This window comes from Hypanus sabinus, chromosome 9, assembly GCF_030144855.1.
Source record: "Hypanus sabinus isolate sHypSab1 chromosome 9, sHypSab1.hap1, whole genome shotgun sequence".
Lineage (NCBI taxonomy): Eukaryota > Metazoa > Chordata > Chondrichthyes > Myliobatiformes > Dasyatidae > Hypanus > Hypanus sabinus.
This window is the reverse complement of record NC_082714.1, coordinates 82,000,500-82,144,678: the sequence shown is the minus strand read 5'-3', so window position 1 is coordinate 82,144,678 and position 144,179 is coordinate 82,000,500. Positions and strand designations below refer to the sequence as shown.

General features: G+C 51.6%; 2 protein-coding genes across 2 annotated transcripts; both read right to left on the bottom strand.

Annotated features, from left to right (window-relative positions):
• Positions 1–8,347: 8,347 nt before the first annotated feature.
• LOC132399534 (ephrin-A4-like) lies at positions 8,348–62,624 on the bottom strand. The gene is made up of 6 exons (XM_059980000.1): positions 62,178–62,624; positions 35,075–35,367; positions 20,553–20,615; positions 14,433–14,489; positions 10,506–11,104; positions 8,348–9,095 (listed from the first exon to the last, which is right to left on the bottom strand). Exons 1-5 carry the CDS (start codon positions 62,288–62,290, stop codon positions 11,001–11,003), a joined length of 630 nt encoding a protein of 209 aa, XP_059835983.1. The 5' UTR covers positions 62,291–62,624; the 3' UTR covers positions 8,348–9,095; positions 10,506–11,000.
• A 19,914-nt stretch (positions 62,625–82,538) lies between these two features.
• On the bottom strand, positions 82,539–141,735 carry LOC132399533 (disintegrin and metalloproteinase domain-containing protein 12-like). The gene is made up of 15 exons (XM_059979999.1): positions 141,583–141,735; positions 140,342–140,490; positions 139,893–140,070; positions 136,498–136,590; positions 134,981–135,176; positions 134,614–134,719; positions 133,697–133,892; positions 129,219–129,296; positions 128,444–128,555; positions 126,435–126,567; positions 118,997–119,102; positions 117,237–117,314; positions 86,814–86,891; positions 83,554–83,696; positions 82,539–83,248 (listed from the first exon to the last, which is right to left on the bottom strand). The coding sequence occupies exons 1-15, from the start codon at positions 141,718–141,720 to the stop codon at positions 83,185–83,187; spliced, it is 1,848 nt and encodes a 615-aa protein (XP_059835982.1). The 5' UTR covers positions 141,721–141,735; the 3' UTR covers positions 82,539–83,184.
• Between the last annotated feature and the right edge of the window lie 2,444 nt (positions 141,736–144,179).

Below are 144,179 nucleotides of genomic sequence, written 5' to 3'. Positions count from 1 at the left end.
CGACTGGACTGTTTTGGGGTTTCAGACAGTGGGACTGGACTGTGTCGGGGTTTCAGACAGTGGGATTGGACTGTGTCGGGGTTTCAGACAGTGGGACTGGACTGTGTCGGGGTTTCAGACAGTGGGACTGGACTGTGTCGGGGTTTCAGACAGTGGGTCTGGACTGTGTCGGGGTTTCAGACAGTGGGATTGGACTGTGCGTGGTTTTCAGACAGTGGGAGTGGACTGTGCGTGGTTTTCAGACAGTGGTGTTGGACTGTGTTTGCGTTTCAGACAGTGGGATTGGACTGTGTCGGGGTTTCAGACAGTGGCACGACACTGTGTCGGGGTTTCAGACAGTGGGATTGGACTGTGTCGGGGTTTCAGACAGTGAGACTGGACTGTGTCGGGGTTTCAGACAGTGGTGTTGGACTGTGTCTGGTTTTCAGAGAGTGGAATTGGACTGTGTCTGGTTTTCAGACAGTGGGATTGGACTGTGTCTGGTTTTCAGACAGTGGAATTGGACTGTGTCTGGTTTTCCGACAGTGGAATTGGACTGCGTCGGGGTTTCAGACAGTGGGACTGGACTGTGTCGGGGTTTCATACAGTGGGACTGGACTGTGTTCGGGTTTCAGACAGTGGGAGTGGATTGTGTCGGGTTTTCAGACAGTGGGATTGGACTGTGTCGGGGTTTCAGACAGTGGGACTGGTCTGTGTCGGGGTTTCAGACAGTGGGAGTGGATTGTGTTGGGGTTTCAGGCAGTGGGACTGGACTGTGTTGGGGTTTCATACAGTAGGATTTGACTGTGTCTGGGTTTCATACAGTGGAATTGGATGTGTCGGGGTTTCAGACAGTGGGACTGGACTGTGTCGGGGTTTCAGACAGTGGGACTGGACTGTGTCGGGGTTTCAGACAGTAGGACTGGACTGTGTCGGGGTTTCAGACAGTGGGACTGGACTGTCGGGGTTTCAGACAGTGGGACTGGACTGTGTCGGGGTTTCAGACAGTGGGACTGGACTGTGTCGGGGTTTCAGACAGTAGGACTGGACTGTGTCGGGGTTTCAGACAGTGGGACTGGACTGTCGGGGTTTCAGACAGTGGGACTGGACTGTGTCGGGGTTTCAGACAGTGGGATTGGACTGTGTCGGAGTTTCAGACAGTGGGACTGGACTGTGTCGGGGTTTCAGACAGTGGGACTGGACTGTGTCTGGGTTTCAGACAGTGGGACTGGACAGTGTCGGGGTTTCAGACAGTGGGACTGGACTGTGTCGGGTTTTCAGACAGTGGGACTGGACTGTGTCGGGGTTTCAGACAGTGGGACTGGACTGTGTCGGGGTTTCAGACAGTGGGACTGGACTGTGCCGAGCTTTCAGACAGTGGGATTGGATTGTGTCGGTGTTTCAGACAATGGGACTGGACTGTGTCGGGGTTTCAGACAGTGGGACTGGACTGTGTCGGGGTTTCAGACAGGAGGATTTGACTGTTACGTGGTTGGGGGTTTGGTGGAACTCCAGACTGCACCATCTATGAAGTTTTACCTCACAGTGGAGCTGTCCTCACGCAGTAAACCTTCCCAATTCTGGCATCACAGGTGGATCGTGTCAACGTACGTTTTGTCAGTGAGGGACTCTCAAGGGCAGCAGGACGTGCTGGAAGGACAAAGTACAAACAGAACACAGTCTCCGCTGTCTGCTCCTGAGGGCTCACTTAATGAGCAGAATCCCTCATGGACACCCACTCCCCACAAACCCAGCTCCTCCCGCACTTCCTCACCCCCACACGCTGTCCAGAGTTATCCCTACATCCTCCCACCAGGTTAACAGGACGTTGTGGGGGAAGTTTCACTCTGTGTCTGACCCCGGGAGTGATGGGACGGTGTAGAGGGAGTTTCACTCTGTGTCTGACCCCGGGAGTGTGTGATGGGACAGTGTGAAGGTAGTTTCACTCTGTGTCTGACCCCGGGAGTGTGTGATGGGACAGTGTGGAGTGAGTGTGTGATGGGACAGTGTGGAGGGAGTTTCACTCTGTGTCTGACCCCGGGAATGTGTGATGGGACGGTGTGGAGGGAGTTTCACTCTGTGTCTGACCCCGGGAGTGTGTGATGGGACGGTGTAGAGGGAGTTTCACTCTGTGTCTGACCCCGGGAGTGTGTGATGGGACGGTGTAGAGGGAGTTTCACTCTGTGTCTGACCCCGGGAGTGTGTGAAGGGACGGTGTGGAGGGAGTTTCACTCTGTGTCTGACCCCGGGAGTGTGTGATGGGACGGTGTAGAGGGAGTTTCACTCTGTGTCTGACCCCCTTTTTTTTTAAGCGCTTTTTTTTTACAAAATCCTTTATTACAAATTTCGGTGCTATACAATATATACAAAACAGTGGCAAACACAATTACTGCACTACAAATAGACAATAGACATTACACCAGAATGTTGCCATCTCTATCCACGATGGCATTTACACCCCATGGAGCCCAACGGTCTCGAAACACCTCCAAGGCCGCTCTGGACTGCGCGTGTTCTTTTTCAATAGTTACCCGGGCACGAACATACCCCCTAAACATTGCCAGGCAGTCTGCCCGGGGAGATCCTCCTGCCAGCCGTTTCCAAGACCCACGGATGGCGGATTTCGCCAGCCCCAGGAGCAAGTTGACTAGGACATCCTCATCCCTCCTTGCCCCCTTCCTTACTGGATGACCATATATAAACAGGGTGGGACTAAAATGCAGCCAGAAGGCGAGAAGCAGCCCACGCACCGGGAGTGTGTGATGGGACGGTGTGGAGGGAGCTTCACTCTGTGTCTGACCCCAGGAGTGTGTGATGGGACGGTGTGGACGGAGTTTCACTCTGTGTCTGACCCCGGGAGTGTGTGATGGGACCACGTCGAGGGAGGGTCACTCGGTGTCTGACCCCGGGAGTGTGTGATGGGACCACGTCAAGGGAGGGTCACTCGGTGTCTGACCCCGGGAGTGTGTGATGGGACGGTGTGGAGGGAGTTTCACTCTGTGTCTGACCCCGGGAGTGTGTGATGGGACAGTATGGAGGGAGCTTCACTCTGTGTCTGACCCCGGGCGTGTGTGATGGGACAGTGTGGAGGGAGTTTCACTCTGTGTCTGACCCCGGGAGTGTGTGATGGGACACTGTGAAAGTAAATTCACCATATTTTTAATCAGCCAATCAGGTGGCCCCAACTCACTGCATAAAAGCATACAGACGTGGTCAAGAGGTTCCGTTGTTGCTCAGACCAAACATCAGAATGGGGAAGAAATGTGATCCAATTGGCTTTGATCATGCCAGTTCTTGGTGCCAGATGGGGTGGTTTGAGTATCTCAGAAACTGCTGATCCCCTGGGATTTCTCTGGAGTTTACAGAGAATGGTGTGAGAAATAAAAAACATCCAGTAAGTTCTATGTGTGAGAATGCTTTGTTATTGAGGGAGGTCAGAGGAGAATGGCCAGACTGGCCGAAGCTGGTAGCAAGGCGACAGTGACTCAAATAACCGCGCGTTACAACAGTGATGTGCAGAAGAGTGTCTCTGAATGTAGAACACATTGAAAGTTTAAGTGGATGGGCTACAGCAGCAAAAGACCACGAGCCAGTGAGTATATCACTGAGTGGCCACTGAGTATATCGAAATAGAAAATTAAAATATTGGAGAATTGTGCAAGGCAAGTGCAGCCCTGCTTCCAGCACCAACATAGCAAGCCCGCACATTATTAACCCTTTGGACTGTGGGAGGAAAGCAGAGCAGTGGGAGGGAACCCATGCGGTCGTGGGAATAATGTCCAAGCTCCTTACCGACAGAGGCAGGCATTGCTCCCCGTCTTCCCGCTGGCACCGTGAGGCTTCCTGCAGACAGCCAGACTATTTTGCCACCCGACCTACCTGCCTGTTCAGAGTGGAGGGGAGGTTCCTCAGAAGCAGCGAGGAGAGAAAATCCAGTCAGCAACCCCCGATGTTCAAGGTCATTGCTATCACTGTGACCTTCCAACAACGTGGACAGACTAAACCAGTCCGGCACTTTGTCTTCCCTCTTGCCGATTCAAGTGCTCGTAGAGAATCAGAATCAGGTTTATTATCACTGACATATGTCATGAAACTTGCTGTTTTGTGGCAGCAGTTCAGTGCAAAACATAAAATATACTTTAAATTACGATATCAGTGCAAACATACTGAGGCGGTGTTCATGGGTTTATTGGCTGTTCATAAATCTGATGACAGAGGGGAAGAAGCTGTTCCTGGATCACCGAGTGCGTGTCTTTTTCCCTGTGCCTCCTCCTTGATGGTAGCAATGAGAAGAGGGCCTGTCACGGGTGATAGAGGTACTTAATGACGGATCCCACCTTTTTAAGATGTCCTGGGGAGGCTGGTGCCAGAATGGAGCTGGCTGAATTCACAGACCTCTGCAGCTTTTCCTGACCTTGTGTAATGGTCCCTGCACATCAGACGCTGACGCAGCCAGTCAGAACACTCTCCATGGTACAGCTGCAAAAACCTGGTAGGATCTTTGGTGACATGCCAAACCTCCGCAAACTCCGAATGAAATATTGCCTTCTCTGTAACTGCATCAACATGTCGGGCCCAGGATGGATTCTCAGAGATGTTGACACCCAGGCATTTGAAGGTGTTCATCATTCCCACCATTAACCCCTTCAACTGGAGCCTGTTCGCCTTCCTGAAGCCCACAATTAATTACTTGGGCAAACTGACATTGAGTGTGAGGTTGTTGCTCCCACACCACTGAGTAAGTATGATAGCCCCTGCCTCCATCACCCCCTCAGGCAGTGCACCCCAGATTCCAACCTTCCCCCCCCCCCCACCCAGGGGAAATTACAGGGACACGAAGGTTTGGAAAGAGCAATGTTTCAGATAGTATGGACGCAGGCCATTCGGCCCAAATGGTCCATGCCAACATTCCCATCTGTATCAGACCCATTTGCCTTTCCAATCCATGTACCCGTCCGTATCCCTCTAAACCTTTCCTATCCGTGTACCCGTCCGTATCCCTCTAAACCTTTCCTATCCGTGTACCCATCCGTATCCCTCTAAAGCTTTCCTTTCCGTGTACCTGTCCGTATCCCTCTGAACCTTTCCTATCCACATACCCGTCCGTATCCCTCTAAACCTTTCCTATCCGTGTACCCGTCCGTAGCCCTCTAAACCTTTCCTATCCGTGTACCCATCCGTATCCCTCTAAAGCTTTCCTATCCACATACCCGTCCGTATCCCTCTAAACCTTTCCTATCCGTGTACCCGTCCGTATCCCTCTAAACCTTTCCTATCCGTGTACCCATCCGTATCCCTCTAAAGCTTTCCTATCCACATACCCGTCCGTATCCCTCTAAACCTTTCCTATCCGTGTACCTGTCCGTATCCCTCTAAACCTTTCCTATCCGTGTACCCGTCCGTATCCCTCTAAACCTTTCCTATCCGTGTACCCGTCCGTATCCCTCTAAACCTTTCCTATCCGTGTACCCGTCCGTATCCCTCTAAACCTTTCCTATCCGTGTACCCGTCCGTATCCCTCTAAACCTTTCCTATCCGTGTACCCGTCCGTATCCCTCTAAACCTTTCCTATCCGTGTACCCGTCCGTATCCCTCTAAACCTTTCCTATCCGTGTACCCGTCCGTATCCCTCTAAACCTTTCCTATCCGTGTACCCGTCCGTATCCCTCTAAACCTTTCCTATCCGTGTACCCGTCCGTATCCCTCTAAACCTTTCCTATCCGTGTACCCGTCCGTATCCCTCTAAACCTTTCCTATCCGTGTACCCGTCCGTATCCCTCTAAACCTTTCCTATCCGTGTACCCGTCCGTATCCCTCTAAACCTTTCCTATCCGTGTACCTGTCCGTATCCCTCTAAACCTTTCCTATCCGTGTACCCGTCCGTATCCCTCTAAACCTTTCCTATCCGGGTACCCGTCCGTATCCCTCTAAACCTTTCCTATCCGTGTACCCGTCCGTATCCCTCTAAACCTTTCCTATCCGTGTACCCGTCCGTATCCCTCTAAACCTTTCCTATCCGTGTACCCGTCCGTATCCCTCTAAACCTTTCCTATCCGTGTACCCGTCCGTATCCCTCTTAACCTTTCCTATCCGTGTACCCATCCTTATCCCTCTAAAGCTTTCCTATCCACATACCCGTCCGTATCCCTCTAAACCTTTCCTATCCGTGTACCTGTCCGTATCCCTCTAAACCTTTCCTATCCGTGTACCCGTCCGTATCCCTCTAAACCTTTCCTATCCGTGTACCCGTCCGTATCCCTCTAAACCTTTCCTATCCGTGTACCCGTCCGTATCCCTCTAAACCTTTCCTATCCGTGTACCCATCCGTATCCCTCTAAAGCTTTCCTATCCACATACCCGTCCGTATCCCTCTAAACCTTTCCTATCCGTGTACCTGTCCGTATCCCTCTAAACCTTTCCTATCCGTGTACCTGTCCGTATCCCTCTAAACCTTTCCTATCCGTGTACCCGTCCGTATCCCTCTAAACCTTTCCTATCCGTGTACCCGTCCGTATCCCTCTAAACCTTTCCTATCCGTGTACCCGTCCGTATCCCTCTAAACCTTTCCTATCCGTGTACCCGTCCGTATCCCTCTAAACCTTTCCTATCCGTGTACCTGTCCGTATCCCTCTAAACCTTTCCTATCCGTGTACCTGTCCGTATCCCTCTAAACCTTTCCTATCCGTGTACCCGTCCGTATCCCTCTAAACCTTTCCTATCCGTGTACCTGTCCGTATCCCTCTAAACCTTTCCTATCCGTGTACCCGTCCGTATCCCTCTAAACCTTTCCTATCCGTGTACCCGTCCGTATCCCTCTAAACCTTTCCTATCCGTGTACCCGTCCGTATCCCTCTAAACCTTTCCTATCCGTGTACCTGTCCGTATCCCTCTAAACCTTTCCTATCCGTGTACCCGTCCGTATCCCTCTAAACCTTTCCTATCCGTGTACCCGTCCGTATCCCTCTTAACCTTTCCTATCCGTGTACCCATCCGTATCCCTCTAAAGCTTTCCTATCCACATACCCGTCCGTATCCCTCTAAACCTTTCCTATCCGTGTACCTGTCCGTATCCCTCTAAACCTTTCCTATCCGTGTACCTGTCTGTTTTTTTAAATGTTGTTAATGTATCTGTCTCAACCACACCATCCCATCACACACTCCCGGGGTCAGACACAGAGTGAAACTCCCTCCACACTGTTGCATCACACACTCCCGGGGTCAGGCACAGAGTGAAACTCCCTCCACACTGTCCCATCGCACACTCACGGGGTCAGACACAGAGTGAAACTCCCTCCACACAGTCCCATCACACACTCCCGGGATCAGACACAGAGTGAAACTCCCTCTACACTGTCCCATCACACACTCCCGGGGTCAGACACAGAGTGAAACTCCCTCCACACCGTCCCATCACACACTCCCGGGGTCAGACACAGAGTGAAACTCCCTCCACACCGTCCCATCACACACTCCTGGGGTCAGACACAGAGTGAAACTCCCTCCACACCGTCCCATCACACACTCCCGGGGTCAGACACAGAGTGAAACACCCTCCACACCGTCCCATCACACATTCCTGGGGTCAGACACAGAGTGAAACTCCCTGCACACCGTCCCATCACACACTCCCGGGGTCAGACACAGAGTGAAGTTCCCTTTACACTGTCCCATCACACACTCCCGGGGTCAGACACAGAGTGAAGTTCCCTTTACACTGTCCCATCACACACTCCCGGGGTCAGACACAGAGTGAAACTCCCTGCACACCGTCCCATCACACACTCCCGGGGTCAGACACAAGTGAAGTTCCCTTTACACTGTTCCATCACACACTCCCGGGGTCAGACACAAGTGAAGTTCCCTTTACACTGTTCCATCACACACTCCCGGGGCATGGGTTCAGTAAAAAGTTGCGAGAAAGAAAGAGGGGGAAATAGAAAGTGAGTCCTGAAGGAAGAGAGGAAGGGATGGTAGAAATTGATTGAGGAAGAAAAAGGGAGGGAGGGAGGAAGGAGGCGTGAGGGCAAGGGTGAGAAATTGTGGAAGAAAGCCAAAGGAAGGAATAAAAAGGTGATGAGCAGAGAGGAGAGAGAACGTGGCAGAGAGATATAAAGAGAAAAACAGAAACAGTGAGAGAGAAACAGAGAGAAAAACATGGAAAGAGACAGACGGATAACCGGAAAGACAGAGGTACACAGGAAGAGAGTAAAAGATAGAGAGAAAGCAAGTGAGAGTTGGAAAGCAGGTCTGAAACACAAAGACAGACAGAAAGGGGAAGAGCAAGAGACAGCGTGAATTCCCGGAATCTATCCAAGCTGATGTGACCGACAGCAGCTCAAGTTTATGCAAGTAAATCCCATTGCGAGACTCTCTTTAATTTCCTTTATTGAAATCCTTTAAAAAGAAATAGAACTGTGTACAAAAGTCACTGTGGTGAAGACCATCTCCGCGGCAGGGGTGCAATATCTTCTCGGAAGACAGAAGGCCAAGTTTTCACAGAAAGTAGAAATCCAAGAGGTACCTATGTTGACCTCCCATGCTCCCCCTCTATTTCTGCTGCCCCCTCACTCGAGGGAGCCAGTGGGAAGGTGGGGGGAACTGGGCCTGGACTGGGCTGCATTCCCACTTTGGAGCAAGAAAGTGTAAGACACACTTAAGCACATTGTCCCTGAGTAAGACCAACCATTGCTGCTAGTCCAACTAGCAAATTTTGAGACTCGTCTCTTTTCTGATTGGTCCTGTTCGTGGCATTGTCTAACGCCAGAAATGTTCGTGGTTTGGTTGCTGGGGTGATCGATTACTGCACCGCCTCAGATTGGTCCATCTAGCGATGTCATGGAAATGGGGCCTACTTGACAAGGCCTCCTTCCTCCCCCCGGCATTTTGCCATCATTGTCTTTAGGAGCTGAGGGCTTGGGGGAATCTCGCTGCCTCGGTGAAAGTGCCTGACTCGTGGCTGAGGTTTCAAGTTTTCGAAGTCAGGCAAGCCTAAGGTCCATTGACGTGAATGACCTCCAGCCATGCTGCCTTCTCATGGCCTGGCTCACAATGCTTCAAATCAACGATGGTTGGCATTGAGCGGAATCCAGAGTCAGCAAGGATGAGGGGAACATGTCCTGAAACAAAACAATCAACAGGAAAAAAATCAGAATGCTCAAAGGATTAATTGTACATCCATTACAGCTAAGGTTGTAGACATTGTATGGAGGGGAGGGACTAGTTTAAGCATTGAATTAGCACATTAATCAGTTCAGCACAACACCCTGGGTCGAAGGGCCTGTCCTGTGTTGTGATGACGAATGCTCTCTGTACCCTTCGACACAATTCACAATGCCACCAATCTCTGTATCATCTGCGATGTTCCATACCAGCCCCCTCTCTCATGCCCCTGTTCTTGTCCCTCTGCTTCCCATCTGAGTAACAAGCATGGGAGACCAAGCTGGTCACCAGGGAGACAATGGGCAAGGTTTAGTGGCTGGAATCCCACCCTGCCAGGTCCTGCCCCTGGACCACCCCTGACTGAAGGCAGAGACTGGGAGAGTGAAACAAGGGTCCTTCAATAGCTTTTACCAAGCTCAATAGCAATTTAAGAATGAAAAAAATAAAAATCAATGTGAATAAAAAATAGTTTGCTCTAGGTTCAATAGCTCATCAAAACGCTAAACTACGCAAAAACAAATCATTTGTCATCATCCACAGGCAGGGAATTTCAATGGTGAACAACATTTCCCATGAAACGCGTTACAATTCCCAGAAGATGACAGGTCTACGAGCAAAAGGGGCCAAGCCTGAACGGTTCCCAAAATTCCCACATTAACATGGCTGCCCCCGCAATATTCCCACTGCTCCTTGAAAGCCAAGGTTCTCAGAGGGGAATTGAGGGAGAGATGCACTGTCTCGCTGCCTCTCCCTCAGCATGGCACTCCCTCCTCTAAAACTCTTCTACCACTCTCCTTCCTCATCGCCCCTCCAACAGCATGGCTTTCCCTCATCTCAGCCTCTCCCTCCTCGAGCGCTGCGCTTACTCCGCACAGCCTCTCCCATGGGAGGGAGGTGGGGAGCAAGATGGGAAGAAATAGAGGAAGAAAGGTATGAGAGGGGGAGAAAGTGGGAGAGTGAAGGAGAGAGGGATACAGAGGGAGGAGATCGAGGGGGCAGAGGGAGATGGAGAGGGCGAGAAAGGAAAGAGGGTATTGAAGAGGGCAGACAGAGAGGGAGAGAGACACCCACTACCCAGCGAGGGTGGAAGTTGACGTTCCGGGAATGCAATGATCCTATGGTGTGGTTCCTGAACGGGTTGTGCATTTCCACCTCCTTGATTTACTCCCCCCCCCCCCCCCCACAATGATCCACTTCTCTCCTGTGCAAGGGGCAACAAACAATGTCATACTGAAGCACCCTCTATTCCCGGAGCTTTTCAGGAAGGGAAGCATTTCCCCAAAGAAGGAGCCCAACACGACAGACCTCTCAGCTAGCCTGGAAACCACACTAACTTCTATGTGTTGGGAGGGGAGGAGATCACCTACCTACTTTCAGGTGGTCCCGGGCGAGTCTATCCTTTCCTTGAAACGAAACCTTCAGCAGCAGCCAGACTTTCTGAGAACTGTCGGGGTCACAGGGAAGTGCGGCTAAGAACCTGTGCCATCCTCAAGGTGAAAAGCCTCTCCTGAAGAACACCATTCCTTGCTTGTGAATTCAGGAAACATGGCACATCGAACTTACACAAGTTAAAATTAGTTGCGAGAATTAATGATAAGTGTCATGAGCTCCTCAGCTTCAAGGTGTCCACCGTTGAAAGTCTACTAAGCGGGTGACAGAAAAACTTGCGACTTGGGAGAAACTTCTTCCCTCTTTGGCTCAGTCATTTTGCTGTCACCTGGAGCGACAGGAGCCCAAGCTGAGAAGATTTGTGATCAAAACTAAAAACTTTGGGTCGATGGGGAAAGTCGAATACTTGTGGCCAGGGAGGGCAAAATTTCCTGGCCAGTTCAGTCGATGATTGAACTATTGGTCAGCCGTCTCTAAAGCCAAGAGAGGCAGGAAGTGCTAAGCAAACTCAGCAGGCAGAGGAACATTCCTGGGTACAGCTGCGATGTACCCCCTGTGTCCTTAGATTTGGAAGCATCTGTAAGGGGGAATAAAGGAAAGGTCATCTCATTTGAATCCACATTGCCACCCCATCTCACTTCCCTCCCACAAACAGATTCAGCTCCAACTCCATCTACGGTCTGCAGATGAAACCAACCAAGTAGGCCAAATCTCAAATAATAATAGGTCAGAGTTCTGGAAGGAGACAGAGAGCCTAGGGGCATGGTGTCATGACAACAAACTCACCAAGCTCACAAGAGTTGGTCACTGACTTCAAGAAGGGGCGTGGGGCAGCGTACACACTCCTGTCTACGTCAAGAGGGCTGAGGCTCAGGGGGCTGAGAGCTTCAAGTCCCTCGGAATGAACATCACCCATAGTCTGTGCTGGCCGCGGCCAAGAGAGCTCACCAATGCCTCTACCTCCTCAGGAGGCTAAAGAAATCTGACATGTTTGACTCAGGAAAACATAATCAACAACCCCACCCACCCACCCCAGACATTCTCTGGTCTCCCCCTCCCATCAAAGCCTGAAAGCTCAGCCCACCAGGCTCGAGGACAGCTTCTACCCCGCTGCTGCTAGAAGACTACTGAACGAACCTCCTGTACAACACGTCACAATCTAGCCTGAGTCCACAGGAGATTTACAAGAATGATCCGGGTACGAAAGGCTTACTGCCATGTTGTGTCTGAGCCTGAACTCGAGGGCGTCCATAAGGTTTTCAGACCGAGGGGGCAGAGCTGAAGCCCCCGTGCAGGCACTGCCTTTATATCCACACCTCAGCCGCAGCGCCAGCGTCGCAGTTAGCGTTACTGCACCAGGGTCCCAGGCTCAATTCCTCCACTCTCTGTCAGGAGCTTGCACACTCTCCCCACGACTGTGTGCATCTCCTCTTGGTGCTCCGATCCCCTCCCACATTCTGAAGACATATGGGCCAGCAGGTTGATTGGTCGCGAGTGTAATGGCAGTGCGCGATGGGAAGGGCCTGTTGTACCACGTTGTATCTCTAAAGGGTGTAATTGGACGGCATGGGTTTGTCAGGCTGGAGGGATCTGTTACTGTGCTGTATCTCTGAACTAATAAATGAAAAATACAAGCGAGTTGGGGCTGGGGCGGAGGGGGGCGGGGGTCAATGAAACCCAGCAGATAGTGAAAGGCCTGGATGGAGTGGACATGGAGAGGATATTTCCGTCGGGGAGAGCCTACGACCGGAGGGTACAGCCTCAGAACAGAGGTAAGTCCCTTCAGAACAGAGAATTGAGGAAGAATTTCTTCAGCTAGAGGGTGGAAAACATGTGGAATTCATTGCCACAGAGGGCTGTAGATACGGAATCATTGGCTGTATTTAAAGCAGAGATTGACTGCTTCTTCTTTGGTGAGGGGTTAGGGGTTGTGGCGAGAAGGCAGGAGAATGGCGTTGAGAAGGGAAAGTTTGTGATGGAACGGCAGAGATGATTCAATGGTCCAGCAGCATAATTCTGCTCTTACATGTTACAGCCTCTCTCTGAAGTGGGCAACCCCGAGCCAGTCTCTCCCACAAGATACACGTGACATTAATAAACTAATATACCAGGGGAACGCCTCGCCCTGTAGCTCCCCCCACTGCGCCCCCAGCTCAGAAAGATGATGGCCCTTCTTCCACCATCGCCAGGTCTAAATCCCGGGAACTCCCTCCCGGACAGAGCCTTCCCCACACGGACCATAGTGGTTTGAGATGGGGGTGGTCCAGCCCCTTCAGCCCCTCGAGGGGCGGTCTGGCCTTGTCGAGGATGATAGTTTCAGACATGCAACACAGGTCAGAAACCAACACTGCGAGAGTTTTGGCAAGCAATTGTCTCAGTGACTCACTGACGAGATGTCATTTTCTTGTCTGTCGACGAGTCTCCTCAGGCTATGCTGGAAGTTTCGGGGCGAGGTGGCAGCTGAGAATTTCTCAATGCCAAGCTTGTCACAGGGAAGCTGCTCTTTCTGACTCGGTTCCTAAACCTATTGGAATAAGTTCCAATGGCAGGAGAAAACCGGTTTCCATGATACACTGGAGTAACACACACATAGTGCTGGAGGAACTCAGCAGGCCGGGCAGCATTCGTGGACCGAAATAAACAATCGACATTTTGGGCAGAGACCCTTCAGCTGTAACATCAACTGTTCAGTTCCCTCCACAGACGCTCCCTGAGTCTCTCCGACAGAATCTCCTACATCTCTCACCAGGGTGCCGTTTAGATCAAAGGCTCTTATGAGATTGGACAGACTTGGGCTGTGCTCTCTGCAACGACAGAGCTGAAGGGAGACCTGACAGGGGCTTGTAAGGTTATGAGAGGCAAAGGTAGATTAGACAGCCGGTCTAATGCCAGAGGGACATCATCAAGGGAGATGTTCCTGGAGTGTTTTGTGAATGTTGCTCAAGATTTCTAGCATCTGCAGAACCTCGGGTGTCTCCCAAAATGCTCCCTGGCACTCCCTCGAGTATAAATTATGGATACTTTGCCTCCATCGGGATGTACAGTGGGATTCCTGGAGGTTTCAGCTGACGGTGACCCTTTCCCCTCTCTCCACGCCCACTACCCCCCGTTACTCTGAACAATAGGGTAGAGTGGGTATAGAGGGCAGAGCTGCCTTCTCATGACATCAGAGATCCAGGCTCGATCCCAGCCTCGTGAGTGCAAGTGCAAGAGCCTGTGTGAGAGTGAGTGAGTGTGTGTGTCTGTGAGAGAGAGAGAGAGTGTGTGTGTGAGTGTGAGTGTGAGTGTGTGTGTGAGTGTGAGTGTGAGTGTGTGTGTGTGTGTGTGCACGTGTTACTCTGTGTGGTGTTTTCACATTCTGCCTGTGACCACAAGGGATAAGTGAGCTAGCATGGATGCAACGGGCAGAACAACCCCCAGGTGAAATAATGCAAGTTACAACAAACAGAAGCAGGGGAGGCTTTTCAGCCCTTCTTGCTTGCCTGCTATCCCTGGTAGTAGAATCATGGCCTATCACCTTCCTGCACTGATCCACTTTTGATTATGAGGTAAAAGGAGGCCTTTCAGCGAATTAGGTCTACCTGCCATCCACACTCATTTTTCCTGTAAGCCATTCTCCGGCAGATACCACCCCTCACCTGACAGCAGAAGAGAAGTTTACAGCAGCTAGTTCACCCACCAAACCCACGCTTCCTGTGGAACACGGGATGGAACCAGATCACCCGGGGGAGGCCTGGAGGTCAGGGCTGAACCAGGATCACTCCGAGCTCTACCCCCTGTGCAGCATACAATCCTCACGAAAAGCTGCTGTCATACAATAGGGGACGCCCTGGGTTTTGATTCTTGGCTCCACTGGCAGGGCAGGGTGACAAACAACACTCAGCCCTTCCTGCTGCTGCCCCTACCTTGTTGTACCCTGTCCTTGGCAGGCTCCTGCGACGTCTGAGTGACCGGCTTCAAGGCTACAAAGGGAGAAAGATGAGGAACAGTAAATAACCAAATCCACATTTCACATGGTCAACCTACAGACATCACGAGAGGCAAGTCATGACAAGAAGATCTTGCTCTGTCTTGTTGTAACAGGGGTTAGTACACAAGGATGGAGGAGGAGAGGTCAAATCCCCGAGTGTGTGTAAAAATCGCCAACAACTCGCCCTGGTCCAACCACAGACAAGATAGCTCGCCAACACTTCTACTTCCTCAGGAAATCTGGCATGACTCCCACCGACCTTTAACAGATGCACCACAGAGGGCAGCCTACCCGGGTGCGTCACAGGGCAACTGCCCCGCGCAAGAGCGCAAGGGGGTTTTGCTGAGCTGTGTCCATGTCACAGAAACCCGTGGATTCTGCCTGCACTTCCCACCCACTCGGCTAAGCAGCCGACATCGGCAGAGACCCTCCCACCCCAGGCTTCCTCTGTTCTCCTCTCTCGTGTCGAGCGAAGGAGAAAACTGTATTCAAGTTTATGTTCATGTGCCTGTAAACCTATACAACCAAATGAAACAACACTCCTCTGGACCACGGTGCACCCGCAAGACACAGCACAAAAATATCATCATAAATGCATTAATAAATTATAATGCAAAATGCAGGTAGTGCGTAGCACGGGTACACAGCAAGCAGCTCCCTGTCCCAGTGACAAGACCTCGGTGGTGACAGAGTGTTCATTAGTCTCACAGTCTGAGGGAGAAGCTCTTACCCCGTCTGACAGTCAAGTCCTGATGCTCCTGTACCCCCTTCCTGTTGGTGGTGGGTCAGAGGGATTGTGGGATGGGATTGTAGGTAGGGATTCTTAATAGTGTTTTGGCCCTTGGTCTAAAACACTCTTGGTAAACGTCACAACTGGGGAGGGGGGCAGGGAGACCCCAGTGATCCTCTCAGAGGCTTTTATTTGAGAACACGTACCATCAGGGTCAAGGTCAGCTTCTAACCCACTGAATGGACCTCTAATATGATAAAAGATGAACTCGATTTTCCCCAATTTCACTCATTGTGGCCCCCTCTCTCTCTTACTCTCTCCTCTCTCCTTCCACTTTCCTCTCTCTTTTTCTATTCTCACTCTCTTTCACTAATCCCTCCTCTCTTCTTTCTCCGTCCTTCTCTCTGCCTCTCACTCCCTCTCTTTCTCTCACCCTATCTCTCTCTTTCTCTCTGACTGTCTCTCACTCCCTCTCTCTCCCCATCTCTCTTTCTCTGTCTCTCACTCCCCGTCTCGCTTTCTCTGTCCCTCACTCCCTCTCTCTCCCTGTCTCTCTTTCTCTGTCTCTCACTCCCTCACTCCCTCTCTCTCCCCATCTCTCTTTCTCTGTCCCTCACTCCCTCTTCTCTCCTCATCTCTCTCTTTCTCTGTCCCTCACTCCCTCTCTCAACAGCAAAGATTTTCTGCAGACTTTGTTCCTGATATGACCACCCCCGGTAGACACTCCCCTCCCTCCAGCACCCGGCAAAGGTGAAGGAACAGCAGATGCATTCCCTGTGCAGGTGCTGCGTGTGATGGTTTTCGCCTTGGCAGGAAGGGGCAGGCTCTGGAGGGGCTGTTGGCATTTCCCAGGCAAGTAAACGTGACGTGCTTTGTCGACTGTGCTGGAGGGAGGGGAATGTCTACCGGGGGTGGTGTTTTTGTATCAGGAACAAAGTCTGCAGAAAATCGTTGTTGTTGAGTGAGAGACAGAGGGAGTGAGGGAGTGAGAGAAAGAAAGAGAGGGAGAGACAGAGAGGACGAAGAAAGAGAGAGAGGAGGAGGGATTAGTGAGAGTGAGAGACAGAAAAAGAGAGGAGAGAGGAAGGAGCGGGAGGAGAGAAAAGAGAGTAAGAGAGAGAGGGATGGGGTTTACAGTAAAAGAGGCAGAAAAAGAGTGGCACAGAGAAAAAGTTAGGTAGCTAGAGAGGAGAGAGAGGGAAAGAGGGAGAAAATGAGAGAAGAGAGAGCAGAAAGAGCAGAGACAGGGTGAGGGGGTGTGAGTTGGAGGGGAAATGAGACAGAGACACGGAGGCAGACAGTCACAGCAAGAGCAAAGAGACAATAGTGGAGGTGAAACACGGTGACAAAGAGATTGCGACAGGCAGGCCGGCCTGTGGAATGGTTCTGCCAAGACACAGACCGTTTGTGAGGAGAATTGCTGTGATGGAGCCTCTGGAACCAGAGGAAAGGACTCACTGAGGGGACAAAGATCTCTTGCTTCTTCTGGCTGCCTCAGGGTGGTTGCTGACAACGGGAGACACTGAACCACGCACCACCCGGGCACAGCTCACAGGCAGACCGACGACATGATGGATGCTGTCTAGATAACGACTCCCGTCAGCTGCGGGAACTGGCCCCGGAATCACAGAGACATGGGAGGCTCCTTCTAAATGCCTCCCATTCCACTGTCTGCAGCAGTGACGGACTTCCTACACCATCCCATCGCAACCCCCGGGGTCAGACACAGAGTGAAACTCCCTCCACACCGTCCCATCACACACTCCCAGGGTCAGACACAGAGTGGAACTCCCTCCACACCGTCCCATCACATACTCCCGGGGTCAGACACAGAGTGAAACTCCCTCTACACTGTCCCATCACACACTCCCGGGGTCAGACACAGAGTGAAACTCCCTCTACACTGTCCCATCACACACTCCCGGGGTCAGACACAGAGTGAAGCTCCCTCCACACCGTCCCATCACACACTCCCGGGGTCAGACACAGAGTGAAACTCCCTCCACACCGTCCCATCACACACTCCCGGGGTCAGACACAGAGTGAAACTCCCTCCACACCGTCCCATCACACACTCCCGGGGTCAGACACAGAGTGAAACTCCTTCCACACCGTCCCATCACACACTCCTGGGGTCAGACACAGAGTGAAACTCCCTCCACACCGTCCCATCACACACTCACGGGGTCAGACACAGAGTGAAGCTCCCTCCACACCGTCCCATCACACACTCCCGGGGTCAGACACAGAGTGAAACTCCCTCCACACCCTCCCATCACACACTCCCGGGGTCTGACACAGAGTGAAACTCCCTCTACACCGTCCCATCACACACTCCCGGGGTCAGACACAGAGTGAAACTCCCTCCACACTGTCCCATCACACACTCCCGGGGTCAGACACAGAGTGAATCTCCCTCTACACCGTCCCATCACACACTCCCGGGTCAGACACAGAGTGAAGCTACCTCTACACCGTCCCATCACACACTCCCGGGGTCAGACACAGATGAAACTCCCTCTACACCGTCCCATCACACACTCCCGGGGTCAGACACAGAGTGAAACTCCCTCCACACCGTCCCATCACACACTCCCGGGGTCAGACACAGAGTGAATCTCCCTCTACACCGTCCCATCACACACTCCCGGGTCAGACACAGAGTAAAACTCCCTCCACACCGTCCCATCACACACTCCCGGGGTCAGACATAGAGTGAATCTCCCTCTACACCGTCCCATCACACACTCCCAGGGTCAGACACAGAGTGAATCTCCCTCTACACCGTCCCATCACACACTCCCGGGGTCAGATGCAGAGTGAAACTCCTTCCACACCGTCCCATCACACATTGCCAGAACTAATAATCTACTCTGGCTAGAAGATCTCATTCTCCTGTCCCTTTAACCCACTCCATCCTCTACACTTTTCCCCCTCTTTCTGACCCCCTCCATATTCGTCCCTATCCCTGTAAACCCCTCTGTGGTCCCTATACCCCTCCCTGTCTCTGTAACCCCTGTCAGTTGCTACACCCTGCCCATCTCTGAAACCTCCTCCAGCTCGTACAGTCCTCCCATTCCTGTAATCCCCTCATGTCACTACACCCCTCCCCATCTATGTAACCTCCACTAGTCTCTGCATCCCTCCCTGTCTCTGTAACCTTTGCCTGTCCCTACATCAACCCTTCCCCCCCAACAAAGAGGGTTTTAAAGATACAACACCCTTCAGGAGGCAATATTTAATCCTCAATAGGACCACCACCCCCTATACACACTCCATAGTAACAGACACAAAATGCTGGGGGAACTCAGCAGGTCAGGCAGCGTCGATGGAGAGGGATAAACAGTTGATGCATTGGGCCGAGACCCTTCATCAGGACTGGAGAGGAAGGGGGAAGATGCCAGAATGAGGAGGTGGAGGGAGGGGAAGGAGGACAAGCTGGAGGTGATAGGTGAAGTCAGGTGGGTGGGAAAGGTAAAGGGCTGGAGAGGAAGGAGTCTGATAGGAGAGGAGAGTGGACCATAGGGGAAAAGGAAGGAGGGATACCGGGGGAGGTGATAGGCAGGTGAGGAGAGGTAAGTGGCCGTGGGGAATGATAGAATAGGGCAAAAATTACTGGAAGGAAAGATCATGCCATCATATTGAGGCTATCTAGATAGAATATGAGGTGTTGCTCCTCCACTCTCAGAGTGGCGAAGAGGAGGGCATGGATTGGTATGTTGGAACGGGATTGGGAATAGGAATTAAACTGGGAAATTCCTCGTTCTGTGGATGGAGCACAGGGGACCCCTAACTTACATCGGCCTCGTCACTGTAAAGGAGCTCACATCGGGAGCACCGGATACAGTAGACGACTCCAACACGTGGAAGGAGTGTTTGGGGCCCGAATGGAGGTGGGGGAGGAGGCGAATGGGCAGGTGTAGCATTTCTGTCGCCTGCAGGGATAAGGGTTAGTAGGGAGATTAGTGGACAAGGGGATCACAGACGGAAAGATCGCTGCAGAAAGTCGATATTGGAGGCAAAGATGTGTTTGGTGGTAAGATCTTGTTGATGGTCGTGGAGATCGCAGACAATGATGTGGAGGCTCATGGGGTGGTAGGTGAGGAGAAGAGGGACTCTGTCCCTGTGAAGGTGGCAGGAAGATGAGTTGGAAAGGGAAGCCTCATCCTGGGAACAGTTTCAGTGGGAATGAAGGATCTGAGAAAATGGAATGGCAATTTTACGGGACCTAGTGTGGGACCGGGTACAGTCAGGATAGTACTAGGAATTGGTAGGCTTACAAAAGATATCAGTAGACAGGTTATCTCCAGAGATGGCGAAAGAGAGATCAAGAAAGGAGAAACAGCTTTCTGAAATGGACCAAGCGAATTTGAGGGCAGGGTGGAAGTTAGAGGCAAAGTTGATGAAGCTGACAAGCTCAGTACGGGTGCATGAGGCAGCACCAATGCAGCTGGCGATGTGGCACAGAAAGAGTTGGGGAGCGGTACCAGGTGAAGGCCTGGAACACGGACTGCTTTCTGTTTTACATAGCCAACTAAAAGGCTGGCATAGCTGGGGCCCAAACGGGTGCCCATGGCTACCCCTTGAGTTTGGAGAAAGTGGGAGGAGCCCAAGGAGAAATTCTTGAGGGCGAAGACCAATTCTGCCCGATGGAGGAGGGTGCTGGTTGGGTCTTTAGTCAAGAAAGAAGCGGAGAGCTTTAAGGCCTTCTTGAGGGAGGATGGAAGTGTAAAGCAACTGAACCACCATGGTGAAACCCAATGAAGAACCGCCCTTTCCCACCCTCATCTCCTACGTTTCAGTCCCATCCCCTCACAAGCCCAGCCTGTCCACCCTTCCTTGCTGGGACGAGCCCGCCCATGTCACTGAATTCAGCCGGTGCCAGGTCGCTGGGTGGCTCGGGGACACGAGGTCGCTGGGTGGCTCGGGAACACGAGCTGATGGGACGACCCCGCCAGGTCGAACGTTCCCTCGGTCGCTGGGTGGCTCGGGGACACGAGGTCGAACGTTCCCTCGGGAACACGAGGTCGCTGGGTGGCTCGGGGACACGAGGTCGAACGTTCCCTCGGTCGCTGGGTGGCTCGGGGACACGAGGTCGAACGTTCCCTCGGGGACACGAGGTCGCTGGGTGGCTCGGGGACACGAGGTCGCTGGGTGGCTCGGGGACACGAGGTCGCTGGGTGGCTCGGGAACACGAGCTGATGGGACGACCCCGCCAGGTCGAACGTTCCCTCGGTCGCTGGGTGGCTCGGGGACACGAGGTCGAACGTTCCCTCGGGAACACGAGGTCGCTGGGTGGCTCGGGGACACGAGCTGATGACTTACTTGTGGCACAGCAGACCGATACCCTGAGCCGAAGGCATTTCTTGTCCTTTGGAGGTGGCAAGGCTGCGGAAAACAAACGTAGTTCATTGTTCGGACATGAACGAGACACCCAGTGCAGAGATCCGGCATAGATATAAGCTCTTCGGCCCACCTCCTCCGTGCTGACCCTCAACCTCCTGATGTCTTTGTAGTCACCCCACACCCAGATCCTACCACCGGAGGGTCAAATAACTCGCTGACCCTGCATAATCCAATTGTGACTGTTCAACGTCTTCCCCAACCTCTCCCCGCCCCAGCTGAGTGGGGGTGCTTTTCTTTCTTCCTTACAAGAGTGACCCATTTAGGGATGCCTCCTCCCCCCCGTCCCCCACTCCCAAGGGGCAGACTGCCCTGATTCCCCAACCCAGAGGCTGTTTTGTCCCTGAAACCAACAATGGGATTGCAAGACAATCACTGCCTTTTGACTTCAACGAATGATTCTTCACAGACCCTCGTTCATGGGGGCAAAGTCCCATATTCTCCCCCCTCCCCACTAATGCACAACATCTTGCAAACCCCTTATATTTGGCTCCAATTTTACAGTAGGCCACTTGGGCCATTGGCTCAGTGCTGGCCCCCAGAAGAATGAACAGCTTCCCTCTCCCCCACTCTCCCCCGTCCAGCATTTTTTGTGATCTAACCTGAAATGGGGAAGATTTAAAAGGGACCAAAGGGGAAACTCTTCCCACCCAGAGAGGGGTCGATGAATGGAACAAACGGCCAGAAGAAGTGCTCGAGGCAGGGTCATTTACAATGTTTAAGAGGTACAAGAGCCACAGACACAAAACGCTGGAGGAACTCAGCAGGTCAGGCACGAAAGTCAAGGATTCAGGCTGAGGCTCTTCGTCAGGACTGGAAAGGAAGGGGGAGGAAGCCCGAACGGAGGGGGGGAGGAGGTGTACAAGCTGGCAGGTGATAGGTGAAGCCAGAAGAGTGGGCAATGAAGTGAGAATCTGGGAGGTGATAAGTGGAAGAGGTAAAGGGCTGAAGAGAAAGGAATCCGATGGGAGAGGAGAGTGGGAAGGAGGAGGGGAACCAGAGGGAAGTGATAGGCAGATGAAAGAGGAGAAGAGAAGGGGTGAGGGGGAACCAGGTGTGGCAAGAGGAGAAGGGGGAGAGGGAAGTAATTACTAGAAGTTTGAAAAATAAATCTATGTTCATACTCAAGCACAAGGAAATCTGCAGATGCTGGAAATTCAAACAACAACACACACAAAATGCTGGTGGAACACAGCAGGTCAGGCAGCATCGATAGGGAGAAGCGCTGTCGACATTTCGGGCCGAGACCAGAAGTCCTGACGAATGGTCTCGGCCCGAAACGTCGACTGTACTTCGCCCTATAGATGCTGCCTGGCCTGCTGCGTTCCACCAGCGTTTCGTGTGTGTTGCTATGTTCATACTGTCAGGTACAGGTTTGGGAAGGTGTTGAGGAATCTGGGCGATACACGGGTTAATGAGACGAGCTTAAGGAGGCCGTGTGGATGAGTTGGGCAATAGAGGAATACCAATAAATAAGGAAATCGATATCACACACTCTGCTCCAAACGTAAACCTAATCCCCTCAAACACAGGTCATTAAACAGCCCACTAATCTGTGAGATCAGCCCAGTAAACCTTCTCAACACCGCCACCGATTAAAGTATCTCCCTCTCCAAATTCTCGACGTAACTCCCCCAGTACCGCAAATTGTACAGATCAGTTTACAACAGATCAGACTCCAAACAAAAATACCTTGGCAAGTAAGAACTTAACAGAACAACTAAAATCCAGTCTGAATGGAACTCCAGGGGAATCTTTCATGACCAGGGAGCCCACCCCAGCCCTCCAAAGAGATGTGGCACAGGAGAGTTTACAGATGCTGGAAATCCAGAGCAACACACGGGAAATGCTGGAGGAACTCAACTTCGAAACAGGGGAATAATCAGATGATGTTTCAGACCAAGACCCGACCCTTCATCAGGACTGGAAAGGAAGGGGGCAGCAACTACAGATCAGCTCGACCTCCTCTTGCCTCCCCTACCTACCTGTACTGGCTTCTAACCACTTCCTTTCCAGTCCTAATAAAGGGCCTTGGTCCAAAACGGCTCAGTTACTGCCTCCATGACGCCATGCACCCTACTGAGATGCGGCCTCACACTTGCCGCCCAAAATCCCCTCTCCCAAGTCAGGCAGCTGTTGGCAGATTCCACTCGGGAGGGTTGGGAATGTTTGCTTCTGCCCCACCCTTCCCCGTCCTTAACCCAGAGGGGCAATTAGAAGGAAAACAGAGCCATGGGACTGTTGTGCTGAGGGGAGAGGAAGGAGGAGGAAGCAGGCGGGTGAGCAGGACGGAGGGAGATAGGGGTGTGAGGGGGCGAGAGTGGGGTAATTAGTTCAGGTTGTTGGAGTGCGTGTGTGTGCAAGCCAGTGTGTACGTGATTCAGTGCGTGTGTGCACGTGTCTGTGTGTCTGCCTCTGAATTTGTGTCTGCCCAGGTCCCTGTGTGTTTGAGAGAGAGAGAGTGCAAGGAGAAAGGGGGAGACAGTGAGAGAGGGCAGTAGCGACAGAGAAAGAGAAGAGGTTTAATGTGAGTGGGGAGAGGTTTAATGGGGACCTGAGGGGCAACTTCTTCACCCAGAGGGTGGTCGGTCTATGGATCGAGGTGCCAGAAGGAGGGGCTGAGGCAGGTACATAAACAACATTGACAAAGAACTTGGATGGGTATTTGGAGGGGCGAGGTTTAGAGGGATATGGGGCGACTGCTGGAAACTGGGACCAGCTGGAAGGACGTTGTTGTTGGCATGGGCTTGTTGCACTGAAAGGACTGTATTAGAGAAATAGAGAGGGAGAGAAAAAGAGTTTGAGAAAGGAAGAGGGAGGGGTGGTCTATATAAGTGTAAAACACAGAGAGTGACAAACGACATGGGGTTTGGGGGCAAAACAATGAAGGATTCTGTTGTGAATTCAATACTTCAGCAAAATTGTAAATCTGTTGTTTGATCGAGCATCCTTTGTTGTTTACATAACTGATTACAGATTACATGTAAAAGTATGTGAATGACGTACGTCATCACAGCTCCACATCATATTGCTAAAGTAAAACAATGAACAAACACAGTTATCCCTGGCTCCACGTTTCTCTTTTAATTAGTTTTTATGTTTCGGAATTCCAAAACAGACACGATTGTGACATGGAGCGAGGGTGAGTGTGTAAGTGAAGCAAGCAGAGAGCGCGATGGTGATGGGGGGCTGAGTGTGATGTGATGGGGGCTGAGTGTGATGGAGATGGGGGGCTGAGTGTGATGGAGATGGGGGGCTGAGTGTGATGGTGATGGGGGGCTGAGTGTGATGGTGATGGGGGGCTGAGTGTGATGGTGATGGGGGGCTGAGTGTGATGGAGATGGGGGGCTGAGTGTGATGGAGATGGGGGGCTGAGTGTGATGGTGATGGAGATGGAGATGGGGGGCTGAGTGTGATGGAGATGGGGGGCTGAGTGTGATGGTGATGGGGGGGCTGAGTGTGATGGTGATGGAGATGGAGATGGGGGGGCTGAGTGTGATGGAGATGGGGGGGCTGAGTGTGATGGTGATGGGGGGGCTGAGTGTGATGGTGATGGGGGGCTGAGTGTGATGGAGATGGGGGGCTGAGTGTGATGGTGATGGGGGGCTGAGTGTGATGGAGATTGGGGGGCTGAGTGTGATGGAGATGGGGGGCTGAGTGTGATGGAGATGGGGGGCTGAGTGTGATGGAGATGGGGGCTGAGTGTGATGGAGATGGGGGGCTGAGTGTGATGGAGATGGGGGGCTGAGTGTGATGGAGATGGAGATGGGGGGCTGAGTGTGATGGAGATGGGGGGCTGAGTGTGATGGAGATGGGGGGCTGAGTGTGATGGAGATGGAGATGGGGGGCTGAGTTTGATGGAGATGGGGGGCTGAGTGTGATGGAGATGGGGGCTGAGTGTGATGGTGATGGGGGGCTGAGTGTGATGGAGATGGAGATGGAGATGGGGGGCTGAGTGTGATGGTGATGGGGGGCTGAGTGTCGATGGTGATGGGGGGGCTGAGTGTGATGGAGATGGGGGCTGAGTGTGATGGTGATGGGGGGCTGAGTGTGATGGTGATGGGGGGGGCTGAGTGTGATGGAGATGGGGGGCTGAGTGTGATGGTGATGGGGGGGCTGAGTGTGATGGAGATGGGGGGCTGAGTGTGATGGAGATGGGGCGCTGAGTGTGATGGAGATGGGGGGGCTGAGTGTGATGGAGATGGAGATGGGGGGCTGAGGTGTGATGGTGATGGGGGGCTGAGTGTGATGGTGATGGGGGGCTGAGTGTGATGGAGATGGAGATGGAGATGGAGATGGTAATGGGGGGGCTGAGTGTGATGGAGATGGGGGGCTGAGTTGTGATGGAGATGGGGGGCTGAGTGCGATGGAGATGGGGGGCTGAGTGTGATGGAGATGGAGATGGTGATGGGGGGCTGAGTGTGATGGTGATGGGGGGCTGAGTGCGATGGAGATGGGGGGGCTGAGTGTGATGGAGATGGGGGGCTGAGTGTGATGGAGATGGAGATGGAGATGGGGGGCTGAGTGTGATGGAGATGGAGATGGAGATGGGGGGGGCTGAGTGTGATGGAGATGGGGGGCTGAGTGTGATGGAGATGGAGATGGTGATGGGGGGCTGAGTGCGATGGAGATGGGGGGGCTGAGTGTGATGGAGATGGGGGCTGAGTGTGATGGAGATGGAGATGGAGATGGGGGGCTGAGTGTGATGGAGATGGAGATGGGGGGCTGAGTGTGATGGAGATGGGGGGCTGAGTGTGATGAGATGGAGATGGTGATGGGGGGCTGAGTGTGATGGAGATGGGGGGCTGAGTGTGATGGAGATGGAGATGGAGATGGGGGGCTGAGTGTGATGGAGATGGGGGGCTGAGTGTGATGGTGATGGGGGCTGAGTGTGATGGTGATGGTGATGGGGGCTGAGTGTGATGGTGATGGAGATGGGGGGCTGAGTGTGATGGTGATGGGGGGCTGAGTGTGATGGAGATGGGGGGCTGAGTGTGATGGTGATGGGGGGCTGAGTGTGATGTGTGATGGTGATGGGGGGCTGAGTGTGATGGAGATGGAGATGGAGATGGGGGGGCTGAGTGTGATGGAGATGGGGGGCTGAGTGTGATGGAGATGGAGATGTGGGGCTGAGTGTGATGGAGATGGAGGGCTGAGTGTGATGGTGATGGGGGGGCTGAGTGTGATGGAGATGGGGGGCTGAGCTGCCTGAGTGTGATGGAGATGGGGGGCTGAGTGTGATGGTGATGGGGGGGCTGAGGTGTGATGGAGATGGGGGCTGAGTGTGATGGTGATGGGGGCCTGAGTGTGATGGAGATGGAGATGGAGATGGAGATGGGGGGCTGAGTGTGATGGAGATGGGAGGGGCTGAGTGTGATGGAGATGGGGGGCTGAGTGTGATGGAGATGGGGGGCTGAGTGTGATGGAGATGGGGGGCTGAGTGTGATGGTGATGGGGGGGCTGGGTGTGATGGAGATGGGGGCTGAGTGTGATGGTGATGGGGGCTGAGTGTGATGGAGATGGAGATGGAGATGGATGGGGCTGAGTGTGATGGAGATGGTGATGGGGGGCTGAGTGTGATGGTGATGGGGGCTGAGTGTGATGGAGATGGGGGGCTGAGTGTGATGGAGATGGGGGGCTGAGTGTGATGGAGATGGGGGGCTGAGTGTGATGGAGATGGGGGGCTGAGTGTGATGGAGATGGGGGGCTGAGTGTGATGGAGATGGGGGGCTGAGTGTGATGGAGATGGAGATGGAGATGGGGGGCTGAGTGTGATGGAGATGGGGGGCTGAGTGTGATGGAGATGGGGGGGCTGAGTGTGATGGAGATGGGGGGCTGAGTGTGATGGAGATGGGGGGCTGAGTGTGATGGAGATGGGGGGCTGAGTGTGATGGAGATGGGGGGCTGAGTGTGATGGTGATGGGGGCTGAGTGTGATGGAGATGGGGGGCTGAGTGTGATGGAGATGGGGGGCTGAGTGTGATGGAGATGGGGGGCTGAGTGTGATGGTGATGGGGGCTGAGTGTTGATGGAGATGGGGGGGCTGAGTGTGATGGTGATGGGGGGCTAAGTGTGATGGAGATGGGGGGCTGAGTGTGATGGTGATGGAGATGGAGATGGGGGCTGAGTGTGATGGAGATGGGGGGGCTGAGTGTGATGGAGATGGGGGGGGCTGAGTGTGATGGAGATGGGGGGCTGAGTGTGATGGAGATGGGGGGGCTGAGTGTGATGGAGATGGGGGGCTGAGTGTGATGGAGATGGAGATGGGGGCTGAGTGTGATGGAGATGGAGATGGGGGGCTGAGTGTGATGGAGATGGGGGGCTGAGTGTGATGGAGATGGGGGGCTGAGTGTGATGGAGATGGAGATGGGGGGCTGAGTGTGATGGAGATGGGGGGGCTGAGTGTGATGGAGATGGGGGGCTGAGTGTGATGGTGATGGGGGGCTGAGTGTGATGGTGATGGGGGGGCTGAGTGTGATGGTGATGGAGATGGAGATGGGGGGCTGAGTGTGATGGTGATGGAGATGGAGATGGGGGGCTGAGTGTGATGGAGATGGGGGGCTGAGTGTGATGGAGATGGGGGGGCTGAGTGTGATGGAGATGGGGGGCTGAGTGTGATGGAGATGGGGGGCTGAGTGTGATGGTGATGGGGGGCTGAGTGTGATGGAGATGGGGGGCTGAGTGTGATGGTGATGGGGGCTGAGTGTGATGGAGATGGGGGGCTGAGTGTGATGGAGATGGGGGGCTGAGTGTGATGGAGATGGGGGGCTGAGTGTGATGGAGATGGGGGGCTGAGTGTGATGGAGATGGGGGGCTGAGTGTGATGGAGATGGGGGGCTGAGTGTGATGGTGATGGGGGCTGAGTGTGATGGTGATGGGGGCTGAGTGTGATGGTGATGGGGGCTGAGTGTGATGGTGATGGGGGCTGAGTTGTGATGGTGATGGGGGCTGAGTGTGATGGTGATGGGGGCTGAGTGTGATGGTGATGGGGGGGCTGAGTGTGATGGAGATGGGGGGCTGAGTGTGATGGTGATGGGGGCTGAGTGTGATGGAGATGGGGGGCTGAGTGTGATGGTGATGGGGGCTGAGTGTGATGGTGATGGGGGCTGAGTGTGATGGAGATGGGGGGCTGAGTGTGATGGTGATGGGGGCTGAGTGTGATGGTGATGGGGGGGGCTGAGTGTGATGGTGATGGGGGCTGAGTGTGATGGTGATGGGGGCTGAGTGTGATGGTGATGGGGGGGCTGAGTGTGATGGAGATGGGGGGCTGAGTGTGATGGAGATGGGGGCTGAGTGTGATGGAGATGGGGGGCTGAGTGTGATGGAGATGGGGGGCTGAGTGTGATGGAGATGGGGGGCGCTGGTGAGTGATGGAGATGGGGGGGCTGAGTGTGATGGAGGATGGGGGGGCTGAGTGTGATGGAGATGGCGGGGCTGAGTGTGATGGTGATGGAGTTGGAGATGGAGATGGGAGATGGAGAGTGGGGAGAACGAAGCAGCATAGAGATTGACTCTGAGAGTGTCAGTTCCCAGGTGTTCGGGGGGGAGGTCGCCTGTGTGTGAACCAGATATCAATCTCAGCCTCACAACTCCCCGACACTCGGCAGTCTGAAAAGAAACGACCGGACATTTGCAGCCCTGACCGTCGTGTGGAATCTCAGGTTTGGTGGCCGGTTCGGGAATGCAAGCTGTCACCATTCTCCTGAATGTTGGAGGTGCAAGAGAGGGAGGGGGTGCCTGAGGTGGGGGGGAGAGAGAGGGGGGGGAGAGAGGGGGGGAGAGAGGGGGGAGAGAGGGGGGGAGAGAGGGGGGGAGAGAGGGGGGAGAGGAGGGGAGAGAGGGGGAGAGAGGGGGGGAGAGAGGGGGGAGAGAGGGGGGGAGAGAGGGGGGAGTGAGGGGGGTGAGTGAGGGGGGAGTGAGGGGGGAGAGAGGGGGGGAGTGAGGGGGGAGAGAGGGGGGAGACAGGAGAAGAAAAAATGAGGGAGGGAGAGGGGAGAGAGGGGGGGAGAGAGGGGAGGGGGGGAGAGAGGGGGGGAGAGAGGGGGGAGAGAGGGGGGAGAGAGGGGAGAGAGGGGGGAGAGAGAGGGGAGAGAGAGGGGAGAGTGAGGGGGGGAGAGAGGGGGGAGACAGGAGAAGAAAAAATGAGGGAGGGAGAGGGGAGAGAGGGGGGGAGAGAGGGGGGGAGAGAGGGGGGAGGGAGGGGGGAGAGAGGGGGGAGAGAGGGGGGAGAGAGGGGGGAGAGAGGGGGGAGAGAGGGGGGAGAGAGGGGAGAGAGAGGGGAGAGAGGAGAAGAAAAAATGAGAGAAAGGGTATTAGAAAGGGTGGAGAGGAGAGATGGTTGAAGAGAAATAGAGAACGAGATATAGAAGAGAGAGGGTGGGGAAGAGAAAGGGAGGAGAGAGGGAGAGAGAGAGAATAGTCTAATTCTCTCCTATTGTCTTACGGTTTTATGTGAGACTGAGAAGAGAAAGTGTGAGGAGGGAAGTGTGAGAGAAGGAGAGGAAGAGAGGGGGTGGTGGGGGGATAAAAGTGGAAAGAGACAGGAAGAGAGGGAGAGGTTATGATGGAGGGGGAGAAGAGACGAGAACTAGTACAGAAGTTGAGACAACAAAATAAAATCCTAACACACTGCAGCAACATTATTCATCGCAATAAAACACAATTGACAGGAGCTGGCAGGGAGAAGATTTGATTTTTTTCCCCTATAGTCCAGTGGAGATGCGGCAAGAGAAATGAGGAGTAAAATCAGATTGCACAGATACAGTGACACCAGCCTCCATAAAAACACTCTCTCTGCCGCTGACAGAGATGGATTAAAAACAACACAATAAACGCAGTTTCAATATCAGGCAGAGAATCACCGATTGGTGTTCCTGTCCTCAGGTAGCGGTTTAGTCTCACACACCGTTCAGAAAGAAATCTTTCAACGTCCAGGTGAACCGTCCCAGTGCAGTGCGGAGAGGGGCGACCCAACGGGGGGAGCATCGCGCAGGATGGGCAGTGAGGGGGGAGTGTCGCGGTGGAGGTGGCGGCGATGGGGAGGGGGCCTAGATGGGGGAGAGGGCAGAGACAGGGAGGGGTGGTAATGGGGGAGAGGGTGTTGACATGGGAGGGGTGATGATGGGGAGAGGCGGAGATGGGGAGGGGTGGTAATGGGGGAGAGGGTATTGACATGGGAGGGGTGGTGATGGGAGGAGAAGCAGTGACGGGGAGTGCTGCACGGGTGATGGGTGAGGGAGCGGAGATGGGGAGGGGCGGTGACGGGGAGGGGCGGTGACGGGTGAGGGGGCAGAGACGGGGAGGGGCAGAGACGGGAGGGAGCGGAGACGGGTGAGGGAGCGGAGACGGGGAGGGGCGGTGATGGGGAGGGGCAGTGACGGGTGTGGGAGCGGAGATGGGGGGGGGCCGTGACGGGGAGGGGCGGTGACGGGTGTGGGAGTGGAGATGGGGGGGGCCGTGACGGGGAGGGGCGGTGACGGGTGTGGGAGCGGAGATGGGGGGGGCCGTGATGGGGAGGGGCGGTGACGGGTGTGGGAGCGGAGATGGGGAGGGGTGGTGACGGGGAGGGGCGGTGACAGGGGAGGGGCCGTGACGGGGAGGGGCGGTGACAGGGGAGGGGCCGTGACGGGGAGGGGTGGTGACGGGGGAGGGGCCATGACGGGGGAGGGGCCGTGACGGGGAGGGGCCGTGACAGGGAGGGGCCGTGACGGGGAGGGGTGGTGACGGGGGAGGGGCCGTGACGGGGAGGGGCGGTGACAGGGAGGTGCCGTGACGGGGAGGTGCCGTGACGGGGAGGGGTGGTGACGGGGGAGCTCTGTGCTGTGGGAAGGACCTATCCAGTGACAGATTATCTACAGCTCTGTGCCTGACCTTGATATGAACTGTAGGCCTCCTCTTCCAGGAGTTAACTAACATGATTTAATCTTTATTATCTCAGAGGCACAAACATAATTGAACAAATTATTACGCAGGGAACAACAAAATACTAAATTGCTGACAGATTCTGTAGCAGAGAACCAAGATGGATAATTTCCAATGATACTGTATGTGCACCTTGCACCTTTACAGGCTCTCCCTGTAAACAGTGACACTCCCCGGGAACCCCTGTAAACACCGACACTCCCCGGGAACCCCTGTAAACAGTGACACTCCCCGGGACCTCCTGTAAACACCGACACTCCCCGGGACCCCCTGTAAACACCGACACTCCCCGGGAACCCCTGTAAACACCGACACTCCCCGGGAACCCCTGTAAACACCGACACTCCCCGGGAACCCCTGTAAACAGTGACACTCCCCGGGACCTCCTGTAAACACCGACACTCCCCGGGACCCCCTGTAAACACCGACACTCCCCGGGAACCCCTGTAAACACCGACACTCCCCGGGACCCCCTGTAAACACCGACACTCCCCGGGAACCCCTGTAAACACCGACACTCCCCGGGAACCCCTGTAAACACCGACACTCCCCGGGAACCCCTGTAAACAGTGACACTCCCCAGGACCCCCTGTAAACTCTGACATTCCCCGGGACCCCCTGTAAACTCCGACATTCCCCGGGACCCCCTGTAAACAGTGACACTCCCCAGGAACCCCTGTAAATAGTTACACACTTGAAGGAACCCCTTTTACACACAAACACTCTGCATGGGGCTCTTGTAAACAGCAACACTCCTGGGGATCCCTCGTAAATATTAACGCCCTCCCCGGGACTCCCTGTAAACACCGATACGCAGCACAAAAGCTTCTGTAGAATCTTTTAGTTTTTCCCTTAAGCCATGCTACACAGGAAATGTCAATTGTACTCAACTAATTAAACTAGTAATTAAACACCTAACGAAATCAATCCCAGCTGCCTGCACTATGTCCACTTCACTCCATTTTCTGTCCATTTATTTGCCTTTGAAACAGCACCTTCGTCTCTTCCTCCACCATCATTGCCAGCAGCCCATTCCAGGCCCCCCCCCACCCCAGCGCTCTGTGGTAAAACGAACAACACTGCACATTCCTCACCCTCTGACCCTCCAGAGAAAACTACCCAAGTTTGTCCAACCTCTCCTTATTCCTCTCACCCTCGAATCCAGGCAGCCTCCTGGGGAATCTCTTCTGCACTCTCTCCAAAGCCTCCACATCCTTCCTGTAACGGGGTGACCGGAAATGAAGACAATACTCCCGGTCCTGGCTGACCAGGGTTTCCTAAAGCTGCAACATAACTCTCCCAATTCCTTAACTAAAACGGCAAGCATGCCAAACCCTTTCTTACTGTATGCACAGCAGCTAAGCACTTGATCCCAAGACCCCTCCGTACATTCGTGCTGTTGAGACTATAAGACCTTAAGACATAGGAGCATATTTAGGCCATTCAGCCCATCGAATCTTTTCTGCCATTCCATCTTGGTTGATTTATTATCCCTCTCAACCCCATTCTCCTGTCTTCTCCCTGTAACCTATGACACTCGGATTAAACAACCCCTCCTTTAAATATTCCCTATGATTTTGCCTCCACAACCGCAGCCATCTGCAGCAACAAATTCCACAGATTCATTACCCTCTGGCTGAAGAAATGCCTCCTCATCTCAGTTCCAAAGGAACATCCTTGTATTCTGAGGCTGAGGCCTCTGGTCCTGTCATTAACGGTTCTGAGGCTGAGGCCTCTGGTCCTGTCATTAACGGTTCCGAGGCTGAGGCCTCTGGTCCTGTCATTAACGGTGTTCTGAGGCTGAGGCCTCTGGTCCTGTCATTAACGGTTCCGAGGCTGAGGCCTCTGGTCCTGTCATTAACAGTTCCGAGGCTGAGGCCTCTGGTCCTGTCATTAACGGTTCCGAGGCTGAGGCCTCTGGTCCTGTCATTAACGGTTCCGAGGCTGAGGCCTCTGGTCCTGTCATTAACAGTGTTCTGAGGCCTCTGGTCCTGTCATTAACGGTGTTCTGAGGCTGAGGCCTCTGGTCCTGTCATTAACGGTTCCGAGGCTGAGGCCTCTGGTCCTGTCATTAACGGTTCCGAGGCTGAGGCCTCTGGTCCTGTCATTAACGGTGTTCTGAGGCTGAGGCCTCTGGTCCTGTCATTAACGGTTCCGAGGCTGAGGCCTCTGATCCTGTCATTAACGGTTCCGAGGCTGAGGCCTCTGGTCCTGTCATTAACGGTTCCGAGTCTGAGGCCTCTGGTCCTGTCATTAACGGTTCCGAGGCTGAGGCCTCTGGTCCTGTCATTAACGGTTCTGAGGCTGAGGCCTCTGGTCCTGTCATTAACGGTGTTCTGAGGCTGAGGCCTCTGGTCCTGTCATTAACGGTTCCGAGGCTGAGGCCTCTGGTCCTGTCATTAACGGTTCCGAGGCTGAGGCCTCTGGTCCTGTCATTAACGGTTCCGAGGCTGAGGCCTCTGGTCCTGTCATTAACGGTTCCGAGGCTGAGGCCTCTGGTCCTGTCATTAACGGTTCCGAGGCTGAGGCCTCTGGTCCTGTCATTAACGGTTCCGAGGCTGAGGCCTCTGGTCCTGTCATTAACGGTGTTCCGAGGCTGAGGCCTCTGGTCCTGTCATTAACGGTTCCGAGGCTGAGGCCTCTGGTCCTGTCATTAACGGTTCCGAGGCTGAGGCCTCTGATCCTGTCATTAACGGTTCCGAGGCTGAGGCCTCTGGTCCTGTCATTAACGGTTCCGAGTCTGAGGCCTCTGGTCCTGTCATTAACGGTTCCGAGGCTGAGGCCTCTGATCCTGTCATTAACGGTTCCGAGGCTGAGGCCTCTGGTCCTGTCATTAACGGTTCCGAGTCTGAGGCCTCTGGTCCTGTCATTAACGGTTCCGAGGCTGAGGCCTCTGGTCCTGTCATTAACGGTGTACTGCCCCTTTACATTTGACTCCCAAAGTGCAACACCTCCCACTTAGGGCAGACTGAACTCCACCTGCCATTTCTTTGCCCATGTCTTCAAGAAACTGCGAGGTTCAGCATCCCAGCACTACTACCTTCGCTGGGGCACCCAAGCTGGGAATGGGAGGCTGGCCAAGGACGTTGGGAATATTGTCATTTAGTGGGGGTAAAGGGCAAAATCTCAGCTTCAGTCAAACCTTCGGAGCCAGACTCAGCGCCACTCCCACTGAGGTGGAAGGGTTTGCACTGGACTCCAACTGAAGAAAAACAATTACCTCAAAATTGAGGTAATTGCAGTAAAACACTGTTAATTGTTCTACTATGATCTACCTGCTCCTCCAGAGCTTCGTGCGTCAGGTCTAATCCCGTCTCCACCCTTGTCTCCTAGCAACCAGGCCAAAGTTTGTCGTGAGCTGTGTTGTTGGACTCGATATCCAGAGGCAGGGATTAATTCAGTATGATCCCGTCCTATGAGAGTGACCACCAGCTAAAATGATACTTAGAAACATATCTGGCTCAGGAAACGTCCTACCTAGAGAAAGCTGGAGTGGTTAAGTTACCTTGGTCCTTTCTCGGGGTAACGAGAGGCCTCCTGGTTGGTACTGTGGAGACTTGCGGGCCCAAACGCTCATTTAATATCAGAGAAAGAATGCAATAGTCAGCCTGAAATTCATAATCTCAGGTTGAGATTTAACCCTATGATCGAGGCTGATGAGGGTGTGCCTCAGTGGGAAAGGGGGGGGGGGGGAACGTAGCCAAGGTTTGCTTCCAGACGAGTGTTTGAGGGAGGGAGGGAGGAGGGTTTCATGTGTGTGTTGAGACTTTAAATCGTACTGACGAGGTCTCACTGGGAGTATTGAGAGCAGTTTTCGGTCCCCTCTCTTAGAAAGGATGTGCTGAAACTGGAGAGGGTTCAAAGGAGGTTCTCGAAAATGATTCCAGGATTGAACAGCTTGTCGTATGTAGAGTGTTTGATGGCTCTGGGCCCGTTCTCGCTGGAATTCAGAAGAATGAGGGTTGACCTCATTGAAATCTATCGAATAGTGAAAGGCCGTGACAGAGTGGAAGTGGAAAGGATTTTTTCTACGGTGGGAGAGTCTAAGACCAGAGGACTCAGTCTCAGATTAGAGGGACGATCTTTTAGAACAAAGACAAGGAACAATTTCTTTAGCCAGAGAGTGGTGAATCTGCAGAATTCTTTGCTGTGGAGGCCACGTCACTGGGTATAGTTCAGACAGAGGTCAATATATTCCTGATTGATCAGGGCATGAAGGGTTACAGGGGGAAGGCAGGAGTTTGGGGCTGAGAGGGAAATGGATCAGCCATGATGAAATGGTGGAGCAGACTCAATTGGATAAATGGCTTAATTCTGGCCTAAAATGACGGGAGGGAGAGAAATGAGGTGGTTCCAGAGACAGGTGTGGTACAAGGCCCAGAGGGGCTGCAGAGATAGGGAAGTTGTTACCGAGATGGTGGGATGCAGGGGCCCATTCAAAGAATTCCCCCTCCACTTGAAAACGAAAAGGCCCTGCTTCTCCCGACTCTACAAACATTGCCCGGACCTCCCCTGACCACTCACAGATATAGTAATAGTCCACACCAGGCTGGAACTCAAAGCCCAGCGTGAAGGGCGTGAAGAGCTGGATCTTCTCCGAGAAGCGGACAGGGGCGTAGGGGGCGAAAGGCCGGTTACACTCCCACCGCTTGAAGGCCTTGCCCTTGGCGTTGCAGTCACCGTAGCCCTCGGTATCCACCATGTAAAGGTGGAACGACTCCGTCTGCTCCGGCGGCGTCTCGGCTGGGTAGTGAGGGCAAAAGATATCCAGGTAATCGTTGATCGACACCTTCACCGTGTAATTGTCGACCTCAAACCTGCGGAGGAGATGGGAGTCAGTCAGAAACCGATACTACAAAACGTGGAACAGTACAGGCCCTTCGGCCAATCTGCTGCGGACGTCAGCGGCCCAGCGTCTGTGAGCCTCCATGCGACCTGGACACTGCCCTGTGCGACGTGTGGGATGCGTGCCTGTGGTAGGCAGGTGGGGGTGAGCAATGAGGCTTGTTTCGCTGTTGTTGTTGTGTTCCGTGTTGCTCTGCCCGGGATTGTGGCCATGATACATCGGTGTCGGAATGTGGTGACATTAGCTGTCAGTCCCAGCACACCCTTGGGTGTGTTAGTTCTTAATGTCTATGATGTATTTCACTTACGTTTCAATGTACCTGTGATAAACAGATCTCCATATTGTTCCAAACTTGTTCCTCCTACATAACTCATAACCGTCCATCTTGCTTTCATCCACAAGAGTCTCCTAACACCTGTGCTTCCAACACCAGCCCCGACAGGGCTTTCCACACGGTTCAGAACCAGGATCAGAGACTATACTAACTGGTCGTCTGACAGCCTGGTATGGAAACACCAATGCCCTCGAACGGAAAATCCCACAAAGAGCGGTGGGCATGGCCCAGTCCATCACGGGTAAAGGCCTCCCCACCAGTGAGCACAGCTACAGGGAACATGGTCGCAGGAAAGCAGCGTCCATCGTCAGGAACCCCCACCGCCAGGTTCAGGAACCGTTATCACCCCTCACCCATCAGGCTCCTGAACCAGCGGGGATAACTTCGCTCAACCCATCACCGAAGTGTTCCCGCAACCTCCGGGCTCACTTTCAAGGACTCTTCATCCCATGTTCTCAATATTTATTAATGTCATTATATCATTATTTCTTTCTTTTTGAACCAGAGGGTTATTTTTGCATTTGCACAGTTTTATGGTCTTTTGCACGCTGGTTGTCTGCCCTGTTGGAGCAGTGATTCTATCGTGGTTATTGGAATTATTGGGTATGCCAGTGAGAAAGTGAACTCAGGGTTGTATATGGCGACATAAACGTACTTGGAGAATCAGAATCACTGACATACAGTGTGCGGCAGATAGACTCGAAGGGACGAATAGCCTACTGCCCCCATGCCCTGCGGTCTATGGACATTTTAAAGCTCTTAGGCAGGCCCTTGGATGAAAGAAGAACAGAGGCACGCTGCAGGACAGGAGGGTGAGGTTCATCTTAGAGTAGGTTATGAGGTTGGCACATCGATGGCTGAAGGACATGTACTTTACTGTAAGGTTCTATGATCTATAGTGTAAAGAATCGGTTGTTTTATGGCACCAGCACATTACATAAAAACTTACCAGTTTCGATAAGAATTTTTTTTTAATGGTGCTAAGTAGCAAGGTAGTTAGTGTCCATGGACTTTGGCAGCGGAGTGGCTGTAGCAAGTGTTGAGTGCGACTCCTCTCCAAGGAAGCCTGGCGAAGATTACTCACTCATTTTGCCTTCACAGTGCACTGCCTTTTGAAGGCGTCGAGGGATGGGTGAGGGCTTATCAGACTGTGTAAAAAAACTACCTCAGATGTGACCCCTATACTTCTCTCCAATCAGCTTCAAACAATGTCCTCTTGTAGTAGCCATTTGCATCCTGGGGAAAAGTCTCTGGCTGCCCACTATCTATGCACCTTGTACACCTCTATCAAGTTGTCCCTCATCCTCCTTCACTCCAAAGAGAGAAGCCCTAGTTCACTCAACTTTTCCTCATGAGACATGCTCTCGATGCAGGCAGCAGCCTGGTAAATCTCCTCTGCACCCTCTCTAAAGCTTCCACATCCTCCCTATAGCGAGGTGACCAGAACTGAACACAACACTCCAAGTGTGGTCCAACCAGGATTGTATAGAGCTGCAACATTACCTCACTGCTCTTCAACTCGATATGCTGACTAACGAAAGCCAAAACAGGCTAACCACCCTATCAACATTGAGTGATCTATCGACATGGACCAAGATCACTGTTCCTCCACACTGCAAAGATTCCTGCCATTAACCTTGAACTTTGCATTTAAGACTGTATCAATTCACTCTTCTCTGGATTAAACTCCACCCTCCACTTCTCAGCTCCACCTCTGCGTCCTGTCTATCCGTAAGGGGCGGTGGGGGGGAGGTCCTTCAAATGTCACTGGTTTGTGCAATAGGCAATCAAAATGACCCATTAAGTTTGGCTCAAAATACCCTGAGAGTGGATCCAGTGTTCAAGAGGATTTGAAAGTCTGCGTACACAGGTCTCGTGTCCACCTGGACGCCAGGAAAGCTCACCAGCACCTCAGGAGGCTAAAGAAACGTATCTGCTACGAGAAGCGTCGTGTCTGGAAACATCACGGCTCGGAATGGCAGCTGCTCTGCCCGAAACTGCAAAGAGTTCTGGGCACAGCTCGGCCCATCACGGAAACCAGCCTCCCCTCCACGGGCTCCATCTACACTCCTCACTGCCTCGGAAAAACGGCCAACGTAATCAAAGACCCCCCCCCCCCCCCACCGCAGACACTCTCCCATTGGGCAGAGGTTACAAAAACCTGAAAACACGAACCACCAGGCTCAAGGACGGCTGTGATAGTCCCCACGAGCTCCTGACCTCCCAATCTACCCATTAAGGCCTTGCACCTCGCTGTCTGCCTGCATCACTTTATTCTGCGCTCTCTCACATCAAAGCAACGTGCTGGGGGCAGCCTGCGAGAGTCACCACGCTTCCGGTGCCAACAAAGCAGGTCCAAGCCGTGCATCATCGGAATGTGGGAGGGAACCTGAGCGAATCCCACACTGCCACGGACAGCAGCGGGAATCGAACACTGGCCGCTGGCATCGTGAAGAGTTACTCCAGCCGCAACGTCACTGTAGCGCCCTCTATTACCGTTGTCATAATTGTTCTCCCGTGTGCTGAGTAACAATCTGATCTCTACGAACAGTGCACAAACAAGAGAAAATCTGCAGATGCTGGAAGTCCAAGCAACACACAATGCTGGAGGAACTCAGCAGGCCGGGCAGCGTCTGTGGAGAGGAGTACAGTCGACATTCTGGGTTGAAACCCTTCGGCAGGACGCTGCCTGGCCTGCTGAGTTCCTCCAGCATTGTGTGTGTGTTGGACGGTAAGCAAGACAAGCTTTTCACTGCATCTCGCTGCAGTTGACAATAGCAAACCAATTCCAACAGGGCTGTGAGTGCACCCGAGGACACAGGTCCTGCGTTCAGGCGATCTGCCTGTGTTCGGTACACAGGCCTCGTGTTGAGGGGGATCTGTGCGTGTCCAGTACGCAGCTGATATTCAGGAGGTATAAGATACCAACATAAAACCCACTGGAAGATGTTCTAGAAACAATTATTTTCCCTAATTTATTTACTGGCTTCTCGCCCCTCCCTCACCACTCTTCGAAGAGTAGGTAGGAGGAGGGTGAGCCCGCAGATACACAAATAAGCCTGAGTTTAAAATGAATTCTGCTAAATCTACACAAGAAAGAACACAACAAGAACAAAGACACAGTCCATTGGAATACAAAGTGGTCACAGTGTTTCTGTACCGAGGTGGTGATTGGGGTTGTGCCGGTCGGTTCAGGAACCGAACGGTTGAAGGGAAGTCGCTGTTCCTGACCCTGGTGGAGTGGGACTCCAGGCTCCTGTACCTCCTGCCCGATGGGAGCTGTGAGAAGATGGCCTGGCCCGGATGGTGGGGATCTTTCATGATGGACGTTGCCTTTTTGAGGCAGCGTCCGATGGTAGGGAGGGATGTGTCTGGGATGTAGCGGGCTGAATTCACTTCCCTCTGCAGCTTCTTACCAGAGTGGGGTCAGACACAGAGTGAAGCTCCCTCTACACCGTCCCATCACACACTCCCGGGGTCAGACACAGAGTGAAATTCCCTCTACTCTGTCCCATCACACACCCCCGGGGTCAGACACAGAGTGAAACTCCCTCTACACCGTCCCATCACACACTCCCGGGGTCAGACACAGAGTGAAATTCCCTCTACTCTGTCCCATCACACACCCCCGGGGTCAGACACAGAGTGAAACTCCCTCTGCACCGTCCCATCACACACTCCCGGGGTCAGACACAGAGTGAAACTCCCTCCACACTGTCCCAACACACACTCTCGGAGTCAGACACAGAGTGAAACTCCCTCTACACCGTCCCATCACACTCCCGGGGTCAGACACAGAGTGAAACTCCCTCCACACAGTCCCATCACACACTCCCGGGGTCAGACACAGAGTGAATCTCCCTCTACACTGTCCCATCACACACTCCCGGGGTCAGACACAGAGTGAAGCTCCCTCCACACCGCCCCATCACAGACTCCCGGGGTCAGACACAGAGTGAATCTACCTCTACACCGTCCCATCACACACTCCCGGGGTCAGACACAGAGTGAATCTACCTCTACACCATCCCATCACACACTCCCGGGGTCAGATAGCGAGTGAATCTCCCTCTAAACTGTCCCATCACACACTCCTGGGGTCAGACACAGAGTGAATCTACCTCTACACCATCCCATCACACACTCCTGGGGTCAGACAGCGAATGAGTCTGATGTTGCTGACTGATTACAGGTGAGATGTCGCTGAGTATTGCGTTTATTGGAGATTAATAATATCTGTCTCGTTATGTAAGTGGTTCAGGATGAGGAGACATACTGTGCCGTGGTGAAAGTTGAGACGTTGTTTCCCTGTGAAATATGATTCTTTTGGTAATGGATTTGGACAAAATATCATTTGTAATGCGCAATAATTTTTTATTTTCTAACTGAGCTGTCTGCGGGGACGTGATTTTTCACTCTGAGATATGGACCCCCTCCCTCCACGGTGGCTGTAGTGTGCACCGCCTTCAAATCGCACCCTGGTTACGGCCGGGATACACCGACAGCCTCTCCTGACCCTGACCCCTCTTCCACCCGTAGGGTCCCCCTCCACCATCCCGACTGGGAGACACATCGGCCATTGCCCCACCATCGGAGGAGGGGGGCAAATCCCAGAATTCCCTCCTCAACAGCACCGTGGGAGCTCCCTTCCCCACGCTGACTGTGGCGATTTGAGACCGTGACACCCCCTCTACCCCCCACCCCTCAAGGATTTGTGAGAGAGGGGCAATAAACGCTGGGCTTGTAGAGTGGCGGTGAGAAGGTTATCAGTTGCTGCAGGCATTCTTGATCAGCGGGGTAAGTGGGCAGCGGAGTGACAAACGGTGTTCAAAATATTCAAGTGCACTTCAGGAAGACGGACGAGGGTAGAACTTTCACAGTGACCGGCTGAGGTCGGGAAGAGCAGAGGGACTGAGGGCTTTCCTGAAAGCAGTGTCACCGTTCGACAGGGTGGTGAGGAAGCGCGCTGGCCTCCGTCAGTCAGGACATCGAGTGTCGGAGATGCAATCTTGTGCTACAGAACGTACAAGATGTTGGTGAAGCCACACTTGAGACCCTTGGTCACCCTGCTCTCGGAAAGACGTCACTACTACAGAGGAGATTTACGAGTTTAACAGGAACTCGACAGGAAACTTCCTCACCCAGAGAGTGGTCAGTCCGTGGAACGAGCCGACAGAGGAAGTTTTATGAGGCAGGTACATTAGCAACATTGAAAGGACTATTGGACAGGTACACAAATGGGAAATGTTTAGAGGGATACAGACAGGTACACGGATAGGAAAGGTTTAGCGGGATAAGGACAGGTACATGGATAGGAAAGGTTTAGAGGGATACGGACAGGTACACGGATAGGAAAGGTTTAGAGGGATATGGACAGGTACATGGATAGGAAAGGTTTAGAGGGATACGGACAGGTACACGGATAGGAAAGGTTTAGAGGGATACGGACAGCTACACGGATAGGAAAGGTTTAGAGGGATACGGACAGCTACACGGATAGGAAAGGTTTAGAGGGATACAGACAGGTACACGGATAGGAAAGGTTTAGAGGGATACGGACGGGTACACGGATAGGAAAGGTTTAGAGGGATACGGACAGGTACACGGATAGGAAAGGTTTAGAGGGATACGGACAGGTACACGGATAGGAAAGGTTTAGAGGGATACGGACAGGTACACGGATAGGAAAGGTTTAGAGGGATACGGACCGGTACACGGATAGGAAAGGTTTAGAGGGATACGGACAGGTACACGGATAGGAAAGGTTTAGAGGGATACGGACCGGTACACGGATAGGAAAGGTTTAGAGGGATACGGACAGGTACACGGATAGGAAAGGTTTAGAGGGATACGGACAGGTACACGGATAGGAAAGGTTTAGAGGGATACGGACCGGTACACGGATAGGAAAGGTTCAGAGGGATACGGACAGGTACACGGATAGGAAAGGTTCAGAGTGATACGGACGGGTACATGGATAGGAAAGGTTTAGAGGAATACGGACAGGTACACGGATAGGAAAGGTTTAGAGGGATACGGACGGGTACACGGATAGGAAAGGTTTAGAGGGATACGGACAGGTACACGGATAGGAAAGGTTTAGAGGGATACGGACAGGGACACGGATAGGAAAGGTTTAGAGGGATACGGATAGGAAAGGTTCAGAGGGATACGGACAGGTACACGGATAGGAAAGGTTCAGAGGGATATGGACGGGCACACAGAAAGGAAAGGTTTAGAGGGATACGGACAGATACTCAGATATGAAAGGTTTAGAGGGATATTTATGGGAATCTTGTAGACACCAGGTGGGCCGAAAGATCAGTTTCCTTGCTGGGTGACTCTGACAAATCGACATGGATGTGAATGGGAGATTGACTACCAGCGCAGACGTGGGAGGCCGAAGGGCAGGTTTCACTGCTGGATCGCTGTGCTTTCAGGAGTGGGGACATTTATTAAGTTTTAATTTTACCTTACCCCAGGCAGTGATGGCAGAGAGAAGGAGGGGGGCAGAATTCCTTGTTACATCTCCACTGAAATCTGGTTGCTGGCATCTCACATCAGCTGGCAGCGTGTCCTTCCCCTGTGTCTGTACAGCCACAGATAGTGATTCCATTAACCCCGGGGCCCTTCAATATTCATCAGGCCCACTCCCTGCCACCCCGCTGGGGGGCCAGCAGCACTGCCAGCAACTCAGTCAAGGTTAGAGTCTCCTCACAGCTGGGAGAGGAGCAGCACGACGGGGGAGGGAAGTGAGAGGGGAGTGCCACGCCGAGGGAGGGGTAGTGAAGAGGGAGTGCCATGTTGAGGGAGGGGTAGTGAAGAGGGAGTGCCATGTTGAGGGAGGGGTAGTGAAGAGGGAGTGCCATGTTGAGGGAGGGGAAGTGAGAGGGGAGTGCCACGCCGAGGGAGGGGTAGTGAAGAGGGAGTGCCATGTTGAGAGAGGGAAGTGAGAGGAAAGTGCCACGCCGAGGGAGGGGTAGTGAAGAGGGAATGCCATGTTGAGGGAGGGGTAGTGAAGAGGGAGTGCCATGTTGAGGGAGGGAAGTGAGAGGAGAGTGCCACGCCGAGGGAGGGGTAGTGAAGAGGGAATGCCATGTTGAGGGAGGGGTAGTGAAGAGGGAGTGCCATGATGAGGGAGGGAAGTGAGAGGAGAGTGCCACGCCGAGGGAGGGGTAGTGAAGAGGGAATGCCATGTTGAGGGAGTGGAAGTGAGGAGGGAGTGCCATGCTGAGGGAGGGGTAGTGAAGAGGGAGTGCCATGTTGAGGGAGGGGTAGTGAAGAGGGAGTGCCATGTTGAGGGAGGGGTAGTGAAGAGGGAGTGCCATGTTGAGGGAGGGGAAGTGAGAGGGGAGTGCCACGCCGAGGGAGGGGTAGTGAAGAGGGAGTGCCATGTTGAGGGAGGGAAGTGAGAGGAAAGTGCCACGCCGAGGGAGGGGTAGTGAAGAGGGAATGCCATGTTGAGGGAGGGGTAGTGAAGAGGGAGTGCCATGTTGAGGGAGGGAAGTGAGAGGAGAGTGCCACGCCGAGGGAGGGGTAGTGAAGAGGGAATGCCATGTTGAGGGAGGGGTAGTGAAGAGGGAGTGCCATGATGAGGGAGGGAAGTGAGAGGAGAGTGCCACGCCGAGGGAGGGGTAGTGAAGAGGGAATGCCATGTTGAGGGAGTGGAAGTGAGGAGGGAGTGCCATGCTGAGGGAGGGGTAGTGAAGAGGGAGTGCCATGCTGAGGGAGGGGTAGTGAAGAGGGAGTGCCATGTTGAGGGAGTGGAAGTGAGGAGGGAGTGCCATGTTGAGGGAGTGGAAGTGAGGAGGGAGTGCCAAGCTGAGGGAGGGGTAGTGAAGAGGGAGTGCCATGTTGAGGGAGGGAAAGTGAGAGGAGAGTGCCACGCCGAGGGAGGGGTAGTGAAGAGGGAGTGCCATGTTGAGGGAGGGAAGTGAGAGGAGAGTGCCACGCCGAGGGAGGGGTAGTGAAGAGGGAATGCCATGTTGAGGGAGGGGTAGTGAAGAGGGAGTGCCATGTTGAGGGAGGGGTAGTGAAGAGGGAGTGCCATGCTGAGGGAGGGGTAGTGAAGAGGGAGTGCCATGTTGAGGAAGGGGTAGTGAAGAGGGAGTGCCATGTTGTGGGAGGGGTAGTGAAGAGGGAGTGCCATGTTGAGGGAGTGGAAGTGAGGAGGGGAGTGCCATGTTGAGGGAGTGGAAGTGAGAAGGGAGTGCCAAGCTGAGGGAGGGGTAGTGAAGAGGGAGTGCCATGTTGAGGGAGGGGAAGTGAGAGGAGAGTGCCACGCCAAGGGAGGGGTAGTGAAGAGGGAATGCCATGTTGAGGGAGTGGAAGTGAGGAGGGAGTGCCATGCTGAGGGAGGGGTAGTGAAGAGGGAGTGCCACACCGAGGGAGGGGTAGTGAAGAGGGAATGCCATGTTGAGGGAGTGGAAGTGAGGAGGGAGTGCCATGCTGAGGGAGGGGTAGAGGGAGTGCCACACCGAGGGAGGGGTAGTGAAGAGGGAGTGCCATGCTGAGGGAGTGGAAGTGAGGAGGGAGTGCCACACCGAGGGAGGGGTAGTGAAGAGGGAGTGCCATGCTGAGGGAGGGGTAGTGAAGAGGGAATGCCATACTGAGGGAGAGAAGTGAGAGGAGAGTGCCACGCCGAGGGAGGGGTAGTGAAGAGGGAATGCCATGTTGAGGGAGTGGAAGTGAAGAGGGAGTGCCATGCTGAGGGAGTGGAAGTGAGTGCCACACCGAGGGAGGGGTAGTGAAGAGGGAGTGCCACGCTGAGGGAGGGGTAGTGAAGAGGGAATGCCATACTGAGGGAGAGAAGTGAGAGGAGAGTGCCACGCCGAGGGAGGGGTAGTGAAGAGGGAATGCCATGTTGAGGGAGTGGAAGTGAAGAGGGAGTGCCATGCTGAGGGAGTGGAAGTGAGTGCCACACCGAGGGAGGGGTAGTGAAGAGGGAGTGCCATGCTGAGGGAGTGGAAGTGAGGAGGGAGAGCCACACCGAGGGAGGGGTAGTGAAGAGGGAGAGCCATGCTGAGGGAGTGGAAGTGAGGAGGGAGTGCCACACCGAGGGAGGGGTAGTGAAGAGGGAGTGCCATGCTGAGGGAGTGGGAGGAGGGAGTGCCACGCTGAGGGAGGGGTAGTGAAGAGGGAGTGCCACACCAAGGGAGGGGTAGTGAGGAGGGAGTGCCATGCTGAGGGAGGGGGCACTTTATTTATTTTAATTTGCGATACACCGCGGAATGTGCTTTGAGACGTGTAGCCCACCAACACCTGACGGCCCCTGATTTAACCCTGGCCTGATCACGGGGCAGCTCACGGTCACCAAGTCACCTACCAGGGCAGGGTGGCAGGGGAGTGGGGGCGAGGGAGATGTGGGCCACGGGCAGAGAAGATGGGGGCTCACTCTCACCCTCTCCAGATGTGCAGCTCTAACTCTGCAAGGGAAAAGGATGCCCTGTCACCACACCGGACGACAACTCCCCACCCCTGATCTCGGAGTTAGAGACTCACTCTGGCTCAGTAACACCTTTCACCATTCAGAGATGCACAAATCCCTGAGGGGCACAGACAGACATTCTCCCCAGGGCCGGGGAGGGCACGGGTCAAAGGTGAGAGGGGAGAGGTTAAACAGGAACCTGAGGGGCAATTTCTTCACCCAGAGCGGGTCAGTATGTGGAACGAGCTGCCAGAGGAAGGGGATGTGGCAGGTACATTAACGACATTTAAAGGACAAATGGACAATTGCTTTCGCGTTGTTATTTTATTTTGCGATACAATGCAGAACAGGCCCTTCTGGCCCCTCGATCTGCGCGGCCCAGCAACCCCCGATTTAACCCCGGGACAATCTATAATGACGGATAACCTACCCACCGGACTGTGGGAGGGAGACACAGCACCCGGTCACAGGGAGGACATCCAGACTGAGTTGACAGTGAACTCCGAACTCCAATGCCACACGAACCACTACAGCACCGCGCAGCCGCGAGAAACTGCGGAGAGTAGTGGATGCAGCTCAGACCGACACACACGTCAGCCTCCTCTCCACGCGGCCTTGGGAGAGCAGCCAACGTCATCACCGAGTCCTGTCCCACCCCCCTCCTAATGGGCAGGAAATACACAAGTCTGAAAGCACGTACACCGGCTTCAAGGACAGCTTCTACCCCATGGTGCAATTTAATATCAGAGAGTACAACCTGAAATTCTTACTCTTCACAGACTCCCACAAAGCTCAAAGATTGACAGACATCGGAATCCCAAAGCTCCCCTCCCCTTCCCACACACGACTGGCCCCCCCACCTGCTCCGGCAAAACCCACTCCCCCACCGACGCAAAGTCCCCAAAGAGGCCTTAGTGTAGAGCCTGTCAAAAAACGAGTCCATCGCAACACTTCAGGCTGTCAAACGGGCTCCCAGAGAGATCGCCCCTGCAGCAAGTGAGAGCAGGAGACCAGCACCATCCGCTGCAGCCCACCCAGAGGACCCAGACCGACGGGCTCTCACTCACCGTCGAAAGAGCCAGCTTGAGTGTAGGGGCTTCTTCCAACAGGAGCACCCCCCCCCCCAGCCTGCTGTCTAGACGTCTGACTTTTACCACACCACTGAACAGACCTCTCACACGCTAGAAGATGAACTCGTGATCTCTCAACCTACCCTGTCGTGACCCTTACACCTCACTGCCCTCTCTCTGGATCTGTGACACTCTATTCGGCACTCTGTTTACCTCTTCCTGCTTACGTTCCAACACGTGGACCGATCTGTCTGGATGGCACACAGACAAAAGCTTTTCAGAGCATCTCGGCACACGTGACAATAGTGAACCAATTACCAAGGAAGCGGATGGGAAAAGGGAAAGGAAGTCGGCCAAACGTGACTAACATCGTAGGGAACCTTGGTCAGCAAGGATCACTTGGGCCAAAGGGCCTACTTCTGCCTCACAGAACTCGGTACGGAGTTGGGAGAAGTGATGGGGAGCACTTAAGGATACGGGAGAGCTAATTCAAAGTCAAAAGTCAAAGTAAATTTATTATCAAAGGACATAAATGGCACCGTAGACACTTTCTTGCTGGAAAATAGAAAACCATAAGACATAGGAGCAGAATTAGGGCATACAGCCCATCAAGTCTGCTGTGCCATTCCACCATGGCTGACGAAGGGTCTCGGCCCGAAACGTTGACTGCTTCTTTCAACGGATGCTGCCCGACCTGCTGAGTTCATCCAGCTTGTTGGTACATGTTGATTTGACCACAGCATCTGCAGTGTTCTTTGTATTTAATATTCTCCTGCCTTCTCCCCGGAACCTGACTAATCAAGATCCCATCAGCTCCACTTTAAACATACACAAACTTGGCCTCCATGGCTGTCTGTAGAGATGAATTCCACAGATTCAGCACCTCCTGGCTCCTTATCTCTCTGGTCCTGGACTAAATACAAATATTTTACAAAAAACTATACACCAACAAAGACTGCTGAACAACCAAATGTGCAGAGAGAGACAAACCATGCAGATCAAATAAATAAACAATACAGAGATGAGTTACAGTCCTTGAAAGCGATTCTGTGGGTGATGGAATCAGTTCAGAGTTGTGGGGAGTGAAGTTATCCACTCTGGTTCAGGAGCCTGATGGTTGTAGGGTAATAACTGTTCCGAAACTGGGGGTGTGGGACCAAAGGCTGCTTCCCGATGGTAGAGATGAGAGCTTGGCCTGGATGGTGAAAGTCCCTGATGATGGATGCTCCTTGTAGATGTGCTGAGCAGTGGCGAGGGTTTACCTGTGATGTCCGTCACGCTGGAGAACTTATTTACTTAGTGAGTGACGCCACATCGCGTGGGCCCCTCCTGCTCTCTGATCCATGCCAGCAACCCCACCACCCTGACTTAACGATGGGACAATTTACAATGACCAAACCCTGCCCAGTACACCTTAGCTCCCACGGGAGGACGTACTGAAACTCCTGACAGAACAGCAGGGCAGGGGAACTGAACGTCACACGGGGCAGTGGTAGGGTCACACCCACTGCTATGCCACCTTGGCGGATTTGGCGACGCGAGAGGGCACTGGCATGGGGGATGCCTGACGGGTGGGGATGGGACAGACACGGAATGATCTCCCTTTCAGGCTGACCCACTGCCGGTAAACAAGAACAGCCCGGTGAGATCTGTGTTCGCATTCGAGGCTGCTGTGAGCCACTAATTAAATCAACATGCTTCATCCCAGCATGAAGACTAATCCACAGAGCTAATCCGATCAAAGCACAATTAAGTGTTGGAATTATATCTGTTCGATGCACGCGTGGAGGCACGATGCCAGGAAGGAGAGAATTCCGTGCTCCCAGCACTGTTCCCGAGGACTGGATCCATCGCTGCTTTGCAACAGGAAGGGCCTCGGCTCGTCACAAGTAGTACCTCTCCCCCCGACGCCAGGGCAAGGGCCACACAGAACAGTACTACACAGTACAGGCCCTTCAGCCTACAGTGTTGTGCTGACCCCTTAAACTAATCCAAGAGCATCCTTCTCCCACATAGCCCTCCGTCTTTCTTTCATCACGTGCCGATCCAAGAGTCTCTCAGCTGCCTCTCTCCACTCTCAGTGTAAAAACAACCTGTCTCTGACATCCTCCCTTACGTCACCTTAAAACGCTGCCCTCTCAGATGAGCCATTTCTGCCCTGGGAAAACGGCGCTGGCTGTCCACCCAGCTGCCTCTTATCTTGCCAAAATTCGCGGATGCTCAAGTCCCTTATTCAACCATCTCAATGCGCTGGACATTAGGATCCAGCAGAATCCCAGACCTTATTTAACCTCTCTCGGTGGGGTGGACATTAGGACCCAGCGGAACCCCAGACCTTATTTAACCTCTCTCGGTGGGGTGGACATTAGGACCCAGCGGAGCCCCAGACCCTATTTAACCTCTCTCGGTGGGGTGGACATTAGGACCCAGCGGAGCCCCAGACCCTATTTAACCTCTCTCGGTGGGGTGGACATTAGGACCCAGCGGAGCCCCAGACCCTATTTAACCTCTCTCGGTGGGGTGGACATTAGGACCCAGCGGAGCCCCAGACCCTATTTAACCTCTCTCGGTGGGGTGGACATTAGGACCCAGCGGAGCCCCAGACCCTATTTAACCTCTCTCGGTGGGGTGGACATTAGGACCCAGCGGAGCCCCAGACCCTATTTAACCTCTCTCGGTGGGGTGGACATTAGGACCCAGCGGAGCCCCAGACCCTATTTAACCTCTCTCGGTGGGGTGGACATTAGGACCCAGCGGAGCCCCAGACCCTATTTAACCTCTCTCGGTGGGGTGGACATTAGGACCCAGCGGAGCCCCAGACCCTATTTAACCTCTCTCGGTGGGGTGGACATTAGGACCCAGCGGAGCCCCAGACCCTATTTAACCTCTCTCGGTGGGGTGGACATTAGGACCCAGCGGAGCCCCAGACCCTATTTAACCTCTCTCGGTGGGGTGGACATTAGGACCCAGCGGAGCCCCAGACCCTATTTAACCTCTCTCGGTGGGGTGGACATTAGGACCCAGCGGAGCCCCAGACCCTATTTAACCTCTCTCGGTGGGGTAGACATTAGGACCCAGCGGAGCCCCAGACCCTATTTAACCTCTCTCGGTGGGGTGGACATTAGGACCCAGCGGAACCCCAGACCCTATTTAACCTCTCTCTGTGGGGTGGACATTAGGACCCAGCGGAGCTCTGAATCTGCAGTGTTTCTGTTCACGAAAGTAATCACGAACACGGTTGAAAATGAAGTGGAAATAATAAAGTGATCGGAAAGAGGTGGAACGCCATCGGTCATTGGAAAAGTGTTAGGCTATGTCAGTCAACAATTGGAACAATTTTAAAGGATAAAGTGAGAAAGGCTCAGCAGGGTCCTGAGGCGGAGAGCCGCCAGTCGCGTACGTACACACACCAGTGACTGTCCGCCCTCTCCCACTGGGAGACTCAAGACCGCTGCAGAGACCCAGTGTTTCCTGTTGCCCCAGAAGAAGTCCACTAACTTCCTCTGCATTCTCGCAACAAACGGGGCAGGAGGGGCCAAGGTGACGATCCGATACCACAACATGGAGGCCACCAGCTGGTTTATTACCACCACCCTGCGTCGATAGGAAAGCACCCTGAGAAGGCCTGACCAGCGCCCCAGCCGGGCCATGACTTTCGTCTCCAGGTCCTGCCAGTTCGCCAGCCAGGTCTCCCCAGAAGGACTCAGGTAGACTCCCAGATAGAGGGAACGCCGAGTACTCCACTCAAAAGCTCTCATCTCCTCCGGCAGGGAGTTCACCTGCCACTGACCCACTAAGAGTCCGGAACATTTCGCCCAGTTGATCCTAGCGGAGGATGCCGCCGAGAAAACTTCTTGGCAATCACGCATCCTCTGCAGATCATTGGGATCTGTCATCATGAGGAGTACATCATCGGCGTAGGCCGAGAGGACGACCTCCATGTCCAGTTCACGCAGGAACAGACCTGTCAGCCTTCGCCAAAGAAGGCTCAGGAATGGCTCGACACAGATAGCGTACAATTGACTGGACATGGGGCATCCCTGACGTACTCCTCTCTTGAAGGGAATGGGCGCTGCCAGTGATCCATTGACCTTAACAAGGCACTGTGCGGCATATAGGAGAGTATAGGAGCCGAACTCGGGCCACAAAGTGCAGAGTGCCCACCAGGAAACTGTGGTCTACCTGGTCAAACGCCTTCTCCTGGTCAAGAGAAAGAAATGCTGCCGGGGACCCAGTCTCCTGCTGCAGGTGGACCGGGTCCCGTACTAGGTGGACATTGTCCTGGATGGAGCGGCCCGGGACTGTGTAAGATTGGTCAGGATGGATCACCTGTCTCCGTACTGAACCAAGACGATTGGCCATTGCCCAGGCGAAGATCTTGTAGTCCGCGCACAAGAGGGAGACAGGGTGCCAGTTCTTTAGCAGGCGGAGGTCTCCCTTCTTGGGCAGCAGGACCACAACAGCTCTCCGCCATGAGAGGGGCATTTCCCCGGTGGCTAGGCTCTCCCCTAGAACAAGGCTGTAATCGACCCCTCCCAAAAAGCCTGATAAAACTCCACACTCAGACCATCTAAGCCAGGGGATTTACCCCTCCGGAGTTGCCGAAGGGCAGTAGACAGCTCCTCCCCAGTCAGGGAGGCGTCCAGACACGCTGCGTCCTCTGGGCTGACCTTTGGCAAATCTTCCCAGACCTCACTGCACGCCCCCGCATTTGACGGATCCGGTGAGAATAAGGACAGATAGAAAGTGCGGACTTCTTCGATAATTTCATCAGGATCCGTGATGGAGGAGCCATCAGCAGCCAATAGCTCCACCAGCTGCTTTTGAACTCCCCGCCACTTCTCCAACGAGTAGAAGAAGGGTGAGCCGCGGTCCAAATCTTGCAGCATTTGGATCCGCGACCTCACATACGCACCTCAGGACTGCTGAAGCTGCAGATTCCTTAGTGCGATCTTCTCCTGGTATTCCTGCCACAGCTGTTGGTCTCCACCAGTTGGACCAAGACGGGACTCTAGGTCAAGCAATGCTTTCTCAAGCTGCTCAATCTCAGAGCCCCGCCTCTTTGTCCACCCCCTAGTGTACTCCCGACATAAAAACCGGATGTGGGCCTTGTCCACATCCCACCACAGCCGTAGGGAGCGAAACTCTCTCCAGGTGGCCCAGAACGCTCAGAATGAATCTCGGAATCGGCTGTTCTCCAGCAGCCGGTTGTTAAAGTGCCAATACCCAGACCCCACCCTAGGGTGCAGAGCAGTAAATTCCATCCAGACAAGGTGATGATCCGAGCACGATATCGGCCGCATGGAGGAAGCCGACACGCGGGAGACATAAGCCCGAGAGATATATAGGCGGTCTATCCGGGAACCCCCCCCTCTAGATCTTCTGGAGAAGGCGCTAGAGTCAGGGTGAAGATTCCGCCAGCTGTCCACCAAGTCAAAGGAGCCGACTAGCTCCTTTAACTTTTTTGCCGATGCTGGGTCGCGTTGGAGGTCTGAGCGGTCCTCCACCTCGAGTGTACAGTTGAAGTCTCCCCCAAGGATGACCCGCAGTCCCCAGGATCGATGGAACTCAGCAAGGTGGACAGCTGACAGAATAGGCGCGTCTGCATCACCCCGCGCCTCGGAGCGTACACGTTGATAAAATGTAACGGTACTCCATCCAGGTGCACAGCCAGGTGGAGCAGACGGCCGGGCACAACATCTTGGACTCCTACGATTTCTGGCCGGAAGGTTGGGGCCAACAGGATCGCCACCCCACTAGAGTTGGAGCTAAGGTGACTCATGTAGACCCCGCCCTGCCACTCCAGGAGCCAAGCGGACTCGTCCCCCGGGGTGGTATGGGTTTCCTGCAGGAAACTCACCGCATATCTCCCGTCCCTGAGGACTGAGAGATTGTTATACCTGCGGAGAGAGCCCCTGCTACCGTTCACATTGAGACTAGCTATGGTAAACTTCATGTCGGGAGCACACTAGGCCTCAGCACCAGTCCCCTTCCCACTGAGAGCGATGGCGCCCTCAGCCGCACTCTCCCGAAGAAAACCGAGAATATCCTTTGCTTTCCGGGCCCGACTGCTACCATCGCTTCCCTGTGACCCACCATCTCCCGAAGGAGCGAGGCTGCTTTTCATCCTGATGTCCCGCACCAGGTCATCCAGGAAGGATTTCAGCTGCCGCCTGTCATTCCCCGACACAGAATTCCTTTTCCCCTTCCCCTTCCGTCTGAGGATGACCCTCAGGGACTTCACCAGCCTTGGCATGCTAGGCCAGCGAAGCGAGGCTGGTTTAGGCCGATGCTTTGCACCCACGGAGGAGTGAATAAACTCTCTGATCTCCTCCACAGGTATCAATGGGGACTTCTCTGGAGGGGTGAGGATGTCCATTGTCTCGCTATCAAATGAATCCCCCTCCAACCCCTCACTGCAGACAGATCCCCCACCGTCCTCCTCATGTGGGGTATAAGGTGGCTGCCCCTGTAACCTACACTGCACAGCGGGTACCTCCCCTATACCTTCCCGCTCCACCGTCGCATCAGTCTTACCCACAGTTGCGGCGATGGAGGGAAAATCCCAAGGGACTCCCCGCAGGCCATTAGTTGATGGGGTCGGCATGCAGGTTGCATCACCCTCCCCAGGAGACAGGCATGAAGGGGACCCCAGCAGCTCTGGCCCAATGGATTCACCAGCAGCCTGATGCTGACTGTGAGAGAGCCTGGTCTCCCCTCCACTTGTACTACTTAATACATTTCCCTCCAGGGAGGCGCTGACTGCTAAGTCCTGGGTGGAGGGCTCCAGGTCTGTTTTAGTTGTGCAAACAGGCCTAGCACTAGCTTCATGCACAACCACACCACCCACCCCAGGACTGGTAGCTTCATCTGGGGATTCAGGGTTAGACACAACTCCCACCCGGATTCCCACCCCTTTCTGGGACTCCCCCACATCTACATTCTCTGCCCTCTTGGGGAAACATTCCCTTCTCCAAGCCGGAGGAGCACGCAGGTGCGGGATTCACCGATGGAGCGTTACTCTCCGCTTCCATCACCCCGTCCGTCTGTGCACTTCCCCGAGCCTCCCGCTCCACTTCAGGGCAAATGGGCGTGAGCTCTGCAGTCTCGGGGGCCGACTTCTTCATGCGTTTCGATTTCTTCCTCACTTTCCTTCCCTGCACAGGCTCCACCCCGTCCCTCGCCTGAACCTCCCTGCACATAGCCTCAGGATCACCCGCCTGAACCACAGGGGTAGGAGCAGGGACTGGAACAGACGTAGGAATAGGGACAGGGGTAGAGACAGGGGCAGGGGCAGAGGTAGCTGGGACACTGGTTCCCGAAGAGGACTCCCTGGGTTTTCGGGTGCTAGGACAGTCCCTCCGAAAGTGCCCCACCTCCCCACACGCATGGCACCGTGGGCGCTCAGAGCTCCAATACACCTGATAATCTACCCCCTCGTGCCGGACAGTAAACCGGCCCTCAACTTTGTCCTCCCTTTCCAGCTGCATGAATACCTGTCGCCAGAAAGAGATTACGGTACGGAGGGTGCGTCTCCTGAATTTGTGCCTGATGGCAGTTATTTCTGACCTTACTTGCCCCAAGCGTGCTAGTGCGGGAAGCAGGTCCTCGTTGGGGATGAAAGGCTGTATGTGACCGAGGACGATGCGTTGTGTGGGAGCAGTCACTAGCTCCATCTGTAAAGAGATGTTCTTCACTGTGATCCCTCTACTGAGGGCCCGATGCACCAACTCATCATTCCTCAGATAAAACACCGCCTTCCCGAACTCTTCCTCTGTGGCCAAAATACCATCTTCCCCCAGCACGGCCTCCGTGCACTTTTCTCAGGGCAGTTCCAGGATGCAATATACATTGCGCCCCGCGTTTTACTTTCACCAACCGAAACAGGGCACTGTTCGAGGCTGGGGAGGCAGCCGCCTTTGCATAACTCCCCGAAGGCCTGCGACTCCCTGGAGACCGATCCAGCATACTGGCACTATGCCTGAATCGAGAAATATACAGCAGTGCTGGGTGATAAAGTCCTGGAGCGAGTTGAGTAACTGGCGGGAAAAGTTTGTACTCGACGGTACCTTGCTGGCTCCGTGCCAGGAATGCCAATGCCAGGAAAGGCTCCATTAGTCCTGCAGAAACTCCAGGCCGTGAGAGGTTGATACGTCTCAAACGATGCTTTGGCTCCTACACCGAACGTGAGTCACGACGATAAAGATGGAAGGAGGTGTCCCGATGTCAGTGGGGGAACAACGGCGTTTGACTCCGATTTTTGTTGCGACCCGGCTTCCTGGCAAGTTGCCAGCGGCCACAGCAGGGTGCTACAGTCAGCAGCTGTCAATGAACCCTGTCCAAACTGGCAGAGAAACTCCAAACGAAGCTTCCACACTAAACCAGCCGCTCACTTAGATGTCCAAGAGACATTTCAAACCAACCCCAAGTAACTCACGACCTTAATACAGCAGTTTTTCCTCGATTTCTCCCAGTGCATTCAGAAGAGCTTCACTCTGTGTCTGACCCCGGGAGTGTGTGATGGGATGGTGTGGAGGGAGCTTCACTCTGTGTCTGATCCCAGGAGTGTGTGATGGGATGGTGTAGAGGGAGCTTCACTCTGTGTCTGACCCCGGGAGTGTGTGAAGGGACGGTGTAGAGGGAGTTTCACTCTGTGTCTGACCCCGGGAGTGTGTGATGGGACGGTGTGGAGGGAGTTTCACTCGTGTCTGACCCCGGGAGTGTGTGATGGGATGGTGTGGAGGGAGCTTCACTTTGTGTCTGACCCCGGGAGTGTGTGATGGGACGGTGTGGAGGGAGATTCACTCTGTGTCTGACCCCGGGAGTGTGTGATGGGACGGTGTGGAGGGAGTTTCACTCGTGTCTGACCCCGGGAGTGTGTGATGGGATGGTGTGGAGGGAGCTTCACTCTGTGTCTGACCCCGGGAGTGTGTGATGGGATGGTGTGGAGGGAGCTTCACTCTGTGTCTGATCCCAGGAGTGTGTGATGGGACGGTGTGGAGGGAGTTTCACTCTGTGTCTGACTCCGGGAGTGTGTGAAGGGACGGTGTAGAGGGAGTTTCACTCTGTGTCTGACCCCGGGAGTGTGTGATGGGACGGTGTGGAGGGAGTTTCACTCGTGTCTGACCCCGGGAGTGTGTGATGGGATGGTGTAGAGGGAGTTTCACCTGTGTCTGACCCCGGGAGTGTGTGATGGGACGGTGTGGAGGGAGTTTCACTCGTGTCTGACCCCGGGAGTGTGTGATGGGACGGTGTGGAGGGAGTTTCACTCGTGTCTGACCCCGGGAGTGTGTGATGGGATGGTGTGGAGGGAGCTTCACTCTGTGTCTGACCCCGGGAGTGTGTGATGGGATGGTGTGGAGGGAGCTTCACTCTGTGTCTGATCCCAGGAGTGTGTGATGGGATGGTGTAGAGGGAGCTTCACTCTGTGTCTGACCCCGGGAGTGTGTGATGGGACGGTGTGGAGGGAGTTTCACTCGTGTCTGACCCCGGGAGTGTGTGATGGGATGGTGTGGAGGGAGTTTCACTCTGTGTCTGACCCCGGGAGTGTGTGATGGGATGGTGTGGAGGGAGTTTCACTCGTGTCTGACCCCGGGAGTGTGTGATGGGATGGTGTGGAGGGAGCTTCACTTTGTGTCTGACCCCGGGAGTGTGTGATGGGATGGTGTGGAGGGAGCTTCACTCTGTGTCTGATCCCAGGAGTGTGTGATGGGATGGTGTAGAGGGAGCTTCACTCTGTGTCTGACCCCGGGAGTGTGTGATGGGACGGTGTGGAGGGAGTTTCACTCGTGTCTGACCCCGGGAGTGTGTGATGGGATGGTGTAGAGGGAGTTTCACCTGTGTCTGACCCCGGGAGTGTGTGATGGGACGGTGTGGAGGGAGTTTCACTCGTGTCTGACCCCGGGAGTGTGTGATGGGACGGTGTGGAGGGAGTTTCACTCGTGTCTGACCCCGGGAGTGCGTGATGGGATGGTGTGGAGGGAGCTTCACTCTGTGTCTGACCCCGGGAGTGTGTGATGGGATGGTGTGGAGGGAGCTTCACTCTGTGTCTGATCCCAGGAGTGTGTGATGGGATGGTGTAGAGGGAGCTTCACTCTGTGTCTGACCCCGGGAGTGTGTGATGGGACGGTGTGGAGGGAGTTTCACTCGTGTCTGACCCTGGGAGTGTGTGATGGGACGGTGTGGAGGGAGTTTCACTCGTGTCTGACCCCGGGAGTGTGTGATGGGACGGTGTGGAGGGAGTTTCACTCGTGTCTGACCCCGGGAGTGTGTGATGGGATGGTGTGGAGGGAGCTTCACTCTGTGTCTGACCCCGGGAGTGTGTGATGGGATGGTGTGGTGGGAGCTTCACTCTGTGTCTGATCCCAGGAGTGTGTGATGGGATGGTGTAGAGGGAGCTTCACTCTGTGTCTGACCCCGGGAGTGTGTGATGGGATGGTGTAGAGGGAGCTTCACTCTGTGTCTGATCCCAGGAGTGTGTGATGGGATGGTGTAGAGGGAGTTTCACTCTCTGTCTGACCCCGGGAGTGTGTGAAGGGACGGTGTAGAGGGAGTTTCACTCTGTGTCTGACCCCGGGAGTGTGTGATGGGACGGTGTGGAGGGAGTTTCACTCGTGTCTGACCCCGGGAGTGTGTGATGGGATGGCGTGGAGGGAGCTTCACTTTGTGTCTGACCCCGGGAGTGTGTGATGGGATGGTGTGGAGGGAGCTTCACTCTGTGTCTGATCCCAGGAGTGTGTGATGGGATGGTGTAGAGGGAGCTTCACTCTGTGTCTGACCCCGGGAGTGTGTGAAGGGACGGTGTAGAGGGAGTTTTACTCTGTGTCTGACCCCGGGAGTGTGTGATGGTGTAGAGGGAGTTTCACTCTGTGTCTGACCCCGGGAGTGTGTGATGGGACGGTGTGGAGGGAGTTTCACTCTGTGTCTGACCCCGGGAGTGTGTGATGGGACGGTGTGGAGGGAGTTTCACTCGTGTCTGACCCCGGGAGTGTGTGATGGGATGGTGTGGAGGGAGCTTCACTCTGTGTCTGACCCCGGGAGTGTGTGATGGGATGGTGTGGAGGGAGCTTCACTCTGTGTCTGATCCCAGGAGTGTGTGATGGGACGGTGTGGAGGGAGTTTCACTCTGTGTCTGACTCCGGGAGTGTGTGAAGGGACGGTGTAGAGGGAGTTTCACTCTGTGTCTGACCCCGGGATTGTGTGATGGGACGGTGTGGAGGGAGTTTCACTCGTGTCTGACCCCGGGAGTGTGTGATGGGATGGTGTAGAGGGAGTTTCACCTGTGTCTGACCCCCGGAGTTTGTGATGGGACGGTGTGGAGGGAGTTTCACTCGTGTCTGACCCCGGGAGTGTGTGATGGGATGGTGTGGAGGGAGTTTCACCTGTGTCTGACCCCGGGAGTGTGTGATGGGACGGTGTGCAGGGAGTTTCACTCTGTGTCTGACCCCGGGAGTGTGTGATGGGACGGTGTAGAGGGAGTTTCACTCTGTGTCTGACCCTGGAAGTGTGTGATGGGACGGTGTGGAGGGAGTTTCACTCTGCGTCTGACCCCGGGAGTGTGTGATGGGACGGTGTGGAGGGAGTTTCACTCTGTGTCTGACCCCGGGAGTGTGTGATCGGACAGAGTAGAGGGAGCTTCACTTTGAGTTTAGGGAGCTTCTGGGTACAACATACAGAAACAACAATGTCAGGACATATGCTGCCAATACTTTGAAGGCTTTAATGTGAGTGTCTCTCTGACATCGCGCTATCTTCTGTTCTCTCGATTACCGCTTCCCTCCTCATCGAGCAGATCATTATTAATCCAAGTCAGTGGGAGATCAGATCAATGAGTGTCCGGCCGGGTGGAATAGAAATCAATGTCTCACTCTGAAGCAGGGATTCATCGACAACAATTTCATCAGGACAGGGATTTCATCCTGCCTACTTTAATAGATGGGTGGGGACGGGGAAGAGAGTGAGAAGGGGGAGGGTGTGGAGAGGGGGAAGAGAGAGCTGGTGTACAGAGGGGGTTGGTGGGGAGTGGGGGGGTGAGGGAAAGGGAGATGAGTGATGGGGAGAGGGTAGGGCGAGTGAGAGAGGGGACAGAGGAGCCTAAAACTGTACAGCACAGGAACAGTCCTTTCAGCCCACAATTTTCTGTTGAACCATCTTAAATAAAAAACATCCTAACACTAATCCCTCCTCCCTACACCATGTCCGTATCCCTCCATCTCCTTTACATCCATGTGCCTATCCAAAATCTTTTAAAAGCCTTTACTGCATGTGCCTCACCAGGCATTGACGAGCACCCACACTTCATCCGCCAGGACAAGCAAGGTCTCCTAGTGGCCATCCATTCTGTCGATCCATGGCCTCCCCACCGTCGGGATGAGGCCACAATCAGGTTGGAGGAACAACACTTTATATCCTGTTTGGGTAGCCTCCAACCTGATGGCATGAACATCAATTTCTCAAACTCCCGGTCATGCCTCCCCCCAGTCCCTCCCTTCACCATTTCCCATCCCCTTTTGTCCCTCTCTCCTGCCCCACCCTCCGTCTCCCTCCGGTGCTCCTCGCCCCTTTTCTTGCTTCCATGGCCTTCCGTCTCTCTCACCGATCAACTTCCCAGCTCTTTTCTTCATTCCCCCCGCCCCCAGTTTCACCTATCGCCTGGCATTTCTCTCTCCCCTCCCCACATCTTTTAAATCTACTCTTTTTTTCCCCTCCATTTCTGCCAAAGGGTTTCGGCCCAAAATGTCAACTGTACTCTTTTCCTAGATCAACACGTGCAACACGCTGGATGAACTCAGCAGCATCCGTGGAAAGGAGCAGTCAACGTTTCGGGCCGAGGCCCTTCGTCAGGAGTGAAGAAAGGGGGGCAGGGGCCCTATAAAGAAGGTGGGGGGAGGGTGGAAAACCAATCAGAGGAAAGATCAAGGGGTGGGGGAGGGGAAGCAGGGAGGGGATAGACAGGAGAGGTGAAGGAGGAATGTAAGGGGAATGCACTATGGGTAGTAGAAGAAGGCAGAATCGTGAGAGAGGTGATAGGCAGCTGGAGGAGGAGGCAGAGTGAAGGTGGGATGGGAGAGGGAGGGAATTACCAGAAGTTGGAGAATTTGATGTTCATACCAAGGGGCTGGAGATGACCCAGACGGTAGTTTGGCCTCCTCTGAGTTTGGAGAATTCCTCCAGCATGTTGAGTTGACCCCAGCATCCACAGTGCTCATTGAGTTTACTCTTTTCTGAGAAGCTGTCTGGCCTGCTAAGTTCCAGCTTCTGCAGATTCTCTCTGGCTTGTCTCATGGCCCCTCCTGGCTTTCCTAATTCCCTTCTTTAGTTCTCTTCCGGCTTCCTTCCACTCCTCATGTGCTCTGTTTGATCCGGACTTCTGAAGCTTTACACACTTTTCCTTCTTCTGGAATAAATTCATCACCTCTCTGGACACCCAAGGTTGTCTTCGCTTTCCATCCCCATCCTTCCTTCTAACAGGAACATACCTTTCCTGTACTCTGTGCAGTTGATCTTTAAACACCCTCCACATGGCTGATGTGGACTTGCCAGAGAAAAGGTGTTCCCAATTATCACTTCACAGATCCTGCCTAATGCCCTACTCCAATTTAACACTCTCCCACAAGGACCGTGCCATCTTTATACTATCCGGAAAGTTAAGGAGCTGTGGTGCTAACTGTTCACCCACAGAAAGTTCAGTCGCCTGGCCAGGCTCATTACCCAACACCAGACCCAGAACACCCCTCCTTGTTGCTGGACCGTCCACATCCTTCCTGGAAACATTCAACAAATTCTGCCCCATCTAAACCCCTTACACTTAGAAGGACCCAGTTTATATTAGGGAAGTTGAAACTCCCCATGACATAAAATCTATTATTTTCCCTAGTCCCTTAATCTGATTACACATCTGTTCCTCAATGTCCTGGTGGAATTAGAGGGTCTGTAGGACAACCCCACCAGTGTGATTGCACCCTTCCTACTCCTGAGTTCCACCCAAACGGTGTCTGACCCCCCCCATTATGTCTCCCCTGAGTGTAGCTGTACCCCAGTGTTAGACAGTGACAGACCCGTTCCCACCGGTACCGTACCCCAGTGTTACACAGTGACAGACCCGTCCCCACCGGTACCGTACCCCAGTGTTACACAGTGACAGACCCGTCCCCACCGGTACCGTACCCCAGTGTTAGACAGTGACAGACCCGTTCCCACCGGTACAGTACCCCAGTGTTACACAGTGACAGACCCGTCCCCACCGGTACCGTACCCCAGTGTTAGACAGTGACAGACCCGTCCCCACCGGTACCGTACCCCGGTGTTACATAGTGACAGACCCGTCCCCACCGGTACCGTACCCCGGTGTTATACAGTGACAGACCCATCCCCACCGGTACCGTACCCCGGTGTTATACAGTGACAGACCCGTCCCCACCGGTACCGTACCCCGGTGTTACACAGTGACAGACCCGTCCCCACCGGTACCGTACCCCGGTGTTACACAGCGACAGACTCGTCCCCACCGGTACCGTACCCCGGTGTTACACAGTGACAGACCCGTCCCCACCGGTACCGTACCCCGGTGTTATACAGTGACAGACCCGTCCCCACTGGTACCGTACCCCGGTGTTACACAGCGACAGACTCGTCCCCACCGGTACCGTACCCCGGTGTTACACAGTGACAGACCCGTCCCCACCGGTACCGTACCCCGGTGTTATACAGTGACAGACCCGTCCCCACAGGTACCGTACCCCGGTGTTACACAGCGACAGACTCGTCCCCACCGGTACCGTACCCCGGTGTTAGACAGCGACAGTCCGGGTGGTTTGAGTATGTCAGGGACCGCTGATCTCCTGGGATTTTCACACACAGTCTGGAGATTACAGGGAATGGTGTGAACAGTCCTGTGGGAATGAGAGCGGTCAGAGGCGAATGGCCAGTCTGACAGGAAGGTGGGAGTTACTCATTGCAACCGTGGTGCGGGGAAGGACATCTCTGAACGCAATCACGCTGAACATTGGAGTGGAGAAGTCCATGATCATACACTCAGTGGCCGCTTGATTAGGTTCAGGAGGTAAAGTGGCCACTGGCTGTACATTTCTTTCTGTAATCTACAGTACTGTATATTTCATATATGGCTCTGTACTGCTGCCTGAAAACAACACATCCCACAACATGTGGCAGTGATGAAAAACCTGTTTCAACAGCACATTGCCAGCTGGGTTTGGGTTTGATCTGCTGGGGTTTGGCTCTGACTGGGAGACAAGTGGTAAAGATTCCCACCGCCATTTGACAACAATCAGTCCCTTTGTATCAACAGCAGTCAGTTACCAACAGACACTGTCTCTTTAAGAGCGCCTGAATTAACCACATTTAAACTGCCTGAACAGAGGTGAGTCAAGGCTGGGACAAGAATAATATTTACCTAACCCAACAAGAAGACAAAGGTGTAAATATCTCAAGTGCCTCGCTGAACAATAGCCTGAGACTGCAAACTAGGCGGTTCACATACAGACTTCCAAATCTGCAAGACGACACACGCCTCGGTATAATTTTCCACACATTTCCTTCTAGGCAAGTGTCTAAATATTTGAAGAAATGTAAAGTAAGCAAGGAGGTAGCTTCTGTTCCATGGTAAAACTTGCAGAAAGAAAAGCTGTGTTACTAACTCTGGCTAAAATGTTTTGTAACCAACTTTCTTTTAAAACTTTTTAACCAATTTTCTTTTTAATCTTAGTCACCAGCTTTCTGCAGAACTGTTTACAAACTTTCTTTTTAAACTTTTTAACCAACTTTCTGCTAAGTTTTTAAAAAAACAAATTTCTGCTCAAACTTTTAAGCCAACTTTTGTGTTGATCCTTTTAGCCATGTTTCTGCAGAATCGTTTACAACATTGCACAATAACTTTCAGAGTTTTCTCGGGAAGGAAGTGCCGAGCGAGGGAGAGACTTTGTTCCACTTACCTTCGATTTGTGCTGTTCCAGTATACGGCGTGCCTGGCTGATAAAACCTTGTCAACTTCTTGCAGCAACGTGTAAAGCCACAGCGCACGTTGTAAGAACAAATCGCAATGCATATCTGCGATTTTTCTCCCTTTCTCTGTCTTTTCCCCTCTCTTCCTCCCTCTGCCACACTCAGTCACAGCTAGATGCTAAACTTGGATGTTTGTACTTTTTTTTTAACTCCTGAAGACACGCCCCAGATATGTGTAACTTTAAACCTTTTGCTTGTGTGTGTGTGTGTGTCGGCGCGCAGGCAATTAAAATTGCAATGATGTCTTAAAGGGGCGATGCGATTTTTTTGTATTTTTGATTTGACTTATTTTTGAAAGCTTAGTTTCTAAGATTCCCAGGGGAAATCCCACGGGCCAGCTTGAGGAGATTGGGAGAGGGATGAGAGGCAAGTGGATGAGGTTCAGATGACCCAGGGTCGGAATTTGCCGGACCTGTTGCTTGTGGTGGGGCCAAGAGGGGGAGAGAGGGATAGTGAGGCAGCAATAAGAGAGAAAGTGAAAGGGAGGTGACTGAAAGGGAGAGAGAGAGAAAGGAGGTAAAGAAAGAGGAGGGGAGAGATAGAGGAGGACAGAAAGAGAGAAGGAAAAGAAAGGGGAGAGACAGAGGGGGCAAAAGGGGAGAGAGGGAAGGAGAGGAGAGGTGGGAAAAGGGAGGAATGGAAAAAGCAGAGAGAAGAGGGACAATGTGGAGTCGGGGAGAGGGAGACAGACAGGGAAAGAATGGAGAGGAATGAGGGTGAGGGGAGAATGAGGAGGAGTTTGAGACGAGGTGGTAAGATCACTACTTTCTGAAGGACTAGTTCAAGATCTCTTTTGGGGGCTTTTGCTATTGCTCTCATGGTGGGGGGAGCAGGTGGTTGAGGGGGCTTCGGGGTTCTGCTGTTTATCGTTCATTCTTTGGGGTTTTATTGTTTCGTGGGTCAGAATTTCAGGTTGTACACTGTATACATTCTCTGCTCTTAAACAAACCATCTTGAATCACTTTGAAGACGCTGAGGGGGTGATGGGGGAGTCTTTGTTGAGGAACAGAGTATGGATTTAGTTTGGAAGGACTGAGGAATTAAGGATTGGAGGTAAAAGGTTGGAGTGGCGTATGAAAGGACAGCAGAGGTTGGCTAACAGTGGCCCACCACACCCCAGAAGTCTGACAGGGTCACCCGTCCCACTAGATGGAGTCTGACCCCGAAAGATAGTTCCCCTGGTGGGAGACGGGGGCCGGAGCAAGTCTAGGCCCCAGGAAATCCATGAATGAGATGATGCTGAGTGCCGTGGAGACTTCTGCAACCTGGGCCCTGATACTGACCCTGGTGGGGTGCAGGATGAAGTGTGGGGAGGCCGGAGGAGGTGAGGTCTCCCTCGTAGGCTCATCTAGGCCTTTGAGCTGAAGTGAATCCTCCCAGTCACTGCGGGCCGGATTTGGCACGCTCTGGGTTGCCAGGGTAACTGTGTGAGGTACTGCTCCGGTCAACGTGCTCTGACTTATTTACTTCCATATCAGCTGGATCTCCTGGGCTGTAATTTTGATGGAATGTATCCCCATACCGCAGCCTGAACCTTCAGTGCCCAGGGCAATGGCACTGACATTCCGCGGGGGGGGGGGGACATGTCAGAGCACCAACAGTCCTATGCAGAGGTGGAGACTTCGCTCTGTGTCTGTGTCCTAGTGTCTATTCCTGTGCACACCCAGTGTCTCTGACTGTAGTGTATCTGTCTGTTGAGTGTTTGTGTCTGTGCCTGTGTGTAGCATGTCTCTCTGTTGTGCGTGTGTGTTTATCCAACTGCCAATTCCTGTACACATTTTGTGTTCAGGGTTTCAAGTAAATTTATTGTCAGAGTATGTATCGGCCCACTCTTCACAACCCTGGCATTGTTTGTCCTGGGCTACTCAATAAACCCGATGACATTATAGAATCAATGAAAGACTGCACCAGTGTGCAAACAACAACAGATTGCAAATACAAAAAGAAAGAAATGTTAATAATTTTAAATAAATAAGCAATAAATATCAAGAACATGAGATAAAGAGTCATTACCAAACAAGACAAGAATAGACTCCAGAGAACCATCAGGGCTGTGGAAAGGATTATTGGTGTGAAGCTGCCCCTCGATCCAGGACTTGTATGTATCTAGAGTCAGGAAGTGAGCAAGCAGCATTATTGTAGACCCATCACACCCTGGACATCACCTGTTCCAACACCTTCCTTCTGGTAGGCGCTTTAGATCACTGTCTGCCAGGACAAATAGGTACAAGAACAGTTTCTTTCCGTTTGCCATCAGTCTTATGAACTCTTGAATTTTAGTCTATTATAAATCAAGTCCTCCTGTACATTCAATGAAGGGGACCTCATTGCATATAGTTTATGATTATTTGCACTATGGTTTTGTTTTCTTTTAATTCTGTACAGAGAGAGCTCAAGGAAATCGGCATCAAATTCCCTGTATGTGTCCTCAGACTTGGCGATAATAAAGGATTCTGATTCTGATTACAGTATTGCTTTGCACTGTTGAAACTCTGTGTTATAATTATGTGGTCTCTGTCAGTTAGTCTTTTATCAATTGTGGTATTGTCTGCACTGTTGAAACTATACGTTAACTATAACTATATGTAATCTACGTGGTTTTGTGTAGGTCTTGTAGCTTTAGGTTTGTCTGATGGGTTTGTAGTTCCTTTCTGGGGAACGTGCTAAGACGGTAGCGCGATATCAATACGCAGCAGCCTCTCCGGACTCTGGATTGGGGATTACCAAACGTTACGTGGTTTTTCTTGTGGGGTCTGTTTTGTGCTTTTTCGTGATATCATTCCGGAGAACGTTGTCTCATTTTTTAACTGCGTTGTATTTGTGGTTTATAAATGACAATAAACTGAATCTGAATCTGATTGAAAGTGAGTCTGTAGGTTGTGGGAACATTTCAATGATGGGGCAAGTGAAGTTGAGTGAAGTTATTCCCTTTGGTTCGAGAGCCTGATGGTTGAGGGGTAGTAACTGTTCCTGAACCTGGTGGTGTGAGTCCTGAGTCTCCTGTACCTTTTTTTCATGACGGCAACAGCAAGAAGAGAGGTGGCGGGGTCCCTGATGATGGATGCTGCTTTCCTGTGACAATATTTCACGTAGATGTGCTCAGTGGTGGGGAGGGATTACCCGTGATAGACTGGGCTGAATTCACTATGTTTTGTGGGATTTTCCATTCAAGGGCATTGGTGTTTCCATACCAGGCTGTGGTGCAGCCCTCCACCACACATCTATAGAAGTTTTAGATGTCACAGACATTTAAGGAAGTGGTGCAACTGCCCTCTTAATAATTGCACTTCTGTGCTGGGCCCAGGACAGGCCTCTGGAATGAAAGTATTGAGGAATTTAAAGTTGCTGACCCTCCCCACCTCTGATCCTCCGATGAGAACTGGCTCATGGACCTCCATTTTCCTCCTCCTGAAGTCAGTAATTGGCTCCTTGGTCTTGCTGTTATTGTGGCACCACTCAGCCAAATTTTCACTCCCCCTCCTATTTGCTGATTGGTCACCACCTTTGATTCGGCTGACAACAGTGGTGTCGCCAGCGAACTTGAACATGACATTGGAGCTGTGCTCAGCCACGTAAGTGTAGACTGGGTAGAGCAGGGGACTAGGCACACGGCCTTGTGGTGCCCCCGTGCTGATGGAGATTGTGGAGGAGATGATTTTGCCAATCCAACTGACTGGGGTCTGCGAGTGAGGAAATCCGGGATCCAATTGCACAAAGACATATCGAGACAAGGACTCGAAGCTTATTGGTCAGTTTTGCAGGGCTGATATTAATGAATGCTGGACGGTAGTTGATAAAGCATCTTTATGAGTCTTGGCTGTCTGGTTGTCCAAGGATTGTGTGAAGAGTCAATGAAATGGCATCTGCTGTGGACCTGTTGAGCCAGCAGAGAAATTGGAGCAGATCCAAGTTGCGTCTCAGGAAGGGTTTGATAGCTTTCATCATGTGTGTGTGTGTGTGTCCCAGTTTCTGATCCTGCACACCCAGTATTGTGCTGTGTACGCTTGTACTCTGTGCATACACTCACATGTCTGTCTGCGGTGTGTCTGTGTATCAGTACAAAGTGGTTAGGGCTACACCCATTGTGCTCAGACACTCTCCGGTCCAGCACACAGATTCAGGAACATCCCGGGGTAGGTGCTGTACTCTCGGAGAAGTTCAGCGTTCCCTGCACCTGCCCTGGAGCCGGTGGAGTGACGGGTGCCAGTCTGTGGTCGATACATGCGGGAAGTGAAGCTGAAACAGCAGCAGGAGAGAAATTGAAATTATCGACACTCTGAATTGTCAATTTCACCAGCGGTCTCCAGCGATCTGACTGAAATTGCCTGTTAGTCTTTCATTAACACAGCTGTAAGGAGTCATACAAATGGACACAGTGGAGGTGACATTTACATATACATATATCCCTGGGATTAGGCTGCAGACTGGGATCTAATCCAGGGCTTTATACTGCATATAAAACAACAGATCTCTGGGTGTGGGTTACAGACTGGGATTAAATCCAGGGGCTCAGGGGGTTTATATATAGAATAATAGATCCCCAAGAGTGGGTTACACACTTAAGCATTCTAAGGGTCAGAAACAGAGTGAATCTCCCTCCACACTGTCCCATCACACACTCCCGGGGTCAGACACAGAGTGAATCTCCCTCCACACTGTCCCATCACACACTCCCGGGGTCAGACACAGAGTGAAACTCCCTCCACAACGTCCCATCGCACACTCCCGGGGTCTGACAGAGTGAAACTCCCTCTACACTGTCCCATCACACACTCCCGGGGTCAGACACAGAGTGAAACTCCCTCCACACCGTCCCATCACACACTCCCGGGGTCAGACACAGAGTGAAACCCCCTCTACACTGCCCCATCACACACTCCCGGGGTCTGACAGAGTGAAACTCCCTCTACACTGTCCCATCACGCACTCCCGGGGTCAGACACAGAGTGAAACTCCCTCTACACCATCCCATCACACACTCCCGGGGTCAGACACAGAGTGAATCTCCCTCCACACCATCCCATCACACACTCCCGGGGTCAGACACAGAGTGAAACTCCCTCCACACCGTCCCATCACACACTCCCAGGGTCAGAAACAGAGTGAATCTCCCTCCACACCATCCCATCACACACTCCCGGGGTCAGACACAGAGTGAATCTCCCTCTACACTGTCCCATCACACACTCCCGGGGTCAGACACAGAGTGAAACTCCCTCCACACCGTCCCATCACACACTCCCGGGGTCAGACACAGAGTGAAACTTCCTCCACACCGTCCCATCACACACTCCCGGGGTCAGACACAGAGTGAAACTCCCTCCACACCGTCCCATCACACACTCCTGGGGTCAGACACAGAGTGAAGCTCCCTCCGTACCGTCCCATCACACACTCCCGGGGTCAGACACAGAGTGAAACTCCCTCCACACCATCCCATCACACACTCCCGGGGTCAGACACAGAGTGAATCTCCCTCCACACTGTCCCATCACACACTCCCGGGGTCAGACACAGAGTGAAACTCCCTCCACACCGTCCCATCACACACTCCCGGGGTCAGACACAGAGTGAAACTCCCTCCACACCGTCCCATCACACACTCCCAGGGTCAGACACAGAGTGAAACTCCCTCTACACTGTCCCATCACACACTCCCGGGGTCAGACACAGAGTGAAACTCCCTCTACACCGTCCCATCACACACTCCCGGGGTCAGACACAGAGTGAAACCCCCTCTACACTGCCCCATCACACACTCCCGGGGTCAGACACAGAGTGAAACTCCCTCTACACTGTCCCATCACACACTCCTAGGGTCAGACACAGAGTGAAACTCCCTCCACACCGTCCCATCACACACTCCCAGGGTCAGACACAGAGTGAAACTCCCTCTACACTGTCCCATCACGCACTCCCGGGGTCAGACACAGAGTGAAACTCCCTCTACACCGTCCCATCACACACTCCCGGGGTCAGACACAGAGTGAATCTCCCTCCACACCATCCCATCACACACTCCCGGGGTCAGACACAGAGTGAAACTCCCTCCACACCGTCCCATCACACACTCCCAGGGTCAGAAACAGAGTGAATCTCCCTCCACACCATCCCATCACACACTCCCGGGGTCAGACACAGAGTGAATCTCCCTCTACACTGTCCCATCACACACTCCTGGGGTCAGACACAGAGTGAAGCTCCCTCTGTACCGTCCCATCACACACTCCCGGGGTCAGACACAGAGTGAAACTCCCTCCACACCATCCCATCACACACTCCCGGGGTCAGACACAGAGTGAAACTCCCTCCACACTGTCTCATCACACACTCCCGGGGTCAGACACAGAGTGAAACTCCCTCCACACCGTCCCATCACACACTCCTGGGGTCAGACACAGAGTGAAGCTCCCTCTGTACCGTCCCATCACACACTCCCGGGGTCAGACACAGAGTGAAACTCCCTCCACACTGTCCCATCACACACTCCCGGGGTCAGACACAGAGTGAAACTCCCTCCACACCGTCCCATCACACACTCCAGGGGTCAGACACAGAGTGAAACTCCCTCCACACTGTCCCATCACACACTCAATAGTTCGAACAGAGTGTAGCGCCTCCAGAGGCAGTCGATGGAACTGCAATCCATTCCTTCCTCATTCACTCAGGCTGAAGCACTTGCCATTTACACGCACCTCGCTTAACTCATCTAAAAGAAATTCTCACTTATCACACTGACGGAATGCTATTTAACCCTCTTTGTTTATTAAATTTTCCTTGTCTAATAGATCTGCCCTCCTTCCTAATTCAGCGCTGAATTGTAATTACTTCACAACTTAAACAATCAGAGTTTGAGTCTAAACAGACGCTCGTTAAATTCCCAGTTGAATATTGCGTCTCTTCCTCTCAATCTGTCCACCCTCATCCGTTCGATCACCTCCGCAGACTCTGGCCAGTGTTTATCAGAACGTGACCCAGCACATCGAGGTAATCAAGAAGAAGCCACAACAGTGGCAATACTTCATTGGGAGTTTGAGAAGATTTGGAGGGAGGGAGGGTGAGGACCGACCACGGACGCTGTCATACTCAAGCTGGGTGGTACAGAATGGAGAGCAAGCTGCCCCCACGCAGCCAGCAGTCCAGAGGACCAGCGGAGACCGATACTTTTGAGATTTGCTAGGTCATCAAAAACTGCAGCAAATCTCCACAGATGTGCATTCTAACTGGTTGCATTGCTGCCTGGTGTGGAGGCTCCAATGCAGAGCATCGCAAGAGGCTGCACAAGGTTTTCGACTCAGCCAGTTCCATCACCAGCATGGCCCTCCACCATCGAGGGCATCTTCAAACGGCGGTGCCTCCGGAAGGCAGCTTCAGTCACTAAGGACCCTCACCAGCTGGTACATGCCCTCTTCTCACTACCTCCAGGGAGGTAGTGACACACACTCATCCTCTTCCCCTCCACCATCAGATTCTGACTGGCCCATGACCCCCGCTCTCGTGTTCTGCACGCTTATTATAGTCATGTATTGCAAAGCCTTGCTGCCACAAAGCAACACTGCGCCACTGATAATAAACCCGATTCCGATTCTCAATTAAGCACTGATGGCCCACAAGGCTGCGTCCTCGGCCCGTAATCGGCTCCCGGCACATGGCAACTCCATGAGAATGGTAATGGGCCACATCTCAGGTAGCGACAGGAAGGAGATGGAGCCCAGTGGCGGGTTGTCCGTGTCCGAGCTGGTCATTGACCTCAGGAAGGGGAGAGGGGAGTGGGTGAAGGCGCTGCCCACCGAGCGGTCCATGTCCTCAGCTTGGGTTGAGAACATCCAAGGGAGATCTCCCGCGCCTCAATGTAAATAATTTAGCTTGTTCCCGTTGTACCGACACACCACAGACAGCACCCTGTCCGGGTGTATCGCCGCTTGTTACGGCAACTGCTCTGCCCGGGGCCGCCCGAGGTCGCGGGAACCCGCCTCCCCTTGTGGGTTCCGTCCACACTTCACGCTGTCTCGGTAAGGTGCCAGCACACACAATGCTGGACGAACTCAGCATCTATGGAAGAGAATACACAGTCGCCGTTTCGGGCCGAGACCCTTCTGCAGGGCATGAAACGTCGACTGCCTGGCCTGCTGAGTTCCTCCAGCATCTTGCGTGTGTTGCTTCGGATCTCCAGGTTCTGCAGTCTTTCTCGTGTTTGTGAACATACTGAAAGACCCCCCCCACCACCACCCTCTCTCCTCTCCTCCCTCCCACTGGGCAGATACAAAGGCCCGAATGTGCGGAACACCAGGCTCGACCGCTTGCACTAGATATTGACTTCACACTCTACCTCGTCATGACCCTTGCACCTGCCTGCACCGCATTTTCCCTGCAGCTTATTCTGCAACTGTCGCCGTTTCCCCCCCTGCTACCCCGATGTGCCGAGCCCAGGGTGCCCCCTCCAGAACGGGACCGAATCCGGACCGTCTCAACTTGTCGGACAACAGCGGCACCCGGCGGCCAGAGCCGGTAGGACGACGGCGAGCGATCAGGCTCCCAGTGTGTCAGACAATCGGTGCAGAAGTAGACCATTCGGCCCCTCGAGTCTGCACCGTGTCAGGGATGGTTCCGCTCAATCAGAACGCGTCCCTTGGAAACTTGGGAGCCGGACTGGCTGCATCACCGCCTGGTGTGGAAACACCGATGCCCTCGAAAGGAAAACCCTACAGAAGGTCCTGGGTGTGGCCCGGTCCTTTTCTCCAATGAACACATCTACCGGAGAGTTGGCCCAGAAAAGCAGCATCCACCATCAGGGATGGCGACCCTCCCCTCGCTGCTGCCAGCAGGAAGCGACAGGGTCCTCAGGTCCCACACCACTAGGTCCATGCACAACCACCACCCCTCAGCCTTCAAGCTCCTGAACCAGGGAGGATAACCGACCTGTTCCCACAACCTATAGACTCACTGTCAAGGACTCTACATCTCCTGTTCTCAATATTTATTTTTCTGTTTATTTGTTATTATTTTTGTATTTGTACAGTTTGTTCCCCTTTACACACTGATTGTATGTGTGGTTCATTCTCTCTTTCCAGCTATATATATATACGTGTGTGTGTGTGTATATATATATATATATATATATATATAGCTATACGTATCCCGTAACTGGATAACTCACCAGCAAAGATAGAGAGGTCCGTTGGAGTCTGATGTCACTATTTTCGAACGGTTTTATTCATAAAGGGGGGCACAAAAGTAAGGTTAATACAAACACTCAGAACATATACATCGGCAAAACTCAATCTAAAGCGCGGGTATAGCAATAATCATCATTAAGAAATCATCTCGACTGTTGCCTAGGGGATAATATATTGTCCGTTGGAAATATAAAAGTCACGCAGAAGTCTGCAGGCTTCAGTCCTTTTGGGGAATCGCTGGGTTTCACGTGTTTCAGAGAGAGTGAGGAGAAAACGGGAAAACTTGCCCGGGTCTTTGATGAAGCAACTCCGTTGAATCAGGGGAGCGTTGTTTCCCTGTTATTAGTCCGAAGTCCTTCTCGGTATTATCAGCCACCCGCTCCCCAGGCAGAGGAGTTACGGAGCGCACTTTGCTTTTGACTGGCTGCCAGCTATCACGGGAGTGTTGAGCGATGGAGTCCTTCTGGTGCGTCTCTCTGGGGTACCGCCTTCTGCAGTCCCCTTTTATCTTGACTTGCAGAGTTGTAGATGTCCATCAAAGTAGGGTGTTGCAATCCCCACCCCCACATTGCCCGAGGGTGTCCATATCCGTGGTAGTTGTTACATAGCAGGGTCATGCCCTCAGCACAGGTGTCTCTAAGAGCCCTGGCCAAAACCATTACATTGACTCTCATTTGCCTGGGTCCGAGACCCGAATTAATAGTGCTCTTGCGATTCTCCGGAAGGAGGGGGCTGCTCCCGCCCCTTCGGCCCCTCAGAGCTGTGGTACATTCATAACACCTCCCTTCTAAAAAAACATTTTTTACCAGCGGTTAAAAACGGAGTTGTACAGAGTCTTACAGGATTTTTAATCTAACACAATACCCAAGCTTTTTCTTTTAATTACAGAGCCATACAGCTATACACTTAGTTCAGCATCTAGATAAACAATCCGCTAGCACATTATCACTCCCCTTAATGTGCTGTATCTTAATATCGAATTCCTGCAGCATCAGACTCCAGCTCAATAACCTCCTGTTTTTATTTTTCATATTGGCCAGGAATACCAACGGGTTGTGATCGGTATAGACCATTAGGGGTTTTTGCGCGGGACAAATGTACACTTCGAAATGTTGTATCGCCAACACGTGTCAACAATTCTTTTTCCACGGTAGAGTAATTCCTCTGGTGTACATTGAACTTCCGAGAGAAATATGCTACCGGGTGCTCCACTCCATCCCCCGCTTGCTGTAAGAGGACCGCTCCTGCAGCCTCATCACTGGCGTCCGTTGCCAAGGAGAAGGGTGCTAACAAATCGGGTGCTTTTAACACCGGGTGATGGCACAATACGGCTTTTAACTTTTCAAAAGCATTCTGACAAGAGGGACCCCACTCAAATTTTTCCAACTTCCGTAGGAGTTTTGTAAGGGGGAGCGCAATGTCCGCGAAATTTCTACAGAATTTCCGATAGTATCCCACCATGCCCAAAAACCTCCTCAGGGCCCTTTTATTGTAGGGTACAGGAACCTCAGAAATAGCCTGTACCTTCGCCTGCACAGGAGCCACTTGTATCTCTCCCACCACATACCCCAAATAGGTGATAGTGGCATGACCAAATTCACTCTTGGCAAGGCTTACTGTAAGGTGGGCTGCCGACATTCAGGTAAACAGACTTTCTACAGCCTCCAGGTGCTCCCCCCAGGTGTCACTCCAAACTATCATGTCGTCAAGATAACCTTTGGTGTGGGTTAACCCTTTTATCACAGCGTCTATCATCCGCAGAAATGTCCCTGGTGCATTTTTCATCCCAAACGGCATAACGTTGTACTCGTACAACCCGGACGGGGTGACAAAGGCGGAAATCTCTCGAGCCCTGTCCGTTAAAGGAACGCACCAGTACCCCTTTAACAAGTCAACTTTTGTGATGTACCTCGCCTTCCCCACTTGGTCAATGCAATCATCCACCCGGGGAATAGGGTAAGCATCTGTCTGGGTGACCACGTTGACCTTCCGGTAATCGGTACAGAATCTTATGGTACCGTCCGGTTTTGGGACAACCACGCAAGGAGAAGCCCACGCGGAAGAGGATTCGCAGATTATCCCAGCAGCCAGCATATGTTCAATCTCCTTTCCTACTAGCTGGCTCTTTTCGGAATTCATACGGTAAGGAGCCTGTTTTATGGGCTGGGTTGAGGTAACTATCACATCATGTTGCGTCCCACTACACCTTCGGGGAACATCTGGGCATAAGTCTGCATGCCGGTTAATGAACTGTATTATCTGCTCCCGCTGTTCAGGGTTTAAGTGTCTAACTTTATCCGCAAGGCTTGCCAATACCATAGAGTTCTCCAATCTGATGGGGACTATACCTATCTTTTCAAACTGCTCTGGTCCCTCCGGGCCATCCCCCCCTACCTCATCGGTTTTCATGGCCGCACCGACCACCGCGGGGGTAGTGTCATGGTACCTTTTCATCATGTTCACGTGAACTAACTGGGTCGGCTTTCGCCGATCGGGGGTTTCAATCACGTAATTCAGCGAGTCTATTTTCTTACGCACTTTATATGGTCCTTGAAACCTCGCCTGAAGGGGATGGTTCACTACTGGAAATAGGACCAAAACCTTGTCACCTACGTAAAACTCTCGTTCTCTCGCTTTAAGTTATACCACCGACTCATTTTTCCCTGGGATTCTTTAAGGTTTTCCTTTGCCAAGGCGCGTACTTTATGCAGCCTCTCCCGGAATTTCAGAACATAGTCGATCACACTGACTTGATCGGTCGGGCTAGACCACTTTTCTCTCAGGAGGGTTAGAGGGCCCCTGGGCCTGTGACCGAAAATGAGCTCAAACGGACTGAACCCCAGTGAGCACTGGACTGTATCCCTGACGGCAAATAACAGAAGGGGTAAAGCCTCATCCCAGTCTCGAACGTTCTCCTGACAATAAGTTTTAAGCATGGTCTTTAGTGTAGCGTGGAACCTTTCCAACGCCCCTTGGGATTCCGGGTGGTACGCGGAGGCTAGAATTTGTTTGACCCCTAGCTGGGTCATCATCTGCCGAAATGCGTTAGATGTGAAGGTACTCCCCTGATCCGACTGTATCTCCTTAGGCAGCCCCACTGTGGTAAAGAATTTGATGAGGGCCCTCACCACAACAGCGGTCCTAATATTACCCAGAGGCACAGCCTCTGGAAATCGTGTAGCGGCACACATCATGATCATGATATACTGCCGCCCACTCGCAGTTTTAGGTAGGGGTCCCACAAAATCTACAATGATTCGGGAGAAAGGCTCCTCGCACGCGGGGATGGGTTGGAGGGGTGCCTTAGGGATAACTTGGTTCGGCTTACCCACCATTTGGCAGGTATGACACCTTTTACAATATTCAGTAATCTCTTTTCTCATGTTTGGCCAATAGAACTCTCTTTGAACCCGATCCACTGTCTTCGTTATTCCCAGATGCCCACCTAACGGTCCCTTTTGAGCTAAGTTCAGAATTTCGTCCCGATACGCTTTTGGGACTACTATCTGATGTACCACCGCCCAGTCCTCATCGACCGACACCTTGGGGGGCCTCCACTTCCTCATCAACACACCCTCCTTCAGGTAGTAACCTTCGGGCTCGGTTTCAACCTCGGTCTCCGAAAGAACCAACTCTCTCAAGGCTATCAGCTCCTCGTCCCTTTCCTGTTCCCGTACAAACTCTCGTCGGGCTAAGGGCAGGTCTACCTCCCCCTGTTTACTCTCTCCCCCCTCCTTACTCCGGTTTACCTTCCTCGAACCCTCGCTGGTGTCGGCCAAATCAAAACCGGCCAGATTTAGACTGCTCTCTCTCTCAGCTGTCTTTTTCGACATGCTGCGAGTGACCGCGCAGGCGGGGTATATCTTCAGATCTGAGGGAGGGGCCTCAATCCTCGCAGGCTGGGTTGTCAGCTTCACGGCTGCTCCCATTTTCCCTCCCGCTAGGTCATTGCCCAGAAGCACATCCACGCCTTCCCCCGGCAACTCCGGCAGGACCCCCAGCTCCACTGGTCCCAACACCAACTCACAATCTAGAAGGACCCTAGGCAAGGGTACCACTTCGGTCCATTTTCCTATGCCTCTCAGGGCTACCTCTCCCGTCGGAGGTCCGAACCCTAGCACTTTACGGCTAATCAATGAAAGCTCAGCTCCACTGTCTCTCCAGATCCATACTGGAATTTGTGGGCCTCCCTCCTCCAGGGACACGGTTCCTACGGAACTAAACGTCTCACGCCCCTCCTGTACTCCATCTACCGGGGGCCCTCTCGCCAATTTTCCTATCGAGGCGATACATCCTATAGGGATAGCTGCTTTCCCTTTTTCTGGCTCCTTCTTCGGAGCGGGGCACTTAGATGCAGTATGTCCCATCTTTCCACAATTAAAACAGGTCAAACCAGGAAATCTCCAGGTTTCTGGTATCCTCACTTTTCCGGCTAGCTCCCGGCTGAGTTTCTACCTTAGCCGGTGGGCTTTCCCTACCGTTCCCACGGTCTCTCCGGTAACTTTTTGTCGAGGAAAACTTTTGTCTTGTGAGTTAGGGCATATTCATCTGCGAACCTAGCAAATTCTGCGACGGACCTAGTTGGCCTCTCGTTCAAATACATCCGGATCTCCTCCGGAACACAACTTTTAAATTCCTCAATCAAAAGTAACTCCCTGAGACGCCCATAATCCTCGTCCACCCTTTCCACGGTGCACCAACGGTCCAAGAGCACCCCCTTCTCGTGGGCTAGCTCGGTATACGTTTGATTCCACCCTTTCCTTAAATTTCTAAACTTTTGTCTATAGGCCTCAGGTACCAATTCGTAAGTCCAGAGAATGGCCTCCTTTACTTCAGCATAATTCTCGGCGTCTCCCTCCTCCAGGGGCAACGCCGCATATGCTCGTTGGGCCTTCCCCTTTAACACACTTTGTAACAACGCCACCCACTGCTCTTGGCCACTTCTGATTTACTGCCACCTTTTCAAAAAGCAAGAAATAACTAACGACATCTGTCTCCTCGAACGGGGGCACCAATCTCAACTCCCTACTAACATTAAACCGCTCCGCTCGGTCTAACTCTTGATCTCTTCGCTCGTTCCTCATCTTCTCAATTTCCCGGTCATGTTGCCTCTGTTTCTCTTTCTTGGCCCATTCCCTCTCTTTCTCGGCCCGTTCTTTCTCTTCCTTGACTGCTTCTAGCTCCTTTAGCTGCATTTCATGCCGTCTTTGCCTCTCAGCCGCTTCCAGCTCTTTTAACTTAATTTCACGTTCCAACCTTAATTTCTAACTGAACCGTCCCACTTGATAGTACTTTGTCAGGGATATCTCCCAATACCTCAGCTTCAAACACCTTCTTCCCAATGTAATACTGAGTTATGGCCCTTCGCACCTCCCGCTTTTTCATGGACGACCTCACTTCTGCGAGGTTCAACCCCTTCGCTAAATTTAACAAGTCTGATTTGGTGGCCACTTCTAGCGCCCCCACACTCGGGTTTTTCATAAATTTACCCACGTCCATCTTTGCTGGTTTCCCGTCTGGCTACCCGCGTAACCAGATTCAAGTTTTGGACTACAAGCCCGATTCACTGGCCTCCCAATTTGGTGTCAAATCCCGAGATGAGAAACCCCAAGTTGTTACGTATCCCGTAACTGAATAACTCACCAGCAAAGATAGAGAGGTCCGTTGGAGTCTGATGGCACTATTTTCGAACGGTTTTATTCATAAAGGGGGGCACAAAAGTAAGGTTAATACAAACACTCAGAACATATACATCGGCAAAACTCAATCTAAAGCGCGGGTATAGCAATAATCATCAAGAAATAATCTCGACTGTTGTCTAGGGGATAATATATTGTCCGTTGGAAATATAAAAGTCACGCAGAAGTCTGCAGGCTTCAGTCTTTTTGGGACGTGTTTCAGAGAGAGTGAGGAGAAACGACAGAACTTGCCCGGGTCTTTGACGAAGCAACACCGTTGAATCAGGGGAGCGTTGTTTCCCTGTTATTAGTTCGAAGTCCTTCTCGGTATCATCAGCCACCCGCTCCCCAGGCAGAGGAGTTACGGAGCGCACTTTGCTTTTGACTGGCTTCCAGCTATCACGGGAGTGTTGAGCGATGGAGTCCTTCTGGTGCGTCTCTCTGGGGTACCGCCTTCTGCAGTCCCCTTTTATCTTGACTTGCAGAGTTGTAGATGTCCATCAAAGTAGGGTGTTGCAATCCCCACCCCCACATTGCCCGAGGGTGTCCATATCCGTGGTAGTTGTTACATAGCAGGGTCATGCCCTCAGCACAGGTGTCTCTAAGAGCCATGGCCAAAACCATTACATTGACTCTCATTTGCCTGGGTCCGAGACCCGAATTAATAGTGCTCTTGCGATTCTCCGGAAGGAGGGGGCTGCTCCAGCCCCTTCGGCCCCTCAGAGCTGTGGTACATTCATAACAATAGTCTCTCAAGCTCTCTCCCACTCACACTCTTCATCCCTCTCTACCTCACCTACCCCATCTCCATCTCTCTCACTCCCCCCTCCACTGATTCCATTATGGCTCTTGGATTCTTGAGCATGCTGGCAGGAAAACGATTCTCGGGGGTGGGGGTGGGAGGTCTCCTTCAGCGGAGTCCCTGGGGGAAGCAGTTGAGGCATTCGGATCAACAGCCCCCAGCAAGGGGACAGGGACAGAAGAATTAAGGGGGGGAAGACACAAATCAGGGGAAGGCAGAGAAAAGGGAGAGAGGGAGTAGGGGAGGCAGTGAGTGTGGGAGGTGCAGAAAGGGGAGGAGGGAGTGAGAGATGGAGATGAGAGGGGGAAGAGTGTGACTGGGAGAGAGAGTGAGAGACTGGAAAGAGAATAAAAAAGGGAGAAAGAGTAAGGAGGCGGCAGTAAGTGAAAGAGAGGCAGGGACAATCAGACAGTGACAGAGGAAAGAGAGAATGAGAAAGACTCACAAGAGTTTCTGTGGCTGCTGGAAATCCAGAGGAACAATCACCCGAAACATCGACTGTTTATTCCTCTCCAGGATGCTTCCTGACCTGCTGGGATGGAGATGGAGAGAGGGGGGTAGGAGGCAGAGAGGGGGTGGCGGGGGAGAGAGGGGGGTAGGAGGCAGAGAGGGGTGGCAGGAGAGAGGGGTGCGGGAGAGGGGGGGGCGGGAGAGAGGGGGCGGGAGAGACGGGGCGGGAGAGACGGGGCGGGAGAGAGAGATACACATTCAAAGTGAGACAGACAGACAAAGAGAGAGAGAGAGACAGATAGTGCTCAGGGTTTTCGTGGATTCAGTAACCTGATGGTGGGGGGAAGAAGCTGTTGTTGAACGTTGAGGTGTGGGTCTTCAGGCAGTATCGAGGGTGGGGCCTCTATGATGGAGACGCTGTCTCCTGTAGATGTTCTTTGGTGGTGGGGAGCGGGGGAGCTGTGATGGAACAGGCTGAGCCTCTCGCAATCCTCTGTATCAATGCAACCAGTCAGAATGGCCTCCACTGCACAACTGTAGATGTTTGTCAGAGGTTTTGACATCATATCAAATCTCATTAAGCTTCTGAGAATATATAGCTGCTGTCATGCCTCCTTGGTGATTGCACCAGTATGTTGGGACCAGGCCGGATTGGAACTTGAAGGTGTTCACTCTGTCCACCTCAATGAGGACCCGTGCACCTCCACTTGTCTTCGCCTTCCCAAGGTCCACAACAATTTCCTTGGCATTGCTGCGACAACACTCAACCAGCTCAGCTACCTCACCCCTGTACGCCACCCTACTACACTCAGCGATTCAGACAACGACCGCCACCACGAGATCTGTAGAGGTGCAAACACGCTGGAGGAAGTCCGCAGGTCGGGCAGCATCCGTGGAAACGAGCGGTCAACGTTTCCGGCCCAGACCCTTGGTCAGGATTGGCGAAGTGTCCTGACCAAGGGTCTCGGCCCGAAACTTTAACTGTTCGTTTCCACGGATGCTGCCCGACCTGCGGAGTTCATCCGGCGTGTGTGTACGTGTTGATTTGACCCCAGCATCTGTAGAGGGATTGCCTGTCAGAGGGGACTGTGCAGAGGGGGTTTCACCCTGTGTCTGAGCCTGGACCCTGGCTAGAGCTGCTGTGAGAATGGGGTGACCAAGGCCCAGTGGTCAAATCCAACATCTAAGATGTACAAGGGGTCTCGGGGAGTGTTGTTATCCACAGGAGGTCCCGGAGGCTGTCAGGATTTACAGGGGGTCCCGGGGAGCGTGTCAGTATCTATGGGGGGGGGGGGGGGGGGGGAGGTACCAGGGAGTGAGTCAAGGTGACCTGGTTAGGGTGTCTGTGTCCATCAATGTCTGAAACAGAGTGGTTATGGCCAGCCCAGCACATGCAGTTGTCAGTCTTATCACTCTCTGCGGGCAAGACTGAGCAGCTGGTACTGGAAACTATTGCTGGACCTGCATTTTATTGGAATACACAGACATATACTCACTACCAGTGCTCATACAAACTCTCAGACACCCCAGCCCTCTGAGGTACTGGCCTCAAACAGGCCAGGGCAATGCCCAAAACATCATCAGGGGAGTGGGTTATACATGAACTATAGGACCTGCCCCCGTAGGGAGAGGGGGTTTGCCTCATTTGCTCGCAGAGTCAGATGATAACAAACTTGAACTGGAGGGGGAGCAGAAGGAGCACGCAGTGAGGGAGAACGGGAATGAGAAGGCAGAAGGGGTGGCGGAGTAGGATGGGGAGAGAGAGAGGGCGCGAGAGTGGGACAGGAATAGAGGGGGGCAAGTGTGGGAGGGAGGAGGGAGCAAGAGGGGGAAAAGGGAGCGAGAGGGGGAGAGAGGGGAGAGAGGAAACAAGAGGGAGGGAGGGAGCGAGCGAGGGGAGAGAGGAAACAAGAGGGAGAGGGAGGGAGGGAGGGAGCAAGAGAGGGGAGAGAGGAAACAAGAGGGAGGGAGGGAGTGAGCGAGCAAGGGGAGAGAGGAAACAAGAGGGAGGGGGAGGGGGAGGGAGCGAGCGAGGGGAGAGAGGAAACAAGAGGGAGGGAGGGAGCAAGCAAGCGAGGGGAGAGAGGAAACAAGAGGGAGAGGGAGGGAGGGAGGGAGCAAGCGAGCGAGGGGAGAGAGGAAACAAGAGGGAGGGGGAGGGGGGAGGGAGCGAGCGAGGGGAGAGAGGAAACAAGAGGGAGGGGGAGGGGGGAGCGAGCGAGGGGAGAGAGGAAACAAGAGGGAGGGAGCAAGCGAGCGAGGGGAGAGAGGAAACAAGAGGGAGGGAGCAAGCGAGCGAGGGGAGAGAGGAAACAAGAGGGAGGGAGTGAGGGGAGAGAGGAAACAAGAGGGAGGGAGGGAGCAAGCAAGCGGGAGAGGGGAGAGGAAACAAGCGGGAGGGAGCGAGGGGAGAGAGGAAACAAGAGGGAGGGAGGGAGTGAGCGAGCGAGGGGAGAGAGGAAACAAGAGGGAGCGAGCGAGGGGAGAGAGGAAACAAGAGGGAGGGAGGGAGCAAGCGAGCGGGAGAGGGGAGAGAGGAAACAAGCGGGAGGGAGCGAGGGGAGAGAGGAAACAAGAGGGAGTGAGGGAGTGAGCGAGCGAGTGGAGAGAGGAAACAAGAGGGAGGGAGGGTGAGCGAGCGAGGGGAGAGAGGAAACAAGAGGGAGGGAGGGAGTGAGCGAGCGAGGGGAGAGAGGAAACAAGAGGGAGCGAGCGAGGGGAGAGAGGAAACAAGAGGGAGGGAGGGAGCAAGCGAGTGAGGGGAGAGAGGAAACAAGAGGGAGGGAGGGAGTGAGCGAGCGAGGGGAGAGAGGAAACAAGAGGGAGGGAGCGAGCGAGGGGAGAGAGGAAACAAGAGGGAGGGGGAGGGAGCGAGCGGGAGAGGGGAGAGAGGAAACAAGAGGGAGGGGGAGGGGAGAGGGAGGGAGCGAGCGAGCGAGCGAGGGGAGAGAGGAAAGAGGGAGGGAGGGAGGGAGCAAGCGAGCGAGGGGAGAGAGGGAGGGAGGGAGCGAGAGAGGGGAGAGAGGGAGGGAGGGAGCGAGCGAGGGGAGAGAGGGAGGGAGGGAGCGAGCGAGGGGAGAGAGGAAACAAGAGGGAGGGGGAGGGAGCGAGCGGGAGAGGGGAGAGAGGAAACAAGAGGGAGCGAGCGAGGGGAGAGAGGAAACAAGAGGGAGGGAGCGAGCGAGGGGAGAGAGGAAACAAGAGGGAGGGAGGGAAGGAGCAAGCGAGCGAGGGGAGAGAGGGAGGGAGGGAGCGAGCGAGGGGAGAGAGGGAGGGAGGGAGCGAGCGAGGGGAGAGAGGGAGGGAGGGAGCGAGCGAGGGGAGAGAGGGAGGGAGGGAGCGAGCAAGGGGAGAGAGGAAACAAGAGGGAGGGGGAGGGAGCGAGCGGGAGAGGGGAGAGAGGAAACAAGAGGGAGCGAGCGAGGGGAGAGAGGAAACAAGAGGGAGGGGGAGAGGGAGGGAGCGAGCGAGTGAGAGGGGAGAGAGGAAACAAGAGGGAGGGAGGGAGGGAGCAAGCGAGCGAGGGGAGAGAGGGAGGGAGGGAGCGAGCGAGGGGAGAGAGGGAGGGAGGGAGCGAGCGAGGGGAGAGAGGGAGGGAGGGAGCGAGCGAGGGGAGAGAGGGAGGGAGGGAGCGAGCGAGGGGAGAGAGGGAGGGAGGGAGCGAGCAAGGGGAGAGAGGAAACAAGAGGGAGGGGGAGGGAGCGAGCGGGAGAGGGGAGAGAGGAAACAAGAGGGAGCGAGCGAGGGGAGAGAGGAAACAAGAGGGAGGGGGAGAGGGAGGGAGCGAGCGAGTGAGAGGGGAGAGAGGAAACAAGAGGGAGGGAGGGAGGGAGCAAGCGAGCGAGGGGAGAGAGGGAGGGAGCGAGCGGAGAGAGGGAGGGGAAGGGAGCAAGCGAGGGGAGAGAGGGAGGGGGAGGGAACGAGGCCACACTGAAGTTGGTGCCGGAAGGTGTGATGACCCTTCCCAGCTGCCCCCAGTGCAGCCTAAGACTCAGACGCAAACAACACATTTCACTGTTTCTCGATGTACAAGTGATAAATAAATGAACTGGAATCTGAGAGCCAGACCGACCGCCTCCGAGGTCATTCCTCTGTCTGCAATCCCCTCGCTTCTGTCTGCAGACTTGGTCGGGGAGGGGCTACAACCTCAGTGACGAGACAAATTATACTAACAGTACTGAGCGGTCACTGGACAGGAGTGACAAACACCTGAATAAAAGTTTATTCAAAAGACACAGTGGGGAGATAAGAGCCACTACCTCAGGGCTCCAGAGAACAAACCGGGTTCGATCCCCACCTCCAGTGCACGAGTGCGCGAGCGAGTCTATGCAGTTTGCATCTTTTCCCTGTGACCGCACGAGTTTCCCCCGGGTTCTCGGATTCCCTCCCACATCCCGACGACGCGTCGGCTGTAGCAAATTTGCTCCCCTGCGGGGGAGCGGGTAATGCAGGGAGAATGGGGATTGGGGATAGGTGTGGTTTGATGGGCCAAACGGCCCGTTCACATGCTAGATCTATTAGTTAGGCACAGCTTTAATCCCCCGGGTCTGCTAGGCTGTAGGAGGGAGGGGGCGACCATGTCCAGACTCCAATGGTGGGAAGCTGCGGTCAGTCAGTTTCAGACGCTGCAAGTCCCCACAATGACTCCTCCCACGATGACGTCGCACTGTCCACCACCACGTCCTGGCAACACGACCACTGGCCGACCGACGTCTTCCTCCGTGTCCGGGCCCGAGGTCCCTTCCTCGCAAGGGTAGTGTGTGAGGACATGCAGGCATCCTCTGCAATCTTGCTGTGCCCCGGCCCTGGTCACTGGGGGAGGGGGCAATGGTCAGCAGCTGGCCGAGGGCAGGGTAGGTGGGGGGAGATTCTTCCCCGGAGGGGGTGGTGGGGCTCTGTGGGGAGAGAGAGAGAGAGAGAGAGAGAGAGAGAGAGGGCGGGTTAGTCTGATCTGTGGGGGCAGGGAGGGCAGCTGGCAGAACAGTGGGAGTCAAGGGAGGCTGTGAAGGAGGGGTGGGGAAAGGAGAGGAGGACTGGGGAGGGAGGAGTAAGGTTGAGGAGTGGTCGGGTGGGAAGGAGGTGCAGGAGGGTTGAGGTCAGGGCAAGGTGGTGATCAAGAGGGGTGGGGTGGGGTGTGGAGTTTAGAGGAAAGAAGAGGGAGATCTTCCGAAAACCAGGGGAGCACGGCGGAGTGATTCACCTGGTGGGAGGCCCACAGTGGTCAGGAATGAAATCTTCAAACTGTAACGCTGACCACTGGGTCACCGGTCGTGTTCCTGGGTCCTGCGGGAGGGGCTTCCGAGGGGGAGAAGGCTTCTGGACCAGCAGCGGCCGGGAGACAAGCTGAGGGGAAGAGAGCCGAGGTTACTAGACTAACCTGCGGGTGGATAGGAGGCCACTCTGTCCATCATTTCTCGCAAATCGGCCCTCGTCAGGAAATGACTGCCAAAGAGGACTGGTCCTCACCCACATTCAACACCTAGCCCCCTGCTCCACCACCTACACCATGTGGCTAGGCACAGCTCAAACACCATAAGTTAACCGATGATACAACTGATGTTGGCGGAGTCTCGAGATGGTAACGAGAAGGCAAACAGGAGCGAGATGGACCCTGTCCGGCTCGTAGCGGTTAGTGCAAGCCTATTACAGCTTGAGGCAGAATTCAGTTCAATTCCAGCATCCTCTGTAAGAAAGGTTCTATATTCTACCTGTGAGTGCGAGGGTTTCCTCCCACATTCCAAACATGTACCGAATAGCAGGTTAACTGGTCATTGTAAATTGCCCTAAGAATAGGCTAAGCGTTTATACAGTAGGTGGGTTGCTGGGCCGTGTGGATCGTTGGGCTGGAAGGCCTGTTCCACGCTGCATGTCTAAGTAAATAAATATTGGCTGGTGGAATGGTGTCACAACAACCAAGCACTCAACATCAGCAAGAACAAGGGATTGATTGTGGACTTCAGGAACGAGAAGCTGTGAGACCACACACCATCGGAAACAGGGGATTCTGCAGATGCTGGAAATCCAGTGCAGCACACACAAAGTGCGGGAGGAACTCAGCAGGTCGGGCAGCGCCTATGCAGAGGGATAAACAGGCGATGTTTCGGGCTGACACCCTTCATCAGGACTGGAAAGGGAGGGGGAGTACAAAATGGCAGGTGATAAGTGAGACCAGGTGAGGGGGGAGGGTAAACACAAGGGATTCTGCAGATGCTGGAAATCCAAAACTACACACTCACACACACAAAGTACTGGAGGAAATCAGCAGGTCAGGCAGTATCATTGGAGAGGAATAAGCAGTTGGTGTTTCAGGATATGACCTTTCATCAAGGTCTCAAACACCGACCTTTTCGGTCCTATTTATTTATAGTAACTTCATGTCCTCACATTATATCACTGCTGCAAAGCAACAAGTTTCACCTGATCTGTCAGTGATAATAAGCCTGATTCTGATTCCTCGTCTGTCAACCTATCTGTTCTTTCAAGGAATTCCCAGGAGATCTGTGTCCTCTCCCCTCTTCCCACCTTCCGGGAAGTCCCTCCCTGGAGAGGTTACACTTGCAGATGTACAGGTGAAAGTCCACTGCCCCCTGAAAATGGGAACTCAAGTCTATAGTGTGGTAAGGAAGGTATATAGCAAACTTGCTTTCTTCAGTCAGGGCGTTGCCTATAGAAGTCAAAAGGTCACTTTGCAAGGTCTTGTTTAGACCAGGTTTGGAGTATTGAGAGTAGTTCAGGTCATCCCGTTAGAGGAATTCTTTTATTGTTGTCAGTGTACTGAGCTACAATGAAAAGCTTTTGTTTGTGTCCCAGCCAGACACATCAGTCCATACAGCAGTACGTCAAGCGGTTACAGAGACGGGCAGGAGTGTAGGGACTGGAGGGTGCTACAGAGACGGAGGAGGGTGCTACAGAGACGGAGAAGGGTGTGGGGAAACAGAATGCAGAATAGAGCATCACAGTTACAGAGAGAGTGCAGTGCAGGCAGACAAATAAAATGCAAGGGCCACAATGAGGTAGATCGGGAGATTACGAGTCAGTCTTTCAGTGTGTGAGAGGTCCGTTCAAGAGTCTGATTACAGTCAGACAGAAGCTGTCCTTGAGCCTGGTGGTACATATTTTTAATCTTCTGTCTGATGGGGAGGTGGGAGGGATCTATGACTATTTTTGGGAACTTTTCTGAGGCAGTGGGAGTGTTGACTATGTGACTGGAGGGGAGACTGGTTTGTCTGATAGTCCTGCTGAAGGTTTTGGCCAAAACGTTGACTGTACTCTTTTCCAATGATGCTGCCTGGCCCGCTGAGTTTCTCCAGCATTTTGTGGGCGTTACAGATTTTCTCTCAGTTGTGCCTGATGGACTGGGCAATATCTCATGGTCTGGCAGAGCAGGAGCAGTATGAAGCTGTGACGTGTCCTTGGAGAGGTTTACCAGGATTTGTCTGGTTTGGAGTGCATTACCTGCGAGGAGAGGTTCGACAAACTTGGGTTATTTAATCAGAGGCTGAGTGAAGACCTGATTGAAGTAGAAGGTTGAATTTGAAGGCAGAATAAAAAGTTAATGGCAGAATTCTTAGCAGTGTGGAATTCTTAGCAGTGTCCATAGATGTCTCAAAATTGCCATGCATTTTGACAGGGTAGTTACGAAGGTGTATAGTGTGTTTGCATGCATTAGTCAAGAGATTGGGTTCAAGAGGCATGAGGTAACGTTGCAGCTCTATAAAACCCTGGTGAGACCACACTCGGAATATTGTGATCGCCTCATTTCAGGATGTGCATGCTTCAGAGGGCGCAGGGCAGGTTTACCTAGATGCTGCCTTGGAGGGCATGTCTAATGAGAACAGGCTGAGCGGGCTTGCACTTTTCTTTGGGTGAGTTAAAGGTCAGTTGTTTTACACAGAGTGTGGAGGGTGTGCGGAACACTCTGCCAGGGCGGTGGTAGAGGAAGGTACTTCAGGGACATTTAAGAAACTCTTAGATAGGCAAATGGAGGGTAATGTAGGAGGGAAGGGTTAGACTGCCAAACAGCCCTTGATGTCTCTGTGAAGCCCTCCTGCCCTGGAGGGGTGCAGGGGCCAGGGAAGGGTAGGGGTTACAGAGACAGGGAGGGGTCTAAGGCCAGAGGAGGTTACAGAGACAGGAAGGAATGTAGGGGCTAGAGGATCTTACTGAGATGGAGGGGAGTCTAGGGGCCAGAGAGCGTCAGAGTTAGGGAGAAGGCTGAGATCGAACTACAAGATAAAGGATTTCAAAGGGGGTGTCCTGCCCTCTTGGGAGCTGGTGTGGGTTTGTTCAATCATAAGAGTTAACCCTCCCCATTCCAACTCTCCGTCACATCTCCGTGAACTTCCCTCCATCACATCCCTTCTCAGTTTCCTGGTCCGCAATCTGGGCTGAGCCGGGGTTGACGGGAGTGTAGATGGAGGTAGGTGGCTTGGAGAATGTAGGAATGTCCCAGCAGGTTACCTGGCTACTCCTGAGGTCTGGGTCCCGAGGCAGTGGCTTGCAGAGCGGAGGTGGTCTTCCTGGGACATCCCGCTTGGGCTGAAGAGAAACAATTTCAAGGATTAATAAATGGGTAGACTATTCAGACATAACCCATTCACTCCATCCATTTTGCACAACTCATTGCAGAAATTCCTCCCAGCATCAATCCTAACTTTCCATACTTACTGAACCTATAAGATCATGAGACCATATGACATAGGAGCAGAGTAGGCCATTCAGCCTATCGAATCTGCTCCGCCACTCAATCATGGGCTGATCCAATTTTTCCAGTCATCCCCACACCCCTGCCTTCTCCCCATACCCTTTGATTCCCTGGCTAATCAAGAACCTCTCTATCTCTGCCTTAAATACACCCAGTGACTCTGGGCAACAAATTCCACAGATTTACCATCCTCTGACTGAAGCAATTTCTCCGCATCTCTGTTCTAATTGGATGTCTTTCAACCTCTTTGGAAGAACTTACTCGTTAAGTAAGGATACACAAAAACGTACTTTAATGCTGAGAATTCACACGGCATCGGTGAGACTACATCTGGAGAACTGCGATCTGCTTTGCATCCAGTATCTAAAGAAGGATGTGCTGCCATCGGAGAGGGTCCAGAAGAGGCTCATGGGAATGATCCCAGGGAGGAAAGGGTTAATGTATGAGAAGCATTTGATGGCTCTGGGTCTCTACTCACAGGAGTTTAGAAGAATGAAGGGGGGAATCTCATTGAAACCTGTCAAATATTGAAAGGCCTAGATGGAGTGGACGTGGAGAGGATGTTTTCTATAGTTGGGGAGTTTCAGACCAGAGGGCACAGGCTCAGAATAGAAGGACATCCCGTTAGAACAGAGATGATGAGGAATGTCTTTATCCAGAGGGTGGTGAATCTGTGGTATTCATTGCCACAGGAGGCTGAGGAGGACAAGTCACTGGATATATTTAAAGCAGAGGTTACGGGAAGATGGGAGGAGAATGGAGTTGAGAGGGATAATAAGTTCTATTTTATTTTTTTTAGAGACATAATGTGGAAAAGGCCCTTCCGTTCCAACAAGCCACACTGCCAGCAACTTGCCAATTTAACCCAAGTCTAACCACAGGACAATTTACAATGACCAATTACCCTACTAACTGGTGCATCTTGGGACTGCGGGAGGAAACCAGAGCACCCAGAGGAAAGCTACATGTTCCATGGGGAGAACACAGAAACTCCAAACAGATTGAACTGCGAGCTCCGATGCCCCACGCTGTAATTACAATGCGCTAACCACGACATTACTCTGGCATTCATTAACCATGATGTAATGGCGGACCAGATTTGACTGACCAAGTTGAATACTTTGGCTCCTATGTCTTACGTTAACACCTAGATCTATTCCTATGTGACTCAGACAAAGTGATCGAATGAAGGGAGTTGGTGTTGGGGACTCTGATTCGAGTAGCAAGGTTCTTAAATTGAACCAGGGAGCAGCAGTGTCAGTAGTGAGAGGACATTATGGGCACCAGTTTCCAGCCGACCACACCAGGGCCCTTAGCCAATGCGCAGAATGGGGTAGGACATCCTCAACCCTGTCCCTCCAAGACTGAGCTGGTGTTCCCCCGAGAGTAGGTAGTGGTAATCTAAACGGGAGGGGTTTACAATGACCTCAGCTCTGTAATTGGGTCCCAGTTGAGGAAGGGGTGTGGATTTAGAGCTCTGCTGCCCTGAAGAGGTGACTGTGGAGTTGCTGATTAACCTGTCAGATCTCTATCGGGGAAAGACATGAAAGAATTGGAGTAATGTTGGGGCTAGTTAGAGATCCTCTGGATAGTAAGGATCTTAATAGGCTGAAAAGCCTCCCCCACTCAGTGTTTCAACCACTGGTGAGGCAGGAACAGCAATAATGGCAGAATTGCCTCTTGGTAGTCATACAGCTGGGAAGCAGTCCCTTCAGCCCATCTGGTCCCTGCCCCACACTAGCTAGACCCATTTAACTCTATTCATGTACTTATCCAAATGTTGATGTACCTGGCTCAACCACATCCTCTGGCAGCTCGTTCCATGCACTGACCACTCTCTTGGTGAAGAATTTGCCCCCTGAGCCCTCTTTTAAATTGCTCCTCTCACCTGTGCCCTTGAGTATTTGGTTAATTTTCCCTGAGACAAGACTGTGTGCTTTCACCCTATCCATGTCCCTCATGGTTAAGGTCACCCCTTGGTCTTCTGCACTACAAGGAGTAAAGTCCCAGCCTGCACAACCTCTCTCTGAAACTCAATCCCACTAGCTCTGGCAATCTTGCTGTAAATCTTTTCTGCACCCTTTCCAGATTAGCAACATCTTTACTGTAAACAGGTGGCCAAAAAAGTACACAACAAGTGCCAACTCAATACTGAGTGATGAAGGCCAACGTGCCAAATGCCTTCTTCACTCCTCTGAGTCGGGACCACAGGATGAAACTGCACTGCAAAGGAGATCCAGGACCTTGTCTGGATTGGAGGTATGGGGAGGGAGAGATATTTGCTGCAGTGAAGGAGGCTGATGGGTGACCCGATAGGGGTGGATAAGATTATTTATTTGAGATACAGCACCAAATAGGCCATTCAAACCACACCATTCAGCAATCCCGCATGTTAACCCCAGTCTGATCACAAGACAATTCACAAAGAACAATTAACCCACCAACCAGTACATCCTTAGACTGTGGGAGGAAGTCAGAACACCTGGAGGAAATACATGTGGTCACAGGGAGAACGTACAAACTCCTTACAGGCTGCGGTGGGAACTGAACCCAGCTCAGGTGTCCTTTAAAGTGTAGTGATAACGACTAAACTACCATGCCACCCAATGAGAGACCTCAAGAGGGAAGATGGCCAAATGTCTTTCCCCATGGTAGAGGATCATGACATCTTGTTACTACCAAAGGGAAGAGGTGCAGAAGCCAGAAGACCTGCACTCAGTAATACAGGAACAGCTTCTTCCTCTCTACCATCAGATTTCCGACAGTCCATGAACACCACCTCACCATCCTTCTGTCATCAGATTTCTGACATTCCATGAACAACGCCTCACTATTCCTCTGTCATCAGATCTCTGACAGTCCATGAACAACACCTCACTATCGCTCTGTCATCAGATTTCTGACAGCCCATGAACACCACCTCACTATCTCTCTACCATCAGATTTCTGACAGTCCATGAACACCACCTCACTAACCCTGTCATCAGGTTTCTGACAGTCCATGAACCCATGAACACCACCTCACTATCGCTCTGTCATCAGATTTCTAAACGGTCCATGAACACCACCTCACTGTCCCTCTGTCATCAGATTTCTGACAGTTTATGAACCCATGAACAACACATCACTATCCCTCTGTCATCAGATTTCTGACAGTCCATGAACCCATGAACAATACCTCACCATACCTCTGTAATCAGATTTCTGTCAGTCCATGAACACAACTATATTATCCCTCTGACATCAGATTTCTGACAGTCCATGAACACCACCTCACTATCCCTCTACCCTCAGATGTCTGACAGTCTATGAACAACGCCTCACTAACCCTGTCATCAGATTTCTGACAGCCCATGAACACCAACTCACTATCCCCGTCATCACATTTCTGACTGTCCATGAACACCACCTCACTACCCGTCCGTGATCAGGTTTCTGCACAGTCCATGAACACCACCTCACTATCCCTCTACCCTCAGATGTCTGACAGTCTATGAACCCATCAACACCATGTCACTATCCCTCTGCCATCAGACTTCTGGCAGTCCATGAACACCACCTCACCATCCTTCTGTCATCAGATTTCTGACATCTATGAAAATCGCCTCACTATCCCTGTCATCAGATTTGGCCATCCATGAACAATACATCAGTATCCCTCTGTCATCAGATTTCCAACAGTTTATGAACCCATGAACAACACATCACTATCCCTCTGTCATCAGATTTCTGACAGTCCAAGAACACCACCTCACTATCCCTCTACCCTCAGATTTCTGACTGTCCATGAACACCACCTCACTACCCGACTGTCATCAGAGTTCTGACATTCCATGAACAACACCTCACTATCCCTCTGTCATCAGATTTCTGACATTCCATGAACAACACCTGACTATCCATCTGCCATCAGTTTTCTCAACAGTCCATGAACACCACCTCACTATCCCTCTACCCTCAGATTTCTGACAGTCCATGAACACCACCTCACTATCCCTCTACCCTCAGATGTCTGACAGTCTATGAACAACGCCTCACTAACCCTATCATCAGATTTCTGACAGTCCATGAACCCATGAACACCACCTCACTATCCCTCTGTCATCAGATTTCTGACAGCCCATGAACACCAACTCACTATCTCTCTACCATCAGATTTCTGACAGTCCATGAACCCATGAACAACACCTCACTATCCCTCTCTCATCAGATTTCTGACATTCCATGAAAAACGCCTCACTATCCCTGTCATCAGATTTCTGACAGTCCATGAACCCATGAACACCACCTCACTATCCCTGTCATCAGATTTCTGACAGTCCATGAACAACACCTCACTATCCCTTTGTCATCAGATTTCTGTCAGTCCAGGAACCCATGAACAACACCTCACTATCCCTGTCATCAGATTTCTGACAGTCCAGGAACACCACCTCACCATCCTTCTGTCATCAGATTTCTGACAGTCCATGAACAACACCTCACTATCCCTCTGTCATCAGATTTCAGACAGTCCATGAACCCATGAACAACACCTCACTATCCCTCTGTCATCAGATTTCTGACAGTCCATGAACAATACCTCACCATACCTCTGTAATCAGATTTCTGACAGTCCATGAACACAACCATATTATCCCTCTGACATCAGATTTCTGACAGTCCATGAACAACACCTCACTATTCCTCTGTCATCAGATTTCTGACATTCCATGAACACCAACTCACTATACCCGTCATCACATTTCTGACTGTCCATGAACCCTTCCTCACTACCCTTCTCCCATCAGATTTCTGACAGTCTATGAACAACACCTCACTATCCCTCTGCCATCAGATTTCTGACTGTCCATGAACACCACCTCACTACCCGTCTACCATCAGATTTCTGACAGTCCATTAACACCACCTCACTGTCCCTCTGTCATCAGATTTCTGACAGTTTATGAACCCATGAACAACACATCACTATCCCTCTGTCATCAGATTTCTGACAGTCCATGAACCCATGAACAATACCTCACCATACCTCTGTAATCAGATTTCTGTCAGTCCATGAACACAACTATATTATCCCTCTGACATCAGATTTCTGACAGTCCATGAACACCACCTCACTATCCCTCTACCCTCAGATGTCTGACAGTCTATGAACAACGCCTCACTAACCCTGTCATCAGATTTCTGACAGTCCATGAACCCATGAACACCACCTCACTATCCCTCTGTCATCAGATTTCTGACAGCCCATGAACACCAACTCACTATCCCCGTCATCACATTTCTGACTGTCCATGAACCCTACCTCACTACCCTTCTCCCATCAGATTTCTGACAGTCCATGAACACCACTTCACTATTCCTCTGTCATCAGATTCCATGAAAAACGCCTCACTATCCCTGTCATCAGATTAGACCATCCATGAACAACACATCACTATCCCTCTGTCATCAGATTTCTGACAGTCCATGAACACCACCTCACTATCCCTCTACCCTCAGATGTCTGACAGTCTATGAACCCATCAACACCATGTCACTATCCCTCTGTCATCAGATTTCTGACAGTCCATGAACAACTCCTCACTATCCCTGTCATCAGATTTCTGACAGGCCATGAACACCACTACATTATCCCTCTGCCATCAGACTTCTGGCAGTCCATGAACACCACCTCACCATCTTTCTGTCATCAGATTTCTGACATCTATGAAAATCGCCTCACTATCCCTGTCATCAGATTTGGCCATCCATGAAGAATACATCAGTATCCCTCTGTCATCAGATTTCTGACAGTTTATGAACCCATGAACAACACATCACTATCCCTCTGTCATCAGATTTCTGACAGTCCAAGAACACCACCTCACTATCCCTCTACCATCAGATTTCTGACAGTCCATGAACCCACGAACAACACCTCACTATCCCGCTGTCATCAGATTTCTGACAGTCCATGAACACCACCTCACTATCCCTCTGTCATCAGTCTCCTGACAGTCCATGAACATCACCTTACTATCCCTCTACCATCAGATTTCTGACAGTGCATGAACCCATTAACACCACCTCACTATCCCTCTGTCATCAGATTTCTGACAGTCTATGAACACCACCTCACTACCCGACTGTCATCAGGTTTCTGAACAATCCATGAACACCACATCACTATCTCTCTGTCATCAGATTTCTGACAGTCCATGAACATCACCTCACTATCCCTCTACCATCAGATTTCTGAACAGTCCACGAACCCATGAACAACACCTCACTATCCCTCTGACATCAGTTTTCTGACAGTGCATGAACAACACCTCACTATCCCTGTCATCAGATTTCTGACAGTCCGTGAACAACACCTGACTATCCATCTGCCATCAGTTTTCTCAACAGTCCATGAACACCACCTCACTATCCCTCTGTCATCAGATCTCTGACAGTCTATGAACCGATGAACAATACCTCACTTTTCCTCTGCCATCAGACTTCTGGCAGTCCAGGAACACCACCTCACCATCCTTCTGTCATCAGATTTCTGACATCCATGAAAAACGCCTCACTATCCCTGTCATCAGATTTGGCCATCCATGAACAATACATCAATATCCCTCTGTCATCAGATTTCAGACAGTCCATGAACCCATGAGCAATACCTCACCATACCTCTGTAATCAGATTTCTGTCAGTCCATGAACACAACCATATTATCCCTCTGACATCAGATTTCTGACAGTCCATGAACACAACCTCACTATTCCTCTGTCATCAGATTTCTGACATTCCATGAACACCAACTCACTATACCCGTCATCACATTTCTGACTGTCCATGAACCCCACCTCACTACCCGTCTACCATCAGATTTCTGACTGTCCATGAACACAACCATATTATCCCTCTGCCATCAGATTTCTGACAGTCCATGAACCCATGAACACCACTTCCCTATCCCTCTGTCATCAGATTTCTGACTGTCCATGAACACCACCTCACTACCCGTCTACCATCAGATTTCTGACAGTCCATTAACACCACCTCACTATCCCTCTGACATCAGATTTCTGACAGTCTATGAACCCATGAACAACATCTCACTGTCCCTCTGTCATCAGACTTCTGGCAGTCCATGAACACCACCTCACCATCCTTCTGTCATCAGGTTTCTGACATCCATGAAAAACGCCTCACTATCCCTGTCATCAGATTTGACCATCCATAAACAACACCTCACTATCCCTCTGTCATCAGTTTTCTCAACAGTCCATGAACACCACCTTACTATCCCTCTACCCTCAGATTTCTGAGAGTGTATGAACCCATTAACACCACCTCACTATCCCTCTGTCATCAGATTTTTGACAGTCAATGAACACCACCTCACTATCCCGCTCTCATCAGATTTCCGACAGTAAATGAACACCACCTCACTATACCCGTCATCAGATATCTGACAATCCATGAACACCACCTCACTATCCCTCTACCATCAGATTTCTGAACAGTCCACGAACCCATGAGCACCACCTCACTATCCCTGTACCATCAGATTTCTGACAGTCCATGAACCCACGAACAACACCTCACTATCCCTCTGTCATCAGATTTCTGACAGTGCATGAACAACACCTCACTATCCCTGTCATCAGATTTCTGACAGTCTATGAACAACACCTCACTATAACTCAGTCATCAGATTTCTAACAATCCATGAACCCATGAACACCACCTCACTATCCCTATACCATCAGATTTCTGACAGTCCATGAACCCACGAACAACACCTGACTATCCCGCAGTCAACAGATTTCTGTCAGTCCATGAACACAACCATATTATCCCTCTGACATCAGATTTCTGACATTCCATGAACACCAACTCACTATACCCGTCATCACATTTCTGACTGTCTATGAACACCACCTGACTACCCGTCTACCATCAGTTTCTGACAGTCTGTTAACACCACCTCACTATCCCTCTGTCATCAGATTGCTGACAGTCCATGAACCCATGAACACCACTTCACTATCCCTCTGTCATCAGATTTCTGAATAGTCCATGAACACAACCTCACTATCCCTCTATCCCCACATTTCTGACAGTGTATGAAACCATGAACACAACCTCACCATCCTTCTGTCATCAGATTTCTGACAGTCCATGAACCCATGAACAACATCGCACTATCCCTGTCATCAGTTTTCTCAACAGTCCATGAACACCACCATACTATCCCTCTACCCTCACATTTCTGACAGTGTATGAAACCATTAACACCACCTCACTATCGCTCTGTCATCAGATTTCTAAACAGTCCATGAACACCACTTCACTGTCCCTCTGTCATCAGATTTCCGACAGTCCATGAACCCATGAACACCACCTCACTATCCCTCTGTCATCAGATTTCTTACAGTCCATGACAACACCTCAATATCCCTCTGCCTTTCGATTTCTGACAGTCCATGAACATTACCACACTATCCCTCTGTCATCAGATTTCTGACAGTCCATGAACCCATGAACACCACCTCACTACCCGTCTGTCATCAGAATTCTGACATTCCATGAACACCAATTCACTATCCCCGTCATCACATTTCTGACTGTCCATGAACACCACCTCACCATCCTTCTGTCATCAGATTTCTGAACAGTTCATGGACACCACGTCACTATCCCTCTCCCATCAGACTTGTGACAATCCATTAACCCATCAACACCACCTCACTATCCCTCCGTCATCAGATTTCTGGCAGTCCATGAACCACTGAACAACACCTCACTATCCCTCTGCCTTTCGATTTCTGACAGTCCATGACCACCACCTCACTATCCCTCTGTCATCAGATTTCTGACAGTGCATAAACAACACCTCACTGTCAGTCTGTCATCAGATTTTTGACATTCCACGAACCCCACCTCACTATCCATCTACCATCAGATTTCAGACAGTCTATGAACCCAATAACAACACCTCACTTTCCCTCTGTCATCAGATTACTGACAGTCCATGAACAACACCTCACTGTCCCTCTGTCATCAGATTTCTGACAGTCCATGAACAACACCTCACTATCCCTCTGTCATCAGATTTCCGACAGACCATGAACACCACCTCATTATCCCTCTGTCATCAGATTTCTGACAGTCCATGAACAACTCCTCACTATCCCTCTGTCATCAGATTTCTGACAGTGCATGAACAACACCTCACTATCCCTCTGTCATCAGATTTCTGACAGTCCATGAACAACACCTCACTATCCCTCTGTCATCAGATTTCTGACATCCATGAAAAACGCCTCACTATTCCTGTCATCAGATTTGGCCATCCATGAACAATACATCAATATCCCTCTGTCATCAGATTTCTGACAGTTTATGAACCCATGAACAACACATCACTATCCCTGTCATCAGATTTCTGACATTCCATGAACACCAACTCACTACCCGTCTGTCATCAGATTTCTGACAGTCCATGAACACCACCTCACTATTCCTGTCATCAGATTTCTGACATTCCATGACCACCTCACTATCCCTCTGTCATCAGATTTCTGACAGTCCATGAACACCAACTCACTATACCCGTCATCACATTTCTGACTGTCCATGAACACCACCTCACTACCTGTCTACCATCAGATTTCTGACAGTCTATGAACACCACCTCACTATCCCTCTGTCATCAGATTTCTGACTGTCCATGAACACCACCTCACTATCCATCTACCATCAGATTTCAGACAGTCTATGAACCCAATAACAAGACCTCACTTTCCCTCTGTCATCAGATTTCTGACAGTCCATGAACAACACCTCACTATCCCTCTGTCATCAGATTTCCGACAGTCCATGAACAACACCTCACTATCCCTCTGTCATCAGATTTCCGACAGTCCATGAACAACACCTCACTGTCCCTCTGTCATCAGATTTCCGACAGTCCATGAACAACACCTCACTATCCCTCTGTCATCAGATTTCCGACAGACCATGAACACCACCTCATTATCCCTCTGTCATCAGATTTCTGACAGTCCATGAACAACTCCTCACTATCCCTCTGTCATCAGATTTCTGACAGTGCATGAACAACACCTCACTATCCCTCTGTCATCAGATCTCTGACAGTCTATGAACCGATGAACAATACCTCACTTTTCCTCTGCCATCAGACTTCTGGCAGTCCAGGAACACCACCTCACCATCCTTCTGTCATCAGATTTCTGACATCCATGAAAAACGCCTCACTATCCCTGTCATCAGATTTGGCCATCCATGAACAATACATCAATATCCCTCTGTCATCAGATTTCAGACAGTCCATGAACCCATGAGCAATACCTCACCATACCTCTGTAATCAGATTTCTGTCAGTCCATGAACACAACCATATTATCCCTCTGACATCAGATTTCTGACAGTCCATGAACACAACCTCACTATTCCTCTGTCATCAGATTTCTGACATTCCATGAACACCAACTCACTATACCCGTCATCACATTTCTGACTGTCCATGAACCCCACCTCACTACCCGTCTACCATCAGATTTCTGACTGTCCATGAACACAACCATATTATCCCTCTGCCATCAGATTTCTGACAGTCCATGAACCCATGAACACCACTTCCCTATCCCTCTGTCATCAGATTTCTGACTGTCCATGAACACCACCTCACTACCCGTCTACCATCAGATTTCTGACAGTCCATTAACACCACCTCACTATCCCTCTGACATCAGATTTCTGACAGTCTATGAACCCATGAACAACATCTCACTGTCCCTCTGTCATCAGACTTCTGGCAGTCCATGAACACCACCTCACCATCCTTCTGTCATCAGGTTTCTGACATCCATGAAAAACGCCTCACTATCCCTGTCATCAGATTTGACCATCCATAAACAACACCTCACTATCCCTCTGTCATCAGTTTTCTCAACAGTCCATGAACACCACCTTACTATCCCTCTACCCTCAGATTTCTGAGAGTGTATGAACCCATTAACAATACCTCACTAACCCTCTGTCTGCGGTTTTCTGACTGTGCATAAACAACACCTCACTATCCCTCTGCCATCAGACTTCTGACAGTCCAGGAACACCACCTCACTATCCCTCTGTCATCAGATTTCTGACAGTGCATAAACAACACCTCACTGTCAGTCTGTCATCAGATTTTTGACAGTCCACGAACCCCACCTCACTATCCATCTACCATCAGATTTCAGACAGTCTATGAACCCAATAACAAGACCTCACTTTCCCTCTGTCATCAGATTTCTGACAGTCCATGAACAACACCTCACTATCCCTCTGTCATCAGATTTCCGACAGTCCATGAACCCTACCTCACTACCCTTCTCCCATCAGATTTCTGACAGTCCATGAACACCACTTCACTATTCCTCTGTCATCAGATTCCATGAAAAACGCCTCACTATCCCTGTCATCAGATTAGACCATCCATGAACAACACATCACTATCCCTCTGTCATCAGATTTCTGACAGTCCATGAACACCACCTCACTATCCCTCTACCCTCAGATGTCTGACAGTCTATGAACCCATCAACACCATGTCACTATCCCTCTGTCATCAGATTTCTGACAGTCCATGAACAACTCCTCACTATCCCTGTCATCAGATTTCTGACAGGCCATGAACACCACTACATTATCCCTCTGCCATCAGACTTCTGGCAGTCCATGAACACCACCTCACCATCTTTCTGTCATCAGATTTCTGACATCTATGAAAATCGCCTCACTATCCCTGTCATCAGATTTGGCCATCCATGAAGAATACATCAGTATCCCTCTGTCATCAGATTTCTGACAGTTTATGAACCCATGAACAACACATCACTATCCCTCTGTCATCAGATTTCTGACAGTCCAAGAACACCACCTCACTATCCCTCTACCATCAGATTTCTGACAGTCCATGAACCCACGAACAACACCTCACTATCCCGCTGTCATCAGATTTCTGACAGTCCATGAACAACAACTCACTATCCCTCTGTCATCAGTCTCCTGACAGTCCATGAACATCACCTTACTATCCCTCTACCATCAGATTTCTGACAGTGCATGAACAACACCTCACTATCCCTCTGTCATCAGATTTCTGACAGTCTATGAACACCACCTCACTACCCGACTGTCATCAGGTTTCTGAACAATCCATGAACACCACATCACTATCTCTCTGTCATCAGATTTCTGACAGTCCATGAACATCACCTCACTATCCCTCTACCATCAGATTTCTGAACAGTCCACGAACCCATGAACAACACCTCACTATCCCTCTGACATCAGTTTTCTGACAGTGCATGAACAACACCTCACTATCCCTGTCATCAGATTTCTGACAGTCCGTGAACAACACCTGACTATCCATCTGCCATCAGTTTTCTCAACAGTCCATGAACACCACTTCACTATCCCTCTGTCATAAGATTTCTGAATAGTCCATGAACACCACCTCACTATCCCTCTGTCATCAGATCTCTGACAGTCTATGAACCGATGAACAATACCTCACTTTTCCTCTGCCATCAGACTTCTGGCAGTCCAGGAACACCACCTCACCATCCTTCTGTCATCAGATTTCTGACATCCATGAAAAACGCCTCACTATCCCTGTCATCAGATTTGGCCATCCATGAACAATACATCAATATCCCTCTGTCATCAGATTTCAGACAGTCCATGAACCCATGAGCAATACCTCACCATACCTCTGTAATCAGATTTCTGTCAGTCCATGAACACAACCATATTATCCCTCTGACATCAGATTTCTGACAGTCCATGAACACAACCTCACTATTCCTCTGTCATCAGATTTCTGACATTCCATGAACACCAACTCACTATACCCGTCATCACATTTCTGACTGTCCATGAACCCCACCTCACTACCCGTCTACCATCAGATTTCTGACTGTCCATGAACACAACCATATTATCCCTCTGCCATCAGATTTCTGACAGTCCATGAACCCATGAACACCACTTCCCTATCCCTCTGTCATCAGATTTCTGACTGTCCATGAACACCACCTCACTACCCGTCTACCATCAGATTTCTGACAGTCCATTAACACCACCTCACTATCCCTCTGACATCAGATTTCTGACAGTCTATGAACACCACCTCACCATCCTTCTGTCATCAGGTTTCTGACATCCATGAAAAACGCCTCACTATCCCTGTCATCAGATTTGACCATCCATAAACAACACCTCACTATCCCTCTGTAATCAGTTTTCTCAACAGTCCATGAACACCACCTTACTATCCCTCTACCCTCAGATTTCTGAGAGTGTATGAACCCATTAACACCACCTCACTATCCCTCTGTCATCAGATTTTTGACAGTCAATGAACACCACCTCACTATCCCGCTCTCATCAGATTTCCGACAGTAAATGAACACCACCTCACTATACCCGTCATCAGATATCTGACAATCCATGAACACCACCTCACTATCCCTCTACCATCAGATTTCTGAACAGTCCACGAACCCATGAGCACCACCTCACTATCCCTGTACCATCAGATTTCTGACAGTCCATGAACCCATGAACAACACCTCACTATCCCTCTGTCATCAGATTTCTGACAGTCCATGAACAACACCTCACTATCCCTGTCATCAGATTTCTGACAGTCTATGAACAACACCTCACTATAACTCAGTCATCAGATTTCTAACAATCCATGAACCCATGAACACCACCTCACTATCCCTATACCATCAGATTTCTGACAGTCCATGAACCCACGAACAACACCTGACTATCCCGCAGTCAACAGATTTCTGTCAGTCCATGAACACAACCATATTATCCCTCTGACATCAGATTTCTGACATTCCATGAACACCAACTCACTATACCCGTCATCACATTTCTGACTGTCTATGAACACCACCTGACTACCCGTCTACCATCAGTTTCTGACAGTCCGTTAACACCACCTCACTATCCCTCTGTCATCAGATTGCTGACAGTCCATGAACCCATGAACACCACTTCACTATCCCTCTGTCATCAGATTTCTGAATAGTCCATGAACACAACCTCACTATCCCTCTATCCCCACATTTCTGACAGTGTATGAAACCATGAACACAACCTCACCATCCTTCTGTCATCAGATTTCTGACAGTCCATGAACCCATGAACAACATCGCACTATCCCTGTCATCAGTTTTCTCAACAGTCCATGAACACCACCATACTATCCCTCTACCCTCACATTTCTGACAGTGTATGAAACCATTAACACCACCTCACTATCGCTCTGTCATCAGATTTCTAAACAGTCCATGAACACCACTTCACTGTCCCTCTGTCATCAGATTTCCGACAGTCCATGAACCCATGAACACCACCTCACTATCCCTCTGTCATCAGATTTCTTACAGTCCATGACAACACCTCAATATCCCTCTGCCTTTCGATTTCTGACAGTCCATGAACATTACCACACTATCCCTCTGTCATCAGATTTCTGACAGTCCATGAACCCATGAACACCACCTCACTACCCGTCTGTCATCAGAATTCTGACATTCCATGAACACCAATTCACTATCCCCGTCATCACATTTCTGACTGTCCATGAACACCACCTCACCATCCTTCTGTCATCAGATTTCTGAACAGTTCATGGACACCACGTCACTATCCCTCTCCCATCAGACTTGTGACAATCCATTAACCCATCAACACCACCTCACTATCCCTCCGTCATCAGATTTCTGGCAGTCCATGAACCACTGAACAACACCTCACTATCCCTCTGCCTTTCGATTTCTGACAGTCCATGACCACCACCTCACTATCCCTCTGTCATCAGATTTCTGACAGTGCATAAACAACACCTCACTGTCAGTCTGTCATCAGATTTTTGACATTCCACGAACCCCACCTCACTATCCATCTACCATCAGATTTCAGACAGTCTATGAACCCAATAACAACACCTCACTTTCCCTCTGTCATCAGATTACTGACAGTCCATGAACAACACCTCACTGTCCCTCTGTCATCAGATTTCTGACAGTCCATGAACAACACCTCACTATCCCTCTGTCATCAGATTTCTGACAGTCCATGACCACCACCTCACTATCCCTCTGTCATCAGATTTCTGACAGTGCATAAACAACACCTCACTGTCAGTCTGTCATCAGATTTTTGACATTCCACGAACCCCACCTCACTATCCATCTACCATCAGATTTCAGACAGTCTATGAACCCAATAACAAGACCACACTTTCCCTCTGTCATCAGATTACTGACAGTCCATGAACAACACCTCACTGTCCCTCTGTCATCAGATTTCTGACAGTCCATGAACAACACCTCACTATCCCTCTGTCATCAGATTTCCGACAGACCATGAACACCACCTCATTATCCCTCTGTCATCAGATTTCTGACAGTCCATGAACAACTCCTCACTATCCCTCTGTCATCAGATTTCTGACAGTGCATGAACAACACCTCACTATCCCTCTGTCATCAGATTTCTGACAGTCCATGAACAACACCTCACTATCCCTCTGTCATCAGATTTCTGACATCCATGAAAAACGCCTCACTATTCCTGTCATCAGATTTGGCCATCCATGAACAATACATCAATATCCCTCTGTCATCAGATTTCTGACAGTTTATGAACCCATGAACAACACATCACTATCCCTGTCATCAGATTTCTGACATTCCATGAACACCAACTCACTACCCGTCTGTCATCAGATTTCTGACAGTCCATGAACACCACCTCACTATTCCTGTCATCAGATTTCTGACATTCCATGACCACCTCACTATCCCTCTGTCATCAGATTTCTGACAGTCCATGAACACCAACTCACTATACCCGTCATCACATTTCTGACTGTCCATGAACACCACCTCACTACCTGTCTACCATCAGATTTCTGACAGTCTATGAACACCACCTCACTATCCCTCTGTCATCAGATTTCTGACTGTCCATGAACACCACCTCACTACACGTCTGTCATCAGATTTCTGACAGTCCATGAAAAACGCCTCACTATCCCTGTCATCAGATTTGACCATCCATGAACACCACTTCACTGTCCCTCTGTCATCAGATTTCAGACAGTCCATGAACACCACCTCACTATCCATCTACCATCAGATTTCAGACAGTCCATGAACCCAATAACAATACCTCACTATCCCTCTGTCTGCGGTTTTCTGACTGTGCATAAACAACACCTCACTATCCCTCTGCCATCAGACTTCTGACAGTCCAGGAACACCACCTCACTATCCCTCTGTCATCAGATTTCTGACAGTGCATAAACAACACCTCACTGTCAGTCTGTCATCAGATTTTTGACAGTCCACGAACCCCACCTCACTATCCATCTACCATCAGATTTCAGACAGTCTATGAACCCAATAACAAGACCTCACTTTCCCTCTGTCATCAGATTTCTGACAGTCCATGAACAACACCTCACTATCCCTCTGTCATCAGATTTCCGACAGTCCATGAACAACACCTCACTATCCCTCTGTCATCAGATTTCCGACAGTCCATGAACAACACCTCACTGTCCCTCTGTCATCAGATATCCGACAGTCCATGAACAACACCTCACTATCCCTCTGTCATCAGATTTCCGACAGACCATGAACACCACCTCATTATCCCTCTGTCATCAGATTTCTGACAGTCCATGAACAACTCCTCACTATCCCTCTGTCATCAGATTTCTGACAGTCCATGAACAACACCTCACTATCCCTCTGTCATCAGATTTCTGACATCCATGAAAAACGCCTCACTATTCCTGTCATCAGATTTGGCCATCCATGAACAATACATCAATATCCCTCTGTCATCAGATTTCTGACAGTTTATGAACCCATGAACAACACATCACTATCCCTGTCATCAGATTTCTGACAGTCCATGAACACCACCTCACTATTCCTGTCATCAGTTTTCTCAACAGTCCATGAACACCACCATACTATCCCTCTATCCCCACATTTCTGACAGTGTATGAAACCATTAACACCACCTCACTATCCCTCTGCCATCAGATTGCTGACAGTCCATGAACCCATGAACACCACTTCACTATCCCTGTCATCAGTTTTCTCAACAGTCCATGAACACCACCATACTATCCCTCTATCCCAACATTTCTGACAGTGTATGAAACCATTAACACCACCTCACTATCGCTCTGTCATCAGATTTCTAAACAGTCCACGAACACCACTTCACTGTCCCTCTGTCATCAGATTTCTGACAGTCCATGAACCCATGAACATCACCTCATTATCCCTCTGGGATCAGATTTCTGACAGTCCATGAACAACACCTCACCATCCTTCTGTCATCAGATTTCTGACATTCCATGAACACCAACTCACTATCCCCGTCATCACATTTCTGACTGTCCATGAACACCACCTCACCATCCTTCTGTCATCAGATTTCTGAACAGTTCATGGACACCACGTCACTATCCCTCTCCCATCAGACTTGTGACAATCCATTAACCCATCAACACCACCTCACTATCCCTCCGTCATCAGATTTCTGGCAGTCCATGAACCACTGAACAACACCTCACTATCCCTCTGCCTTTCGATTTCTGACAGTCCATGACCACCACCTCACTATCCCTCTGTCATCAGATTTCTGACAGTGCATAAACAACACCTCACTGTCAGTCTGTCATCAGATTTTTGACAGTCCATGAACCCCACCTCACTATCCATCTACCATCAGATTTCAGACAGTCCATGAACAACACCTCACTATCCCTCTGTCATCAGATTTCTGACAGTCCATAAAAAACACCTCACTATCCCTCTGACATCAGATTTCTGACAGTCCATGAACACCACCTCACTATCCCTCTGTTATCAGATTTCTGACAGTCCATGAACCCAATAACAACACCTCACTATCCCTCTGTCATCAGATTACTGACAGTCCATGAACAACACCTCACTATCCCTCTGTCATCAGATTTCTGACAGTCCATGAACCCAATAACAACACCTCACTATCCCTCTGTCATCAGATTTCTGACAGTCCATGAACCCAATAACAACACCTCACTATCCCTCTGTCATCAGATTACTGACAGTCCATGAACAACACCTCACTATCCCTCTGTCATCAGATTTCTGACAGTCCATGAACAACACCTCACTATCCCTCTGACATCAGATTTCTGACTGTCCATGAACACCACCTCACCATCCTTCTGTCATCAGATTTCTGAACAGTTCATGGACACCACGTCACTATCCCTCTCCCATCAGACTTGTGACAATCCATTAACCCATCAACACCACCTCACTATCCCTCCGTCATCAGATTTCTGGCAGTCCATGAACCACTGAACAACACCTCACTATCCCTCTGCCTTTCGATTTCTGACAGTCCATGACCACCACCTCACTATCCCTCTGTCATCAGATTTCTGACAGCCCATGAACACCACCTCACTATCCCTCTGTCATCAGATTTCTGACAGTCCATGAACACCACCTCACTATCCATCTACCATCAGATTTCAGACAGTCCATGAACCCAATAACAACACCTCACTATCCCTCTGTCATCAGATTACTGACAGTCCATGAACAATACCTCACTATCCCTCTGTCATCAGATTTCTGACAGCCCATGAACACCACCTCACTATCCCTGTCATCAGATTTCTGACAGTCCATGAACACCACCTCACTATCCATCTACCATCAGATTTCAGACAGTCCATGAACCCAATAACAACACCTCACTATCCCTCTGTCATCAGATTACTGACAGTCCATGAACAACACCTCACTATCCCTCTGTCATCAGATTTCTGACAGTCCATGAACAACACCTCACTATCCTTCTGACATCAGATTTCTGACTGTCCATGAACACCACCTCACCATCCTTCTGTCATCAGATTTCTGAACAGTTCATGGACACCACGTCACTATCCCTCTCCCATCAGACTTGTGACAATCCATTAACCCATCAACACCACCTCACTATCCCTCCGTCATCAGATTTCTGGCAGTCCATGAACCACTGAACAACACCTCACTATCCCTCTGCCTTTCGATTTCTGACAGTCCATGAACAACACCTCACTATCCCTCTGTCATCAGATTTCTGACAGTCCATGAACAACACCTCACTATCCCTCTGTCATCAGATTTCTGACAGTCCTTTAACCCATGAACAACACCTCACTATTCCTCTGTTATCAGATTTCTGACATTCCATGAACACCAACTCACTATACCCGTCATCACATTTCTGACTGTCCATGAACAACACCTGACTACCCGTCTACCATCAGTTTCTGACAGTCCGTTAACACCACCTCACTATCCCTCTGTCATCAGATTGCTGACAGTCCATGAACCCATGAACACCACTTCACTATCCCTATGTCATCAGATTTCTGAATAGTCCATGAACACAACCTCACTATCCCTCTATCCCCACATTTCTGACAGTGTATGAAACCATTAACACCACCTCACTATCGCTCTGTCATCAGATTTCTAAACAGTCCATGAACACCACTTCACTGTCCCTCTGTCATCAGATTTCTGACAGTCCATGAACCCATGAACATCACCTCATTATCCCTCTGTCATCAGATTTCCGACAGACCATGAACACCACCTCATTATCCCTCTGTCATCAGATTTCTGACAGTCCATGAACCCATGACCACCTCACTACCCGTCTGTCATCAGATTTCTGACATTCCATGAACACCAACTCACTATCCCCGTCATCACATTTCTGACTGTCCATGAACACCACCTCACCATCCTTCTGTCATCAGATTTCTGAACAGTTCATGGACACCACGTCACTATCCCTCTCCCATCAGACTTGTGACAATCCATTAACCCATCAACACCACCTCACTATCCCTCCGTCATCAGATTTCTGGCAGTCCATGAACCACTGAACAACACCTCACTATCCCTCTGCCTTTCGATTTCTGACAGTCCATGAACAACACCTCACTATCCCTCTGTCATCAGATTTCTGACAGTCCATGAACACCACCTCACTATCCCTCTGTCATCAGATTTCCGACAGACCATGAACAACTCCTCACTATCCCTCTGTCATCAGATTTCTGACAGCCCATGAACACCACCTCACTATCCCTCTGTCATCAGATTTCTGACAGTCCATGAACACCACCTCACTATCCATCTACCATCAGATTTCAGACAGTCCATGAACCCAATAACAACACCTCACTATCCCTCTGTCATCAGATTACTGACAGTCCATGAACAACACCTCACTATCCCTCTGTCATCAGATTTCTGACAGTCCATGAACAACACCTCACTATCCTTCTGACATCAGATTTCTGACTGTCCATGAACAACACCTCACCATCCTTCTGTCATCAGATTTCTGAACAGTTCATGGACACCACGTCACTATCCCTCTCCCATCAGACTTGTGACAATCCATTAACCCATCAACACCACCTCACTATCCCTCCGTCATCAGATTTCTGGCAGTCCATGAACCACTGAACAACACCTCACTATCCCTCTGCCTTTCGATTTCTGACAGTCCATGAACAACACCTCACTATCCCTCTGTCATCAGATTTCTGACAGTCCATGAACAACACCTCACTATCCCTCTGTCATCAGATTTCTGACAGTCCTTTAACCCATGAACAACACCTCACTATTCCTCTGTTATCAGATTTCTGACATTCCATGAACACCAACTCACTATACCCGTCATCACATTTCTGACTGTCTATGAACAACACCTGACTACCCGTCTACCATCAGTTTCTGACAGTCCGTTAACACCACCTCACTAACCCTCTGTCATCAGATTGCTGACAGTCCATGAACCCATGAACACCACTTCACTATCCCTATGTCATCAGATTTCTGAATAGTCCATGAACACAACCTCACTATCCCTCTATCCCCACATTTCTGACAGTGTATGAAACCATTAACACCACCTCACTATCGCTCTGTCATCAGATTTCTAAACAGTCCATGAACACCACTTCACTGTCCCTCTGTCATCAGATTTCTGACAGTCCATGAACCCATGAACACCACCTCATTATCCCTCTGTCATCAGATTTCTGACAGTCCATGAACCCATGACCACCTCACTACCCGTCTGTCATCAGATTTCCGACATTCCATGAACACCAACTCACTATCCCCGTCATCACATTTCTGACTGTCCATGAACACCACCTCACCATCCTTCTGTCATCAGATTTCTGAACAGTTCATGGACACCACGTCACTATCCCTCTCCCATCAGACTTGTGACAATCCATTAACCCATCAACACCACCTCACTATCCCTCCGTCATCAGATTTCTGGCAGTCCATGAACCACTGAACAACACCTCACTATCCCTCTGCCTTTCGATTTCTGACAGTCCATGAACAACACCTCACTATCCCTCTGACATCAGATTTCTGACAGTCCATGAACACCACCTCACTATCCCTCTGTCATCAGATTTCCGACAGACCATGAACAACTCCTCACTATCCCTCTGTCATCAGATTTCTGACAGCCCATGAACACCACCTCACTATCCCTCTGTCATCAGATTTCTGACAGTCCATGAACACCACCTCACTATCCATCTACCATCAGATTTCAGACAGTCCATGAACCCAATAACAACACCTCACTATCCCTCTGTCATCAGATTACTGACAGTCCATGAACAACACCTCACTATCCCTCTGTCATCAGATTTCTGACAGTCCATGAACAACACCTCACTATCCTTCTGACATCAGATTTCTGACTGTCCATGAACAACACCTCACCATCCTTCTGTCATCAGATTTCTGAACAGTTCATGGACACCACGTCACTATCCCTCTCCCATCAGACTTGTGACAATCCATTAACCCATCAACACCACCTCACTATCCCTCCGTCATCAGATTTCTGGCAGTCCATGAACCACTGAACAACACCTCACTATCCCTCTGCCTTTCGATTTCTGACAGTCCATGAACAACACCTCACTATCCCTCTGTCATCAGATTTCTGACAGTCCATGAACAACACCTCACTATCCCTCTGTCATCAGATTTCTGACAGTCCTTTAACCCATGAACAACACCTCACTATTCCTCTGTTATCAGATTTCTGACATTCCATGAACACCAACTCACTATACCCGTCATCACATTTCTGACTGTCCATGAACAACACCTGACTACCCGTCTACCATCAGTTTCTGACAGTCCGTTAACACCACCTCACTATCCCTCTGTCATCAGATTGCTGACAGTCCATGAACCCATGAACACCACTTCACTATCCCTATGTCATCAGATTTCTGAATAGTCCATGAACACAACCTCACTATCCCTCTATCCCCACATTTCTGACAGTGTATGAAACCATTAACACCACCTCACTATCGCTCTGTCATCAGATTTCTAAACAGTCCATGAACACCACTTCACTGTCCCTCTGTCATCAGATTTCTGACAGTCCATGAACCCATGAACACCACCTCATTATCCCTCTGTCATCAGATTTCTGACAGTCCATGAACCCATGACCACCTCACTACCCGTCTGTCATCAGATTTCTGACATTCCATGAACACCAACTCACTATCCCCGTCATCACATTTCTGACTGTCCATGAACACCACCTCACCATCCTTCTGTCATCAGATTTCTGAACAGTTCATGGACACCACGTCACTATCCCTCTCCCATCAGACTTGTGACAATCCATTAACCCATCAACACCACCTCACTATCCCTCCGTCATCAGATTTCTGGCAGTCCATGAACAACACCTCACTATCCCTCTGTCATCAGATTTCTGACAGTCCATGAACAACACCTCACTATCCCTCTGTCATCAGATTTCTGACAGTCCATGAACAACACCTCACTATCCCTCTGTCATCAGATTTCTGACAGTCCATGAACACCACCTCACTATCCCTCTGTCATCAGATTTCCGACAGACCATGAACAACTCCTCACTATCCCTCTGTCATCAGATTTCTGACAGTGCATGAACACCACCTCACTATCCCTCTGTCATCAGATTTCCGACAGACCATGAACAACACCTCACTATCCCTCTGACATTAGATTTCTGAACAGTCCATTAACACACCGTGAACAACACCTCACTATCCCTCTGTCATCAGATTTCTGACATCCATGAAAAACGCCTCACTATTCCTATCATCAGATTTGGCCATCCATGAACAATACATCAATATCCCTCTGTCATCAGATTTCTGACAGTTTATGAACCCATGAACAACACATCACTATCCCTGTCATCAGATTTCTGACAGTCCATGAACACCACCTCACTATTCCTGTCATCAGATTTCTGACATTCCATGAACACCACCTCACTATCCCTCTGTCATCAGATTTCTGACATTTCATGAACACCAACTCACTATCCCCGTCATCAAATTTCTGACTGTCCATGAACCCCACCTCACTACCCGTCTACCATCAGATTTCTGACAGTCCATGAACAACACCTCACTATCCCTCTGTCATCAGATTTCCGACAGACCATGAACAACAACTCACTATCCCCGTCATCAAATTTCTGACAGTCCATGAACAACACCTCACTATCCCTCTGTCATCAGATTTCTGACAGTCCATGAGCACCACCTCACTATCCCTCTGTCATCAGATTTCCGACAGACCATGAACAACTCCTCACTATCCCTCTGTCATCAGATTTCTGACAGTGCATGAACAACACCTCACTATCCCTCTGTCATCAGATTTCTGACATCCATGAAAAACGCCTCACTATTCCTATCATCAGATTTGGCCATCCATGAACAATACATCAATATCCCTCTGTCATCAGATTTCTGACAGTTTATGAACCCATGAACAACACATCACTATCCCTGTCATCAGATTTCTGACATTCCATGAACACCAACTCACTATCCCCGTCATCACATTTCTGACTGTCCATGAACACCACCTCACTATCTCTCTACCATCAGATTTCTGACAGTCCATGAACACCACCTCACTATTCCTGTCATCAGATTTCTGACATTCCATGATCACCACCTCACTATCCCTCTGTCATCAGATTTCTGACATTCCATGAACACCACCCCACTATCCCTCTGTCATCAGATTTCTGACATTCCATGAACACCACCTCACTATCCCTCTGTCATCAGATTTCTGACATTCCATGAACACCACCTCACTATCCCTCTGTCATCAGATTTCTGACAGTCCATGAACACCAACTCACTATACCCGTCATCACATTTCTGACTGTCCATGAACACCACCTCACTACCCGTCTACCATCAGATTTCTGACAGTCTATGAACACCACCTCACTATCCCTCTGCCATCAGATTCCTGACAGTCCATGAACCCATGAACACCACTTCCCTATCCCTCTGTCATCAGATTTCTGACTGTCCATGAACACCACCTCACTACCCATCTGTCATCAGATTTCTGACAGTCCATGAAAAACGCCTCACTATCCGTCATCAGATTTGACCATCCATGAACACCACTTCACTGTCCCTCTGTCATCAGATTTCTGACAGTCCATGAACACCACCTCACTATCCATCTACCATCAGATTTCAGACAGTCCATGAACCCAATAACAATACCTCACTATCCCTCTGTCTGCGGTTTTCTGACTGTGCATAAACAACACCTCACTATCCCTCTGCCATCAGATTTCTTACAGTCCATGAACAACACCACAGTGTCCCTGTCATCAGATTTCTGACAGTCCATGAACAACACCTCACTATCCCTCTGCCATCAGACTTCTGGCAGTCCATGAACACCACCTCACCATCCTTCTGTCATCAGATTTCTGACATCCATGAAAAACGCCTCACTATCCCTGTCATCAGATTTGGCCATCCATGAACAATACATCACTATCCCTCTGTCATCAGATTTCTGACAGTCCATGAACTTCACCTCACTATCCCTCTGTCATCAGATTTCTGACAGTCCATGATCCCATGAACAATACCTCACCATCCCTCTCTAATCAGATTTCTGTCAGTCCATGAACACAACTATATTATCCCTCTGACATCAGATTTCTGACAGTCCATGAACACCACCTCACTATTCCTCTGTCATCAGATTTCTGACATTTCATGAACACCAACTCACTATCCCCGTCATCAAATTTCTGACTGTCCAAGAACACCACCTCACTACCCGACTGTCATCAGGTTTCTGAACAATCCATGAACACCACCTCACTATCTCTCTACCATCAGATTTCTGACTGTCCATGAACACCACCTCACTATTCCTCTGTCATCAGATTTCTGACAGTCCATGAACAACACCTCACTATCCCTCTGTCATCAGATTTCTGACAGTCCATGAACACCTCACTATCCCTCTGACATCAGCTTTCTGACAGTCCATGAACACCACTACACTATCCCTCTGTCATCAGACTTCTGGCAGTCCATGAACACCACCTCACCATCCTTCTGTCATCAGATTTCTGACATCCATGAAAAACGCCTCACTATCCCTGTCATCAGATTTGACCATCCATAAACAACACATCACTATCCCTCTGTCAACAGATTTCTGACTGTCCATGACCACCTCCTCACTACCGTCTACCATCAGATTTCTGGCAGTCCATTAACACCACCTCAATATCCCTCTGTCATCAGATTTCTGACAGTCCATGAACCCATGAACAACACCTCACTATCCTTCTGTCATCAGATTTTTGACCGTCCATGAACACCACCTCACTACCCGTCTACCATCAGATTTCTGACAGTCCATTAACACCACCTCACAATCCCTCTGTCATCAGATTTCTGACAGTCCATGAACTCCACCACACTATCTCTCTACCATCAGATTTCTGACAGTCCATGAACACCACCTCACTACCCGTCTACCATCAGATTTCTGACAGTCCATGAACACCACCACACTATCCCTCTGTCATCAGATTTCTGACAGTCCATGAACAACTCCTCACTATCCCTCTGACATCAGATTTCTGAATAGTCCATGAACACCACCTCACTATCCCTCTGTCATCAGATTTCTGACATCCATGAAAAACGCCTCACTATCCCTGTCATCAGATTTGGCCATCCATGAACAATACATCAATATCCCTCTGTCATCAGATTTCTGACAGTTTATGAACCCATGAACAACACATCTCTATCCCTCTGTCATCAGATTTCTGACAGTCCATGAACCCATGAACAATACCTCACCATCCCTCTGTAATCAGATTTCTGTCAGTCCATGAACACAACTATATTATCCCTCTGACATCAGATTTCTGACTGTTATCTGGGAAGTTACCCCTCAGAGTTGAGGAGTCTCATCAATGTTAGCTGGAAGGTTACATCTCAGAGTTAAAAATCATCCCATTATGCCAAAATCAACCATTGAGTAATGACTTCGTGGTAAAACCAAACCCGCAGACAGTAGGTAAACTATTCAATTATAAAATTTTAAAAAGCCGCATTTTGATAAAAAGCAGCTGAAGTCGTATTTGTCTCAATGCATTAAAGAAGTTTTTGATTTTCAAAGGTTTTTTTCTCTTAAAAGGTTTCTTCTTGAATCGTTGATAATTTTGAATTGTGTTAGTTGAGGAGGTATCATGGTTAGCACCAAGGACTTTGAATTGTCTGATTGGAGTTCATATCTCTGGTAATCATTGGAAATAGATGTGTAAATTCAGTAGAGAGTAGCCTAATAAGTCGCATTGCGTCCCCGTAGCATTTCCACCTGATGATTTATCTTGGCGTAACCGCAGATATTGTCGTAATATAATATTCAAAAGCGTATTTCTCGCTACACTTTGCTATAAGCATGTCTGGTTGAGTAAAACGGTCATCCCTGACTTATAGTTTTCCTCATATTAGCTCATATTTTTCTCTTTACCCTTAACCCTTCATCATGTCAAAAAAAAAAGGAAATGGAATGATGACGATGTGTGCTTTGGTTTCACTCGCACAACAAGAAATGATGGCTTGCAAAAACCCCAGTGCATTCTTTGTAGTGTTGTGTTTTCCAACTGAAATCTGAAGCCATCCAAGCTTCAAGAGCACTTCAAGAACAAGCATGGCGGAGCTGATGTTGAGGGACATGATGTTGGGTCATTGAAAATCAAAAGAGCTCGTTTTGATTCACAAGGAACTCTTCCAAAATTAGGATTTGTTTCTGATAAAAAACCACTACTTCCTGCTTCAAACCAAGTGGCGTATGAAGTAGCCAAATCCAAGAAGCCCCATACAATTGAGGAAGATCTCATCAAGCCATGTGCACTGGAAATGGCAACAATTATCGTGGGCAAAGAAGCAAGAAAAAAATTTGAACAGGTGCCCCTATCATTCACAACCGAATCAGTGATTTGAGTGAAGATATTTTGGACCAAGTCATCTCAGATGTCAGAGCTAGTCCTCTTAAAATCTGTGTTCAGTTGGATGAGTCAACTGATGTCTCCAGTTGTAGTCAACTCATCACATTAGTGAGGTATATCAATGATGGTGCTGTGAAGGAATACTTTCTCTTTTGTAAAGATCTGAAAACAAACACAGCTGCAAAGGATGTGATGCAGCTGGTGAAAGACTTCTTTGCCAAACATGATTTAGATATCAAACTCATTGGTTCTGTGTGCACTGACAGGGCACCTGCAATGCTTGGAAATAAATCTGGCTTTTCTGCATTGATGAAAAAGGAGATTCCAGACTTGCAAGTCACCCATTGTTTTCTTCATCGACATGCTTTGGCATCAAAAACATTGCCTTCAAATTTGAAGGAAGTCCTTGATACTTGTGTGAAGATCATCAACTGGATCGGGGGCATGCTTTGAACCATCGCATCTTCAAATCACTTTGTGAGGATCTGAGAAGTGAGCATTCAGTTTTGCTTTTCCACACAGAAGTCAGTTGGTTGTCACGAGGACAAGCTTTAACCCGCCTCTTTGAACTGCGGGAAGAAATCGAAGTTTTTCTGGAGGAGTGTGAATGTGATCTAGTTGGGGCAATGGAATCACAGGAATTCGCCCAAATGCTGGCTTACTTAGCTGACATTTTCACTTGTATGAATGACCTGAGTGTTTCTCTTCAAGGAAAAGGGATAAACATATTGAAGGCTTGTGAAAAGTTGAATGCCTTCAAAGAAAAGTTATGTCTTTGGCGAAGGATGGAAAGAGGCAGTCTCTCAAATTTTCCTTCACTAAAAGAGAGGGTTGATGATGCTGGATCCATAACTCCTACTGTGCATGAAGAAATTGTGGCTCATTTGGAAATGCTGTCAGAATCGTTTGATGGATATTTTGCTGCTGGAGACCTGAAGATTTCAGAAGAATGGATCATGAATCCATATTCCTACAATCTGGAGAAAATGTCAGATGATGAAGAGCTGAAGGAAGATCTTATTGATTTGCGGACAAATCGAGCTCTTCAAATGCAATTTGAAAGCAAGACTTTGGAGGAGTTTTGGTGTGCAGCGCTGGGTATATTCCCAAGACTTGGTGGAAAAGCAGTGCGTGTCCTCATTCCATTTGCAACAACATACTTGTGTGAATCTGGATTCAGTTCTCTTTTGTCAATCAAGACAAAATCTAGGAATCGCCTGAATCCACAGGCAGACCTGCGGATCGCAGTCAGCAAGAAAGTTCCACGTTTTGACCAAATCATGAATGAGAAGCAGGAGCAAAGAAGTCATTGAATTTTATGTTAACAAATGGGATTGATTTTACTGTTTACAATTTTTTCTGGATAAATTAGAATCTAATTGCTCAATTTATATTTGTATTTTATGCACTGAGTTAAAAGCTTATTTTTTTTAAGTTCAATTTGTTCACCCGCAGTATTGTATGTGGTTCAAAAATTAGAAATTAGACTTCTTCATCTTCAATTGTGATATTACTTTTGTAGGGGGTGAGAACATTAATTAAACATTTCCTAGGGGTGTGGAGCATAGAAAGGTTGGGAACCACTGCGGTAGTCCCATCTCACAAGAGCGACAAGGATGCTTGGCATGCTGGCCTTCAGCAGTCAGGTTTTGAGGACAGGAGTTGGGATGTCGTGACTGCACTTGGGAGAGTCGTACACAGATTTGGTCACAAGATGTAATTAAGCTGGAAAGTGTGCAGAGGAGATGGAAAGTAAATTTATTATCAAAGTACGTATACACTACACTGAGATTCATCTACTTGCCCGCATTCACAGTAGAACAAAGAACTATAGTAGAATCAATGAAAACCCACACTCAACAGAATTTACGAGGATATTACCAACGCAAAGGTATGAGTTTAGGGAGAGGCTGGACTTTATTCCTCCTTGAATGACCTTACAGAGGTCACGAGGGGTATGGATAGGGAGACGCACTCAGTCTTCTTTCCTGGGGTAATGGAACCAAAGGGCACAGGTTTGAGTTAAAAGACAAAAGATTTTAAAGGGGACTTGAGGGGCAACTCCTTCACCCAGAGGGCAGATCGTGTGTAAGTAACGAGATGGATGAGCAGGTACATTCAACCTTTCCTATCCGTGTACCTGTCCAAGTGTTGATTAAATGTTGTTAGAGGGGTATGGGCCAAGCACAGGAAAATGGGACTAGCTTGGATGGGAATCTTGTCTGGATGAGTTGAGTTGGGCTATAGGCCCTGTTTCTGTGCTGGGAGTCATGGCTGCTGGGTCAAAAGGTCTGTTTCCATTCTGTATGACACCACATCTATTGGAAATGCAATCCTGTTTCACCTCGTCATGGGATCCATCTAAAGTCATCAAGCAACCTCAGATAGTGGATTCATCCACTTCTCCTCAAGATATCCTGAGTGCCACATCTGGCTCCCTCCCCAGATGTACGCACCCAACCAGCAGAGCTGGAGGGAGGTGGAAGTGTGTTCCGGGCACCTCAGTGACCGAGGTATCTGAAAGCGCTAAGGACTTCCCTCCAACCCTCGTTATCTTGGCTTGTCCATCTCCACAAAACCCCACCCACCTCCCTTCCCCAGCCCCTCTCGTCCAATCAAACGCACCCAGCGAGTCACATGGTGGTTACCTGGCCAGAATTCACCATAGGGTCAGGCGGAAGAGGCATTGTAGGTGGCGCAGATCTTGAGGGTGGATGAGGGACAGGCTGTGAGGAGGGAAAGAGAAATTACACTAAAGCACACGGACAGGGGAAAAAAACTAGAAGAGACTGCCTCATGGAGGCCTTGATTAGACAAGCAACATTAATGATCTTACACAATCAATGGCAGGTGAGGGAAAGACGAGCAAATGGAAGCAAGCGGACACTTATCGCCCCCTTAAGAGGGTGTGGGAAGTGACCCATCATCTCCGGCCACAGTCCATGTGGGGCAAGGACTCCCATTGTGCTGTTGGGGAGAGATCTCTGGGATTCAGACCCGGAGACTGTGAAGGAACTGCTGATGTATTTCCCAGTCAGGATGGTGGGGGGTGGGGGGGGAACCTGTAGGTGGTGGCATACCCCTTGGCGGGAGAGGTGGCGGGTTCAGGAGTAGCAGTCAGAGTATGCCGGGAGAGAAACACAGTGTGAACACTACACCCACTGTGGTGGAGGGAGGGAATAACTGGGGCGGGTGGGGGGGGGGGGGGGTTGGGTTTTGCCAGAAGCCGATCAAGCTGGTTGTTTTGTACCAGATAGTGTCAAGATTCCTGAGAGCTTGGAGCCACACTCACCCAGGAAACTGGGGAATGTCCCATCACACTCCTGACCTGTGCCTTGTAGATGGGAGGAGAGGGGGTAATGTGGCGGATTCTATCCCCCATCTTAGTCTATCTTCCTCCCCCTTCCCTTCCAGTCCTGATGAAGGGTTTCGGCCTGAATTGTTGACTGTTTATTTATTTCCATAGATGCTGCCTAACCTGCTGAGTTCCTCCAACATTGTGTGTGTTGCTCTGGATTTCCAGCATCTGTAGAATTTCTTGTGTTTATAATATGGTGGATGTTGAGTGCATGGACTAGCTCCACCCAGGGAAGTGGGGAGAGTTGCTTCACACTCCTGATCTGTGCCTTGGAGATGGGGAGAGGTAATGTGGTGGATGTTGAGTGTATGGACTAACTCCACACGGAAGTGGGGAGAGTTGCTTCACACTCCTGATCTGTGCCTTGGAGATGGGGAGAGGTAATGTGGTGGATGTTGAGTGTATGGACTAACTCCACCCAGGGGATTGGAGAGTGTCCTGTCACAATGCTGACCTGTGGCTTGTCGACAGTGGAGAGATCTTGGGGTGTCAGGAGGTGAGTTACTCACCCATGGCATCTGTTCTTGAGCCATTAGCTGGACTTGGAGTTGGAGGGAACACGTGGATGCTCTCATTCCTTGTCAGGACTGTGTGGGACCTGGGGGGGGGGGGGGGGGGGAAATGATGTTCACCTGTAGTACTACCACAGTGGGATAGATCACTTTTAGACAGATAGGGCCACTCTGACACCCAAAAGTCCTCATTCACATCGAGACAAACCAACTAATAAGCAACCTTCCAATAAAGATTAACTTTATTTGTCATCTATGTTGAAAGCTACAGTGAAATGCTTCATGTGCATCATTTCAAATCAGCAAGGATGTGCTGGGGGCAGCCTACAAGTGTCACCATGTTTCTGGTACCAACATAGCATCACTAACCCTAATTGTGCGTCTTTGGACTGTGGGAGAAAACCAGAGCGCCCGGCGGAAACCCACATGGTCACAAGGAAAATGTAGCAACTCCTTACAGACGGCGGCAGGAAATTAACCCCAATCGTGAATGGTGTAAAGCAATTGCGCTAACTGCAACGGCGTCGTGCCGCCCTACCTTGACTGTAAGGGCTGGCCTCAGTTCTGTCTGTATTCGGTCAGGAGGTTTATACCGCATTCGGGCCACAGGAGGCGCCCAACTCCCATTTTCCACTCTGGAATCCCTGGAATATGGGAAGGCAAAGGTCAAAGAGAATGTAACAGCAAAGTTCAAATCAAAAACTAATAAAAATGCAATCGAAAGAACTTCGATTGTACCAGACGAGGACAGAAAGTATAAAAGAGTACAGCACAGTACAGACCTTTCACTCCACGATGTGCCAACCCTTCAACCTACTGTAAAATCAAGATAACCCTTCCCTCCAGCATAACCATTTTGCTTTCATCCATGTGAATATCTGAGACTTTTAAACGTCCCTAATGTACAGAACCTGCTTCTACTACCAATTCTTGAAGGGCATTCCATTCTCCCACCACTCTGCATCAAAAAAAAGCCTACCTCTGACATACCAGCCTCTTAAAATTCTGCCCTCTCATACGAGCCATTTCTGCCCTGGGAAAACAGTGCTGGCTGTCCACACTATTAATGCCTCTTATCTTATACACCTCCATCAAGTCACCTCTGATCCTCCTTCACTCCAAAAGCTCTAGCTCACTCAATCTATCCTCATAAGACTCTAATCCAGGCAGCATCCTGGTAAATCACCTCTGCACCCTCTCCAATCCAGGCAGCATCCTGGTAAATCTCCTCTGCACCCTCTCTAATCCAGGCAGCATCCTGGTAAATCTCCTCTGCACCCTCTCTAATCCAGGCAGCATCCTGGTAAATCTCCTCTGCACCCTCTCTAATCCAGGCAGCATCCTGGTAAATCTCCTCTGCACCCTCTCTAATCCAGGCAGCATCCTGGTAAATCTCCTCTGCACCCTCTCTAATCCAGGCAGCATCCTGGTAAATCTCCTCTGCACCCTCTCTAATCCAGGCAGCATCCTGGTAAATCTCCTCTGCACCCTCTCTAATCCAGGCAGCATCCTGGTAAATCTCCTCTGCACCCTCTCTAATCCAGGCAGCATCCTGGTAAATCTCCTCTGCACCCTCTCTAATCCGGGCAGCATCCTGGTATATCTCCTCTGCACCCTCTCTAATCCAGGCAGCATCCTGGTAAATCTCCTCTGCACCCTCTCCAATCCAGGCAGCATCCTGGTAAATCTCCTCTGTACCCTCTCCAATCCAGGCAGCATCCTGGTAAATCTCCTCTGTAACCTCTCCAATACAGGCAGCATCCTGGTAAATCTCCTCTGTACCCTCTCTAATCCAGGCAGCATCCTGGTAAATCTCCTCTGTACCCTCTCTAATCCAGGCAGCATCCTGGTAAATCTCCTCTGCACCCTCTCTAATCCAGGCAGCATCCTGGTAAATCTCCTCTGCACCCTCTCTAATCCAGGCAGCATCCTGGTAAATCTCCTCTGTACCCTCTCTAATCCAGGCAGCATCCTGGTAAATCTCCTCTGTACCCTCTCTAATCCAGGCAGCATCCTGGTAAATCTCCTCTGCACCCTCTCTAATCCAGGCAGCATCCTGGTAAATCTCCTCTGCACCCTCTCTAATCCAGGCAGCATCCTGGTAAATCACCTCTGTACCCTCTCTAATCCAGGCAGCATCCTGGTAAATCTCCTCTGCACCCTCTCTAAAGCTTGCACATACTTCCTATAATGAGGCAACCAGAACTGAACACAGTACTCCAAGCTTGGTCCACTCCTACTGGGGCATCACCTACATTGGTCCATCACCCCTACTGGGGCATAAACCACCAACAGCAGCTCAACAGAATCCTGGCTCGTTCAACATTTCCTCATAAGGAAAGTTGGGATGTCACTTCATAAAACTTGGCTCAAACTACACTTGGAGTATTGTCTTTAGTTCTGGTTGCCATAAGTTGTGTTCGCAGTGAAGAGGGTGCAGAGGAGGTTCACCAGGATGCTTGGATTGGAGAACTTTAGTTACAGGGAGAGATCTGATGGCCTGGGCTCAATTTCCCTGGAGTGAAAGAGGCTGAGGGGTGACCTGACAGCAATAGGAGAGGCATACGTAAGGGTGGGTGGGCAGATTCTGCTCTCTTTGGTGGGAAGGGCATTAAAAACAAGGTGGTGTGGCTTTAAGGAGAGAGGGAGAAGATCTAAAGGGGATCTGAGGGGTGAATGTTTCACACGAGGAATCAGAATGTTGTCATGACAACAACCTTCCCTCAATGTTAACAGAAGAGCTGATCATTGACTTCAGAAAGTGGGGCTGTGCACGTGCTCCTCCCCACATCAACAACGTTGAGATTGTGAGGTCGAGAGCTTCAAGGTCTGAGGGCTGAACATCACCAGCCACATTGATGTCACAGCCAAGAGAGCTCACCAACGCCTCCACTTCCTCAAGAGGCTAAAGAAGCTCAGCACGTCCCTGTCAATCCTTACAAATTATTAAATCGATTGACAATAAACAGAATTCCGTCGGGACGCATCACGGCTTGGGTCGACATCTGTTCTGCCATTAACACGAGAATCTGCAGAGAGTTGCGGACACAGCTTGGTACATCACAGGAACCAGCCCCTTCTCCGTGTCTACACTTCACTCTGCCTCAGTTAAGCAATCAGAGAGCCCACCCACTCTCCTCTCCTCGCTACCATCAGCCAGAAGATGCGAGAGGTACCAAAGCCTGAAAGTATGTCCCACCAGGCTCTAGGACAGCTCAGCTTCTGTCCACTGTTATTATATTGTTAAACGGACCTCTTGTACGATAAGATAGACTCCTGGCCTCACAATCTACCTCGTTTACCTGCACTGCACTTTCTCTGCAGTTTTTACCCTTTATTCTGCATTGTTACACACTGTTATTGTTCTACCTCAATGCACTGTGTAATGATCTGACCTACAAGACAAGCTTTTCACTGCACCTCGGTACACATGACAGATACCTTTTAAGTATCTCTCTAAGTGTCTCTTAAAGTGTAGAATAATACATTCTAAATGCAGACAAACAGGGATGGGAGATATGGTCAGTATGAACAAGGTGGGCTGAAGGGCCTGTTTCTGTACTGTACAATGCTGAGGCTCCACAAATACCGCCCACATGGGTATGCTGAAGGGCTTGGAAAACATTTTTCACTGGAAGGTGGGATTTATCGCCCATCCTGTGGTCTAAATCTGGCTGGGCCGTGGAAGGTGGTCTTTGAGAATCAATAGTGAACTTGCAAGTTGGACTGACAACCCAAATATACTAACTAGTTGCATCACAGCCTGCTATGGAAACACCACGGCCATTAAACAGAAAATCCTACAAAAAGTAGTGGACATGGTCCAGTCCATCGCAGGTAAAGCCCTCCCCACCATTGAGCACATCTACATGGAGCGTTATCACAGGAGGGCAGCAACCATCATCAGGGACCCCCACCACCCAGGCCATGCTCTTTTCTCACTGCTGCCATCAGGAAGGAGGTACAGGAGCCTCAGGACTCTCACCACCAGGTTCAGGAACAGATATTACCCCTCAGCCATCAGGCTCAAGAACCAATGGGGATAACTTCACTCACCCCATCACTGAACTGTTCCCATAACCTATGGAGTCACTTTCAAGGATTCTTCACCTCATGTTTTTGACATTTATTGTTTATTTATTTATTATTATTTTTCTTTTGTATTTGCACAGAGGTTCTGTGTCTGTCTGTTGGCGTGGTCCTTCATTGATTCTATTATGTTTTGGATCTACTGAGTGTGGAAGAAAACGACCATCAGGGATGTATATGGTTACACATACAGCACTGTGCAAAAGCCTTAGGCACATAATTAGGGGCCTAAGGACTTTGCACAGTGCTGCATTTGTCAACATGGAGCAGAGGGCAAGTTTGCAAATCTGGAGGAGCAAAGGATTCTGGAAATGGTGAGGGTGGAGTGTCGTGGAAAGGGGTGCAGGACACTGGGAAACCCACAGGGAGACAAGCTCACACCCATCCTCAGTCACCCTCACACTCGATCACTCACCTGCCCTCACACTCCCTCACCCACACCCGCCTCTTGCTCTCCCTTGCCCGCACTCACTCGCTCGCATTCCCCCATACAGTGCCTGAGGTCAGGACCAAACCCCGGCTCTGGAAGCTGAAAGACGCCAGCTCTACCCACTGCGTCACTGGAAAGTGGAGTGAAGAGAATCAGGAGGAGAGGGGAAGCATTTCTGCACACGAGGAGCTGGCAATCAGCATCAGCTTCCTCAGAAAGAAGAGTGCACCGGAGTTCCCCGAGGGAAGAATGTGGGGTCAGGAAGGTTAAATGCAGAGCTCACTCAATCAGGCTACAAAGAATTGGCTCAATTTCCCTTCCTTCCGTCACCTGCGCCAGCTCAGCAGGCAGGAAGTGATGTCACACGCCTGAGTGGAGTGACAGCGCCCTGCAATGCCTGTCAGCAGAAGGCAGATTGCCCAGATCACAAACCTTACCTTTCAAGATTCAAGTTTGTTCAGTGTCATTTCCAGCACACGAGTGTAAAGGAGAATAAAATAAATGTCTCTCCGGATCCAATGCAGCATTAGAAATAAAATGACAGGCATAACGAACATACTTTTAAAACACAATAAATAAAACATAAAAGCAATCCTATTAAACAGTGTACAAGTCACTGCTGCATACACATTATTATCTTATATACATAGACTGATTTTTACATCCATAAAGTGATGGCAGCTGCAGGAGTATCTGTACATGAGGTGACTGACAGAAAATGATGAAATGACGGGAGAAAACTCAAAAACCATTGTTCTTTCCAGGAGCTGTGACACAAGAACTTGGAGTCACATTCCGCTGAATCAAAGTCATTGCACGCTCCCAGGGCATGGCCTTCAGATGGTCAATGCATTAGCGTGAAGGTGGATACAGGGCCGCAGGAAAAGAGTGGGGTGGCGGAATTAGTTTTAGGTCTTTCACAGGGCTGTGGTGAGAGAGGGGACAGCGGGATTAGTCTGAGGACTGATACAGGGCTGTGGGGAGAGAGGGGGACAGTGGGATTGGTTTGGGGACTGATACAGGACTGTGGGGAGAGAGGGGGACAGTGGGATTGGTGTGGGGACTGATACAGGACTGTGGGGAGAGAAGGGGACAGTGGGATTAGTTTGGGGACTGATACAGGACTGTGGGGAGAGAGGGGGACAGTGGGATTGGTTTGGGGACATACAGGACTGTGGTGAGAGAGGGGACAGCAGGATTAGTCTGGGGACTGATACAGGGCTGAGGGGAGAGAGGGGGACAGTGGGATTGGTTTGGGGACTGATACAGGACTGGGGAGAGAGGGGGACAGTGGGATTGCTGTGGGGACTGATACAGGACTGTGGGGTCAGAGGGACAGTGGGATTAGTGTGGGGACTGATACAGGACTGTGGGGAGAGAGTGGGACAGTGGGATTAGTGTAGGGACTGATACAGGACTGTGGGGAGAGAGTGGGACAGAGGGATTAGTGTGGGGACTGATACAGGACTGTGGAGAGAGAGGGACAGTGGGATTAGTTTGGGGACTGATACAGGACTGTGTGGAGGGAGAGAGGGACAGTGGGATTGGTTTGGGGACTGATACAGGACTGGGGAGAGAGGGGGACAGTGGGATTGCTGTGGGGACTGATACAGGACTGTGGAGGGAGAGAGGGACAGTGGGATTGGTTTGGGGACATACAGGACTGGGGAGAGAGGGGGACAGTGGGATTAGTGTGGGGACTGATACAGGACTGTGGGGAGAGAGGGGGACAGTGGGATTGGTTTGGGGACTGATACAGGACTGTGGAGGGAGAGTGGGACAGTGGGATTAGTGTAGGGACTGATACAGGACTGTGGGGAGAGAGTGGGACAGAGGGATTAGTGTGGGGACATACAGGACTGTGGGGAAAGAGGGACAGTGGGATTAGTTTGGGGACTGATACAGGACTGTGTGGAGGGAGAGAGGGACAGTGGGATTGCTGTGGGGACATACAGGACTGTGGGGAGAGGGGGACAGTGGGATTAGTGTGGGGACTGATACAGGACTGTGGGGTCAGAGGGACAGTGGGATTGGTTTGGGGACTGATACAGGACTGGGGAGAGAGGGGGACAGTGGGACTGGTTTGGAGACTGATACAGGACTGTGGGGAGAGAAGGGGACAGTGGGATTAGTTTGGGGACTGATACAGGACTGTGGGGAGAGAGGGGGACAGTGGGATTGGTTTGGGGACATACAGGACTGTGGTGAGAGAGGGGACAGCAGGATTAGTCTGGGGACTGATACAGGGCTGAGGGGAGAGAGGGGGACAGTGGGATTGGTTTGGGGACTGATACAGGACTGGGGAGAGAGGGGGACAGTGGGATTGCTGTGGGGACTGATACAGGACTGTGGGGTCAGAGGGACAGTGGGATTAGTGTGGGGACTGATACAGGACTGTGGGGAGAGAGTGGGACAGTGGGATTAGTGTAGGGACTGATACAGGACTGTGGGGAGAGAGTGGGACAGAGGGATTAGTGTGGGGACTGATACAGGACTGTGGAGAGAGAGGGACAGTGGGATTAGTTTGGGGACTGATACAGGACTGTGTGGAGGGAGAGAGGGACAGTGGGATTGGTTTGGGGACTGATACAGGACTGGGGAGAGAGGGGGACAGTGGGATTGCTGTGGGGACTGATACAGGACTGTGGAGGGAGAGAGGGACAGTGGGATTGGTTTGGGGACATACAGGACTGGGGAGAGAGGGGGACAGTGGGATTAGTGTGGGGACTGATACAGGACTGTGGGGAGAGAGGGGGACAGTGGGATTGGTTTGGGGACTGATACAGGACTGTGGAGGGAGAGTGGGACAGTGGGATTAGTGTAGGGACTGATACAGGACTGTGGGGAGAGAGTGGGACAGAGGGATTAGTGTGGGGACATACAGGACTGTGGGGAAAGAGGGACAGTGGGATTAGTTTGGGGACTGATACAGGACTGTGTGGAGGGAGAGAGGGACAGTGGGATTGCTGTGGGGACATACAGGACTGTGGGGAGAGAGGGGGACAGTGGGATTAGTGTGGGGACTGATACAGGACTGTGGGGTCAGAGGGACAGTGGGATTGGTTTGGGGACTGATACAGGACTGGGGAGAGAGGGGGACAGTGGGACTGGTTTGGAGACTGATACAGGACTGTGGGGAGAGAGGGACAGTGGGATTAGTTTGGGGACTGATACAGGACTGTGGGGTCAGAGGGACAGTGGGATTAGTGTGGGGACTGATATAGGACTGTGGGGAGAGTAGGGGACAGTGGGATTGGTTTGGGGACTGATACAGGACTGTGGGGAGAGAGGGACAGTGGGATTGCTGTGGGGACTGATACAGGACTGGGGTAATGGGATTAGTATCAGGATTGATTCAGGGCTAAGGGGAAACAGTAGGGTTTCCAGAAGAGGCATCATCACCTTCTGTCACTCGCAGACACCCCTCCCCGGTCACCGTTCGTCCACACCGCCTCACCTGTGCCGCTGTGGACGTCTGCGTAGTTTCTGAAGCTTGCTCCGCACCACATCTCTTTTCAGATAACACAGGAGGCCAACGACGATGGCAAACAGGAGGATCAGGACTAAAGCCACCACAACGGCATGGCTCTCTGTGGTGAAGAGTGGAAAATCCATACATTTGTCACGTCAGAACATTCACCTATCACCACTGAACACAACTTGCCTTCCCCTTCCCCTCTACTACCTCTCCCGCTCACACCCCTTCGATTTATATCTGCCTCCATTTACAGAGCCAACTGGGCTCAGTCAGTACGGGGGGAAGACATTTTCCACGTGGAGGGGGTGGTTGGACTGTTTTCCCCAGTCGGTAAGGAGAGGCGACAACACCCCCACTACAATTATTCTAAACACTGGTGTTCCACAAGCACATGTCCTCAGTCCCAACTCCACTTGTGACTGCATGGCTACGTTCTGCTCTTAGTCCATCGAAGAGTTTTCAAACGATACTACCATAGTGGGATGTATCTCAAATAATGATCGGTCAGACTACAGGAAGGAGATAGAGAGATTATTAATGGTGTCCAGACAACAACCTTTCTCTTAACGTCAGCAGAACTACAGAGCTGGTCATTGACTTCTGGGAGGATGGGGGTGGGGTGGTTCACGTGTTCCTGTCTACATCGATGGTGCGGAGGTTGAGAGGGCGGAGAGCTTCAAGTTCCGAGGAGTGAACATCACCAATATCCTGTCCCGGTCCAACCTCGGCCAAGAAAGCCAGCCAGCATCTCTACTCCCTCAGGCTAGAGAAATCCAGCAGGTCCCCATCGATCTGCACAGATACACCCCAGAACGCATCCTAGCCAATTGCATCATGGTTTGGTAAGGCAACAGTTCTGCCTGAGGTCACAAGACACTACAGGGAGTTGTGGACACATCTCAGCACGTCACAGAAACCAGCCTGGACTCCGTCTGCACTTCTTGTTGCCTCAGGAAAGCAGTTAGTATCATCAAATACCCCCACCCATCCTGGAAATTCTGTTTTACCCAGTCCTATTGGACAAAAGATACAAAAAAAGCTGAAAGCACACACCGCTAGGCTCAATGGCAGCTTCTGTTGTTACAAGACTATTGAACTGCTCCCTAGTACTATCAGGTAGATTTTTGACCTCACAGCCTATCTTGTCATGACCCTGCACCTTTCCATCAACCATTCGGTTCTTGAACCAACGGGCACAACCCCAATCGCTACCTCAGTGTAACAACACCGCGACCACTTTGCATTAGAGTGTAGTTTTTTTTCATGGCGCTCAATCCAGCGAGTCTGAGGCGGATTTTGGGAAGACAAACCAGAGTAGGTCTGGAACACTGCAGTAGCGTGGCATTTAGCACGATGTTATTAAAACTTGGGGCAGAGTTCAGAGTTCAATTCCACCGCCATCGGGAAGGAGAAGGCGTTTGGCACACTGGCGCACGTAAGGGTTGGGGTGTGATATTACAGTTGTGTAAGACGACTGGAGGCTGCATCTGGAGTAAAAATGTCCTGCTCACCCCGTGATAGGAAATACATCATTCAGCTGGAAAGACAGCAGACAAGATCCACGGGGGTGTTGCCAGAACTCAGACTGAGTTACAGGGAAGGTTTGAGCAGGCTGGGAATGGAGTGTAGGAATCTGGGAAGAGTGACTAATAGAGGGCATAAAATCTCGAGATAGGGTGAATGCACACAATCTTTTCCCCAGGCTTGGGGAATCAAGAACTAGAGTCCACAGGTTGAAGGTGAGAGGGGGAGAGGTTTAATAGGAACCTGGGACAGCTTCTTCACCCAGAGGGTGGTCAGTAGATGGAACAAGCTGCCAGAGGAAATGGTTGTGGTGGGTACATTAACAACATTTAAAATACACTTAGGGATGATTTAGAGGGCAAATGCAGGCACTGGGACTAGCTTGAATTGACATGATGGGCCGAATGGCTGTTTGTGGGTTGGGCTGTATCCCACGTTAGATTGTATCACAGGCTTTCACCTACCTTGTGCCTCCTGCACAGGCCCACTGTCGATGCTCCCTCCATACCCTGACCTTGAACAGAAGGGTGGTGCCCAGCCTGCGTCGCAGTGACAGTTGTCGTTGCTGTTGCAGACCTGCAGAGGAGGACAGGAAGATCCCAGTGAGAGCGGGGCAGCCCTGGTACTGTTCCTAGTCAATGAGGGCAGTTTCTCCACACCTCTCTTGCTTCCGTGGTCCCGAGTCCCTCCCACTGGAGGCTCCCAAGGTCATAGAAACATTGAAAATCTACAGCACAATACAGGCCCTTCAGCAGCACTTAATTCCACAGGTCAAGTCCAATGCAGGCGTGGACGGTGGGGTTGAATGGGAAAGGGTGTGGTCCCATTGGGAGTGTGGACAGTGGGAGTGAATGGGAAAGGGTGTGGTCCCATTGGGAGTGTGGACAGTGGGAGTGAATGGGAAAGGGTGTGGTCCCATTGGGAGTGTGGACGGTGGGGTTGAATGGGAAAGGGTGTGGTCCCATTGGGAGTGTGGACGGTGGGGTTGAATGGGAAAGGGTGTGGTCCCATTGGGAGTGTGGACAGTGGGAGTGAATGGGAAAGGGTGTGGTCCCATTGGGAGTGTGGACAGTGGGAGTGAATGGGAAAGGGTGTGGTCCCATTGGGAGTGTGGACAGTGAATAGCTCAGAAGACGAGGGTTGTCCTTCTTCAAGGGGATTCCCACTAGCTCTACTGCCCAGACAGAACCCCCTCCCTCACCGGGCAATCCCATTCTGCGTTGGGATAGAACAACTTACTCCATGGTTGTTACACTTGCTCAGGCACTGTTCCACCCCAAACACAGCCACGTCCTGGCACTTCCTGTCAATGCAAGCCTGGAGCAGAGAGAGACAGAAATTCTTGGAATTAGTATCATGGAGATACCTGCACCAGGAATCGGACTTGTGCAAAAGAGAAACAGACCCTCCTGCCCAATTGGTCTATGGCAATCAAAATGTCCATTTGCCTATGTTTGGACCATATTCTACACCTTTCCCCTCCACGTACCATCTAAATGTCTTTTAAATGTTGTTAGTATACCTGCCTCAACCATTTCCTCTAGCACAATGTTCCAAATACTGAAAAAAGTTGCCCCTTCTCTCCCCTCTCAGCTTAATCCTGTGTCCTTCAGTTCCTAATTCCCCAACCCTGGGGAAAGTGTGCTTTAACCCTATTGTTGCCCCTTATTATTTTATACACCTCTACAAGGTCACCCCTCAGTTTTCTACACTTTGAGGAATATAGTCCTTGCCAGTCTAACCTTACCCTGTAACTCAGGCCCTCGAGTCCTGGCAATATCAGGCTGAATATAGTCACACAGAACCATAAGACCGCTTCTCCCGCAGCCTACCCTCCTCACTCCCCCTCCCGCAGCCTACCCTCCTCACTGCCCTCTCCCGCAGCCTACCCTCCTCACTCCTCCTCCCGCAGCCTACCCTCCTCACTCCCCCACCACAACCTTCCCTCCTCACTCCCTCCTCCCGCAGCCTACCCTCCTCATTCCCCCTCCTGCAGCATTCCCTCCTCACTCCTCCTCCCGCAGCCTACCCTCCTCACTCCCCCACCACAACCTTCCCTCCTCACTCCCCCTCCCGCAGCCTACCCTCCTCACTCCCTCCTCCCGCAGCATTCCCTCCTCACTCCCCCTCCCGCAGCCTACCCTCCTCACTCCCCCTCCTGCAGCATTCCCTCCTCACTCCCCCTCCCGCAGCCTACCCTCCTCACTGCCCTCTCCCGCAGCCTACCCTCCTCACTCCTCCTCCCGCAGCCTACCCTCCTCACTCCCCCACCACAACCTTCCCTCCTCACTCCCTCCTCCCGCAGCCTACCCTCCTCACTCCCTCCTCCCGCAGCATTCCCTCCTCACTCCCCCTCCCGCAGCCTACCCTCCTCACTCCCCCTCCCGCAGCCTACCCTCCTCACTGCCCTCTCCCGCAGCCTACCCTCCTCACTCCTCCTCCCGCAGCCTACCCTCCTCACTCCCCCACCACAACCTTCCCTCCTCACTCCCTCCTCCCGCAGCCTACCCTCCTCACTCCCCCTCCCGCAGCCTACCCTCCTCACTCCCCCTCCTGCAGCATTCCCTCCTCACTCCCCCTCCCGCAGCCTACCCTCCTCACTCCCCCTCCTGCAGCATTCCCTCCTCACTCCCCCTCCCGCAGCCTACCCTCCTCACTGCCCTCTCCCGCAGCCTACCCTCCTCACTCCTCCTCCCGCAGCCTACCCTCCTCACTCCCCCACCACAACCTTCCCTCCTCACTCCCTCCTCCCGCAGCCTACCCTCCTCACTCCCTCCTCCCGCAGCATTCCCTCCTCACTCCCCCTCCCGCAGCCTACCCTCCTCACTCCCCCTCCTGCAGCCTACCCTCCTCACTCCCCCTCCCGCAGCCTACCCTCCTCACTCCCCCTCCTGCAGCATTCCCTCCTCACTCCCCCTCCCGCAGGCTACCCTCCTCACTGCCCTCTCCCGCAGCCTACCCTCCTCACTCCTCCTCCCGCAGCCTACCCTCCTCACTCCCCCACCACAACCTTCCCTCCTCACTCCCTCCTCCCGCAGCCTACCCTCCTCACTCCCTCCTCCCGCAGCCTTCCCTCCTCACCGCCCTCTCCCGCAGCCTTCCCTCCACACTCCCCCCTCCCGCAGCCTACCCTCCTCACTCCCCCACCACAACCTTCCCTCCTCACTCCCCCACCACAACCTTCCCTCCTCACTCCCTCCTCCCGCAGCTTTCCCTCCTCACCACTTCTCCCACAGCCTTCCCTCCTCACTCCCCCCTCCCGCAGCCTACCCTCCTCACTCCCTCCTCCCGCAGCCTTCCCTCCTCACCGCCCTCTCCCGCAGCCTTCCCTCCTCACTCCCCCCTCCCGCAGCCTACCCTCCTCACTCCCCCTCCTGAGCATTCCCTCCTCACTGCCCCTCCCGCAGCCTACCCTCCTCACTCCCCCCTCCCGCAGCCTACCCTCCTCACTCCCCCTCCTGCAGCATTCCCTCCTCACTCCCCCTCCCGCAGCCTACCCTCCTCACTCCCCCTCCTGCAGCAATCCCTCCTCACTCCCCCTCCCGCAGCCTACCCTCCTCACTCCCCCTCCCGCAGCCTACCCTCCTCACTGCCCTCTCCTGCAGCCTACCCTCCTCACTCCCCCTCCTGCAGCCTTCCCTCCTCACTCTCTCCCGCAGACATCTCTCCCCACCGCCCCCTCCTGCAGCCTTCCCTCCCCACTCCCTCCTCCTGGTCTTCCCTCCTCACTCTCCCTCCCGCAGCCTACCCCCACCACAACCTTCCCTCCTCACTCCCTCCTCCCGCAGCCTTCCCTCCTCACTCCCCCCTCCCGCAGCCTACCCTCCTCACTCCCCCTCCTGAGCATTCCCTCCTCACTGCCCCTCCCGCAGCCTACCCTCCTCACTCCCCCCTCCCGCAGCCTACCCTCCTCACTCCCTCCTCCCGCAGCCTTCCCTCCTCACCGCCCTCTCCCGCAGCCTTCCCTCCTCACTCCCCCCTCCCGCAGCCTACCCTCCTCACTCCCCCTCCTGAGCATTCCCTCCTCACTGCCCCTCCCGCAGCCTACCCTCCTCACTCCCCCCTCCCGCAGCCTACCCTCCTCACTCCCCCTCCTGCAGCATTCCCTCCTCACTCCCCCTCCCGCAGCCTACCCTCCTCACTCCCCCTCCTGCAGCAATCCCTCCTCACTCCCCCTCCCGCAGCCTACCCTCCTCACTCCCCCTCCCGCAGCCTACCCTCCTCACTGCCCTCTCCTGCAGCCTACCCTCCTCACTCCCCCTCCTGCAGCCTTCCCTCCTCACTCTCTCCCGCAGACATCTCTCCCCACCGCCCCCTCCTGCAGCCTTCCCTCCCCACTCCCTCCTCCTGGTCTTCCCTCCTCACTCTCCCTCCCGCAGCCTACCCCCACCACAACCTTCCCTCCTCACTCCCTCCTCCCGCAGCTTTCCCTCCTCACCGCTTCTCCCGCAGCCTACCCTCCTCACTTCCTCCTCCCGCAGCCTTCCCTCCTCACTCCCCCTCCCGCAGCCTACCCTCCTTACTCCCCCACCACAACCTTCCCTCCTCACTCCCTCCTCCCGCAGCTTTCCCTCCTCACCGCTTCTCCCGCAGCCTACCCTCCTCACTCCCTCCTCCCGCAGCCTTCACTCCCCCTCCCGCAGCCTACCCTCCTCACTCCCCCACCACAACCTTCCCTCCTCACTCCCTCCTCCCGCAGCTTTCCCTCCTCACTCCACCTCCTGCAGCCTTCCCTCCTCACTCTCTCCCGCAGACTTCTCTCCCCACCGCCCCCTCCTGCAGCCTTCCCTCCCCACTCACTCCTCCTGGTCTTCCCTCCTCACTCTCCCTCCCGCAGCCTACCCTCACTCCCCCACCACAACCTTCCCTCCTCACTCCCTCCTCCTGCAGCTTTCCCTCCTCACCGCTTCTCCCGCAGCCTACCCTCCTCACTCCCTCCTCCCGCAGCCTTCCCTCCTCACTCCCCCTCCCACAGCCTACCCTCCTCACTCCCCCACCACAACCTTCCCTCCTCACTCCCTCCTCCCGCAGCATTCCCTCCTCACCGCTCTCTCCCGCAGCATTCCCTCCTCACTCCCCCCTCCCGCAGCCTACCCTCCTCACTCCCTCTCCTGCAGCATTCCCTCCTCACTCCCCCTCCCGCAGCCTACCCTCCTCACTCCCTCTCCCGCAGCATTCCCTCCTCACTCCCCCTCCCGCAGCCTACCCTCCTCACTCCCCCTCCCGCAGCCTACCCTCCTCACTCCACCTCCCGCAGCCTACCCTCCTCACTCCCCCTCCTGCAGCCTTCCCTCCTCACTCTCTCCCGCAGACTTCTCTCCCCACCGCCCCCTCCTGCAGCCTTCCCTCCCCACTCCCTCCTCCTGGTCTTCTCTCCCCACCGCCCCCTCCTGCAGCCTTCCCTCCCCACTCCCTCCTCCTGGTCTTCCCTCCTCACTCTCCCTCCCGCAGCCTACCCTCACTCCCCCTCCACAACCTTCCCTCCTCACTCCCCCTCTGCAGCCTTCCCTCCCATAGCATTCTCTCTTCAATCCCCTCCCACTGTGCTCCCTCCTTACCTCCTTCCTCACTGCCTCTCCCACAGCACTTCCTCATCCCTGCCTCCTCCCACAGTGCCCCTAACTCGCCAATGCTCCCTCAGTACCCCTCTTGCCTCACCATCCCCACTACCCCTCCCTCAATGGCCCACCCTCACCCCTCTCCCCCACCCCCCGTACCTTGCCCTGCCCACACACGGTGCCGGGCATGACCAGGGCAGGGTCGGCGATGTCGTCACCGAGGTTGAAGTGCGTGCCTCGGCAGTTCACTTCCAGCTCGCCCTGCCGCACCTTGGTCACCAGGATCTGAGCGTTGGAGCCCAGCACCGGCCGGTCGCTGCCCCCCTCGCATTGCAGCTTCCCACACCGGCTGTCCCTGTGGGGCGAGGGAGGCGGGTGAGGTCTGCCCAAAGTCTCCCCCCTCCCAGCCCTCGCCCAGCCGCGGAGGGGGAAGAGATGGGGGTGCCCGGGGTGCTGGAGAGGGGGAGAAGGTCATCCATGGTTGGAGTGTAGGATCGGGAGATCAGGTCAGAAGGAAAGGAATGGGAAGGGGAAATGGAGGGAGTCGGGGAGAGGAAAGCTTGCGGTTAGATGATGAAGCGGGAATCAGAGGGGAAGATGAGGGGCAATGGAGTTTGATCTTGGGGTAGGAGCTGAGTGTCGGGGGTCAGAGGAACAGAGCGAGAGGGAAGAGTTGGGATGGTTGTGAGGCGACAGGATCTTCCCGAGGATAGAGTGGATTTCCAGGGATCAGAGATTAGAGGGGGACTGGAGGTGACGGGTGGAAGTTCAGAGAGTAGGATCAGAGGTCGAATGGGAGAGGTCAGGGGTGACAGAAGGGGAATGTCAGGGGCCAGAGGAGGAGAATGTATCATCAAAAGTATGGTCTCCAAGCTGTAAGAGACATATTCAAGCTCAGTTCCTGCTAAGATTTTCTGGTGAAACAGGGGAATCAGGGGTTAGGCGTCAGGAGTCAGATGGTGGAGGGGAATGTTGGGATTGGAGGTCAGAGGCATCGGGGGAGGGGGAGGAGACCGGAGGCGTCGGGAGGTGTATGGAGGATGTGAGGGAGTGACCCATCCCCCACCGGTACTCACTCCACGGAGCAGCGGAGGAAGGTGCCGTTGGGCGTATCCCCGCAGTTGCCGTAGATATCGCCCTTGGTGTTGATGGAGAAGCAGATGTCGGGGGCCTGGACCGAGCCTGGGGAGGGAAGGAGCCATCACCAAGGTCATGGGGCAAATCCACAAGAACCCCCTCCACCTTCCAAATACCATCCCTCCAACCTCCATTCCTCTCAACCCCACCCCAACTCATCCCTCTAGCCCCTCCTCCCCCTCATCACTCCAGCCCCTCCCCCCTTATCATAAACACTCCTCCCCAACTCATTCCTCCAGTCTCCCCCCCCACCCCCGTCAACAGCCACTCTTCCTCTCCAGCCCCCAGCCCAGAGGCTGGGCTCACCTGGACCCCAGAGGACCTGGCACTGGGCCGGGAGAGTGAGGCAGGCTCCGTTGTAGCAGTAGGCCGTCCCCCCATCACAGGACAGGCCGTTGCGCAGGAAGACGTTGGGCGGGCAGTAGGGCGACAATCCCGTGCAGTACTCAGGGAGGTCACAGTCCCCCAGGGGTGGACGGCAAAGGGTGGCTGCTTTCTTCAGCTGAGGGTGGACAAACAGAGAGAAGATGTCACCTGGCAATGCAATAAGGCCACTCGCCCCATCTGGCCCTTCCTAGCCTACCCACAATTCCTTGAGCACATCCTGCGCGGGATCCAGTCTGCACAGAAACAAGCCCTTCGGCCCAGTATGTCTCATTTCCCTGTCCACAGTTTCCCATGCATGGGGGTCGAGGAGTATGTGTAATGGGGTCAGAGGGCTGCTCACACTCCAGCTCCCACTCATGGTGGGGCCCGTGTCCTGGAGACCATGGCAAATTCATTCCCCAACACCACCAATTCCCCCCACCTCCACCGAGGTGCTACCTCTCCGCTCAGGCCAAAGCACACACCCCACACCCCTGACAATGGGCAATGCATAATGTACCCCCAACCTCATGGGATCTCCCTCAGCACCACTGTGAGCAAGATTGGGACACAGATGTTGGGAGAAAGGGAATGGAGGTAGCCAGGGGTGGGGAGTGGTGCAGTAAAGTGGGCTCCAGTTCCAGAAATCTTCCACTCCAACTCAACTCATGTCGTCGTGGTTCACCTGTCTGAGAGACATCCGCTGTACACCAGCTCTCCTGCCATAAAGGATGAGGAGGACACAACCCCAAACCAGTCCTTCCCTCATCATGGGAATGAAAGGGCTAACACATGAAGGGTGTTTGACATCTCTGGCCTGGTGCTCGATGGAATTCAGAAGGATCAGGAGGGGAATCTCAATGTGGATACTGAAAGGCCTGTATAGAGTGGATGCAGAGAGGATGTTTCCTATAGTGGGGGAGTCTAGGATTGGAGGGCACAGCCTCAAAATAGAGGGACGGCCATTTGGACAGAGATAAGAAGGAATTTCTTCAGCCAAAAGATGTGAATCTGTGGAACTCATTGCCACAGAAGGCTGTGGAGGCCAAGACGTTGGGTAAACTTAAGGCAAAGATTGAAGGGTTCTTGAGTGATAAGGAGGTTAAGGGGTTTGGGGGGAATGGGGTTGACAGAGAAACAAACTCGGCCACGATAGAACAGTGGAATAGAATCAGTGGGCCAAATAGCCCAATTCCACACCTCTGTCTCATAGTCTAATCTTCAATGGTTCCTCCAAAACCTCCCTCCCTGACATCATCTCTGCCACATGGAGGGAAGGAATTCAAAATGGCAGACAAGGGGTGACCAACAAATGCTGGTCTTGAGAGCTCTTGGGAGGGTGGGGTAGCCAGAAAGATCCCGTGGGCTCTCAGTTGGGGAGCAGGGAAACTGGAAATGTCCCTGTGACTCTCGAGGCATGCAACTCACAAGGGGACAAACCCGGCAGCTGTTCCTACCTGACAGTTTTCGCAGCAAGCTCCATCGGAAGAACACTGGGCACCGGGCACCAACTTGCAGGTGGTGGCATTGCAACAGGGGTCCCTGCACTCCTAGGAGAGGGGGAGACAGGAGGCCATTACAGACATCCCACCCCGCAAAAACTCATTTCAGGGAGGTAGCACCACCACCCCCATCCCTCACAACCCCATATCCCACCACCCTGGCCAACCTCCAAGGGAGTTTGAATACAGGACATTTGATTATGAAAGAACACATCAATTTATTTGATCACATATTGAAACTATTTACGAATACATATACATACAATTTTGCAGCCAAAATTCAGCATTAGAAGTTTGCAAAGAAACATCCAAACAAGCCTGTTGCATTTTTGAAACAAGTCTTTTGGACTGATGAAGTTAAAATAGAACTTTTTGGCCACAACGTGTGTATGTTTGGAGAAAAAAAGGGCGCAGAATTTCATGAAAAGAACACCTCTCCAACTGCTAAGTGTGGGGGTGGATCAATCATGCTTTGGGCTTGTGTTGCAGCCAGTGGCACGAGGAACATTTCACTGGTAGACGGAAGAATGAATTCAATTAAATACCAGCAAATCCTGGAAGCAAACATCACATAGTGTGTAAAAAAGCTGAAGATGAAAAGAGGATGGCTTCTACAACAGCATAATGATCCTAAACACACCTCAAGAGGACTTCCTCAAGAGATGCAAGCCTTGGCCTTGGCCCTCACGGTCCCCCCACCTAAACATAATCGAAAATCTGTGGATAGACCTCAAAAGAGCAGTGCAAGAATCTCACAGAACTAGAAGCCTTTTGCAAGGAAGAATGGGCGAAAATCCCCCAAAGAAGAATTGAAAGATTCTAAGCTGGCTACAAAAAGCGTTTACAAACTGTGATACTTTCCCAAGGGGGAGTTACTAAGTACTGAAAGTGCAGGGTGAACAAACTTTTGCTTCAGGCCCTTTTCCTTTTTTGTTATTTTGGAAGTATAAAAGATGGAAATAAAAAAATATTCTTGCTTAAAATATTAAATCAATGTGTCATCTTTACCTTTATGCCTTTTGGAAATCAGGTCATCTTTTACTAGCTTAGCTATTCACGGTATCAGAAATTTTGACCAGGGGTGCCCAAGTATTTGCAGCCTAATAGCTAAATGCTAATGCAAATAGCTTTTCTATTTCTTTTGTAAACTTTCCTTGTACTGTGATGTGGCTTGCTGGGCAGATTTTGCCAGAAGTCTCAACCTCATAGCAGTCTGAATTTGTTAATTTTGCAAGACATCAGATTCACAAGTGTTTTGTGAGACAGCTGGCTTCTGAAATGTGTCCTAATGTGACGCACCATGCTGAATGCCCTTTCTACGTCACAATTAGAATTTGGCAGCACCAGAAGCAGCTTCATCAACTGGCAGAGGTCTGTGAATCTCAACTGCCCTGTGCTCACAGATTTTACTTTGGACAGCTTCCCCCAGAACCTGGCAAACTTTTGTAGTTTGGCACCAGTGCTTCAAGGTTGGTTACCTTTGTTTGTTCCTCCAAGGAATACAGTGTTTGGGAATACAGAGTTTAGGAATATAGAGAAGAGAGAGCAAGAAAAGGGGTTGCGATGAAATAATTAAGAAAGCAGGAGTTTGGCCTGTAGGCCATCAACAGAGTAGCTCCTTAGCAGCTAGCCAGCTAGTTTAAATAACGTTAGCTGTGCTAATGAACGAATGACACCTGTTAAACTCACCTCAACATGTCTTTTACAGTCATTTAACCCACCATGGGCAAGAAAAGTCACTGTTGCAAACAGTGCAGTGAGCAACACTGTCATTATCTTTGACCTCTATTAGGCAGGAGTACACTTTAGTGTAGTCTGGGGTGAAGTACGTTTTATATTTTCTTTTTTTGGAACACTCTGCCATGGCGCTGCAGGACACTAAACCGAACTGATGGACAATGAAAGAGAGAGAGAGAGAGAGAGAGGTCGACTGTAAAGCCCGCCCACAGAGAAAACTGATAGGCTACTTAGCACAAAGAGTGACCAATCAGGATGCTCTCTCTGTCACTCGCTCACTATGTCTGTCGCTCTCTCTCTCTCTCACTCTCAAAAAAAAATCGATTTCCAGGATATTGTATATAATTTGCGGAAATCAGGGAGCCGTTATCAATATGCGGGAGACTCCCAGAACTTCTAGTAGGGTTGAGATGTCTGCCATTACATTGCCCAGGTCACTGCGGCCTACATGGTCACCATGGTGACAATGAAGCCTGGCATGGCCAGAAACACTGATCACGGGTCCTCGCCAGTGCCCCTGATTAAGGTCGCAGCTCTTGTATCCTCATCCCTCCCCTGACTTCTTTTTTTGAAGAAAATTTGGCATGACCCCTCACCAATTTTTACCGATGCACCACAGAAAGTATCCTGTCTGGAGTATCATGGTTTGGTATGGCAACTGCTCTGTCCAAGACCACAAGAAACTGTAAGAGTTGTGGCCTGCACTCAGTAAGCAGCCAGCACAATATAACATCTGCCCACCCCAGGTATTCTCTCTTCTCCCATCAGACAGAAAATACAAAAGCCTGAAAGCATGTACCAGCCACCAGGCTCAAGGACAGCTTCTATCCCCTTAGCAAACTCTTGAACACCTCTCCTACACTAAAAGATGAACTCCCGATCTCCCATCCTCCCTCGTTGAGGCCCTTACACTTTATTTATCTGCCTGCACTGCACTCCCTCTGTATCTGTGACACTCTTTACTGCATTTTGTTTCACAACAGGTTCTGCAGATGCTGGAAATCCAGAGCAACACACAGAAAATGCTGGAGGAACTCAGCAAGTCAGGCAGCGTCAATGGAATGGAATAAACAGGTTGATGATGGGTCTTGGCCTGAAATGCTGACCGGTTATTCCCCTTCGTAGATTATGCCTGACTTGCTGAGTTACTCCAGTATTTTATGTGGGATTCTGCATTCTTTTTACCGCTGTACTACTGCAATGTGCTTACAGTATGCATGGACCAGTCTGACAGGTTGGTACATAAAAGCTTTTCACTGTATCGAGACGTGACAGTAATAAATCAATTGTCAACATCTTCCAAATCCGAGACGTCCACCCACAGGCCCATCCCCGATTTCTGCCACACTGCCACCGTTGGCACCTCACATGGAAACCACTCGTCCTGAGGTTCTCCCCTTGCCCAAGACAATGATAACCAACAGAAAATCCCCCGGAGAGTCTGAAATGTCAACTGTCTGTTTCCCTCCTGACCTGCTGAGCTCCTCCAGCAGGTTGTGAGCATTGCTCTAGATTTCCAGCATCTGCAGAATCACTGGGCGAGGTGTCTCTTTGACTGCCTGGAACTAAAACCAGCCCACGAGGTTGCTCCCCCCCCACCCCCCAGCACTCACATCTGCCAGCCCACAGTCGCACTCCTCGCCCTGCTCCAGGTAGAGGTTGCCGCACCTCTGGTCCCCGACCAGACTTCCAGAGGTGGGGAAGTTGAAGAGGCACATCGCCTCTCCGTGTCGCAGGCTGTGCTCCAGGTCGCTCCGACTGCAGCTGCTGAAGACCTGGCCTGGGAGGAACCTGCCAACGAGATAGAGGCCTCAGATCTCTCACCGGGGTGGTGCAGTGCTCCCTCCACACTGACCCCCTCCCTGCTGGTACTCCCAAAGCTCTCCCTCCCACGGCACTCCCTCCTTCACCACCCCTCCCAGCAACCATCCAGGCTCCCTCACTCATTCCCTCCTTCCACACTACCTCCTTGCTGTCCCGGCCACAGCATGCCCTGCCTCAGCTCTCCCTCTCTCCTCGCCACTTCTCCCCAGCCTGCCCCACCCCTCCACAGTATACGTACCCCGTGGACGGCTCCATGATACACCCGCCCAGTCTCCGCGGATTCTGACAGTCACAAAGCCGGTCGGCTGTATCGTGGCTGATGCCCAGGTTGTGGCCCAGCTCGTGGGCAACCGTGGAGGCCACAGCCAGCACACTGACAGAGTGGTCCTGAGGCCAAGGAAAATACCATCAGGGCTTTATTGCAGAACTCTAGAACATCCAATACCTCCCACCCATTCCATTCGCTGTAGGCCAAAAGCTAGCTCCTTCTCACAATGTGACTCTTGTAGAGTAATCCCCAGGGAAAAGGTGACATCTGTCCCATTCTGCAGCAGACCCAATCCTGGACTCTTCCTGTCACTCACCCCCGGAAACCATTCCTCTCCGATCAGTGTGACTGATTCCAACTGCGAGGACACCGTGGCTGCTCACAAGCATCCCCACATCCCTCACCATTTTACCCTCTGGTCCCCGAACGGGAAGCACACCCCTGCTGTAACAAGAGATAGCGCATATCCCCTTGAGCCACCAATTCCGTGCTGACCACCAAATACTCATCGACAGTGGAAAGTCTGCGCGTGCAAGAGCGAGCCACTGCACGCTGAGTTCTGGTCACCTCTCTATAGGCAGGGTGTGGAAGCTTTAGAGAGGGTGCAGAGGAGATTCACCAGGATGCTGTCTGGATCAGACTGGTTGGGCAAATTAGCAAAGAAAGATGAGATGTGGCTTGATAGAGGTGCAGAAGATTATGAGAGGCACAAATATCGAGTCCTATTGCCAGGGCAGCAACGGCCAACACCCAAGGACATCTGCTTAAAGTGAGTGGAACAATGCTTAGGGACGCCAGAGGTAGTTTGCTTTTCGATTTTACACAGAGTGGTGGGCACCTGGGGTGCACTGCTGGAGGTGCTGGTAGGGGCAGAATCATTTGGGACATTCAAGAGTCGCTTTGACAGAAAAATGGAGGGCTATGGGGTGTGTAGGAATGAAGGGTTAGATTGATCGTGGAGTAGGTTAAAAAGGTTGGCACAACATTGTGGGCCGAAGGGCCACTGTTTTATGTACATTGATCCCATTGCACTTTTCCCAGATCCCTACCACCTCCCATCGTGGGTACCAGAGCACCAATGTCTCCCTTCTCCGGAACTCTCCCAGTAAACCTTGACCTCTCCCGTGAGTTTCTCAGTGCTGGAGGACGCACTCAGTGCCCTTCAGACAACTAGGCCTCAGGGCCACGTCCCAACATCCCCTCTCTCTCACCACGGTGACGCCTCCTGAACGATCCTTAGAGCACATGGAACTTTGGGATGCCATGCCAACTGTTTCACCCGGAAACGAGCTCCCTCTGGGGGGGTGAAAAGAGAATAAAGTTCTCAAGGAGACTGCCTTGTTCAACATTAAGACAGAGTAGACAGCCTGTATCCTTTTCCCCCAGAATCAAAGTACCAGGGTACATGCATTTAGGATGAGAGGGGGAGTCTGATGGAGATGTGGGCAAATTTGTTTTTACTCAGAGAGCAGCGGGTGCCAGGAATGTGCTGCCAGAGGTTGTGGTGGAGATATCTGTTAGACAAACCTGGGTTGCTTTCTCTGGAGTGTCATAGGCCGAGTGGAGACTTGATAAAGGTTTATAGCATCATGAGAGACACAGGTAGGGTAAACAGCCAGTATCTTTTTCCTAGACTTGAAATGTCTAATACCAGAGGGTGGGAATGTTTAAGTTCAAAGGAGAAACAAGAGAAAGGCTGCAGATGCTGGAAATCTGAGCAGCACACACAAAATGCTGGAGGAACTCAGCAGGCCGGGCAGCTTCTGTGGAAAAGAGAACAGTCAACATTTCGGGCCTGTTGCCTGGATCTTCAGCATCTGCAGATTTTCTCGCTTCATTATGTTTATATTTTATCTTGTAAGTTATGTATACTTTCTTAATTTAAGTTTAATGTAAATGCCCACAAGGTAATGAATCTCAGGGTTGTATATGGTGACAAATATGGGGATAAATTGAGTGGTGTCACAACCTCACATGCAAAATAAGCAAGACAAAGGAAATTAACCTGGACTTCAGGAAGTCAGGGAGACGTGCATGGGAACTCACTGAGGGGACAGCAGTGGCAAGGGTGAGCAGCTTGACGTTCCTGGACATCAACATCTCAGAGGATCTACTCTGGACCCAACACACTGGGGCAGCCATGAAGGCGGCACACCAGTGGCTGTGATTCGTTGCGAGTTTGAGCAGCTGCACCGCCTGGCCTGCAGCTTCCAATGCTCAGGATCACAAGAGGCTGCAGAGGGTTGTAGGCTCAGCTGGGTCTCAAGTCTCAAGCCACAAAGCTCTCCACCATCGAAAACATCTTCAAAGTACGAAGTAAATGTATTATCAAAGCACATACACGTCATCATATACTGGACAACCCTAGGATTCGCTTTCTTGTGGACATGCACCGAAAATTCAAGAAGCACAACCGAATCAATGAAAGGCAGCACTCAGCAGGCAAACAACAAACTATGCAAATACAAAAATAGAAATAAATATTGAGAACATGAGATGAAGAGTCCTTGAAAGCAAGTCCATAGGTTGTTAGATCAGTTCAGTGCTGGGGTGAGTGAAGTTATCCCTTTGCTTCATGAGCCTGATGGTTGAGGGGTAATAACCTGGTGGCAAGAGTCCCGGGCTCCTGTACCACCTTCCTGATGTCAACAGCGAGAAGAGAGCATGGCCTGGGTGGGCAGAGTCTCTGATGATGGACGCTGCTTTCCAGGGACAACACTCCATGGGGAGGTGATGGGGAGGGCTTTACTCATGATGGTCTGGGCCGTGCCTGCTACTTTTTGTAGGATTTCCGTTCAAGGGCATTACTGTTTCCATACCAGGCCGTGATGCAGCCAGTCAATATACTCTCCACTACACATCCGTGGAAGTTTGTCAAAGTTTAGATACTGTGCTGACCCTTCGCAAACTTCTAAAGAACTTGAAGTAACACACACGAAATGCTGGTGGAACACAGCAGGCCAGGCAGCATCTAAAGGGAGAAGCGCTGTCGACGTTTCGGGCCGAGACCCTTCGTCAGGACTTGCCGAAGAAGTTGAAGAGCTGCCATGCATTTTTTGTAATTACGCTCAGCAACCCCTCAAAGCACTTCACCACTGTGGGTGTAAGTGCTACTGGACGATGGTCCTTGAGGCAGGTTACCATGCTTTTCGTAGGTATGGGTGTAACTGAAGCCTACTAGATACCTTAGACTGCCAAAGTAAGAGGTTTATCGGTGAACACTCCAGCCAGCTGACCTTTAGTACTTGGCCAGGTACCCCATCTGGGCCGGATGCTTTCAATGGGTTCACACTCCTGAAGGATGCTCTCATGTCGGCCACAGAGACTGAAATCACAGGGTCACTGGGGGCCGTGCCAGTTCATGAAGGTTCCTCCATGTGTTGGCACTCAAAGTGAGGGATAAAAAGAATTGAGCTGACCTGGGAGTGAAGCCTTGTCGTTATCTCTGCGACTGGGTTTCACCCTGTCGGAGGTGATAGCATTCAAGCCCTGCCACAGATGTCGAACATCCTTCTGTGATTCAGTGTTGGTCCGGAATGGCCACTTTGCCCGTAAGGTGACTTTCTGGAGATCTCCCCTAGACCATTTGTATCTTACTTAATCACCAGACCTGAATGTCTCTGATCTGGCCTTCAGGAGATGACATGACCTTATGACTCATCCAGGGCATCTGGTTGGGGAAGTTGCTGAATGATTTTGTGGGGCACACTTGTCTAAATGTTTATAAAGTCTGTGACTATCCGGGTATATTCATTCAGATGAGCCCTTGATCCCGGCCTAGTCCACTGACTCGAAGCAATCCCATAGC

Excerpts from the sequence above, each read along its gene's own strand:
- LOC132399534 (XM_059980000.1), bottom strand. The coding sequence starts at position 62,290 with ATGCATTGCGATTTGTTCTTACAACGTGCGCTGTGGCTTTACACGTTG. Across the intron at positions 20,616-35,074 it reads TGTGGACTATTACTATATCT|CCTTGCCACCTCCAAAGGAC; the intron begins GTGAGTGGTCAG and ends TGTTTTCCGCAG. Across the intron at positions 14,490-20,552 it reads ATCGGTCTGCTGTGCCACAA|CCTTGAAGCCGGTCACTCAG; the intron begins GTAAGTCATCAG and ends CTCCCTTTGTAG.
- LOC132399533 (XM_059979999.1), bottom strand. The coding sequence starts at position 141,720 with ATGTTGAACAAGGCAGTCTCCTTGAGAACTTTATTCTCTTTTCACCCC. Across the intron at positions 128,556-129,218 it reads GCAAGTGTAACAACCATGGA|GTCTGCAACAGCAACGACAA; the intron begins GTAAGTTGTTCT and ends CCTCCTCTGCAG. Across the intron at positions 126,568-128,443 it reads GCCTGTGCAGGAGGCACAAG|AGAGCCATGCCGTTGTGGTG; the intron begins GTAGGTGAAAGC and ends TCTTCACCACAG.